Source organism: Gorilla gorilla, chromosome 20, assembly GCF_029281585.2.
Source record: "Gorilla gorilla gorilla isolate KB3781 chromosome 20, NHGRI_mGorGor1-v2.1_pri, whole genome shotgun sequence".
Lineage (NCBI taxonomy): Eukaryota > Metazoa > Chordata > Mammalia > Primates > Hominidae > Gorilla > Gorilla gorilla.
Window position 1 is genome coordinate 43,614,948 of NC_073244.2, and position 101,240 is coordinate 43,716,187.

At 47.8% G+C, this 101,240-nt stretch overlaps 3 protein-coding genes and 1 non-coding gene across 6 annotated transcripts in view; 2 read left to right on the forward strand and 2 right to left on the reverse strand.

The window, feature by feature from the left end:
• PDCD5 (programmed cell death 5) overlaps window positions 1-2,317 on the forward strand; it is a 6,363-nt gene extending 4,046 nt beyond the window's left edge. The window contains exons 4-6 of one of the 2 annotated variants that reach the window (XM_004060450.3): window positions 711-802; window positions 1,754-1,825; window positions 2,149-2,317. In XM_004060450.3, coding sequence (XP_004060498.1) covers window positions 711-802; window positions 1,754-1,825; window positions 2,149-2,196 — 212 coding nt within the window. In that variant the 3' untranslated portion in view covers window positions 2,197-2,317. The other variant, XM_019016567.4, reaches the window with a different exon arrangement.
• Window positions 2,318-11,903: 9,586 nt separating this feature from the next.
• Window positions 11,904-90,149, reverse strand: ANKRD27 (ankyrin repeat domain 27). 2 transcript variants are annotated; one of them, XM_019016471.4, is made up of 29 exons: window positions 89,891-90,149; window positions 73,850-73,981; window positions 64,643-64,753; window positions 61,243-61,399; window positions 59,126-59,280; window positions 58,375-58,434; window positions 58,234-58,287; window positions 58,090-58,155; window positions 57,926-58,002; window positions 56,817-56,938; window positions 55,102-55,180; window positions 54,148-54,280; window positions 46,206-46,298; window positions 43,531-43,658; window positions 42,892-42,974; window positions 41,552-41,667; window positions 40,709-40,801; window positions 37,264-37,461; window positions 34,329-34,388; window positions 34,095-34,214; window positions 32,469-32,513; window positions 30,535-30,657; window positions 22,567-22,764; window positions 20,713-20,832; window positions 19,141-19,302; window positions 16,899-17,010; window positions 14,854-14,932; window positions 14,586-14,658; window positions 11,904-13,262 (listed from the first exon to the last, which is right to left on the reverse strand). In XM_019016471.4, exons 2-29 carry the CDS (start codon window positions 73,949-73,951, stop codon window positions 13,029-13,031), a joined length of 3,153 nt encoding a protein of 1,050 aa, XP_018872016.1. In that variant the 5' UTR covers window positions 73,952-73,981; window positions 89,891-90,149; the 3' UTR covers window positions 11,904-13,028. The 2 variants fall into 2 exon arrangements, with proteins under 2 accessions (XP_018872016.1, XP_055224864.1); XM_055368889.2 differs by lacking the exons at window positions 61,243-61,399; window positions 73,850-73,981; window positions 89,891-90,149.
• On the reverse strand, window positions 23,270-23,402 carry LOC115931682 (small nucleolar RNA SNORA68). The gene has a single exon (XR_004068127.1). It is a non-coding gene; the product is annotated as a small nucleolar RNA SNORA68 (small nucleolar RNA).
• A 393-nt stretch (window positions 90,150-90,542) lies between the features above and the next one.
• On the forward strand, window positions 90,543-93,136 carry RGS9BP (regulator of G protein signaling 9 binding protein). The gene has a single exon (XM_004060451.5). It carries the CDS (start codon window positions 91,084-91,086, stop codon window positions 91,789-91,791), a length of 708 nt encoding a protein of 235 aa, XP_004060499.1. The 5' UTR covers window positions 90,543-91,083; the 3' UTR covers window positions 91,792-93,136.
• The last annotated feature ends 8,104 nt before the right edge of the window (window positions 93,137-101,240 follow it).

Here is a 101,240-nt window from a genome sequence, read left to right on the forward strand (position 1 = left end):
CTTAGGCTGAAAACAGTTGAGATGTGTAAGAAGTGTGAAGTTTATAAACCTAGAGAACTGTACTTTAATCCCTAGTAAAAGTACCAGGTCACTTCTCTTACCAAGATGTTCTCCAGGTGCGTATTAGGTAAGATTTATAGGAAACAACTCATAGGGCCAATCACAAAATGTTGCTGGTAGTTGATATTTTGTGTCAACTGGTGATGGGGACTGGGGATGGGGGACTTAGGGGCTTTTTGTATGTATTGTCATTTTTAGTGTATATTCAGAGTTGTTCATCATAAAAACCAAAACCTGTAGAAAGAAAAAATGAGACAATCAGAATGAACTGGTATTTTCTGTATTTTAACTGGAAGCCCAGTTTGAGTGTAGAAAAGGCGGCCACAGGTGGATCACCACCATTATGGGTAATAGATAAACCGCTTTCCAGAGGGCAGTCATATATTTTAAGAAACAGGAAGCATGGTGCTTAGAATCCGAGAACCCAACTTTAATCTTGGCTGGGCCACTACCCCCACGTGCCCATGTGGAGATTGGCATGGCTGAACTTCAGTTTTCTCATTTTTAAGAGGAGTAACAATACTGTCTTGCCCTACACTGAGAGACAAGCTTGTGAAGTGCTTTGGAAAGGTCAATGCATAGTTTTAAGGTATAACATAAGTGCATTTGATTTTAATGGCTTTTTTGTATATGTATTTTTTTCTTTTTAGTAAGTAACTTAGCACTTGTAAAGCCTGAAAAAACTAAAGCAGTAGAGAATTACCTTATACAGATGGCAAGATATGGACAACTAAGTGAGAAGGTAAGCTTAGACAGCCTTGAGGAACTTTACTGTTACCTGCTTTATCAAAACATGGCTTCAGAAGGTCAGCTGCATCTTCACTGGATTACAGAATTCTTGCTGACTCTTAGAAGAAATTGTTGGAGAGAATAGTCATACCTACTTTAAAAGAGAATAAATTGCCTTTCCTAAATTCCTCTGCTTCGCTCCTTTCCTGGCGTTGCTCTGGAACCTTGTTGGTGTCTGTGACCCAATGACTGTTAGGGTCAGCTAGCTCCAATTGCCCCTGCACTGGAAGCAAGGTTTGTCAGTAACACTAATTAAAATACTACCAGTGTAAGTAGAAGGTCTGTTTTGCAGATGAGAAGGTGCTAAGATGCCTTACTTATGTTCTCTGTGTTGCTGTAATACCATGAGGGGTATGTTCTGGCAAACCTGGCCTTTGAGATCAAGACGAACCCCACCTGCCCTGAGAAGCCGTCTGCTACCACCACCGCCTACCCGAATTGGTCCTGTCCCCTAAACCCCTCACACTGAGAACTGCTTGTGTGGGAGAGAGCTGGTTGGATTGATCTTTTCCGAGTGTGACTTACCTCCTTCAAGGGGATGTTTAAGCTTCTCGGGCAGAAGTGGTATGTCTGTTCCTGACACCAAACACAGTGGTATATGTGGTTGTCACACTCAGCTAGTGATGATAAAGGTGTTCTTAAATATGTTAGCTTTCAGTTTTCCTGAGGAAGCAATTTTATGGATACTTCCCCCTCCTTCTCAAGTGAGGAATAGCAGAGCAAATTTTATTTGGAACTTAAACCAATAGTTATAACCAATAGTTTCAGCCTCCTGCCTCACCACTGCTTCCCTCCTGAGCTCTTTCCCCACACCTCAAAAAGAGTACAAAGTGACTCCATCTGCAGAGGTAAATTCTTTGTTTAAAAAAGTACTGTTTTTCTTTGTCTTTTCTGGTTCTCCTAGGTATCAGAACAAGGTTTAATAGAAATCCTTAAAAAAGTAAGCCAACAAACAGAAAAGACAACAACAGTGAAAGTAAGTGTCCCCAGATGCTCGTGGCAAATGAAAAGATGGATACTTTAAAGATTAATGTTGAATATACATCTACCACACATATTTTTCAGCCCAGAGACATTTTCCTTTTGTCAAACACGTGAAAGTTTGGGGAGAAAGGCTGAATCTGTTGGGGGAGGGTTCTAATTTTTATAGGCTCTTGACTCCATTCCCACCCTTTTAGTTCACGCTAAGTTGCTTTAAAGACACAAATGTCTTGCTAAAATTGGTAGAAATCTTTTCTCGGAAAATCTGAGTTACGCTTTATTAGAAATGTTCTGACACTCATTTAATTTTCCTCCCAGTTCAACAGAAGAAAAGTAATGGACTCTGATGAAGATGACGATTATTGAACTACAAGTGCTCACAGACTAGAACTTAACGGAACAAGTCTAGGACAGAAGTTAAGATCTGATTATTTACTTTATTGTCTATATGCCTTTTAAAAAAATAAACTTGTTATGCAAAATAAAACATTTGGATAAGTTGTTTTAGTATCATAGCCAAGTGGCCAGATCTGTGTTTTGAATTTTTCCCCTTCCTACCAAAAGCTTTTTTTTTTTTTTTAATTTTTATTATTATACTTTAAGTTTTAGGGTACATGTGCACAGTGTGCAGGTTAGTTACATATGTATACATGTGCCATGCTGGTGTGCTGCACCCACTAACTCATCATCTAGCATTAGGTATATCTCCCAATGCTATCCCTCCCCCCTCCCCCCACCCCACAAGAGTCCCCAGAGTGTGATGCTCCCCTTCCTGTGTGCATGTGTTCTCATTGTTCAGTTCCCACCTATGAGTGAGAATATGCGGTGTTTGGTTTTTTGTTCTTGCGATAGTTTACTGAGAATGATGATTTCCAGTTTCATCCATGTCCCTACAAAGGACATGAACTCATCATTTTTTATGGCTGCATAGTATTCCATGGTGTATGTGTGCCACATTTTCTTAATCCAGTCTATCATTGTTGGACATTTGGGTTGGTTCCAAGTCTTTGCTATTGTGAATAGTGCCACAATAAACATACATGTGCATGTGTCTATATAGCAGCATGATTTATAGTCCTTTGGGTATATACCCAGTAATGGGATGGCTGGGTCAAATGGTATTTCTAGTTCTAGATCCCTGAGGAATCGCCACACTGACTTCCACAATGGTTGAACTAGTTTACAGTCCCACCAACAGTGTAATAGTGTTCCTATTTCTCCACATCCTCTCCAGCACCTGTTGTTTCCTGACTTTTTAATGATTGCCATTCTAACCGGTGTGAGATATCTCATTGTGGTTTTGATTTGCATTTCTCTGATGGCCAGTGATGGTGAGCATTTTTTCATGTGTTTTTTGGCTGCATAAATGTCTTCTTTTGAGAAGTGTCTGTTCATGTCCTTTGCCCACTTTTTGATGGGGTTGTTTTTTTCTTGTAAATTTGTTTGAGTTCATTGTAGATTCTGGATATTAGCCCTTTGTCAGATGAGTAGGTTGTGAAAATTTTCTCCCATTTTGTGGGTTGCCTGTTCACTCTGATGGTAGTTTCTTTTGCTGTGCGGAAGCTCTTTAGTTTAATTAGATCCCATTTGTCAATTTTGGCTTTTGTTGCCATTGCTTTTGGTGTTTTAGACATGAAGTCCTTGCCCATGCCTATGTCCTGAATGGTAATGCCTAGGTTTTCTTCTAGGGTTTTTATGGTTTTAGGTCTAACATGTAAGTCTTTAATCCATCTTGAATTGATTTTTGTATAAGGTGTAAGGAAGGGATCCAGTTTCAGCTTTTTACATATGGCTAGCCAGTTTTCCCAGTACCATTTATTAAATAGGGAATCCTTTCCCTATTGCTTGTTTTTGTCAGGTTTGTCAAAGATCAGATAGTTGTAGATATGCGGCGTTATTTCTGAGGGCTCTGTTCTGTTCCATTGATCTATATCTCTGTTTTGGTACCAGTACCATGCTGTTTTGGTTACTGTAGCCTTGTAGTATAGTTTGAAGTCAGGTAGTGTGATGCCTCCAGCTTTGTTCTTTTGGCTTAGGATTGACTTGGCGATGCAGGCTCTTTTTTGGTTCCATATGAATTTTGAAGTAGTTTTTTCCAATTCTGTGAAGAAAGTCATTGGTAGCTTGATGGGGATGGCATTGAATCTATAAATTACCTTGGGCAGTATGGCCATTTTCACGATATTGATTCTTCCTACCCATGAGCATGGAATGTTCTTCCATTTGTTTGTATCCTCTTTTATCTCATTGAGCAGTGGTTTGTAGTTCTCCTTGAAGAGGTCCTTCACATCCCTTGTAAGGTGGATTCCTAGGTATTTTATTCTCTTTGAAGCAATTGTGAATGGGAGTTCACTCATGATTTGGCTGTTTGTCTGTTACTGGTGTATAAGAATGCTTGTGATTTTTGCACATTGATTTTGTATCCTGAGACTTTGCTGAAGTTGCTTATCAGCTTAAGGAGATTTTAGGCTGAGACAATGGGGTTTTCTAGATATACAAACATGTCGTCTGCAAACAGGGACAATTTGACTTCCTCTTTTCCTAATTGAATACCCTTTATTTCCTTCTCCTGCCTGATTGCCCTGGCCAGAACTTCCAACACTATGTTGAATAGGAGTGGTGAGAGAGGGCATCCCTGTCTTGTGCCAGTTTTCAAAGGGAATGCTTCCAGTTTTTGCCCATTCAGTATGATATTGGCTGTGGGTTTGTCATAGATAGCTCTTATTATTTTGAGATACGTCCCATCAATACCTAATTTATTGAGAGTTTTTAGCATGAAGGGTTGTTGAATTTTGTCAAAGGCCTTTTCTGCATCTATTGAGATAATCATATGGTTTTTGTCTTTGGTTCTGTTTATATGCTGGATTACATTTATTGATTTGCAAATGTTGAACCAGCCTTGCATCCCAGGGATGAAGCCCACTTGATCATGGTGGATAAGCTTTTTGATGTGCTGCTGGATTCGGTTTGCCAGTATTTTATTGAGGATTTTTGCATCAATGTTCATCAAGGATATTGGTCTTAAAATTCTCTTTTTTGGTTGTGTCTCTGCCAGGCTTTGGTATCCGGATGATGCTGGCCTCATAAAATGAGTTAGGGAGGATTCCGTCTTTTTCTATTGATTGGAATAGTTTCAGAAGGAATGGTACCAGTTCCTCCTTGTACCTCTGGTAGAATTTGGCTGTGAATCCATCTGGTCCTGGACTCTTTTTGGTTGGTAAGCTGTTGATTATTGCCACAATTTCAGCTCCTGTTATTGGTCTATTCAGAGATTCAACTTCTTCCTGGTTTAGTCTTGGGAGAGTGTATGTGTCCAGGAATTTATCCATTTCTTCTAGATTTTCTAGTTTATTTGCGTAGAGGTGTTTGTAGTATTCTCTGATGGTAGTTTGTATTTCTGTGGGATCGGTGGTGATATCCCCTTTATCATTTTTTATTGTGTCTATTTGATTCTTCTCTCTTTTTTTATTAGTCTTGCTAGCGGTCTATCAATTTTGTTGATCCTTTCAAAAAACCAGCTCCTGGATTCATTAATTTTTTGAAGGGTTTTTTTGTGTCTCTATTTCCTTCAGTTCTGCTCTGATTTTAGTTATTTCTTGCCTTCTGCTAGCTTTTGAATGTGTTTGCTCTTGCTTTTCTAGTTCTTTTAATTGTGATGTTAGGGTGTCAATTTTGGATCTTTCCTGCTTTCTCTTGTGGGCATTTAGTGCTATAAATTTCCCTCTACACACTGCTTTGAATGTGTCCCAGAGATTCTGGTATGTTGTGTCTTTGTTCTCATTGGTTTCAAAGAACATCTTTATTTCTGCCTTCATTTAGTTATGTACCCAGTAGTCATTCAGGAGCAGGTTGTTCAGTTTCCATGTAGTTGAGCTGTTTTGAGTGAGTTTCTTAATCCTGAGTTCTAGTTTGATTGCACTGTGGTCTGAGAGATAGTTTGTTAGAATTTCTGTTCTTTTACATTTGCTGAGGAGAGCTTCCAACTATGTGGTCAATTTTGGAATAGGTGTGGTGTGGTGCTGAAAAAAATGTATATTCTGTTGATTCGGGGTGGAGAGTTCTGTAGATGTCTATTAGGTCCACTTGGTGCAGAGCTGAGTTCAATTCCTGGGTATCCTTGTTAACTTTCTGTCTTGTTCATCTGTCTAATGTTGACAGTGGGGTGTTAAAGTCTCCCATTATTAATGTGTGGGAGTCTTAAGTCTCTTTGTAGGTCACTCAGGACTTGCTTTATGAATCTGGGTGCTCCTGTGTTGGGTGCATATATATTTAGGATAGTTAGCTCTTCTTGTTGAATTGATCCCTTTACCATTATGTAATGGCCTTCTTTGTCTCTTTTGATCTTTGTTGGTTTAAAGTCTGTTTTATCAGAGACTAGGATTGCAACCCCTGCCTTTTTTTGTTTTCCATTTGCTTGGTAGATCTTCCTCCATCCTTTTATTTTGAGCCTATGTGTGTCTCTGCATGTGAGATGGGTTTCCTGAATACAGCACACTGATGGGTCTTGATTCTTTATCCAATTTGCCAGTCTGTGTCTTTTAATTGGAGCAGTCCATTTACATTTAAAGTTAATATTGTTATGTGTGAATTTGATCCTGTCATTATGATGTTAGCTGGTTATTTTGCTCGTTAGTTGATGCAGTTTCTTCCTAGTCTTGATGGTCTTTACATTTTGGCATGATTTTGCAGTGACTGGTACCGGTTGTTCCTTTCCATGTTTAGTGCTTTCTTCAGGAGCTTTTAGGGCAGGCCTGGTGGTGACAGAATCTCTCAGCATTTGCTTGTCTGTAAAGTGTTTTATTTCTCCTTCACTTATGAAGCTTAGTTTGGCTGGATATGAAATTCTGGGTTGAAAATTCTTTTCTTTAAGAATGTTGAATATTGGCCCCCACTCTCTTCTGGCTTGTAGAGTTTCTGCCGAGAGATCCACTGTTAGTCTGATGGGCTTCCCTTTGTGGGTAACCCAACCTTTCTCTCTGGCTGCCCTTAACATTTTTTCCTTCATTTCAACTTTGGTGAATCTGACAATTTTGTGTCTTGGAGTTGCTCTTCTCGAGGAGTATCTTTGTGGCATTCTCTGTATTTCCTGAATCTGAACGTTGGCCTGCCTTGCTAGATTGGGGAAGTTCTCCTGGATAATATCCTGCAGAGTGTTTTCCAGCTTGGTTCCATTCTCCCTGTCACTTTCAGGTACACCAATCAGATGTAGATTTGGTCTTTTCACATAGTCCCATATTTCTTGGAGGCTTTGCTCATTTCTTTTTATTCTTTTTTCTCTAGACTTCCCTTCTCGCTTCATTTCATTCATTTCATCTTCCATTGCTGATACCCTTTCTTCCAGTTGATCGCATCGGCTCCTGAGGCTTCTGCATTCTTCATGTAGTTCTCGAGCCTTGGTTTTCAGCTCCATCAGCTCCTTTAAGCACTTCTCTGTATTGGTTATTCTAGTTATACATTCGTCTGAATTTTTTTCAAAGTTTTTAACTTCTTTGCCTTTGGTTTGAATTTCCTCCTGTAGCTCGTAGTTTGATCGTCTGAAGCCTTCTTCTCTCAGCTCATCAAAGTCATTCTCCATCCAGCTTTGTTCCATTGCTGGTGAGGAACTGCGTTCCTTTGGAGGACGAGAGGTGCTCTGCTTTTTAGAGTTTCCAGTTTTCTGCTCTGTTTTTTCCCCATCTTTGTGGTTTTATCTACTTTTGGTCTTTGATGATGGTGATGTACAGATGGGTTTTTGGTGTGGATGTCCTTTCTGTTTGTTAGTTTTCCTTCTAACAGACAGGACCCTCAGCTGCAGGTCTGTTGGAGTTTGCTAGAGGTCCACTCCAGACCCTGTTTGCTTGGGTATCAGCAGTGGTGTTTGCAGAACAGCGGTTTTTCATGAACCGCGAATTCTGCTGTCTGATCGTTCCTCTGGAAGTTTTGTCTCAGAGTACCTGGCTGTGTGAAGTGTCAGTCTGCCCCTACTGGGGGGTGCCTCCCAGTTAGGCTGCTCAGGGGTCAGGGGTCAGGGACCCACTTGAGGAGGCAGTCTGCCTGTTCTCAGATCTCCAGCTGCGTGCTGGGAGAACCACTGCTCTCTTCAAAGCTGTCAGATAGTGACATTTAAGTCTGCAGAGGTTACTGCTGTCTTTTTGTTTGTCTGTGCCCTGCTCCCAGAGGTGGAGCCTACAGAGGCAGGCAGGCCTCCTTGAGCTGTGGTGGGCTCCACCCAGTTCAAGCCTCCGGGCTGCTTTGTTTACCTAAGCAAGCCTGGGCAATGGCGTGCGCCCCTCCCCCAGCCTCGCTGCCGCCTTGCAGTCAGCGAGACTCTGTGGGCGTAGGACCCTCCGAGCCACGTGCAGGATATAATCTCCTGGTGTGCCGTTTTTTAAGCCCGCCGGAAAAGGCAGTATTCGGGTGGGAGTGACCCGATTTTCCAGGTGCCGTCTGTCACCCCTTTCTTTGACTAGGAAAGGGAACTCCCTGACCCCTTGCGCTTCCTGAGTGAGGCAATGCCTCGCCCTGCTTCAGCGACTGCGCCCTGCGCCCGACTTTGCTCTGTGCCCACTGTCTGGCACTCCCTAGTGAGATGAACCCAGTACCTCAGATGGAAATGCTGAAATCACCCGTCTTCTCCGTCACTCATGCTGGGAGCTGTAGACCAGAGCTGTTCCTATTCGGCCATCTTGGCTCCTCCCTGACCACAAGCTTTTAAGCACGTGTACCAGCATGACTCTACCCTTTGCAACGGTACCGTGAATATTAGATAGGAAAAGTGTCTGTGGTGGAAACAGAAGCTGCTCCAGCACTCTTCAGGAAGAAAAACATAGCAGCAGCAGCAGCCGCCAGTAACATAAGGGGAATTAAAACCTGTGCATCAGACTGAATCAGGTTCAACATTTGAGCACATCTAATATTCTAAGATGTAGATTCTGAAAGCAGGTAAGCTCTTGCTCTTCCTGCAGATACTACTTCCACTTAATGTAAGAAAATTCCTAGCTTTGCCAGGCACAGTGGCTAACACCTGTGATCCCAGCACTTTGGGAGGCTGAGGCTGGCAGATCATTTGAGGTCAGGAGTTTGAGACCAGCCTGGCCAACATGGTGAAACACTGTCTCTACTAAAAATATAAAAATTAGCTGGGCATGGTGGCACACACCTGTAATCCCAGCTACTTGGGAGGCTTGAACCTGGTAGGCAGAGGTTGCAGTGAGCTGAGATCAGGCCATTGCACTCCAACCTGGGTGATTCCATCTCAAAAAAAAAAAAAAAAAAGCTAGCTTTGATCTCATTTATAATTGTTTTTCAGAGGTACTGATATTAACAAATACCACTCCCTCCAAAATAACTAGAGTGGTTAATGACTGAAAAAAAAAAATGACCAAAATAGACATGTTGGTAATGCTACTACAGTAATAGACATGTTTGTAAGAGAAATGACTTCTAATGATTTCAAATCCAGTTGAGACACTTCAGCATTTAAACATTTTGGTAACATATCACTGATAATGTTGCAGGTGACTTAAATGTTCTCTCTTTTGTTGTGCTTTCTTTCCACTAGGTTATGAAAACCTGCACTCATAAGTTACGGTTTTCAGAGACGGAGACTTGCTGTGTTGCTGAGGCTGGCCTCAAACTCCTGAGTTTAACTGATCTTCCCACCTCAGCCTCCCTCGTAGCTGAGACTGTAGGTGCAAGCCACTGCTCATATATTTAAATCATAAACTTAACCATCAACCAGCTGTTTGGTGTAACCTTTTAAATGTCGTAGTCCTGTGAGACCCAGCACAGGATTAAATTCGTAAATTTAACAAGGTGAATAGGATTAGTAAACAAGTGAAGGGAAATGTGGTTTGCAAACCCCAGTCTCTGCGTTAGCCAGCATACTACTGATACATGTTTAAACTGGAGATTCTACTATATTTGAAATTTGCAACTATTGTCAGTGAAGAAATAGAACAATATCTAACATTATAAATAAGTAGAACCGTTGAGAACATCAACATATTTTTAAAAGAATGATCATAAGATGAAATCTGGCTGGGGATTTTCTGTCAGGGTAAACTGGTAATTTAAAAAAAATTTGGTCGGGGATTTTGAAAAAATCCCATTTACAGGTAAATTTTGCTTTAGGCCTCATTTACATACAAATGCTAGGGGGACATGAGGCAGTTCACAAGTTCTGTGCTTTCTCACAGGATAACCACTGTCCTAATGGCAACTGCTGTGAGTGTGTTTAAAGAGGGTCAGACTCTTTCAGACGCCTACCTGAGAGTGAAAAGTGGTTCCATGTACAAGGAGAGAGGTTCCTGATGGCAATAAGAGGCTGGAGTACATTTTAGGGAGTGGAGAGTGGTTATTCTAAACTTTCTAATTTAAATCAGTGAACTCGCGTTACTTTGAATTCAAAACTTTTTTTCACAAAAATGGAAATTAGGGGCATTAATTTCTCAACTGTCACATCAAGTTTCGGGTAGGGAAAGCAATTGGAAAAAACAACTGGTTGTTTGCTTTTTTTTGAGATGGAGTATTGCTCTGTTGCCAGGCTGGAGTGCAGTGGCATGATCTTGGCTCACTGCAACCTCTGTCTCCCAGGTTCAAGCAATTCTCCTGCCTCAGCATCCCAAGTAGCTGGGATTACAAGCGCACGCCACCACACCCAGCTAATTTTTGTACTTTTAGTATAGACAGGGTTTCACCATGTTGGCCAGGATGACAACTGTTTTTTAAAAATAATCGAGGGAGTCACTTAAGATGGAAAACATTACTGATGACCAGAATAGCTCAAAAAGAAACAGCATTTACCTCTCCAGAGGAAGGGCACACCAAGCTTGCAGCTGCCACTGCCAACCAGGCCTTGATCCTGGCTGTGAGATCCCTCGCAGCCCCCTTATTTTTCTGAACCTGTTTCCTCATTTGACAATTCTACCATTCACAGTGATTGTTGAAATTAAATGGGTATATGTGAAAATGTTTTCAGCTGGGCGCGGTCGCTCATGCCTGCAATCCCAGCACTTTGGGAGGCCAATGTGGGCAGATCACTTGAGGTCAGGAGTTCAAGACCAGCCTGGCCAACATGGTGAAACCCCATCTCTACCAAAGATATAAAAATTAGCCAGGCATGGATGGTGGCAGGTACCTGTAATCCCAGCTATTCGGGAGGCTGAGGCAGGAGAATTGCTTGAATCTGGGAGGCAGAGGCTGCAGTGAGCTGAGATGGTGCCACTGCACTCCAGCCTGGGTGACAGAGCAAGACTCCATCATCTCAAGAAAATGGTTTCAAAATTATATTGCACTACCCCAAAATATTAGGTGGTGTCAAATGTGTGTATTTGTATCTTGAGAATACCTGTGCTGATGAACTGTATAGGATGTATTAATTAGGATGGTATAGAACCACAGCAGCTTCAGTCTATAAGGTGGTTTTGTTTAAAAGTAGAGAAGGCTGGGCATGGTGGCTCACACCTGTAATCCCAGCACTTTGGGAGGCTGAGGCGGGTGGATCACGAGGTCAGGAGATTGAGACCATCCTGGCTAACACGGTGAAAAACCCTGTCTCTACTAAAAATACAAAACAAAAAAAAAGCACTAGCCGGGCGTGGTGGTGGGTGCCTATAGTCCCAGCTACTCGGGAGGCTGCGGCAGAAGAATTGCTTGAACCTGGGAGGCGGAGGCTGCAGTGAGCCGAGATGGTGCCACTGCACTCCAGCCTGGGTGACAGAGCGAGACTCCATCTCAAAAAAAAAGAAAAAAAGGGAAAAGGAAAAATCAGAACAAAGAAATTAGCAAAGCAACAGGGCTCATTTCCTGTTTGGGGTAGGAAGCTGTATTCATTTTATTCTTCTGAGTTCCAAAGAAAAACATTTTTGTGGGCCCGGGACACTGTGCCTACTGGGTTAAGTAGGCCTTGGTCAGTAGATGAATAATGAGCTAAGTGATCAAGTTCCCATGTTTCAATCTCACATCTATAACTGAAAAATGTATATCCATTCAATGGGGACCCTTTTTCCCACACACAAAGCACATGTTTACAGCAGACAGGCTGAGAAACATATCTGCAGCCAAACAACTAAAAAAAATACCATGACACAGTCAAGAATCATAAAGTTTACTGTTTCTTTTCCATCATTTGGCACATATCCAAGGCACATTAGAAAATTAGAAATCATAAATTACTTTGTAGAAAAATAATCCCTCCCTTCTGTACATACACAAGTATTTCCAAGAACATGGACAAAACCATTTCCCTATTACAAGGTCATTTGAAAACGGACTCAGGACAAACCCATATACGTGTAGCTCTAGGCCAATAACAGAAAAATAACAGTATAATCTGTAGAAATTTATAAAAGAATAAATGGCAATAAATTCTAACCAAAAGTAACTCTGACCTGGTTTGTGCTGTTAAGTTTTGAATTTGAATCAAAAGACTAAGAAAAGATGTGCCAAATCTACTCTCTAATCCAGTAACCATCCCGTCAGGTGTGAGTGTGACATTCAAGGGAGGTTCTCAACAAAAAGGGATGTTTCTAGAAACACTGCTACAGGTGCACGTGTAGTAACCGAATATCTGTACCTACTTGTTAGAAGGAAAATGATAACCACCCTTTCCCATGTGCATGATGTGGAACAGGTCTGATGCATCCTTTCACTAAAATGAGTATCAAAATGGGATTGAGGCATCTTTTGGTTCGAGTGTTGCTTTGCAAAGAAACATTGTCCAGCTGCTGCTTTCTTCCTTCAGATATGACATTTCAGCCTGGCCTCTACAGTACCATGAAACCTAATACTTACTTCTCTCCAGCTTAATCCTAGGTGGAGGAATTCTAGCTGTGGTTTGTGAATGTACACAGGTCAGAGAGGTTTAGCACCTTTTGGGAGGAGGAGGTCAGAATGCGGTGGTGAAACCTCTCCCACTGTGACCAACAAACCCTCATACTTAAAAAGAAGCATGCACCTCTGGCTTAAGGATCTGGATGCTACTGGAATTTTTGTCTGTTTCAATTGTATTCCTTAGCTTTGAAGAGGAGAGAGATGGTGGTGGTGAACTTTTTTGTTGCATTCTTTCCTGCCACAGAAAAGCTTTCAGGAACTTGGTGCTGAAGACTTCTCAAGCCAGTCTCATGGAAGCACATTTAGTTCTCAGATGTGTTCACGCTCAGCATCTTCTTGTTGCATCCTTGCTTCCTGGCAGTGGGTTCAACAACTCCTCATTCCTGTTAGGACCGGGAAGCACTAACCTCTTGGGGAGTGGAGAGGGGGCCAGCAGCCTCCGGGCCCTGGGACACGACCGCATCCTCTACCGTGTGTCTCCGCAGCATCCGTCTGTGTCCAGGGCCAGTCTGTGTCAGTCCAGGCCTCTCCGGCCAGTCGCTGTTGCCTTTCTCAGCAGCATGAGATCCACTCTGAGCTGGCAGGTTATTCTGTCTCAGTGTGACACTTTGCCTCCCTGGCTAAAGAAAAAGTACATTTTTAACCGTTGACGTCCTCACTGTACTGGAAGCCACAACCATGACAGTGACAGCTGCCCCTTAGTGCCTAGTGTCACATAATGTGCTCAGTGCTTGACAGGCATTAATTTCAATTCTCACATCCCTGTCGTGGTAACATGGCATGTGCATACTACATGTGTCAGAGTAAATGTTTCACTTGTTTTCACAATCTTTATGACTCTAGGAGGCATGTACTACTATTGTTATCCCCGTTTTACACCTGAGGAAACAGGATCAGCAAAGTTAAGCCACCTGCCTAAAGTCCTACAGCTAGCAAGGGAAAAGCTAGCACTTGATGGAACTCAGGCAGATTTCAACGATTCTGGCTTTCCCACAAGGCAGCAGGTCTCCTAGCAACACCACGTAAGACTAAATATGGTATCAAAATTAGTCATGTTAATTAAAATCATTTTAATTATCTAAAACAATTTAGAACTTTTGTGTATTTGTTCCAACAAGCCTATGCTACATATGCTATAAATTCTCATCAGCAATAAGGAAAGCTGTGGTTCTGAGAAGAATCACTGTCTCCAATCACAGGTTTTCAATCAAGCTTCTGAGTGATTTAAAAATGCAGTAGGGTCCGGGCACGGTGGCTCACACTTGTAATCCCAGCACACTGGGAGGCCAAAGCGGGCAGATCACTTGAGGTCAGGAGTTCAAGACCAGCCTGGCCAACGTGGTGAAACTGCGTCTCTACTAAAAATATTAAAAAATTAGCCGGGAATAGTGGCACATGCCTGTAATCCCAGCTACTCAGGAGGCTGAGGCGGGAGAATGCTTGAACCCGGGAGGTGGAGACTGCAGTGAGCCGAGATCATGCCACTGCACTCCAGCCTGGGCCACAGAGCAAGACTCTGTCTCAAATAAATAAATAAAATGCAGTGGGAAGATGGCCACACAAAGAATTGTCTGAGCAACTGTACACCATACTTGGAGACATCATTTACCCATCTATATACAAACTGTCGTTTTCTTTCTTTGGTGATTAAAACCATAGTGAAATGTGGGATGTTTCATCTCCTATAAGCACCAAGACCTGTGGTTTCCCACACACGTAACACTTTCCACTCCTCTGCTCAGAAATGTACTTTTAGTTATAACAATCAGTGAAGTCTGTACTCTACACTGTCCCATGAAATAATTCCAGTTTTAACTGCTGCTAACTCATACGGTGCAGGGAATAATGAAGATGACGATCAAGGAGATGTGTTTACCATGGATTACTTTTGACAAAGCCGGGCTTTAGAAAATATGATTAAAAGCCAGTGTTTAATAACTTACCTCATGCAAAGAACCTTCGGTTAAATTAGGGACACTTCTATCTCTTGCCATAATCTCCCTTGAAGTCTTTCCCCTAAAACCCAAAATAAACGAAAATAAATATTTGGGACAGTGGCATGAAACACTCTGGTTGGCCACAAGGTGGCAGCATTTTTGACATTAGTAGGTGCAGATTTGTCCATAACCAATTACAATTGAAGCAGCTTACGTGCCGCTTGGAGTAAACTAGGGGCAAACGCACAGAAATCAACTTGAGTTTCATACTCACTTAAACTGACCAGCTGAGTGGACAAAGTAAAACTGTCTTGTAAAAGGCTCATCTGGTAGATCATACAGTTTTGAGTTCCCTGTAGATAAAAAGATAAACATCTAAAAACTTCAAAAACAGTTGTAAAGATTATTTTAAAATTATAGCACAGACACAATCTTTCTATTCTCAGATTTACAAAATTTAGAAACTGAAGCACTGAATTTGCTTAAAGAAACACAGCTAGTACCTATTTATAACAGGTTGAGTATCTCCAGTCCAAAAATCTAAAGCCTAAAATGCTACAGGCTGGGTGCAGTGGCTCATGCCTGTAATCCCAGCAGTTTGGGAGGCCGAGGTGGGCATATCACTTGAGGTCAGGAGTTCAAGACCAGCCTGGGCAACATGGAGAAACCCCATCTCTACCCAAAATACAAAAACTTAGCCAGGCGTGGTGGCACGCACCTATAATCCCAGCTACTCAAGAGGCTGAGTCAGCAGGAGACTCGCTTGAACCCAGGAGGCAGAGGTTGCAGTGAGCCGAGATTGCACCACCACACTCCAGCCTGGGCGACAGAGCAAGACTCCATCTCAAAAAAAAGCTACAAAATCCGAGACATTTTGAACTCTTTGACTTCATGCTCAGAAGAATCTGATTTCCTGATTTGGATCCTCAACCAATGAGTATAATGCAAATATTCCAAAACCCAAAACACTGCTGGTCCCAAGCATTTGAGATAGGGGATAGTCAGCCTGTATTATGAGAACCCCCATGAAATAGAAAAATAAAACCTTAACTCCCTTAACTCCCCCAGCCACAACCCATTATGGTGAGACAGTCTCAGGGTTATCCAGATATGTGAATGGGTTTATCCATATTATTGTATTGCATTATTGCATACCTCACTGGATAATACTATTTCATATTGTAAATTAAAAAAAAAAGTAGAACAAGGACCCCTTCTAAACTTTTTAAAAAGAAGAAAATACTTCAGTCCCACTGCTGTTTGGCAACTGCTGTTTTAATTATAATCAACCTCTGTACATGTACGAACTTAAAAAAAAATCTTGAGGCCAGGCGCGGTGGCTCACACCTGTAACTCCAGCACTTTGGGAGGCCAAGGAGGGCGGATCACTTGAGGTCAGGAGTTTGAGACCAGCCTGGCCAACATTGTGAAACCCTGTCTCTACTAAAAATACAAAAATTAGCCAGGCATGGTGGCACGTGCCTGTAATCCTAGCTACTCGGGAGGCTGAGGAAGGGGAATAACTTGAACCCAGGAGGCAGAGGTTGCAGTGAGCTGAGATTGCACCACTGCGCTCCAGCCTGGGTGACAGAGTGAGACTCTGTCTCAAAAAAACTAACTAAATAAAAAATCTTGGTGGCTCACACCTGTAATCCCAGCACTTTGGGAGGCCAAGGCGGGCGGATCACGAGGTCAGGAGATGGAGACCATCCTGGCTAACACGGTGAAGCCCCTCTCTACTAAAAATACAAAAACAAAATTAGCTGGGCATGGTGGCTGGCACCTGTAGTCCCAGCTACTTGAGAGTGGGAGGCAGCTACTTGAGGCAGGAGAATGGCGTGAACCCAGGAGGCAGAGCTGGCAGTGAGCTGAGATCACACCACTGCACTTCAGCCTGGGTGATAGAGCGAGACTCTGTCTCAAAAAAAAAAACAAAAATCTTGAAAGGTAGCATTTACCCCGGATGTCCAGCAAATGCCCAGAACACCTGACTTTGGAACATGAGGCATGAAAGAAACTATCCCAGAGACTGTTCCCCATCTCCACAGGCAGACACCTGAACCTTCAAGGTAGTGTTGACAGTGTCTATCTTATTTCCTCAGGAAACATCATTACCATCAACCAGAAAACTAGTAACAAAAAAAGCTTACCCATAGTCTGATAAATTGGGAGGTAACATACATTTCTTTGGTGCCTGTATCTCCTCCAGGCATGATTATAATTACACTTTACATATACAATGAAATGAATACCAGCAACTACTCATGAATGTCTAAATATACCCAACTTGAGCGTGACAGAAAGAACGTAAACTCTTACATTTTTTCCTGATCTTAACAGTGACATACTCCTTGCGGTCAGTTTCAGCCACATCATCTAATGAAGCAACACAGCTTGGCACCACCTGAAGCAATTCCATTATTTTTGAATTCTGCAATTTGAAAGGGAAAAGGAACAGTAATGTTTTTATTCTTTTTTAATAGGTTATTATTTGTTTTTGATCTAAATGTCAGTATTAGTGTGACTGGGCAGAAAAAGCTCAGAAATAATTACAAATGGAGCTTGGAGGCCATAAAGCCCAGTGGTAAAAGCAGGCCTGCATGGGGAGCCCGGCTCTGCTTTTACCACTGGGTAAAAGCTCTGCCCTCTCCGTGGACTCCACGCTGGGGATTCAACCACTCCATGCAACCAGCTCAACCATAATAAGATCTACTATCATATGCTTATCACGAGGCTGTTGAGGGCCCCCATATAGTAAGTACTCATTGAAACACATTAATTAACTGGGCACGGTGGCTCATGCGTGCAATCCCACCACTTTGGGAGACTGAGGTGGGAGGATTGCTTGAGCCCAGGTGTTCAAGACTAGCCTGGGCAACATAGCAAGGCCCTGTCTCTATTTAAAAATAATAAAAGGCCAGGTGTGATGGCTCACGTCTGTAATCTCAGCACTTTTGAGAGGCCGAGGCGGGTGGATTGCTTGAGCCCAGGCAGTCGAGACCAGCCTGGCCAACATGGCAAAATCCTGTCTCTATTAAAAAAAAATTAGCTGGGCATGGTGGCACACGCCTATAGTCCCAGCTACTTGGGAGGCTGAGGTTGGAGGATCATCTGCGCCCAAAGGTTAAGGCTGCAGTGAGCCAAGATTGCACCATTATACTCCAGCCTGGGAAACAGAGTGATTCTGTCTCAAAAAATAATAATAATAAAATTAAAAATTTTAAAAACCAAAAAAAAATTCAACATAATCATTTAAGAAAGTACTAAACTGAGAGTTTAAAATATTTCAATTCTGTCACTGAAAATTAATATAAGGAGGCCAGGCACAGTGGCTCACGTCTGTAATCCCAGCACTTCGGGATGCCAAGGGAGGTGGATCAGTTAGGTCAGGTGTTCAAGACCAGCCTGAGCAATAGGGTGAAACCCGTCTCTACAAAAAATACAAAAATTTAGCCAGGTGTGGTGCCACGTGCCTGTAATCCCAGCTACTCAGGAGGCTGAGGCACGAGAATCGCTTGAACCCAGGAGGCAGAGGTTGCAGTGAGCCAAGATCACGCCACAACAGAGCAAGACTCTGTCTTAAGAAACAAAAAATTACTCTAAGGAGCCTATCCATGGAGTGGATTGATGGTGATGTTAGCTTCTCAGTTGTGTCACTTAACAGCCTACTCGCTGTCTATCTTGGGTAGAAAACAAAAGAAAGACTCAGTAGGAAAACAGGAACAGAAAGAGCTGCCACTCGCCAGGGGAAAAGGACCCTTCCCCACCGCTCTCCACGCAAGCATCCACAGCACTGGAGAAGGCAGTAGGCCAATAATCACGATTCCTACAGGACTCAAGGACTTTTACTTTCATTTTTTTGAGACAAAGTCTCTGTCGCCCAGGCTGGAGTGCAGTGGCACAATCTCAGCTCACTACAGCCTTGACCTCCTGGGCTCAAGCGATCCTCCCACCTCAGCCTCCTGAGTAGCTGGGACTACAGGCATGCACCCCTATGCTCGGCTAATTTTTTGATTTTTTGTAGAGAGGGGGTCTCACTATGTTGCCCAGGCTGGTCATGAGCTCCTGCGCTCAAGTGATCCTCCTTCCTTGGCCTCCCAAAGTGCTGGGATTACAGGCATGAGCCACTGTGCCTGGCCTCAAGGAGTTTTAAATCCACCAACAAAACAAACCTTCTCCATCGTGCTGCTAAGACAACGGCTGTGTTCACACTGCGAGGATGGTGACACCAGAACATCATGACTTGCTCCTTCCTGAGTGCCTGACTCTATGTAACTACCGGACCACAGCCCTACTGCTAGCTGGGGGGGGGCCCTCCACTCAGGCCTTTGAAAACCACCTGTGAAAAGAATGATTCCTGGTTCCCAGAGCACCACCTCTGACCAGGAGACTGAGGACCAGCCATCTACCCACACTGTGGACTTCTGGCACACCAACTACGCCCAGCCCAGCGATGCCAAGGGCCAGGTGTTGCTATTTTAGATCCAGCTTAAACAAAGGGATCCAGAGGGAGCTGTGAGGAGCTCAGGATTCCCTCGGCTCTTCCACCCTCTCCACCTACCTGTTCAGCACAGTCTACAGCCGTGCGCTGCCGCTTGTTCAGCACCTGAACTGACGCTCCGTGGAGCAGAAGCAGCTCTACCACGAAGACGTGCTTTTCAATCACAGCCTCGTGCAGCGCTGTGTTGCCCTTATTGTTAGAAGCATTAATGGAGGCCCCGTGCTGGAAAGAGAAACCACACGATCAAAAGGAACGCTACGAAACATCAGCATGGAATCTGGCTGTGGGTATACAGGTATTCGCTATAAAACACATTGTTTTTCTTATGTCTGAAAGTTTCCTTAAAATTTGGGGGGGAAAAGTAATACTGAGAAAAAAAGATTTATAGACAAAGAGTTCACTGCAGCATTTATCCTAATAGCAGAGAAAACAGAAGCCACTTAAATGTACAGAGCAGAAACAGGTTAAAAAAAATCACTATGGTATATCCATAGTTATGCAACCATTAAAAATCAAAGTTTGAGTAAATAAGTTTCTACATTAAATAACATTAAGACAGAAAACAATACTTGGGGCCAGGCGCAGTGGCCCATGCCTATAATCCCAGCACTTTGGGAGGCAGAGGCAGGTGGATCACCTGAGGTCAGGAGTTCAAGACCAGCCTGGCCAACATAGTGAAATCCCATCTCTACTAAAAAAAAACACCAAAAAACAAAAAAATTAGCTGGGCATGGTGGTGGGCGCCTGTAGTTCCAGCTATTCGGGAGGCTGAGGCAGGAGAATCGCTTGAACCCCGGAGGCAGAGGTTGCAGTGAGCTGAGAGTAAGCCACTGCATTCCTAGGTGACAGAGCGAGACTCCATCTCGGAAAAAGAGAAAACAATACTTGGCGAGGCCCCGTGGCTTACACCTGTAATCCAGCACTTTAGGAGGCCAGTGCAAGAGGATCGTTGGAGCTCAGGAGTTTGAGACCAGCCTGGGCCACATAGTTAGACGCCCATCTCTACTAAAAACAAACAGCAAAAACTAGCCAGGTGCAGTGGTATGTATCTGTAGTCCCAGTTAGCTGGGAGGCTGAGGCACCTGAGCCTGGGAGACTGAGGCTGCAGTGAGCTGTGAGGGTGCCATTGCATTCCAGCCTGGGCCACAGAGCAAGACCTTGTCTCAAAAAAAAATTAATAAATAACACTGAAACTATACACATTTGTTAAAAGTCCACCATAATGAGTTTCCCTTGAGTAGCACAGTCATGGACAGGTTGGTTTTTCCCTACTTCTTTAAGAAATTCTAATGCATTCGCATAACCTTTTTCAAGAGCAGCAGGGACAGAGGCGGCCACTCAGCCCATGCTCAGGTAACAGTGTGTCACATTCCCGGTCAGTGAGATGAGACCCAAACCCTTGGCAAAAGCAGCGTCGGAGCCCTTGAGACCGCATCCCGGATGCTGAGGCACCGTCTGCTCCCATCGGAGAACCCCGTGTGGGAAGATGCACGCCCTGCTCCTCTCCCCAGAGGCCTGGGGTTGATGGGTGGCCGGGCCTCTCCATCCCCAGCGCGCTGCGGGGGTCGCTGGGTGGAGGCGCCCTGTTAACTGGCGCAGGTGTGTAGAACAAGGACAGGAAGGGGCCCTCACCTGTAGCAGCAGTGCCACAAGCTCGTGATGGCCACCGGAGCAGGCGTAAATGAGGGGCGTGTTTCCACTGAGGTCCTTCTTATTGGGTTTTGCATTCGAATCTAACAGACACTTCACCACCTGGGCCAGAGAAGGAAAACGTGCAAACTTAATCAAAATTTCTAGCATTTCCTGCCAGAGAAAAATTATGAAAAATAAATAAATAAATAAATAAATAAAATAAGAAAACAAAGTTTCTGGAGAGAAATGCTCAAGTTTGATATTCTTTTGACTTGTCTCTGAGCTTATTTTTTGTTGTTGTTCTTTTTGGTTTTTCTTTCTTTCTTTTTTTTTTTTTTTCCAGACAGAGTCTCGCTCTGTCGCCCAGGCTGGAGTGCAGTGGCATGATCTTGGCTTACTCCAGCCTCCGCCTCCCAGGTTCAACTGATTCTCACGCCTCAGCCTCCTGAGCAGCTGGGACTACAGGCGCCTGCCACCACGCTTGGCTAATTTTCTGTATTTTCAGTAGAGACGGGGTTTCACCATGTTGGCAGGGCTGGCCTCGAACTCTTGACCTCAGGTGATCCACCCGTCTCGGCCTCCCAAAATGCTGGGATTACAGGCATGAGCCACCACGCCCAGCCGTCTCTGAGCTTATTGAGAAGACTTTAGACTCTCAGGAGAAAAGGGACCAGGTGAAGAGGGGAGGGCTACCGTCTGCTGCGGGGCTGCTCTGTGCGGTTGAAGCGCAGGGTGACAGTGATCTCACTTCACCGATGTGCTGGGTGACAGTGATCTCACTTCACCCGACGTGCTGGGTGACAGTGATCTCACTTCATGCAATGTGCTGGGCGACAGTGATCTCACTTCACCTTTCTATCCTTTCTACCTCAGGGAGAGCTGCAATTGCCACTCCGAATTTACAGATTAGGAAAGCCATGCCTGAAGCTCTATGCTAGGTGTTGACGAGAGAGATGCAAGACCTGAAATATGGCTCCTTTCTTTAAAAAGTTAACAGCAGAACTGATAAAGGAAAATGAAAAAATATACACACAGTTTTCCTTAAAGAAAAGCAGGGCCTGGTGCTGTGGCTCATCCCTGTAATCCCAGCACTTTGGGAAGCCAAGGTGGGAGGATCGCTTGAGTTCAGGAGCTCAACACCAGTCTGGACAACATGGTGAAACCCCGTCTCCACAAAAAAAAAAAAAAAAAAAAAAAATTTATCTAGGTGTGGTGGTGCACGCCTGTGGTCCCAGCTAGGGACCACTAGGGAGGGAGGCTGAGATGGGAGGATTGTTTGAGCTCAGGAGATTGAGGCTGAAGTGTGAGCTGAGATTGCACCACTGCACTCCCACGCTCCAGCCTGGGAGACAGAGCAAGGCGATGTCTTAAAAAAAAAAAAAAAAAGGCAAAAAACGCCAGCACTTTCAAAAAGTTAATCACTCCAAAATTCAAAATTCTTCCTTGAGCCCCTCTATGGGGCCCTGACTGTTCTTTATGAAGTGCTGAACTGTTTGGCCCAGAGCAAGGCACTGTCGGGGTATAAAGGTGGTAAGATGACCATGGGGACAGCGCTCGGTGGCCACCACACAAGCTCAAGAGCCAGATCCTGCTGGGGGCAAGAATCAGAATGACAACCTCGGTACCACCCAGATGGGAGTGGCAGTGGGGCAGGGACTGGCTCCACCCGCAGGGAGCACCAGGGCTCTGTGCTCTGAGGCTGAGTGGCCTACCGTGTGCACCTCAGAATCTCAGGGCTCGGGGGAGCAGTGTCCTCCGGGGTAGCCACCAAACCCCTGCAGCGTTCCTACCAAGCACAAGGTCCTAGCCCAAAGCAGACACCCTGCTCCACCACCCCCGACACACAGCCCGAACCTGAAAGTGGCCCTGCTGGCAGGCCAGGTGGAGTGGGACGGCTTGGTCTGCGTTCCTGGCACCTGCGTTGGCCCCGTGCTTCAGCAGGAGGGGGATGAGGTCTGCCCGGCCGTGCAGGGCGGCGACATGCAGCGGGGAGGAGCCGTCCTGGCTGGTCACGTTCACACCAAGCCCACTGGCAGGAACCTTCGCCAGCCTCTGGGAAGCACAGAAGATGGAAACACAAACATCATCAGTATTGAAGAAACTGGGCTGGAGTGATTGGCACCATGTGCCCCCTACAGCTCCCACACACAATGCGGGATCGTGGCGGGATCCAGGATGGATTCCAATTCGTTTAGAAGTATGTGGCATGCCAAAAAACAACTTCCTTTTTTTTTTTTTTTGAGACAGGGTCTCACTCTGTTGCCCAGGCTGGAGTGCAGTGGCACCGCCATCATGGCTCACTGCAGCCTCGACCTCCTAGGCTCAAGTGATCCTCCCACCTCAGCCTCCCAAGTAGCTAGGTCCACAGGTGCAAGCCATTGTGTCCAGCTAATTTTTTTTTATTTTATTTTTTGTAGAGATGGGGTCTCACCAGCTGGCCCAGGCTGGTCTTGAACTCCCAGGTTCATGTGGTCCTCCCACCTCAGCCTCCCAAAGTGCTGAGACTGCAGATGTATGCCACTGTGCCTGGCTAATTTCACTTTTTTTTTTTCACCAGGGCTGTAGAGCCTCCAAATTTACTTTGAGGGGCATGGCCACAGCCCCGCAAAGGCGACGAGATTCACTTGCTGTTTGCACCTCTGTTTAAACCACCGCTACAAGAAACAGTGATTCTTGGGTTTAGGTGAGAGTAATTTTACTTTTTGATGATTAAAAATGTTACCTCTTTTAAAAAAAAAACTGTATGCTAAATTAAAGGCTGAATTTTACTATATGTAAATTATATCTCAAAAATAAAAAACAAAGAAGCTGGAAAACACACACATGCACATACATACACACGCTAAATGAAATACCCTGCATATTTATCAGAATGGCTAAAGTTAAAAACTCAAGGCTGGGCACAGTGGCTCATGCCTGTAATCCCAACACTTTGAGAGTCCGAGGTGGGCAGATCACCTGAGGTCAGGAGTTCTAGACCATCCTGGCCAACATGGTGAAACCCCATCTCTACCAAAAATACAAAAAATTAGCCAGGTGTGGCGGCGCCTGCCTGTAATCCCAGCTACATTACAGGCGTGCATTGGGCTGTAGAATCGCTCAAACCCAGGAGGCGAAGGTTGCAGTGAGCCAAGATCACACCACTGCACTCCATCCAGCCTGGCTCACTGCAACCTCTGCCTCTCGGGTTCAAGCGAATTCTCCTGCCTCAGCCTCCCGAGTAGCTGGGATTACAGGCATGTGCCACCACACCTGGCTGATTTTTGTATTTGTAGTAGAGACAGGGTTTTGCCATGTTGGCTAGGCTGGGCAACAGAGCGAGACTCCATCTCCAAAAAAAAAAAAAGTCAAAATACCAAATATTGGCAGGGATGTGGAGCAACCGGAATGCTCACACCCTGCTGGAGGGAACAGAAACTACTCCAACCACTTTGGAAACCTGGCAGTTTCTTATAAGGTTAAACATATCCTTACTATATAATCCAGCAATTATACTCCTAGGTGTTTACCCAACGACGTATATATCCACACAAAGGCCTGTACACAAATGTTCACAATGGCTTTATTTACAAATCCAGAAGCAGGAGAACTACTCAGATGTCCATCAACAGGTGAATGAAACAACAAATTCTGGTGTGTCCACCCAACCAACTACTATCCAGCAATGAACTCCTGATCCAACATGGGTCTCAAAAATACCCTGAGTCAAAGAAGGCAGACACGAAAAGGGACATGCGTTAGAATTCCACTTACAAAAGATTCTAGAAAGTGTTAACTAATCCATGATGATGAAAAGCAGGTCAGGGGTTGCCTGGGAGAGGCGATGGGGGAATGGGGGGGTCAGAGTGGGGGGGAAGGCAAAATCTCACAGGAAACTCTTGCAAGTGAGGGAAACGTTGTGTATCTTGATGGTGGTGATGGTTTCACAGGTTTATATATCTGTAAAACTTGCCAAATTGTATACTTTAAATACATATGCTTTATGTAAATATAAATTATATAAATTATAATTTATATAGTTATATTTCAATAAAAGATTTAAAAACAAATTCTAAAACACCACCGGAGACCGGGTGTGGTGGCTCACGCCTATAATCCCAGCACTTTGGGAGGCTGAGGCAGGAGGATCGCTTGGGCCCAGGAGTTCGAAACCAGCCTGGACAACACAGCCAAGACCCTGTCTCTACAAAAATAAAAAAAATAGGCCAGCGAGGTAGCTTACGCCTGTAATCCCAGCACTTTCGGGAGGCCGAGGCAGGTGGATCATGAGGTCAAGAGATCGAGACCATCCTGGCCAACATGGTGAAACTCTGTCTCTACTAAAAATACAAAAATTAGCTGGGCATGGTGGCGCACGCCTGTAGTCCCAGCTACTCAGGAAGCTGAGGCAGGAGAATTGCTTGAACCCAGGAGGCAGAGGTTGCAGTGAGCCGAGATGGTGCCACTGCACTCCAGCCTGGCGACAGAGCAAGACCCTGTCTCAAAAAATAAATAAATAAATAAAATAAAATAGCCCGGCATGGTGGTACGTGCCTGTAGTTCCAACCATTTGGGAGGCTGAGGCAAAAGGATCCCTTGGGCCCAGGAGTTTGAGGCTTCAGTGAGCTATGATTGCACCACTGTACTCTGGCCTTGGTGACAGACCAAGACTGTCTCTAAAAAAAAAAAAAAAGGTTTAGGCCAAGTGCAGTGGCTCATGCCTATAATCCCAGCACTTTGGGAGGCCGAGGCAAGCGGATCACTTGAGGTCAGGAGTTTGAGACCAGCCTGGCCAACATGGCAAAACCCTGTCTCTACTAAAAATACAAAAATTAGCCAGGTGTGGCGGCATGCGCCTGTAGTCCCAGCTACTCGGGAGGCTGAGGCAGAAGAATGTCTTGAACCCGAGAGGCAGAGGTTGCAGTGAGCCAATATTGCACCACTGTACTCCAGCCTGGGCAACAGAGGCAGACTCCGTCTCAAAAAAGAAAAAAAAAGAAGTAATACATAAAACACCACTGGAGGCCTGGTGCGGTGACTCATGCCTGTAATTCCAGGACTTTGGGAGGCTGGGGCAGGAGGATCACTTGAGCCCAGGAGTCCCAAGCTGTAAGTGAGCTATGATTGTGCCACTGCACTCCAGCCTGGGTGACAGAGTGAAACCCCATCTCTAAAAATTAAAATAAAATAAAATAAAATAAAATAAATCACTGGGCTAGAAGAGGATGGGGGGAGTGGATTTTCATTTAATCACAGACATGAAGCAGTTTAGTGGTGTGTCTTTTTGAGAAATCGCAAAAAGAGAATAAGAGGTTTTAGAAGTACAGGGAACCTAAGACTTCACCCAATTGAGTTCCACAGTATTTTACTGTGTAATTAAAGTGGGAAAACACAGGGAGGAGAAAAATGGCAAAAACAGCAGCAGCGGAGACACTGCAATCTCGCCACACACAGGTACTGAGGGCCCGAGGGCTTCATCACTTCCCACCAGATGCTAGGGAACACCATCTGCCTTTCTTATCCTGTGTTTTCATAGCCACCCACCTCGGGGAAATTGTGTTCTGGACCATGTGCATCCAGCAGCAGGGGGCCAGGTCAAAAGGTGCACATCCCCAATGTACATGTTACCTCACAGCTGAAAAACGTGTGAGGGAAAACTTTAGTCATTTTCAATATCCTTAGAGTCACCCACGCTGAAGTTCTTTTTAGAAATGGTAAAATTATCCTACAATATAAAGGCTAACACCACTCTATCTATTTTGTAAAGTCAAATCCATTTTCTTTTTTTTTGAGACGGAGTTTCACTTTTGTTCCCCAGGCTAGAGTGCAATGGCACGATCTTGGCTCACCGCAACCTCCGCCTCCTGGGTTCAAGCGATTCTCCTGCCTCAGCCTCCCGAGTAGCTGGGATTACAGGCATGCACCGCCACGGCCAGCTAATTTTGTATTTTTAGTAGGGATGGGGTTTCTCCATGTTGGTCAGGCTGGTCTCGAACTCCTGACCTCAGGTGATCTACCCGCCTCGGCCTCCCAAAGTGCTGGTATTACAGGCGTGAGCCATCGTGCCTGGCCAAATTCATTTTCTATTTTCTATTTTCTATTTTTAGTTTCTTAGAGACAGGGTCTTACTCTGTTGGCCAGGCTGGTCTCAAACTCCTGGCCTCAAGTGATCCTCTAGCCTCGGCCTCCCAAAGTGTTGGGATTACAGGTGTATGACACTGAGCCCAGCCTAATTCTCTTAGTATGGGACATACACATCTATAATTAGATAGCTAACACATGAATGCATGCTATGTATGCAATACCGTTTACAACTGCTTGAAAGAAGATGAAATACTGAGGTGTACACTTAACACGACACAGGCAGGATCTGTATGATGAAAAAAAATCACAAAATGTTGATGAAAGAAGTCAAAGAAGGCCTAAATACTTGGAGAGATGTACCATGTTCATGAAGACTCAACATACGTTGAGTCATATGATGTTATTTCTCCCCAGTTCATCTATAGGTTTAATGTAATTCCTATCAAAATCCGAGCAAGGTATTTTGTAGACATACAAAAGCTAATTCTAAAATTGATATAGCTCAGACCAGTCTGGGTACTATAAGAGTGAGTAAGTAAGTAAGTAAGCAATAGGTAAATAAAGAAATAAAATTTACATGGCAAGGCACAGGCCATAGATTAGCTGAAATATTCCTGGCAAAGAAGAATAAATTGGGAAGAATCATTCAATCCAATACTGAGGCTTACTACACAGCATCAGTCATCAAGACAGCACGGTACTGGTAGGATGGGCCCATAGATCAACGCAGCAGAACAGAGAACCCAGAAATAGATCCACACAATCTATAGCCAACTGAGGTGCAAAGGCAAGTCACAGGAGGAAGGAGAGGCTTTTCAACAAATGGTGCTGGCGCAAGTGGACATTCGTAGGCAAGAAAAAACAAAGAAGAACCTCAACCTAAATCTCACACTTTGAGTAAAAATTAACACAAATTGGATCATGGACTTAACTATAAAATATAAAATTATAACTTAAAAAAAACAGGAGAAAGTTGGAAATCTAGAGCAAGGCAAAGAATTCTCAGACTTGACACCAAAAGTATAATCCATAAAAGGAAATACTGACAAATGAGATGTCTAAAAACTTTTTCTCTGTGAAAGCCCATGTGAGGAAATTATAGACAAGCTACAGACTGAAAGAAAATGTCTGCAAAGCACGTATCTGACAAATATCCACATATCTAGAATATATAAAGAACCCTCAAAATTCAACGATAAAGCCAAAAACAAACCAATTAGAAAATGGGCAAAACAAATGAACAGACATTTCACTGAAGAACATATACAGATGGCAAATAAGCACATGAAAAGCTGTTCAACAGCATCAGCCATTAGAGAAATGCAAATTAAGGCCACACTGAGATAGTACTACACACCTATCTGAACGGCTAAAACAGAAAATAATAACCACACCCAGTGCTGGGGAGGACGAGAAGGAACTGGATCACTCATACATCGCTGGTGGGCATGTAAAACGATACAGCCTGCTTGGGAAAAGACTGTCAGTTCCTTATAAAAATGAACCATGGAATTGTCGTGCAATGACCACATGACTCCACAATTGCACTCTTGGGCACTTATCCTAGAAAAATGAAAACTTGTGTTCTTACCGAAACGTCTACTCTAATGTTTGTTCGTGGCAGTTTTATTGGTAATATTCCCCAAACTAGCAACAAACTACATGTCCTTGGACATTCCACAGTGAGTATATGCCACCATTAAACAAATGGAATGCCACCCCGCCATGGAGAAACAGACCTGATTCTAGGCAACAGTGTGGAATCAAACGGAGCGAAGAAAGTCAATCCCAAAAGGATTGTATACCGTGATTAAATTTATGTAACTTTTTTTTTTTTTTTTTTTTGAGACGGAGTCTTGCTCTGTCGCCCAGGCTGGAGTGCGGTGGCACGATCTCAGCTCACTGCAAGCCCTGCCTCCTGGGTTCACGCCATTCTCTTGCCTCAGCCTCCCAAGTAGCTGGAACTAGAAGCGCCCGCCACCACGCCCGGCTAATTTTTTGTATTTTTAGTAGAGACGGGGTTTCACCATGTTAGCCAGGATGGTCTTGATCTTCTAACTTCGTGATCCACCTGCCTCTGCCTCCCAAAGTGCTGGGATTACAGGCATAAGCCACTTATGTAACGTTTTTGAAGTGACAGGATTAGCAAAATGGAGAACAGGTGAGTGGTTGCCAGGGGTTGGGGATGGTGGGGTGGGCGTGGCAGGGAGAGAGGTGGGTGTGGCTGTAAGAGGGCAGTTTGAATGATTGGTCTTGTGAGAGAACTGTGCTTTCAGGTGACAGACACGTGCTGCGTCTTGATGGTGGTGATGGCTTCACAGGTTTTACATCTGTAAAAGCTCACCAAGTTGTATAAACACATAGACTTTATTGTCTGTGAATTATACTTCAATAAAGGATTTAAAGACCAATTCTAAAACACTGGGCTAGAAAAGAATGGCGGGGTGGGTTTTAATTTAATCAAGGATATAAAGCAGTTTAGTGTTCTGTCTTTTTGAGACATTACAAAACAAGAACAAGAGGCTGTAAAAGAACAAGGAGGCCAGGCGCAGTGGCTCACGCCTGTAATCCCAGCACTTTGGGAGGCTGAGATGGGCGGATCACTTGAGGTCAGGAGTTTGAGACCAGCCTGGCCAACATGGTGAAACCCTGTCTCCACTAAAAATACAAAAAATTAGCTGGGCGTGGTGGTGGGTGCTATAGTCCCCGCTACACAGGAGGCTGAGGCAGGAGAATCGCTTCAACCCGGGAGGCAGAGGTTGCAGTAAGCCAAGATCGCCCGACAGAGCAAGGCTCTATCTCAAAAAATAAAAAATAAATAAAAAAAAAGAACAAGGAGTATAAAAAAGTATCTGTCACAGAAAATATCTTGAATGTGATGGTGAATACATAAACCTACACATGTGGCACAACTGTACAGAACTAAATACACACACACGAGAACAAGCAGAACTGGGGAAATCTGAACTAAGATCCACGGATTGCATCAATGTCGATATCCTGGCTGTGATTCTGTACCACAGTTTTGCAAGGATGTTACCCCTGGGGAAAGCTGGGAGAGGGTTTGGGGATTTCTCTGCACTTGGAGGGAGAGTCCCCATGAAGAGTGAACTCACCTGAGTAAAAGCAACAGCAGAACATGCGTGCAGCTTCCCTGGGGGGCTTTACGTACCTGGAAGGAGACCCTTGAGCATCTGTTCATAAGCTCCTGCCACGGGACGCAGGGGCCCAGATAGCAGCCAAAACGCTAATCATGGGACACATCTCTGCTCGCTTACCTGCCGCGCAGGGAGCTGGCACCCGCCCTAGGCTAATGAGTCCCACCATATCTTGGGGAATACCTATTCACAGACATGCAGTACAGTAATTATCTGGCTGAGAAATCGAGAACTTTCCTGAGGGAAAAAGGAAGAATTTGCTGGCCAGGAGCAGTGGCTCACATCTGTAATCCCAGCACTGTGGGAGGCTGAGGCAGGAGGATAGCTTGAGCCTGGGAGGCCGAGACCAGTCTGGGCAACACAGAAAAAAGAAACAAATTAGCCAGGTGTGATGGTGCATGCCTGTGGTCTCAGCTAGTCAGGAGACTGAGGTGGGAGGATCATTTGAGCCCAGGCGGTTGAGGCTGCAGTGGGTCATGACTGTACCACTGCACTCCGGCCTGGGTGACAGAACGAGACCCTGTCTCAAAAAACAAAAACAAAAACAAAAACAAAAATTGCCTACATTCCCTGACCTCCACCAACAGAAACAAAGCCGAACCTTCTGAGCTGGGGCACACTTGGGGCACTGGCACAACGGGTGACAGAATTCGGGGTCCGCTGCACTGACAGTGTCCTCCGCATCCTCCAGGTCCTCCTCTGTCCATTCCAACAGGTAACGCACCTGGTGATGGAGAGTAAGGGAAACAGGAACACATCCTCAGCGTCTTCGCATGCACGATATCTTAAACACACACCGTCAACCGTTCCCAATCAGGGCCCACGCTTCCTTCTCCAACCCCACAGCCATTTATAACTGGCTTCTGCTCCCTCATGAAGCCTTCCTCAGTCCTTCCACTTCACGGCTTATGCCAGAGATTATTTTCTTCTATCATAAAAAAGGACAGGCAGATCGGTGCTGCCTCAGGGTGATGGCTTTAAAACTCTAGTCCTAGGGCTGGGCGCAGTGGCTTATAGGTGTAATCCCAGCATTCTGGGAGGCAGAGGCCAGAGAATCACCTGAGCCCAGGAGTTCAAGGCTACTGTGAGCCATGATCACACCATAGCACTCCAGCCTGGGCAAGAGAGCAAAACTCTCAAAAAAATAAACCCATCCTGGTCCTAGGGCACTTAGTGAGCACCTCACTCCCTCCTCCATTAAAAGTGGAAGATACAGGCAGGCATGGTGGCTCACGCCTGTAATCCCAGCATTTTGGGAGGCCTAAGCAGGCAGATCACCTGAGGTCAGGAGTTCGAGCCCAGCCTGGCCAACACGGTGAAACCCCGTCTCTGCTAAAAATACAAAAATTAGCTGGGTGTGGTGGCGCATGCCTGTAGTCCCACCTTCTCAGGAGGCTGAAGCAGGAGAATTGCTTGAACCCAGGAGGTGGAGGTTGCAGTGAGCTGAGATCATGCCACTGCACTCCTGGATGACAGAGCAAGACTCCATCTCAAAAAAAAAAAAAAAAAAAAAAAGTGGAAGACACAGTCCTTTCAAAGGGCCAAAGGCAAGCCAGGGGAACCTGTCCGTCAGAATCTAAGGAAGGCTGTCTCCAATGTCCACTCATTTCACTGTCAGATGTACCTAATGGTTAGGACAGACGCCTTCCTTCAAGCCACGACATTCTCTCCAGGTGCCAGCCCAGGGCTGGCGGCTCCATCTTTATCCAGATACCTGCTTATGACTCTTCGGAGCCTCAAGCCTCAGGCCCCCTCTCATGGCCCAGGAGTCCCAGCCGACCACAGCTTCTGCAGAACCTCACAAACACCACTGGGCTCTGCCTTCGCCTCTCTACTTCCTCCTCTCCCCAAGACGCTGCCCTCTCTTAAAACCAAGCTGCCCTCCTTGCACACTGGCTAGTGGGCCTGGGCTCTGAGCCCACACTCTGTGCCTCGGACATGGTCTCTGGTCTTGGCAACGTCTCATCACACTCCTGGAATATGGACATCTGAAAGGCAGGGCCCACACTCGCTATGTGCCTGTATGTTGATCTGCCTCATTACTTGTCAGGAAAATATAATATCACCATTACCAAATATGCATTAAACATAGCGCCCTCTGCACAAAATCAGAGTCCACATGGCCCGAAACTGAACTGGAGACAAGAAACACAGGTGGGTGGCTGTTTTAAGCTAGAACAAGCTTTTTATAATAAAAAGCACTTCTAAAGCTGGGCAGGGTGGCTCACACCTATAACCCAAGCACTTTGGGAGGCCAAGGCAGGAGAATCGCTTGAGGCCAGGAGTTCAAGATCAGACTGGGCAATATAGCAAGACCCTATCTCTACAAAAAATTTGTTTATGATTAGCCAGGCATGGCCGCGCACAACTGTGGTCCCATCTATTCAAGAGGCTGAGGCAAGAGGATCGCTTGAGTCCAGGAGTTCAAGGCTGCAGTGAGCCATGATCACGCCACTGCACTCCAGCCTGGGTGACAGAACAAGACCCTGTCTCTAAAAAATAAAAATAAAATAAAAAGCACTTCTAAAAACTCACCATTTCTAGATCTCCATCAGCAACTGCTCTCAAAAGTTTTTCTACCTTAATAAAAGGAACAAGAATGTTAGAAAAATGATTTCAACAATAAAATAATAATAGAAATAATATAAACATTCTGAAAATCTATTGGCTTGATTTGTGGACTTTTAACGTCTGATTTAATTTTTTTTTTTTTTTTGAGATGGAGTTTCGCTCTTATTGCTCAGGATGGAGTGCAGTGGCGCAATCTCGGCTCACCGCAACCTCCGCCTCCCAGGTTCAAGTGATTCTCCTGCCTCAGCCTCCCTAGTAGCTGGGATTACAGGCATGCACCACGACGCCTGGCTAATTTTTTTTGTATTTTTAGTAGATACAGGGTTTCTCCATATTGGTCAGGCCGGTCTCGAACTCCTGACCTCAGGTGATCCGCCCACCTCGGCCTCCCAAAGTGCTGGCATTACAGGCGTGAGCCACCACGCCCGGCTGATTTAGTATCCTGTAAACATGTCCCTAAAACTGCTCAGAGAGGGCATCCTAGGAAGTTGCTGGTGTGTGCAGAACCCACTGCCATTTAGGGAATATAAACTGTAACTTTATCAGTGGAATTGTATAAATGTATATTTATCAGTGGAAAGGTGAGGCCATGGTCGCCTTGGAACACAAGTCCTTCCTAAGACGCCAGCCACCCCTATGATTTAGAAAAATACACTTAGCTAAGTGCAGTGGCTCGGCCTGTAGTCCCAGCACTTTGGAGGCCATCCCCAGGAGTTTGAGGTTGCAGGGAGCTATGACTGTACCACTGCACTCCAGCCTGGGTGACACAGTGAGACCCTGTCCCAAAAAGAAAAAAAAAAAAGAAAAGAAATACTGAACTCAGCTATCAGTATCTGCTAGCTGGGACACCATGAGGGTGGACACCCCTCCCAGGGACAACTTCAGGTCTCCGTTAGACTTTGGACCATGTCTCTTGGCTTTCTCTGCTATGGTTTTGCATGGAGCTAAGCTTACTTGGTCCTCCAAGAGCATGTCACGGCTTGTGGGTAGTGGGACACTATGGTAGGGTCAGTGAGGGTTCAGCACCCATGGGGGGCCATCGAAGGTGGTACATCCATTCAACAGTCCACTCCTCAGCTAAAGAATGAGGCAGATCTGGCCGGGCATGGTGGCTCATGCCTATAATCCGTTACTTGGGAGGCTGAGGCAGGAGAATTGCTTGAACCTGGGAGGCAGAGGTTGCAGTGAGCCCGGATTGCACCACTGCACTCCAGCCTGGGCAACAGAGTGAGACTCTATCTCAAAAAATAAAAAATAAAAATAAAATGATCTGAAATCAGCGGACTTCTACATGACCTGACTTGTCTTTTTCTTAGCCTATCCTCTCTCTAATACACAAATGCACTCTACCACACTAATTGCTGCTCAGGGAGTGGTCCATGAAGGGCACACCAAAATATACAGCACCGCGAGATGCCGCTGGGCCCAGCTCGAAGGCACCAACCTCGGCCACCACAGAGCAGCAGCGGCCCCAGCATGGGCAAGCAGGCTGAGAGGGCGGCCCTTGTCAGGCCACGGCTCTTCAGCTGGACACCACTGCCCAGGGCCGCCAAGGCCTCCCCTCCCCAGCCCTCCCTCTGGAAGCCTCACCTCTCTGTAGTCCTTCTTGGTCTCCTCCTGCCTTGAGCCGGCTGACATGGAGGAGAAGCTGGAAGTGGAGGACTCTTGGCTGATGGAGTCCACGGAGCGCTGCGGGGACAGCACAGGGGCCTGCAGCCAAGGAGCCCCGACAAGAGAGAAGACAGGGCACAAAGACACGTGAGGACCAGAGAAGGCGCCCTTGGTCTCCAAGGTAACCCGACCTGCTCAGCCTGGCTGACTTACCTCGGACGACTTCTGCCTCCTCTCGAAGGACAGGTGATAGGCTTCCATTACAGACAGAATCTAGGGGTACAAGGGGGATGCCAACAGTACCCAGTGAGATGGGGGTCGTCTCAGCACAGTGCCATCACCCACACGCCCCACTGCCGGCCTAGCTCCTCGGAATGTCAGTGCAGTGAGCCTTAGGTCACGTGGCCCAGTCGCACCCTTGGATGGACAGAAAAACCAAGACCCAGAGCAGGTGGGAACTTACGCACGATCACCCCAAAGTCGGAGCTTCCTCCCTTCACGGCTCCTCCTGTCCCGTGGGAGGGCTCAGGGCTTCCCACGCATGGACGCAAGGGATAAGAGAAGCCAGACCCGCATGGAGCCTGAAAGGTGACTGCATCCAGCCCCCAGGCCTGTCTCTCCACAGGCATGAGGTGTGGCCTTTCCTCCAGCACCCACAGGTCTCAAGTAGGAACAGCTCAGAGCCAAGCCGAGAAGGCGGCCTCTCCTTTCCTCTGCAGATCTCCCTCTGGAAGGGCCTTTGGTAAACAAACGCCACGGCAATAGTACCCTCCTCCCAAGACATCCCAGCAGCCCCAGCCGTGGTGGCACTGCTCAGCCCAGTCAGCTCTGCCTGCCAGAAAGTTGCGACCTTTGCAGTATTCAGGGGGTACAGCAGGAGGCCCCTGAAGCCAGAAACAGGGATCTAACCCTTCACAAACTGTGCTTTACTGTAGTTCTTATGCTGTGTCCCTGCCATACACACACAAAACAATTAAAAAAAAAAAAAAAAAAGAGGGAAGCCGGGCGAGATGACCCATAACTGTAATCCCAGCACTTTGGGAGGCCTAGGTGGGCAGATCACTTGAGATCAGGAGTTCAAGACCAGCCTGGCCAACATGATGAAACCCCATCTCTACTAAAAATACAAAAAAAAAAAAAAAAAAAAACTAGCTGGGCTTGGTGACACACACCTATACCTCCCAGCTACAAGGGAGGCTGAGGCAGGAGAATCGCTTGAACCTGGGAGGCGGAAGTTGCAGTGAGCCAAGATCATGCCACTGCACTCCAGCCTGGGTGACAGAGCGAGACTCCGTCTCAAAAAAAACACCAAAACAATAAAAAAGAAAGATGAAAGCAGGGGCGGTGGCTCACACCTGTAATCCCAGCACTTTAAGAGGCCAAGGCGGGCAGATCACTTGAGGTCACGAGTTTGAGACCAGCCTGGCCAACATGGTGAAACTCCACCTGTATAAAAAATACAAAAATTAGCCGGGTGTGGTGGCGCATGCCTGTAGTCCCAGCTACTCGAGAGCTGAGGTGGGAGGATGCCTTGAGCCCAGGAGGCAGAGGTTGCAGTAAGCTGAGATCGCACCACTGTACTCCAGTGTGGGCAATACAGCCAAACCTTGTCTCAAAAAAAAAAAAAAAAAGAGAGAACAGAAGTAAACTTTTGGAGGTGATGGATATGTTTATGCCGTAGATGGTGGTGATGGTTTCATGGATGTCCACTCATCTCTAAACTCATCAAGTTGTATAACTGACTATATACAGCTTTCTGTATGCCAATCATGCCTCAATAAAGAGGTTTAGAGAAAACAAAAATAAAAACAAATTCAAACTGTGCTATTCCCAGAATAAGATGTGAACAAACTGAAAGAACAACCTGGAAGAGCTGGAAATTATAAAAGGGAGCCAGTAAAACATCAAAAGGCAGAAAGCTGGCCAGGCGCAGTGGCTCATGCCTGTAATGCCAGCACCTTGGGAGGCCAAGGCGAGAGGATCACTTGAGGCCAGGAATTTAAGACAAGCCTGGGCAACACACTAAGATCTCATCTCTATTACTTCTCTAAAATCATATATTTTGGGGCTGGGCGCAATGACTCACGCCTATAATCCCAGTACTTTGGGAGGCCAAGGTGGGTGGATCACCTGAGGTCAGGAGTTCAAGACCAGCCTAGCCAACATGGTGAAACCCCATCCCTACTAAAAATACAAAAAATTAACCAGGTGTGGTGGTGGGCGCCTGTAATCCCAGCTGCTTGGGAGGCTGAAGTAGGAGAATCACTTGAACCTAGGAGGTGGAGGTTGCAGTGAGCCAAGATTGTGCCACTGCACTCCAGCCTGGGCAACAGAGCAAGACTCCATCTCAAAACAACAAAAAAAATTAAATATTTTTGTAAAAAGGCAGAAAGTCAGGCCTGTACAAAGGGGGCTCCCCTAGAGACCTGGATTGGAACAGAATCCCTCAGGGGAGCCTCAGCTTGCAGATATTCTGGACGCCCATGCTGGGGTCTCCATTTCACAGGGCCCTGTGCTCCCCGCCGGGTCGGTCTGCCACATGCCTCTCTAATGATGCCATTCACCAGCTCTGCTGCCGGGAGACGAGAGTGCAGACAACTGGCCTCTGCGAGCCACCTCCAAGCCCCACTGACTCACGAGAGGGGAGCACTTCACAACATGCTCCCCAAACTATGTCTCCAGAAATTACTACCAGAAAAAGGTAAGCTCATTAACAAATTATGTATGAAAGAAACCATACTCAATGACGTCCAGAACTGGCCGAGTCTCAATAAAGATTCTAGGCATTGAAGGTGAAGCACCGGGAAAAAAGAATTCCAACACATCCTGCTCCCTCCCCAGTTCCTGCCCCTGCGGAGCCTCGTTTCTGCCCACTCCATTTGCCAATAAATCAATAGCACTCGGCAGCCAGAACAAACTCTGCCTGCAGGAGTTCCTGGAACAACCCTGAGAAAAACGCCCACTCAAACCAAAAATAATGTATCAGTAAAACCCATTAATGATGACATCCCACATGCGGCAGAAAGGGTGCAAGCCAAGTTCTGCCCTCAGGCAATAATGCACAATTTGTCTAGTAGGCCAAGACCTAAGCTACAGACATCGATCTTCTTTCAAAGTCATCTTGCCCCTCAGAGATGGGAAGAGCTACCTTTGAGTTTAATGCACACTTGAGGGGCGTCTCCTTCAGTCTGTTCTGGATCTCGGTGGACGCTCCGTTCTGCAGCAATGTCTCTATGACGCCTTGGTAGCCCCAGCGGGCAGCAATGTGTAGAGGGGTGTCTCCTTTCTCATTGCCAATGTCAAGTCTGCACGACTCCACGTCGTAGTAAACCAGAGCCTTCACACACTGCAAAGAGATGGGGAAATGGCATCGCTCATGGATGTACCAAGCCTCGACAAGGTCCGTGCCCTCCTCGACCTCCTCACCAAGCAAATGTGCAGTAACAGACAGAACTCAGAGGTGTCACAGTATCTGATCAGGACACCTCATTCTCATTCATTTTTTTTTCTTTCTCTTTTTTGAGACAGGATCTCTCTCTGTTATCCAGGTTGCAGTGCAGAGATGCAATAATAGCTCACTGCAGCCTTGAACTCCTGGGCTTAAGCGATCCTCCCACCTCAGCCTCCCGAGCAGCTGGGACCACAAGCATGCACCACCATGCCTGGATGGTTTTTTTTTTTTTAATTTTTTTTTTTTTTTTCTGTAGAGATGGGGTCTCACTCTGTTGCCCAGGCAGGACTCAAACTCCTGGGCTCAAAAAATCCTCCCGCCTCAGCCTCTCACTGGAATTATAGATGTGAGCCACTGCGCTCAGCCAGGACACCTCATGCTTTCAAAAGGATGAAACTGCCAATCAATAAGAAGTGGCTGCAAAATCTGTGATGTCTCCATGTACAGAACAGAGTTACTACAGCAGGCCTGAGACTGCTAACCACTGAGAGGCCTGCTTGCAAGACTGCCTGTTGGCCTGAAACATTCTATGGGTGCCTGGATGTGGGGAGTGTTCCCAAAATTCCCTAACTGATTAGGTGGCTCACACTGGGCCTGAATTGTTTTATACAATGTGGTTTATGCTGAATGCCCGAGTTTCTTCTGGGAGTATGGCATTTTGGTACATGCTGTCCAGAAGGTGCTTACAGGACTAGCCTTCATTAACTCTTGGGGACTGAGTTCCTAATGAGCTTCCCGAGTGGACCACACTTCCTGTGTGTTGTTCCAACTCACTGCTGGAAGAACTGAGCCCATCCTATGTGGCTCCATGAAAAGAGACCTGTTTTTTTTTTTTTTTTTTTTTGAGACACAGTCTCGCTCTGTCGCCTAGGCTGGAGTACAGCGGTGCAATCTCAGCTCATTGCAACCTCCGCCTCCTAGTTCAAGTGATTCTCCCACCTCAACCTCCTGAGTAGCTGGGATTATAGGTGTGTGCCACCACACACAGCTAATTTTTGTATTTTTTTAGTAGAGACGGGGTTTCACCATGTTGGCCAGGCCGGTCTTGAACTCCTGACCTCAGGCAATTTGCCGGCCTTGGTCTCCCAAAGTGCTGGGATTACAGGTGCCAGCCACTGTGCCCAGCTGAGAGAGACTGTTTGAAGCTCACCCCTGCTCTCCTCTCTGGACTCCACCACGTGCCTGTTCCCTTTGCTGATGTTGTTCTGTGTCCTTCTGCTGTAACAAACCACAGCTGTGAGTGTGACTATATGCTGAGTTCTGTGAGTCCTCCCAGCAAATCACTGAGCCCAGGGTGGTCTTGGAGACCACTGACACAACACACGATAGCTATTAAAGAATGTGCTAGATGGCCAGGCACGGTGGCTCACGCCTGTAATCCCAGCACTTTGGGAGGCTGAGGCAGGCGGATCACTTGAGGTCAGGAGTTCAAGACCAGCCTGGTCAACATGGTGAAACCCCGTCCCTACTAAAAATACAAAAATTAGCTGGGTGTGGTGGTATGTGTCTGCAGTCCCAGCTACTCAGGAGGCTGAGGCAGGAGAATCGCTTGAACCCGGGAGGCAGAGGTTGCAGTGAGCCGAGATCGTGCCATTGCACTCCAGGCTGGGCAACAGAGCAAGACTCTATCTCAAAAAAAAAAAAAAGAATGTGCTAGATCAACAGGGACTGACCTAGAGGATTTCTGTAACGTAGAGCTAAGTTAGGAAAGCAAGTGGCATAAAAGCATACAGGGCATGGTGTCATCTTCATACATCAACCACCTGGCCAGGCCTGAGCCCCACACACGTGTGTAAATCTATCCATATATCACTATGGAGAGAAGCCAGAAGGAGGGCGGGTAGGAAAAAATAAGCACATAGTGGTGAAACAGGACGTGAAAATGGAAATTACGCAATTCTTGGATATTATTATAAAAGTGAACCAGGAATGGTGGCTCATGCCTGTATTCCCAGAACTTTGGAAGGCTGAGGTGGGAGGATTACTTGAGTTCAGGAATGTAAGACCAGCCTGGGCAACATGGCGAAACCCCTTCTCTACAAAAATATCAAAATTAGCCAGGCGTGGTGGTGTGTACCTTTAGTCCCAGGGGAAGCTGAGGTGGGAGGATGGCTTCAGCCAGGAGGCTAAGGCTGCAGTGAGCCAAAATCATGCCACTGCACTCCAGGCTGGGCAACAGAACAAGATCTTGTCTCAAAAAAAATTTGTTTTTCTAATTTTAAAAAGTAAAAAATAAAGGCCAGGTGCGGTGGCTCACTCCTGTAATCCCAGCACTTTGGGAGGCTGAGGTGGACAGATCACCTGGGGCTAGGAGATCCAGACCAGCCTGGCCAACATGGTGAAACCCCGACTTTACTAAAAATACAAAAATTAGCTGGGTGTGGTGGCACACACCTGTAATCCCAGCTACTCGGGAGGCTGAGGTGGGAGAATCGCTTGAACCTGGAAGGAGGAGGTTGCAGTGAGTCAAGATCCCATCACTGCACTCCAGCCTGGGTGCCAGAGTGAGGCCGTGTCTCAAAAATAAATAATAAGTAAATAATAAAAACAGAAAATGTAAAAATTGAATATGTACACAAGTAAGAACCAGACGGTAGCAAGGAGAAATGAAAATGATTTGACTTCAGGATAAGATAATGAGTGACTTGTTTTAAACTTTGTTACTTCAATATGGCATCTGTAATATATTAAACATTCTCTTTTTTTTTTTTTTTTTTTTGAGATGGAGTCTCACTGTCACCCAGGATGGAATACAATGGTGTGATCTTGGCTCACTGCAACCTCCGCCTCCCAGGTTCAACTGATTCTCATGCCTCAGACTCCCGAGTCGCTGGGATTACAGGTGCCCGCCACCACGCCCAGCTAATTTTTGTACTTTTAGTTGAGATGGGGGTTTCACCATGTTGGTCAGGCTGGTCTTGAACTCCTGACCTCAGATGATCTGCCCACCTCAGCCTCCCAGAGTGCTGGGATTACAGGCGTGAGCCACCGTGCCTGGCCTAACATTCTTTCATATTAAAAAAATTTACACACCCAATGTTCCAATAATTATCGACACAAAAAACATTAATGAGAAATCCCGACTTCTCTACGAGTGGGAAAGGGTGAACGCAGCCCCCCCGGAACAGCAAGAGCCACTCACGTCCTCGTGGCCGTAGGTGCAGGCCAGGTGGAGTGGCGTATTCCCATTGTTGTCCTGCACTTCCGCGCTGGCCTTGTAGTGCAGCAGCAGCAGCTGCGGAGATAAAGGAAAGCGATGAGTAGGGCACAGCCGGCTCCCTGGGAGGCCTGGCCTCCAGTCTTACCAGGGGGAGGTCATTTGCTCCCATCTTCGATCTTATTTATGCTACTATTCAAATTAAACCGACACCCATCATTCCTGACACTTGAGAGACTGAAGAAAAAAGTCTAAAGCCCCACCTTTTCTTCCCCCATATGATCAGGAAGTTTTTCTTTTTAGAGAGAGGGTCTCATTCTGTCTCCCAGGCTGAAGTGCAGTGGCACGATCATTGCTCACTGCAGCCTCGACCTGCTGGGCTCTGGCAAACCTCCTGCATCAGCCTCTCAAGTTGCTGGGACTATAGGCACACACCATCATGCCCAAATAATTTAAAAAATATATTTTTTGGTAGAGATAGGGTCTCCCTAGGTTGCTCAGGCTGGTCTTGAACTCCTGGGCTCAAGGGATCCTCCTGCTTTGGGCTCCCAAAGCACTGGGATTACAGACGTGAGCTACCACATCCGGCCAGGAAGTTTCAAATCTAAACCTAACAATCTTGTCCAGGAGACTCAGAAAGTCTTCCCAGGAGACCCCGGGAGTCCTTGGACTCCCTGACTACTGCTGCAGTAGAGCTCGTGTGGAACGAGCGGGGCACAGCACCAGGAGACGGGGGTGCAGGGTAGCCAGCATGACCGTACAGTCACCACGCAGAACCAAGCTCACAGGAGCAAAGCGACAGCCCGCCACAAAGGCACCACTGCTCACCGTCACGCTCTGGTAGCCCTTCTGACAGGCCAGGTGGAGCGGAGTGGCCCCGTGGTAGTCTGTGGCATTTACCATGGCGCCCTTGGAAACCAGGAGGTCGATGAGGGATGCCTGCCCTGCAGAGCAGAAGGACGTCACAATGGAGAAGGAAGGCGCGGAGGCCTTCCACACCTTAACTGTAAAACCACAACACTATTGCACCCTCCTAGTCCTGGGCATGAAACACACGGTAGATACTTTTTCTGCTAGAGAGGAACTACAGCTAATATAAAGTAAGGCTCTGCAGACTCCAGACATGTTGGGGTGGGCCTTGGAGGGGACCCAGCAAAAGTCCACCTCTCAGCAATAAACAATAATGGAAAAGAGGCTTAGACTTCCAGAGGCTCCATGACTCATCAGTTCATAAGATGGAGTATTATGCAGCCATTAAAAAATACTGACAAGTAAACATATTCTTGCATAGTGCTAAGAGAAAAACAGCACACAACAGAATATTATGAGCCCTAGAGCACCACACACTTTATGCATCCACACATCCACACAAGCATGCAGACACCCCAGACACTCATCAATCACAACGATCTCTGGGAGACAGGGATGGCCGGGGACTCTGGAGGACCTTATGTTTTCTATCTTGAATGTGCACTTTATTTTATTTATTTATTTATTTATTTTTTGAGACAGAGTCTCACTCAGCCACCCAGGCTGGAGTGCAGTGGTGCTATCTCAGCTCACTGCAACCTCCACCTTCCAGGTTCAAGCAATTCTTCTGACTCAGCCTCCCAAGAAGCTGGGATTATAGGCGTGCACCACCACGACAGGCTCATTTTTGTATGTTTTGTAGAGACAGAGTTTCTCCATGTCGGCCAGGTTGGTCTCGAATGTCTGACCTCAAGCGATTTGCCTGCCTCGGCCTCCCAAAGTGCTGGGATTACGGGCATGAGCCACCATGCCCAGCCAAATGTATACTTTAAAAGACAATAATAATATTTTTTTAAAGGCAGGGCCACAAGAACTGCGAGCTGACGATTCTGAGACCGTTCTCGTAGTTCAGATTCAAGCCTTCCCTTGCTGGGCCCCCAGCCTGGGGCAGCGTTAGGCAGTGTTTCCATGCCGTGGGAACCACGCAGTGGGGCTCAGCCAGCGCAGGAGGCAGCCGGCTGGCCATCGAGGCCTGTGGAACATTTGCTCCTCTTCTCCTTCCGGCCCTTGGAGGGTGGACCCACGATGCAGCCCCAACTGCCAACCCCCAGCCCATCAGCCAGGCCTCTCTGCTGGGTCACCTTGGGCACCATCCCTTTGCTGTGACAGCCCCTAGGGGCCAGCCCAGGACCACATACCACAGAGAGCAGCCACATGGAGAGGGGTGTGCCCCCTGTCGTCTCTGGAGAATGGAGTGACAACTGAGGGATCATTCAACCTCCTAAAACACAGAAAGAGACAGAAAACTACACAGGGGAATGGCACAGCAAAGCCTCTCCCTGACCAGGTAGATAGGCAGGTACCACAGACAGAAGGCGGCTCACAGGATGCCACCCAAGAGATGTGTGTCTCCGGCACTGTCCCAGCGCTCACCCAGCATGAGGAACAGAGGCACCTGGCCCTGGAGTCTCTCCCCCACCAACCCTTTAGGCCTCCACACCCAGCAAAATAGCCTGACAAGGATAATGGGAAACCAAAAATGTTACTGGGAAAAACTGACATTCCTCCCATCCTAAAACCCCCTTTCTGAGGCTAGGGCAGGCCCTATAACCAGCCTACCCTGGCAGCCAGCCCGCTGGTGAGCAAGTGCTTTGACAACCTCTAATCTATCTGATTCTCCAAAGGGGCAGCTGTTATCATCTCCACTGTACAGCAGAGGCAGCTGGGGGGCAGGGAGGACAGTCCTTATCTGCAGTCACACAGCGCACAGTGGAGAAGGTCCAGAAGGCCTGTCTCCTGCTTCCTGGCACTCTGAGCCTCCACCAGCACCCTCTTACCCAGAGACGAGTTTCTCACAGTCATCGCAGAAGCAGAGAGGGTGACACATCTTTTGGACGGCATCTTTATCATGGTCCTCTTGGCTCAGAAGTCTCTCCACTTCTTTCTGGTTACCTGATGCAATGTGCTGAAAAGTGACATCCAAGATGCTATCCACATGCTGGAATTACTCAATTATTAGGAGTAAATTTTTTGAGAGTCCTTTTTGGTTTTTTTGAGATGGAGTCTCGTCCTGTCGCCCAGGCTGGAGTGCAGTGGCGTGATCTCAGCTCACTGCAACTTCTGCCTCCCGGGTTCAAGCCATTCTCCTGCCTCAGCCTCCCAAGTAGCTGGGATTAGAGGCATCTGCCACCACACCTGGCTAATTTTTATATTTTTAGTAGACACGGGGTTTTGCCATGTCGGCCAGGCTGGTCTCAAACTCCTGACCACAAGTGATCCACCCATCTCGGCCTCCCGAAGTGTTGGGATTACAGGCGTGAGCCACCGAACCTGGCCGAGAGTCCTTTTAGAAATGCTCATCTATGTGTTTATGGATGAAATGATTTGCTCTCTGGCATTTCCTTTGTAATCATCTTGGTGGTAGGGAAAGTAGGTGAGGAGAGATGAAACAACTGCACAATGGTGGCCGGCTCATTCTACTACTCTCTTTATTTCTGGAAATGTTAAAAGTTTTCCATAATTAAAAAAACAATGACATGCCTGGAGTGGTGGCTCACGCCTATAATCCCAGCACTTTGGGAGGCCAAGGCAGGTGGCTCATTTGAGGTCAGGAGTTCGAGACTAGCCTGGCCAACATGGTAAAACCTTGTCTCTACTAAAAATACAAAACTTAGCCGGACGTGGCGGCAGACGCCTGTAATCCCAGCGACTCGGGAGGCTGAGGCAGGAGAATCACTTGAACCTGGGAGATGGAGGTTGCAGTGAACCAAGATCGCACCATTACACTCCAGCCTGGGTGACAGAGTGAGACTCTGTCTCAAAAAATAAAAACAAACAAAAAAACAACATGACAAAATTCATAAAGCAATAGGAATGGCGGGCAGACAACACATCTCTGAACATCAGTGTGGATTTTGCCACCTCACTAGAAAAAGCCTCAGCCCTGTTCCTCTTGTATTCTTTTTTTTTTTTTTTTCAGTGAATCCCTACAGGGTGACAAATAACAGAATTTATTTATTTATTTTTTTAGAAACAAGGTCTTGCTATGTTGCCCAGTCTGGAGTACAGTGGCATGATCAGAGCTCACTGCAGCCTCAACCTCTCGGGCTCAAGTGATCCTCCCACCTTAGCCTCCCATATAGCTGGGACTATAAGTGCACACCACCATGCCCAGCTTCATCTTGTATTTTTTTATTTATTATTATTATTTTTATACTTGCTATGGACTAGGGGATCCTCTTTTATTCTAATAGAGCCTCAGCCTGCAAAGGAAAGAGAATAGCTGCAATGAGCAGGAAACCCCATCAACACACAAACCTGCAGAGCTCACCTGGTGCTTCCTGGACGTGCTCATTCCCCAGGACCCACTCTGGCTCCAGGTCGCCTGGAAGCACAGCAGCCTCCCCCAGGGGGCTCTGCCCTCGCCCAGCGCTCACGGACTGCCCTGCGGGCACCTCAGCGGCCTGCCTGTGGCCAGTGTCTGAGCAGGGAGCTGCCCCCATGTGCCAGGTGACCAGACCACCAGGAAGTCAGGCACCGTGTTCCCAACCCAGTGCACACGCCCATAAACATCTGACAACGGGCTCCTCGAGCCCAGCGGAGGCATCGGCTCTGCCAGGGCTGCCAGCAGAGGCACCACTGAGCTGGCCTGGAGGAATTAGTAGTATTGCGAGGAACTGAGAAAGCAAGAGGCCTGGCCTGCGCCCACGGTGTGCCGCCCAGCACAGCTACAGCACAGCACACTGGGGGAGGTGGGGAAACATGCCGCTCTCACTCTGCCACCTAGGCTGGAGTGCAACGGCACAATCATAGCTCACGGCAGCCTCCAACTCCTGGCCTCAACTGATCCTTCCACCTCAGGCTCCTGAGCAGCTAGGACTACAGGTTCCCGCCACCACACCTGGCTAATTTTTGTATTGTTTTGTAGAGACGGGTACTCATGATGTTACCCAGGCTGGTCTCGGGCTTCTGGCCTCAAGTGATCCTCCCACTTCGGCCTCCCAAAGTGCTGGGATTACAGAAGTAAGCCACCCCACCTGGCCTTGATCCCAAATTTAAAACCTCAGCATTCCTACTGCCCATTCTGAGCACAGAATGGAACTTCAGGGTTTATGCAGACCACCACCCTGATCATTTTTTTTTTCTTTTTGAGACAGAGTCTCTCTGTCACCCAGGCTAGAGTGCAATGGCATGATCTCAGCTCACTGCAACCTCCACCTTCTGGGTTCGAACGATTCTCCTGCCTCAGCCTCCCGAATAGTGAGACTACAGGCATGCGCCACCACACCCAGCTAATTTTTGTATTTTTAGTAGAGGCGGGTGTTGCACCATGTTGGCCACACTTGGCCTTGAACTCCTGACCTCAGGTAATCACCCACCTCGGCCTCCCAAAGTGCTGTGATTACAGGCATGAGCCACCATGCCTGGCCAACCCTGATGGATTTTATAGAGACACCAAGAGATGCAGCGTTCCTCACCCACCTTTACCCACAGAGATGTCTTAGTATCTCACCTTAAACAGGCAGTCGGTGGGAGACGAAGTCATCTGAGAGAGTAAGCTCATTCTCTGCTTAAGGAACAGCCTGTCTCCAAATCCCTCAGACTCCTGCAGGGAAAAAACCAAACACACCACGAGATGTCAGTGCAGATCCTTCAAAACCCAGCGCCTCAGCAACAACCCCAGCTGCCTCTTCAGAGCAGTATCGGCTGCGCCTCTCTCCGGTCTCATATGGGACCTGCTCACTGAGACGGAGGACGGGCTGACGTCAGGCAGGGAGAAGGCTTCCTGGAAGTGGAGGCTTTGACGGTTGCTCCCTGTGGGGGATGGGGATAGTGGCGGCACCCTGACTGCGTGTATATGTGGAATGTGCCATCTCCAGCGTGGAATGCGGCTCACACACACCATTGTCCTCCAGATGGAAACTCACATTGCCGTGGCCTCCCTTCCTCCTCAAGCCTCTGACCAAATGCGTGCACAGCCCAATTCCCTGCTGTCTTATCTGGGGCCTTTGGGCAGGAAAGCCATTTCACAAGCTGGTCTCAATTTCCCACTGTCAACCAGCAGGAGAGAGAGGGGTCTTGCTTTTTGGACGTGCCTATTAAATAATATGGCCACATGGCCAGGCGCAGTGGCTCACACCTATAATCCCAGCACTTTGGGAGGCTGAGGTGAACGGATCACCTGAGGTCAGGAGTTCAATATGAGCCTGGCCAACATGGTGAAACCAATCTCTATTAAAAACACAAAAAATTAGCAGGGAATGGTGGTACATACCTGTAGTCCCAGCTACTTGGGAGGCTGAGGCAGAAGAATCACTTAAACCTGGGAGGCAGAGGTTACAGTGAGCTGAGATCACATCACTGCACTCTAGCCTGGGCGAGAGAGCGAGACTCCATCTCAAAAATAAATAAATAGGCCAGGTGCGGTGGCTCATGCCTGTAACCCCAGCACTTTGAGGGGCCGAGGCGGGTGGATCACTTGAGGTCAGGAGTTTGAGACCAGCCTGGCCAACATGGTGAAACCCCTCTCAACTAAAAATACAAAAATTAGCCGGGTGTGGTGGCAGGCGCCTGTAATCCCAACTACTCAGGAGGCTGAGGCAGGAGAATCACTTGAACCCCGCAACTGGAGGTTGCGGTGAGCCAAGATGGTGCCACTATACTCCAGCCTGGGTGACAGAGCAAGACTCCATCTCAAAAAAAAAAAAAAAAGGCAAAACTCTAGATACTTTTCTTAATACTTTATGAAATCATTTCTCACAACACAGTTCAATGCTTCCTTGAGCACCTGCAACCAAACCATGTAATGACAAATTTGCTTCCTGAAAAAGGGTCTTGGTGGGAAGTCAAGGGAATTTTTTCCAGCCAGCAGCTGCCAGAAGACCCCCAAACCCTGACAAATTTGTGGAATAAGGATGTCTCTTTACAGCCCTCTAAGTTTTGACTTAGAGATCCACCTAAAGATAGAGCTGACAGCATCTCTGGGGATAGGCCATTCCTGGGGTCCTCTGCCATGCAGGTCCTCCCAGCAGTCCCCTAGGAGGGTTAACTTAGCAAATGAATACCAGCACCTGTGAGAGGCACTTCTGCCCCCAGCTGCCGTGTGCTATATAAAGCTCTAACAATCCGCTTTACACCGCAATTCACAGCTGAGCAGCTTAGGGTCAGAGAAACATCACACATTGTTATCCGGGTAAATCCAGCACTCTTTCCGCAACTCTGGTTAACGATTTAGACAGCAGTGATGAAGACAGGTAGGTCTCCCAAGACTGCATCTTCAGGGAAGAATGAGCTATTGGAAGAGAGGGGGTATCAGCAAGAACTTAACTAAAGAAATGGGTAAATCCTTTTTATGAGAAACCCAGTAACGTAAGGATGGCCAGAAGCACGCAAAGCTGCAGACAAGAATGGTACAGGTTCTTTCTTGTTTTTTTCATCTGTTGTTTTTTTTTTTTTTTTGAGACGGGGTCTTGCTCTGTCTCTCAAGCTGGACTGCAGTGGTATAATCATAGGTCACTGCAGCCTTGAACTACCAGGTTCAAGTGATCCTCCCACCTTAGCTTCCCAAGTAGCTGGGACTAAAGGTGTGCCACTGTGCACCGCTAATTTTTTGTAAAGATGGCGGTCTCGCTACGTTGCCCAGGCTGGTCTCGAATTCCTGGCCTCAGGTGATCCTCCTGCCTCAGCCTCCCAAAGTGCTAGGATTACAGGCATGAGTGACCAGGCCCAACCCAGATTCTTTCAAAGTTCTCTCTTTTTTTCATTCACAAAGGTAACTCTAGAGTCATCCCAGTAATTTATTTTCAGAAAGCTGAAGTCTTCATTTATGAACATGCTTAAAGAATGTTGAGCAGGTGTGGTGGCTCATGCCTGTAATCCCATAACTTTGGGAAGCTGAGGTAGGAGGATCACATGGGCCCAGGAGTTCAAGCTCAGCCTGGGCAAAATAGCGAGACCTCGTCTCTACAAAAAATTTAAGAATTAAAAAATCAGCCGGGTGTGGTGGCACACACCTGTAGTCCCAGCTACCCAGGAGGCTGAGGCAGGAGGATCCCTTTGAGCGCAGGAGTTGGAGGCTGCAGTGAGCTAGGATCACACCACTGCACTCCACCCTGGGTGATAGAGCGAGATCCTGTCTCTAAGAAAAATAAAAGCTTATGGTCATCTCAAGTATATTTTGCAGAGAAAATTTCCATGAAACTATGTTATATAAAATCAATAGTAAAATCTAACTGGATGTCCTCATATTTAGTCCTTAATACTTTTCAGAAACCTCTTCTGCTGTGAGGAGATACACTTGGGATTTTTCCCTAGGAAACACCATCAATACATAGCAATGACTCTCTACATTCCTAAAGGGAACTTCATTACTTAAACCACTGAGGAGCTAAGACAGAGGCCATGATACAGACAGAATCACAACAACAAGGAAGCCACGATGCCTATGCCTGCTCCGTCAATTACAGGCCACAGTAAATATACGAGCATCTCTCAGTGCCTGCAGGGTGGGCTTCACAGCCAGCCGTGAGGATGATGCATACCTGTCTCAAGGTTTCACCAGAACCAACCATACTCCATCCAGGAAGGCAGAACTAGGGTCCAACACCCTGACAACAAGAGGGGTGCCTTGGGCTGTGACCCTCCCTTGCCCATCCAAACTAAACACTATCCTTAGGGGCATCCTTACACCCCAGATGCAGAGACAAACAGACATGCCCAAGACATCTGAGTCTATAGAAGGAGTGGACTCAGGCTGGGCGCAGTGGCTGGTACCTGTAATCCCAGCACTTTGGGAGGCTGAGGCAGGCGGATCACTTGAGGTCAGGGGTTCAAGACGAGCCCAACCAACATGGCAAAATCCTATCTCCACAAAAATACAAAAATTAGCCGTGCATAGTGGTGCGTGCCTGTAGTCCCAGGTACTTGGGAGGCTGAGGCAGGAGAATCGCTTGAACCCGGGAGGAAGAGGTTGCATTGAGCTGAAATTGCACCACTGCACTCCGGTCTGGGTGACAGAGCGAGACTCAGTCTCAAAAAAAAAAAAAAAAAAAGACTGGACTCAAACCCTCAAACCAACATCAGCACGAAAGAAGGAACCTCTCAAATACTACTGCCAATGTGCTGCAATATTTTCTGAAATAAAAGGAGGTGTGAGAAGCCGATGGATACTGTTTGGTCAGCCACCTCCTTACAACCTGGTGAAGGCCTCCACAGAAAATGAGAAAGCAGAAGACAGCCACGCTACGGGGGCAGCAAGGGGATGGGAGCATCTTCGAGAGGTGGACACCTCCTTCCAGGTGACCAGAGACACCCTGGGCCCAGCAAGCACAGCAGAGTGATTCCTCTGCAGGGCAGGAAAGCCGGCCAGGGAGTGAACTCTCAGACCAATCTGTTTCTTGCCCTGCAAGAACCAGAGGGCAGGGCAGAAACCACTGCAGGCACGGTGAGAGAAACACAAGTTCCCACAGCCTCATAGAGAACAAGTCAAACTCACAACTCTTACTCCCCAAATTGGAAATGAACAGAAATTCTGATCTGCACACACGCATAGGTAGAGACACAAGAGCACACACATATGCATTCTTTTTTATTTATTTATTTATTTGTAGAGACAAGGTCTCACTATGTTGCCCACACTGGTCTCCAACTCCTGGCCTCGGGTGATCCACCCGCCTCAGCCTCCCAGAGTGCTGGGATTATAGGCATGAGCCACTGCACCCAGCCCACATACATACTCTAGAATCTTGCTGATTTCCCCCTAAATATGGAAACAAGGCAGAAGTAAGAAACTTTTCAGAAGAGCCACAGCCAGCCACATCTGAGATGCGATGATGACCCCCAATTTCACCGGCAGCCGAGTGGGGGAATTAAATCAGACTTCAGAGAAGAGCAGAGATTAATTCTTCATCAAGTACCTGAATACTGTCAATGAGTACAGCGAGATCATGATCTAAAATTTTGGTTAAAAAGATGACTGTGTTCATTCCTTGCTACCGCCAAGTCATGTGGAGGCAGAGGCTCAGGTGTGTTCAAGATTCAGCTGCGTCCGTGACCCACCGCCATAGCCAAGGAAGGCATTGTACTGCTACACCCGTGACCCACTGCCATGGCTGAGGAAGGTCTTGCACTGCTGCACCCGTGACCCACAACCGTGGCTGAGGAAGACATTGCACTGCTGCACCCGTGACCCACTGCCGTGGCCGAGGAAGACATTGCTGCTGGCGGTGTAATGGACGTTAACACTGATTTACAAGGGGTGCTGAAGGACGCCTTCATCCACGGTGGCCTAGCACATGGAATTCGCCAAGCCGCCAAAGCCTCAGACGACTGCTGAGCCCATCTTGGTGTGCTTGCATCCAACTGTGATAAGCCTGCATGTGCCACATTAGGGAGACCCTAGGTGCTGAACACCAGGTCAAACTAATTAAGATTGATGACAATGAGAAACGAAGGGAATGGGTAAGCCCTCTGTAAAACCAACAGAGAGGGGAGACCCTATGAAGGGGCTAGCTGCAGCTATGTAGCAGTTAAGGACTTTGGCAAAGAATCTTGGGCCAAGGATGTGATTGAGGAGTGCTTCACATGCAAGAAATGAACGAATAAAATGCTGGCTCACATGCCTCAAACAAAAAAGAAAGATACAATTGTGTATGCACAGAAAAAAAGACAAATGCTAAAATATTAATAAGTGTCACGCCTGGCTAGTAAGTTTATGGGAAGTTTTTGTTGTCTTCACTGCCATTTTATAGACTGCAAATATTATTTGTAAGTAAATATTAGTCTTCTAATTAGGAAAAAATTAAGCTATTCTTTTGGGAAAAAAACAGTACTCTCTCTCTCTCTCTCTATATATATATACATATTTGAGACAGAGTCTTGCTGTGTTGCTCAGGCTAGAGTGCAGTGGTGTAACCTCAGCTCACTGCAACCTCTGCCTCCCGGATTAATGCAATTCTCCTGCCTCAGCCTCCCAAGTAGCTGGGATTACAAGCACCCGCCACTACACCCAGCTAATTCTTGTATTTTTTGTAGAGACAGGGTTTCACCATGTTGGCCAGGCTGGTCTCAAACTCCTGACCTCAGATGATCCACCTGCCTTGGCTTTCCAAAGTGCTGGGATTACAGGCATGAGCCACCGTGCCCGGCCCAGCACACAATATAATTTCAATTATGTAAAATATACATGGGTAGGAAAAAGACTGAAAGTGCATGAACGTGTCAATAATGAATGAATGTGGTGGAAATGCCTGCACCTGAGAGCACCTGGACAGGCTGATGCTGTCTCCCAGACACTTTAGCTCATCATCATTTTGGGAGATTCTACATCAAAGTCTGACAAAGATGAATGTTCAATCCTTGGCACTCTCACCTTATAATACAGAGATCTTTTCATTTTATAGATTTCAACTTTGTGATTTCTGTATGATCACATTTTACTCATTGGTATGTAGTAAAACAGGCCAGCAGGACAACTATGGTTCAAGATTCTCACGATTCACATAGAAATATAATCACATCCCCTCGCCGACCCCAGCCAATGCTCAATAACAACCAAGGAAACAATGGCAAGGCCACTGAGTCCTCAAATTGCACACATTAATGGTCTCACAGATGGCAGTGGCGGCCCATCAGGAGTGGCTGCTGCAAAGACGTAAGCTGCAGTGGAGGAAGCGCGGCCAGGGCTGTGCACTCTGCAGGGCCAACAGGAGCCAGGAATAGGCAGGAGCCCCCATCTCCTACTGAGCTGGCAGGGAGGGAGCCCTGCACTCCCAGGTGCAGCTGCAGCCGCCCAGCCGCAGCTCTGGATCCAGGAATCTCTGCACTCTCAGGGGCCCAGGAAGCACCCCTGCCACCGCAGGCTCGTAAGTGCCTGCTCCCGCTCCTCCCCACTCCTGGCACCGACTTCAATTTCAGAGCAAAGCTGAGGCCAAGCCTGGGTACTGTTGCAACCCAGCCATGTGTGCACATGCTTGGTGTGACGCTGACACACCAGCCTCCTGATGCCTCAGACCCCTCCAAGATTTTGGGCGCTGATGAGCATGGGAGAGTAGTCGAGGTAGGGGCTGAGGGCAGCTCAGCGCAGGCCTGCAGATGCCCCTTGGCACAAACAGCCTGGGTGCACTGGCCAGCATGTTGATGGTGGCAGAAGGCAGACACGCTTCTGGGTGGAAAGGTGCAGGTGCCCAGTGAAGCTCCACCTTCAAGACAGGGACAGCCTAAAGCCTGGGGGCCGGGCTGTCAGTTCCAAGTGGAGTCCACGGCCCAGAGTGAGAACTCACGGTGCTTTCTCCAGGCCCATCCATGGACCAATCAGCACACACTCCCTCCCTTCTGAGCCATAAAAAACCCCGGACTCAGCCAGACTCAGACAGATGTCGGGACTACCAACTGCAGGAAGGAGCTACCTACGTCAGGCCTCTTTGACTCGTCAGTACAACCTGCCTGTGGAAAGAAGCTGCCCACTGTGGGTCTCCTGAGAGCTATTCTGCCACTCAGTAAAGCTCCTCTCTGCCTTGCTCACCCTCCACTAGTCCACGTACCTCATTCTTCCTCGACATGGGACAAGAACTCGGGACCCACCAAATGGCAGGACTGAAAGAGCTGTAACATAAAGAGAGCTAAAACATGCTCCCGACTCACTACATTGCAGGTGACGAGAGGAGAGAAGAGCTCTGGCCCTTCAGGGAGCCCAACCTAGGAGTTCCCCGAGCCAGGGCTATGACACCCTCTTTGGGGCTCTGCAGTTCCTGGTGTCTCCAAGCTTCCAGGCGCCACTGTGTTCCCCAGTGCCCACCGTGGAAGCGGCCTACAGTACGCCTGCTCTAGCTGCAGCCTTGCATGGAGCAGGACCCTGTACAAGCAACTTGGAGCTGCCCACCCCACCTCAGTCGGCACACCTGGTTGTGTGCAGTGGCCAGACCCTGCACTTGCTCACATACCCCTCGCCACTCCACACCTGGCTCGCCCTTGGCAGGCATGGGATCCAGGCCAGTAGCACAAGCCGAGCGCAGCCTGCCAGGCCAAGAGCGTGAAATGAGCCCAGCAGGCCCAAACAAAACTCAGGCAAAGGAGCCACCAGCCACAGAGGTTTCCGGCTGGAAAAGCGACAGTCCAGGGATCCCGTGACATCACTTCTTGACTATCAAGGTCAAGAAATCCAAATTCCCTATTTCTGGCTTCCCTTTGCACCCACATGTCTTTGGAGAGGATGGGGACTAATGAAGTAGGATATTAACAATGTAAATCCCAATGATAACCCACCAACTTTTACCACCAATTGGGGGCTTGGTGTTCTCTTCACTGAGTGATTTTTAAGACTCACAGTCCTCAAACAGCTGAGGCCCCATTCCTGGGAGGCAATTTAAGAATCCGTCTGCCCACATACCAACCCCAGCACCCTATCAAGAGAACCATGATGCCCACAAAGGAAGGCCAGGGCAGGGGTGAGATCTTACAGGGGGTTTAGCAGAGAGGCTTCCTTGCCGAATATATTCAATGGCAGCTTCGAATGAGGTCAGGCAGTATCCCAGTTCATCCTTTGCCAAGCTGCTAAACCTGAAGTTTTTGATGTAACTCAAATTTGCCATCCTAATGAAAGGAAGAACAAAGTTATGTTGTTGTCTATCCAAGTCACACTTCTGCAAAAAAAATATTATTGGCTTGGGCAACTGATCAAATATCTAGTCAGTCGGTTCGCTCAGGAAGCTACGACCACCATCCCCTGGGTCTCTCTGCAGAGTGTGTGCGATTAGGAACACAAGTAAAATGACTAGCTAGTTCCCTGAAAGAGTCCTTAGCAAGCTGATTACCGTAAACTGAGCTGTGGGTTCCGGGGGAGAGATTATGGGTTTTGGGGCCAGAAAGAATGGCAATCAGCTTTCTGCTCAACCACTGTCTAGACACTCATTCCAGAACAAGAAACGTAAGCTCTCTGGGCCTTGGTTTCCCCATCTGTAAGTGGATGGATGAAGCAGGGGGAGGCCCCACACCTAGCTCGTAACAGGTGTCCAATTGAAGATGGGCTTTTCCTAGAGTTACATTAGAACTACCACAGTGCAGCGCTGCCATTTTTTTTTTTTTTTGAGACGGAGTCTCGCTCTGTCGCCCAGGCTGGAGTGCAGTGGCGCAATCTCAGCTCACTGCAAGCTCCGCCTCCTGGGTTCACGCCATTCTCCTGCCTCAGCCTCCTGAGTAGCTGGGACTACAGGTGCCCGCCACCATGCCCAGCTAATTTTTTTGTATTTTTTAGTAGAGACGGAGTTTCACCGTGTTAGCCAGGATGGTCTCGATCTCCTGACCTCGTGATCCGCCCGCCTTGGCCTCCCAAAGTGCTGGGATTACAGGCGTGAGCCACCATGCCCGGCCAAGCACTGCCATTTTTAAAAGAGTATCTTAAAAGAAAATGTTACCAATTAGGGATCTCCGTTTTCACAAGCAAGTATAACAGGACTGATAGCAGATCATCAGCACACATGGTCTCCAGGTTCACTGCAAAGGGGAAACACACATTCAATGCCATCATGAGATTCAAACGGACTGACAAGCGTATCAACTCCCTACCACCGCACACCTTGTGAAACCACATATCAGGGAGATCATACACTGGGGGAGAAATGTCATTGCACAAGCTCCTTTACAGCGTCCTGATCAGATGTCAGGTCCAGGGGGAAAAGAATGCCCAGCAATTTCAGAACATGACCAAAACAAGGTATTAGTAACTCAGGCCAGATATGGCGGCACGCGCCTGTAATCCCAGTGCTTTGGGAGGCCGAGACGGGAGAATTGCTTGAGGCCAGGAGTCTGAGGCCAGCCTGGGCAATATAGCAAGACCCCCACCTCTACAAAAAAATATGAAAATTAGCCAAGGGTGGTGGTGCATGCCTGTAATCCCAGGTACTTGGGAGGCTGAGGCAAGAGGATCACTTGAGCCCAGGAGTTCAAGGATGTAGTGATCTACAAATGCACCCAGCCTGGGTGACAGAGTGAGACCCTGTCTCTTTTTTTTGTTTGTTTGTTTTTGAAATGGAGTCTCGCTCTGTCGCCCAGACTGGAGTGCAGTGGCACAATCTTGGCTCACTGCAAGCTCCGCCTCCCGGGTTCACGCCATTCTCCTGCCTCAGCCTCCTGAGCAGCTGGGACTACAGGTGCCCGCCACCACGCCCAGCTAATTTTTTTTTGCATTTTTAGTAGAGACAGGGTTTCACCGTGCTAGCCAGGATGGTCTCGATCTCCTGACCTCGTGATCTGCCCGCCTCAGCCTCCCAAAGTGCTGGGATTACAGGTGTGAGCCACTGCGCCCAGCCAACCCTGTCTCTTAAGAAAAAAAAATATATATGTTAACTCCAAGCAGACCATGCCTTGCCACCCCCTTGGATGCTGAAAGAGCCCAGGGAGGTGGCTGCAGAGATAAAAAATGAAGATGAGCCCAGAGCCATCACCTAAAGTCTCTTTCTTCCTAAAGTCACTAAGGTCCTTCCTAAGGTCACTTCCGTTTCATAGACATGGAGTCCACTGCGATGTGGAGTTTCACTTTTTTTCCATTTTGAAATTTTAAGTAATTCATTCACATTGAAAAATTCAAACAATACAAAAGAGCAAACTGTGAATGTTCCTCCCATCCCTGCCAGCCAGTCTCTTTTCCCAGAGGCTCCTACTGTTGCTTCCTGCACATCTGTCCAGGACAGCTATGAGCTCACCATCATATCGTGGCTAAACAGCTATCCCCCATTCTTTGATGCTGTTGGCTGCAAGTCTACCATATGCATTCCTGTTTATTTCATTCCATACACTCAGGATCATCCCTTATCTACACATACAGCTATGCCTCTTCCTTACTGACTTTTTCTTGACTTGTTTTCTTTTACTTCTTTTTTTTTTTTTTTTTTTGAGAAGGGGTCTCACTCTATCACCCAGGCTGTAGTGCACTGGTGTGATCACAGCTCACTGCAACCTCCAATTCCTGGCCTCAAGTGATCCTCCCACCTTGGCCTCCCAAAGCACTGGGGTTACAGAGGTGAGCCACTGCACCCAGCCCCATAAAAATCCCTTAAGATAGCATCACTCTTTGCTTTTTCATCTGGATGTAGCATCTACCCCTTGGCCAGTCCCCTTCCCAAGCACAAACCTCTCTGGCTTGGAGACTGTGTAATGAGCTGCACCACTTTTCGCAAGCAGACAAGCTTCTGCTGTGGGGAGGTGCATTTGTTCAGCTGAGCCAGCTCTCTTTTGGCACGAGGTATGTTAAAGCTGTAAAATAATTTGCAAAGTGACAACTTCAGAGCACAGTAAGAGAACCCTCTGGCCTGGATCTAAGAACACATCTCAGGATCTACAATTCTCACAACAAACCAGAAGGAATGAAACACAAAAACAGATACTGAGAAGTCATCTGACTCAAGTCAGCGGCAAAACAGAAGAGCCTTCAATCCCATTCAGGCTGCCAGGTGATAGAGTTGTACAAGAAAAGTTGAAAAAAAAAAAAAATCCTATTCCTAGAGGGAAACAACCCAAAGAGGGTTGTGGGAGGTGAAACATTTTTGTGTCCTAATGAAACTTAAATTAGGCTGGGCGCAGTGGCTTACGCCTGTAATTCCAGCACTTGTAAACCAGGGTGGGCAGATCACTTGAGGTCAGGAGTTCAAGACCAGCCTGGCCAACATGGTGAAACCCTATCTCTTCTAAAAATACAAAAATTAGCAGGGTGTGGTAGTGTGCACCTGTAATCCCGCTACTCGGGAGGCTGAGGCAGGAGAATCACTTGAACTCGGGAGGCAGAGGTTGCAGTGAGCCGAGATCACACCACTGCACTCCAGCCTGGGCGACAGAGTGAGACTTTGTCTCAAAAAGAATAAAAATTAAAGAAATGAAACTTAAATTAACTCCTAAGTAGGCATCTCTATGGCAAGGTTCCCTTGGGTGGGCAGGTGGGATGTCCCCTGCACGCAGAACCCACATGGGCAAATTACATGCCCACTTGGGGACCAGCTGCACAAAACCCTGTGCCCAGCGGCTCCCATCCAGCCGGCGTGCTGGCGCAGTGTGGGAGGGAGACGGCCACACACAGTCACCTGTAAAGGGCAGCCCTTTATCTTTGGTTGCAAGTAACTGCTCTGCTCCTCGGAACTAACCACATCAAACCAGCGTGTCACCTCTGCCACCAAGAGGGCCTGCTTCCGGGAGAAGACAGCACCCCTGCCTCTGAGGACACCAAGCCACCGTGGCGCAAACCCTTACCTGAACTCCGGTTTCACACCAATATCTTTCTGCTGAAGATCTTGAAGGCTTCTTGTGATTTTGTTAAAGGCGGCATCCTAACAACAGATTTTAACGAACCTTCAAATTTCTCAAAAAGCACAGGAGGAGGCTTCCGTCTTGGGTGATACTAACTGAGAACCTACCTCACTTGCCTCCACGGTCCCCACGTATTTAAAGATCAGGTCGTAAATTTCATGATGGACGTATATCTGTGGAATCAACAGACCCCATTCAGGGTGTGAGCGGGCAACAGGGTGTGCCTCCCAGCCACTCCGCCCCACCCTCACCTCCACTGCCTGCTTCATCAGGTTCATCTGGGCCTCCTGCTTGGCGAGCATTTTCTAGAGGGCAAGAAAAGCACAGTGAAAGGGCTTGGATTTGCATGGGGGTGCACCGCAATTCTCCCTCTCAGAAGTCCTGCTGCTTACCAGGTGAGAGTCCCTCAGAAGCTGCTGGAGGCATTTGGTGTAGAGAGCATTCGCTGAGTCCTAAACCACATAGAGCAGAGGGACAGGCCACCCTTACCAGCGAGGCCATGACAGGGGAGCCAGAGTGGGTAAGGCGCCCAGAGCTTCAAGTGTTAACGCAAGCTTTATCAAGTCAATTACATGATTTTTCTCAACTTTTTTTTTAGGTGTATATGCATTAAAAACAGGAGAAACTTCCCCTTGGGGTTAACACAGAGGATAATAATACTCATTTTTATACTTCCCCATGACTTTACCACTTGGTTTTTTTTTTTTTTAAGAGACAGGGTCTCACTTTGTCGCCCAGAGTAGAGTGCAGTGGTATGACTATAGCACGCTGCAGTCTCAAACTCCTGGGCTAAAGTCATCCTCCCACCTCGGCCTCCCAAGTAGCTGGGAATACACGTGCATGCCACCATGCCTGGCTAATTTTTGTATTTTCTGTAGCGATGGGGTCTTTTTATGTTACCCAGGCTGGTCTTGAACTCCCAGCCTCAAGAGATCCTCCCATCTCGGCCTCCCAAAGTGCTGGGAAGACAGGCTTGTACCACCATGCCCGGTTAAACTATTTTTATAGTTAGAGAGAAACATTTTTAAAAGACTTCAAACAGTGAGGCAGCACCAGGCAGTTCCAGAGGAGACTGAGGGCTCCCAGCACCCTGCACTGAACCGAGACAAGGCACGCCAGGCAGAGGACAGCACGGCTACTGACTATGTGGTGACGGAGGCTCTTTCTCTCGCATTCTCGGAATGTTCGGTGGAAAGAGGCGATGTTCCTGTCAAATCGCTCGGAGTGTCTTCCCAAGAACTCTCTCACATCTTCAATGGTTTTCAGGGAAAAGGGATCTGAGGGTGCCAAAGGCTCTTCTGAAAAAGAAACAAACAGGTCAGGCCGGCTGAAGCCTCTGCTGGTTCCTGACTCTGTCCTATCCTACAGGGTCTAGGCCCTCTGGGGAGGAGGGCAAATGTCCTTATTTCAAGACACTACACAAGAACAGCCCAGTTACAGGACACCCTGGAGTCCAGAGAGCCTGGTCCTCTCAAGGCCTCTTCCTGGGACAAAACCAAACTATCTGGGACCATGGGCAAGACCCCAATTCCTGACAATAAGAGCATCAGTGTGCATCCAGCACATTATTATCTCAATTTTCTGGGGCAAATGAAGACTTATTATTTATTAAAAATAACGAAATCTCAAAGAGGCACAATGCTGGGGCTGGGCGCTATAAGAGACAGCCCTGAAGCTGACACCCAGAGACAAAGCTGGGGCTACTGCTTTACACAACTCATGGGGGCAACAGTCACATCCCAGGTTGATCACAGGTAGGCTGTCTATGTGAATGCTGCCTCCTGGAATTGTACAATGCCCGACCTGTGCAACAGCAGCCCCGATCCACACCTCCTTAGCCCAGTGACTTTAAGTTCTAGTAGGAACCACTGAAAACAATTATATAGGTCTCCATGTGGCTCCTGAATATTTTCCATGATGTTTAACCTTTTTTAAAAAAATAATTTATTGGCCTGGCGCAGTGGCTCATGCCTGTAATCCCAGCATTTTGGGAGGCTGAGGCGGGCAGATCATGAGGTCAAGAGATCAAGACCATCCTGGCCAACATGGTGAAACCCTGTCTCTACCAAAAATAAAAAAATTAGCTGGGTGCGGTGGCGGGCGCCTGTAATCCCCACTACTCAGGAGGCTGAGACAGGAGAATCGCTTGAACCCAGGAGCTGGAGGCTGCAGTGAGCCAAGATTGCACCACTGCACTCCAGCCTAGCAACAGAGCAAGACTCCATCTCAAAAATAATTAAATAATAATAATAATTTATTTTCTTGTTTTTGGAGATAGGGTCTTGTTCTGTAGCCCATGCTAGAGTGCAGTGGTGTGATCATGGCTCAGTGCAGCCTTGAATTCCTAGGCTCAAGTGACCCTCCCACCTCAGCCTCTTGAGTAACTGAGACTACAAGCATGCACCACCATGCCTGGCTAATTTTTTTATTTTTTTACTTTTTATTTTTATCTTTTTTTTGAGGCGTAGTCTTACTCTGTAGCCCAGGCTGGAGTGCAGTGGTGCGATCTCGGCTCACCACAGTCTCTGCCTCCCGGGTTCAAGTGATTCTCCTGCCTCAGCCTCCTGAGTAGCTGGGATTACAGGCACGCACCACTGCACGTGGCTAATTTTTCTGTATTTTTAGTAGAGACGGGGTTTCCCCATGTTGGTCACGCTGGTCTTGAACTCCTGACCTCAGGTAATCCTCCCACCTCGGCCTCCCAAAGTGCTAGGATTACAAGCGTGAGCCACCGCGCCCAGCCTACTTTTTGAGACCGAGTCTCACTCTGTCACCCAGGATAGAGTACAGCGGTGTGATCTCAGCTTACTGCAACCTCCGCCTTCTGGGTTCAAGCAATTCTCCTACCTCAGCCTCCCGAGTAGCTGGGATTACAGGCGCATGCCACCACACCTAGCTAATTTTTGTATTTTTAGTAGAGATGGGGTTTCACCACGTTGGCCAGGCTGATCTTGAACTCCTGACCTCAAGTAATCTGCCTGCCTCAGCCTCCCAAAGTGCTGGGATTATAGGCGTGAGCCACTGCACCCGGCTTGATTTTTTTTATTTTTTTATAGAGACAGGGTCTCACTATGTTTCCAGGCTAGTTTTGAACTCCTGGCCTCAAGTGATCCTTGTGCCTCGGCCTCCCAAAGTGCAGGGATTACAGGCGCGAGCCACCATACCCGGCCTTGTTTAACCTTTCAACAGCTAAGTCAGGAACAAGTTCAACAAACACATTTTTCTAAAACAGGAGAAAAAGGTTTTTTCTCCCAGAATACCTGAACTCTCTCTCTTTTCCAAAGGATGGGCTATACACAGGATGCTGAAACTCTCTTCTTTTTCATTGTAGAAAGTTTCTTCAAAGAGAATGGGCACTGAGAGAAGACAGGCAAAACCAGCTCCTAATTTAATCCTGTTCCCTTGAATAAAGACATCCTGGAAACAAGAAAGCCATCACTGCACCAGCAGCCGGGGCAACCACATCCCACTCTCAGCCTGGCCCCCAATGCAGCACTTAACCAGACCCTACAGCCTTCACCCCAGTGTGGGTTTGCTGGGGCACAAATACTCTCCTGTTTTGCTCGTTTTGATACTAAAATGTTTCCTCTTTGTTGGCCTAGTAGCTATGGCTGCAAGATACCTGAATCATTTCTATTTTCTTTTGAGACAGAGTCTCACTCCATCACCCAGGCTGGAGTGCAGTGGTGCGACCTCGGCTCACTGCAACCTCTGCCTCCCAGGGTCAAGCAATTCTCCTGACTCAGCCTCCTGAGTACCTGGCACTACAGGCACCCACCACCACACCCAGCTAATTTTTGTATTTTTAGTAGAGACACAGTTTTGTCATGTTGGCCAGGCTGCTCTTGAACTCCCAGCCTCAGGTGATCCGCCCGCCTTGGCCTCCTGGAGTGTTGGGATTACAGGCGTGAGCCACCACACCTGGCCCACACGATGCATTTGTTCATCTTTTTAGTTTCCTTCATTTGGAACAGTGCCTCGGTCTTTCTTTGCCTTTCACGACATTGACATTTTTGTTGCGTATTGCAGACTCTCCCTCCGTGAGTTTGGGAGGGTTTGTCTGATGTTTCCTGACAATTAGATTACGGTTTTACAGTTACACGTTTCTGATAGGAATGCCCTGAAAGGGATGTTTTATCTAGCTCTGTGTATCCTGTTGGAAGGCACATGATGTCAGCTTTTTTCACTGTTGATGTTAACCATGGGGTATGTGTTGTTTTGTTTTGTTTTGCTTTTAAAGCAGAAGCAGGTAGGTTCTGAGAGAGGGAGATTTTATTCCCATTCAGGAATGGGCCTGTTTTTCCCGGCATCCCCATAGTCAGGGAAGCCCAGCCACAGTGTCCTCACTGGGGCAGGGGCTGTGTTCAGATGTGGCAGCTGAGGTTTGTGGCGCTGTGACAGGGAAAGGAAGCACGGGGTTGTCAGTGCATCTGCTCTGCCCTGTGGCTCACAAGACACACTGCTGTTTTCCTGCTAGAGATCTACTCACCCCAGCTGTCAGTCAGCTTAGTTGATTTGTTCTCTTTTGGACACCTAGATCTACAAAAAGGACAGGAGTCGGGCTTTGCGCGGCTGGTCTGCCCCCAGCACCCGGCCACGACCACAGTAAGTCGTGCAGGGAGTAGCAGGTGGGATTCAGCCCTGGCCACACTGCAGCACAAGATTACTTCCATCTCTTAGATAGGGAGAGCTTTCTTACCTTTTCTTTTCACAAAGAACACAGGATTTCTTCTACTAAAGAAACAGCTCAATATTTTTTCTGTTGCAACATTTAAAAAGGATCCAGGCCGGGTGCAGTGGCTCATGCCTGTAATCCAAGCACTTTCGGAGACCAAGGTGGGTGGATCATTTGAGGTCAGGAGTTTGAGACCAGCCTGGCTAATATGGTGAAACCCCGTCTCTATTAAAAATACAAAAATTATCCGGGCATGGTGGCGAGTGCTTGCAGTCCCAGCCACTCAGGAGGCTGAGGCAGGAGAATCACTTGAACCTGGGAGGCGCAGGTTGCAGTGAGCTGAGATCGAGCTACTGCACTCCAGCCTGGGTGACAGAGTGAGACTCCGCCTCAAAAGAAAAAAAAAAATGTAGTGTGTGATTCTAGAGCTAAGAAGAAGAAAATTTTTTTTTTGCTATGAAAGATATAATTGGTATAATCAGCACAGTCTGTATGAGGACAATATGTTGGAGGACATTCTATCAATGCTAAATTATCTGAGTGTGATCACTGTGTTGTGGTTACATAAGAGAATGCCTGTTCTTGGGAAATACACACTGAACCGTCTTGGGCTAAAGGGCACAGTGCCTGCAACTTACTCTCAAAAGATTCAGGCCAGGCGTGGTGGCGCACGCCTGTAATCCCAGCACTTTGGGAGGCCGAGGCAGGTGGATCATGAGAGGTCAGGAGATCGAGACCACACTGGCTAACATGGTGAAACCTCGTCTCTACTAAAAAGACAAAAAATTAGCTGGGCATGGTGGCGGGTGCCCATAGTCCCAGCTACTCGGGAGGCTGAGGCAGGAGAATGGCGTGAACCTGGGAGGCAGAGCTTGCAGTGAGCTGTGATAGCGCCACTGCACTCCAGCCTGGGCAACAGAGCAAGACTCCGCCTCAAAAAAAAAAAAAAAGATTAGCTGGGCATGGTGGCACACGCCTATAGTCCCAGCTACTCAGGAGACTGAGGCAGGAGAATCGCTTGAACCCAGGAGGTGGAGGTTGCAGTGAGCTGAGATCACACCACTGCACTCCAGCCTGGTGACACAGCGAGATTCCATCTCAAAAAAAAAAAAAAAAAGATTCAAAATAATAATAATATGTGTTGAGAGACAGCGATAAAACCAATGTGGCAAGAATGTTAACAGCTTGGGGGGAAGCACATTTAAGAGTTTTTTCAACTTTATTAAAACATTTGAAATTATTTCAAAACAAAAAGATTGTTTTTTGGGTTTTTTTTTTTTTTTTTTTTGAGACAGGGTCTCACTCTGTTGCCCAGGCTACAGTGTGGTGACACAATCATGGCTTACTGCAAGCTCAAACTCCTCGGCTTAAGCAATTCTCCCACCTCTGCCTTCCAAGCAGCTGGGACTAGAAGCACGCACCATCACGCCTGGCTAATTTTTTTATTTTTATTTTTGGCAGAGATGGGGTCTCGTTATGTTTTCCAGGCTGGTCTCAAACTCCTGGCCTCAAGTGATTATCCTGTCTCGGTCTCCCAAAGTGCTAGAATTATAGGCGTGAGCCACCATGTCCAGCTGAAACAAAAAGCTTTTAAAAACTAAAATATTCATCCCTGATGTCCTATTCGGGACCAAGACACTGACAAGCTTTTCATGGCACTGGGATAAAACAACTTCCTTTGGCTCGGACATCAGCAAGGAGGAGGTGTTCCAGCGACACACGGCAGAAACCCCATCACGGGATCAGGGAGAGATGCTCAGCACCTCCCGGCCTCCAAGGCAGCAGCTGGGGTCCAGCTTACTGTCACTACCTCCCTTTCCTCCACCACAAAGGCAGGGTCCCTCCAGCCCCCCACGGGGCTGCAGTGTGTGTCAAGTGCCACCATTGCCAGTAGCTGTGAAAGGCTGAGAACGGGACTCTCTTCCTCCCCTCTGGCCCCAAACACCGAGTAGGTGACCCTGGCTGATCCATCAAGAAATGAATACCTTTCCATTTAAGGTCTGAAAATGCTCTTCCACAGGTATCAAAATGTAGGACTCAAACTGACAAGTCGACTGGATGCTGCTCGACAGGCTTCCTTTGCAGGGTACTAAGACCTGGAAAAAACAATTCGGGGGAACATTAGACAGACGTGCCATTTACCACCTCAGCAGAACAAGGTGTCCCCAAAGGCGCTCCAGCTGGACACACAGCGGGACCTGCTGGCAGAGAGAACGCCCGAGGTCCCTTGCCAACACGGCCACAGTGGCTGCCAGCTGAGGTGATCTGCTACTGCTGTTGTTGTTGTTGTTGTTGCTGTTGTGATGGAATCAGCCTCACCCCACCACAGGCAGAGGGAGAAGGCGAACAGTACAAATCCTTCTCCACCTTCCGATGTGGAGGCTGACGGCTCCTTCCTATAATCGCTGGGCCCCCCCCAGGCTAGTGGCCCCAGGCTCCCTCTCTATTCTTAACAGCGCAGTTATAAGGACCCAGGGGCTCAGGGACAAGTCCAGATGAAGAGAGGAGCACTTGGAAAGTACAGAAAAGCGAAGCTAAAAAATCACACTTTCTCCCACCATTCAAAAAAGAAACATGGCCGAGCGTGGTGGCTCATGCCTATAATCGTAGCACTTTGAGAGGCCAAGGCAGGCGGATCACTTGAGCTCAGGAGTTTGAGACCAGCCTGGCCAACATGGCAAAACCCTGGCTCTACTAAAAATACAAAAATTAGCCAGGGGTGGTGGCGCACACCTGTAATGCCAACACTTTGGGAGGCTGAGGCAGGCAGATCACTTGAGGTCAGCAGTTTGAGACCAGCCTGGTCAACATGGTGAAACTCCATCTCTACTAAAAACACAAAAATTAGCCAGGTATGGTGGCATGTGCCTGTAATCCCAGCTACTCGGGAGGTTGTGCTTCAGCCCAGGAGGCAGAGGTTGCAGTGAGTTGAGATCACACCATTGCACTACTCCAGCCTGGGCTGCAGAGCAAGACTCTGTCTTTAAAAAAAAAAAAAAAAAAAAAGCTGGAGTGCAGTGGAGCAATCATAGCTCACTGCACCCTCAACCTCTGGGCTCAAGCCATCCTCCTGCCTCAGCCTCGTAAGTAACTGGGACAACAGGTGCACACAACCATGACCAGCATTTTTTTTTTTTAAGTAGAGATGAGATCTCACTATTTTGTCCAAGCTGGTCTTGAATCCCTGGCCTCAAGCGATCCTTCCACCTTGCCCTCCCAAAGTGCTGGGATGACAGTCATGAGCCACTGTGCCTGGTCCATTGTATTATTCTTTGTTTGAAATTAAACATAATAATCTGAAATTTTAATAAAAAATTAAAATAAAGGGAGGCCCTTAGATATTAGGCTAGAAGAAACGACCTCAAGGCTCCCAAGTGGCCTCACCACTGCAGTTGGCAGACAAAGAAAGAAGATCCTAGAGGCCAAAGTGGGCCACAGGCAATGGGATCTAAAGAGCCAGTCCTCGGGTATTTAATGCTTGAAGTCAGAGATGGCCCCCCCTCCAGCTGCAGCATGAAGGACTCACACCATCCCATTCAAGGAAGGGCTGTGGCTGGAGGGCCTTCATGTGGCCTCGGGGAAGCAGGAACTTCTTTTTTTTGAGACGGAGTCTCGCTCTGTTGCCCAGGCTGGAGTGCAGTGGCATGATCTCGGCTCACTGCAAGTTCCGCCTCCCGGATTCACATGATTCTCCTGCCTCAGTCTCCCAAGTAGCTGGGACTACAGGCGTCCGCCACCACACCCGGCTAATTTTTTTGTATTTTTAGTAGAGACGGGGTTTCACCGTGTTCACCAGGATGGTCTCGATCTCCTGACCTCGTGATCTGCCCACCTCAGCCTCTCAAAGTGCTGGGATTACAGGTGTGAGCCACCATGCCTGGCCTCGAAGCAGGAACTTCTAAGGGGCCTCAGAGAACTCTGCCCCACTGTGCCCACGTGCTGCCCGCTTGTTTGCGTCGCCTTCTCCGCCTCCCTAACTTGCATAACGCACGTCTGGCCCCATTCACTGCATCCCCACTGTCAAGCACACTGCTGGACACGAGGCAGGTGCCCAGTGCATGTTTACTGGGTAAATCGGGGGCCCTCAGGACCAACCCTTCCCCCAACCAGTTTTCTGGCAGACATAAAAAGGAGCTCTAGTTCCTCCTATGCCAAGAAAGAGAGAGGCCCCTGCTGCCCAGAGCATTTCATAGCAACCAGAAGCCAACGCTGGGTTCCCTGGCTCCACCCACAACCCCCACAGCAATCCTGCTGAGACCGGGGAGGAGTTGCCTGGGATGGGGGGTAGAGAGCTAGGCCAACGGCCTCCAGGCTATCCCTTAGGGGGCTTCAGACTACTTCTGGAGTAGCTGTGGAGTTTTTACTGCTGGCAAAGACTTTTCAGAGTTACCGGCATAGACGAAGTTCAGAGATACTGCGTTGACCAGAAGGTGGGGACCTAGAAATTTCAAGGCTTAACCAAAAAACGGTTTATTCTAGCCCCTTTAGAAAGAATTTTTTAAATCACAGTAATTAAAGAAAGGCCATGTGTGGTGGCTCACGCCTGTAATTCCAACACTTTGGGAGGCTGAGGCAGGTGGATCACCTGAGGTCAGGAGTTTGAGACCAGCCTGGCCAACACGGTGAAACCACGTCTCTACTACTAAAAATACAAAAATTAGCCAGGTGCGGTGGCAACCGCTTGTAATCCCAGTTATTCAGGTGGCTGAGGCCGGGAGGCAGAGGTTGCAGTGAGCCAATATCGCACCACTGCATTCCAGCCTGTGCTACAAGAGCAAAACTCCATCCTGGGGGTAGGGCGTGGGGTTGGGGGAAAGAAAGTCCTGCAGGAGCTGCATTTTATGGGGAAAAACAAAAGGAGACAGGTGTGGTGGCTCACGCCTGTAATCACAGCACTTTGGGAGGCTGAGACGGGTGGATCACTTGAGTCCAGGAGTTCGAGACCAGCCTGGGCGACAGGGCAAAACCCTGTCTCTACAAAAAATACAAAAATTAGCCAGGCGTGGTGGTGCACGCCTGTAGTCCCAGCTACCTAGGAGACTAAGACAGGAGGATCACTTCAGTCCAGGAGGTGGAGGTTGCAGTGAGCCAAGATCACGCCACTATACTCCAGCGTGGGTGACAGAGCAAGACCCCATTTCAAAAGAAAGAAAGAAGAAAAGAAAAGTCAAATAAAAGGCAAGAATCTGCCTGAGTGGCACCTACTCCAGGGCACTCTCCTGCTTCCTCCCCAGGCTGGATTAAGCACTCCACAGCTGCCCACGCTGCCTTCTGTCCTGATACTCATTCCTCTGGCCTGCAAATGGCCTGTTTCTGGAATTCCCTGAAGGCGTGCCAAGTTCCCCATTGATCGTGTAACCCTGAAACCTGGCACGGTGCCTGGCGTGGAGTGGATGGCCACGGCTTGTTGGAAGCATCTATACTAAATAAATTCTGAGAACTGGAGCAGGGGTCTCAGCGCCCTTAGCTTGGACGAAAGTTAGTTCTTGGGGCTTAGAAGACATGCTGCTAGGCTCCCAGACTAGGCCCCTGGAGCCTACTTACCCCATTAAATCAGACACCTCAACAAAAGGACCAAGTTCAATCTCCTTTGAAATTTTTGTTTTTCCTGTAGGCAAAGGGGCCGGTCTCCTGGTGCACCTGGGAAACCTGGAGGACTTTCAACTCTGCACTAAAGCCCCAGGGACGCACACCTGCCCAGCCTGCTCTGAGGACGCCACAGGTGTGTAATTAGCCGGATAGTTGTAAGCACAGTGGTGACTTTTAGAAGCAGTGGGGGTGTCACAGCCCTCTGAAATTGAAATTTGAAATCTGGGTGAGCACAGGAGAAGGCGCTTCCACTGTCCAATCAGATAGCAGAGGAGGGCAGGAAGGAGACACCTGCCTGGATGTGGGGGCATCCCCACAAAAGGAGCACCTGGGAAGGAAGGCGCCTCGAGGCGTGGCGGGGCGGGGATGGGGACGGGTGGGGAGAGAAGGAGCAGTCAAGCTGCACCCTCAGCTGCCCCACACACACTGCTGCAGGGCCACACGGAGATGAGGCGGCCCAGCAGCGTGCATGCAGGGAGAAGCGTGGTGCAGTTCACTCTGCGGGAGACACATGGTTTTTTTTTTGTTTGTTTTTGTTTTTTTGAGACAGAGTCTCGTTCTGCTGCCCAGGCTGGAGTGCAGTGGCGTGATCTCAGCTCACTGCAACCTCCGCCTCCCGGGTTCACGCAATTCTCCTGCCTCAGCCTCCCCAGTAGCTGGGATTATAGGCATCTGCCACCACGCACGGCTAATTTTTTGTATTTTTAGTAGAGATAGGGTTTCACTATGTTGGCCAGTCTGGTCTCAAACTCCTGACCTAGTGATCCGCCTGCCTCGGCCTCCCAAAGTGCTGGGATTACAGGCGTGAGCCACCATGCCTGGCCGAGACACGTTTTTAAGTGATTTCACATTTTTTGGAGCCTGATAAAGGACTCTGATCTCCAGGGCAGACTCAAGGGCAGTCAAACTTGGTACAAGGTTACGACCAGCCTGGGCAACATAGTGAGACCCCATCTCTACCAAAATATTAAAAATGAAATAAAGTTGGTACAATGTCCAAACTTCATGGAAAGATATTTGGCATTCAACTGCTGAGGCCACAGGGATCCCTTAGAGGTGACAGAAAGGATGGCATTTTCCTGGAGACCATCGAGATATTCGACTTTTTCTTTCAGTCTATAAACATAGGTAGAGCACAACTGCAGACTGGACAGGTGTGGGTCCATGTCCCTCCTCACACGGACAAGAGGGGGCCGGCATGGGCCAGCAAACCTGACCAGTGTGACAGTGACGGCAGCTCCTGCAGTCTGCTGATTTCTGCTGAGATGCTGGCCTCCCTGATTCTTTTTTCTTTTTCTTTTTTTTTTTAGAGATGGGGTCTCACTATGTTGCCCAGGCTGGAGTGCAGTGGCTATTTAGAGGTGCAATCCCCCTGCTGATCAGCACGGGAGGGTTTTTTGTTTGTTTTGTTTGTTTTTTGTTTGTTTGTTTTTTGAGATAGAGTCTTGCTCTGTCGCCTGGGCTGGAGTGCAGTGGCGCAATCTCAGCTCATTGCAACCTCTGCCTCCAAGGTTCAATAGATTCTCATGCCTCAGCCATCCAAGCAGCTGGGATTACAGGTGCGCACCACCACACCTGGCTAATTTGTGTATTTTTAGTAGATATGGGGTTTCACCATGTTGGCCAGGCTGGTCTTGAACTCCTGACCTCAAATGATCTGCCTGCCTTGGTCTCCCAAAGTGCTGGGATTACAGGCATGAGCCACTGCGCCCAGCAAAGCACAGGAGTTTTGACCTGCTCCATTTCCAGCATGGCAGTGTTCACCCCTCCTTGGGCAACATGGTGGTCCCCCATTCCTGGGAGGTCACCATATTGATGCCAAACTTAGTGTGGAGATGCAATCAGCATAGCTCACGACATCCCAGAGCTCTTGGGCTCCAGCGATCCTCCTGCCTCAGCCTCCTGAGTAGCTGGGACTACAGGCCTGCACCAACATGCCTGGCAACCTCACTGATTCAAGTCCACCAAACAAGGCTGAGGAAGACCAGAGGCTCACTGCTGCCCCATGTGGACCCCAGCAGTTCCTTGTGGATGCCTTGGATCTCAGGAGGAGCTGGAATGAGGGTCTGGGGTTCTGCGGGGGAACCCTGGACGGCACAGCCTAAGAAGAATCTCCATTCTCCGGTGTCCCCAAAAGGAAGGCAACAAGGCAGAAAAGTTCATTCAAAATCCCCCTTTTGCTAAAGTGGGCTTGAGTGGGATCCCATGACTTGTAGCTGAAAAGCACTTAGTTGGCCAGGCATGGTGGCTCACACCTGTAATCCCAGCACTTTGGGAGGCCAAGGCAGGAGGATCGCCTGAGGTCAGGAGTTCAAGGCCAGCCTGGGCAAGAAATTGAGAACCCCATCTCTACAAAAATTACAAAAGCTAGGCCGGACGCAGTGGCTCACGCCTGTAATTCCAGCACTTTGGGAGGCCAAGGCAGGAGGATCGCCTGAGGTCAGGAGTTCAAGGCCAGCCTGGGCAAGAAATTGAGAACCCCATCTCTACAAAAATTACAAAAGTTAGGCCGGACGCAGTGGCTCACGCCTGTAATTCCAGCACTTTGGGAGGCCAAGGCAGATGGATCACTTGAGATCAGGAGTTCGAGACCAGCCTGCTCAACATGGTCAAACCCCATCTCTACTAAAAATACAAACATCAGTCAGGCATGGTGGTGGGTGTCTGTAATCCCAGCTACTTGGTAGGCCGAGGCAGGAGAATCGCTTGAACCCAGGAGGCAGAGGTTGCAGCAAGCCCAGATAGAGCCACTATACTCCAGCCTGGGCAACACAGTGAGACTCTGTTTCAAAAAAAAAAGAAAGAAAGAAAAGAAAAGAAAGAAAAAGAAAAGCCTGAAGTGGCAGCCGCCAGGCTCACTAACACCATGCTGAGCAAGACAGAGCTTCCCCAAAGAGCTTCCACAGAAATAACTATGCCACAGTGTGACACTTCTAAAAAGCTGGATAAAGATATATATGAAAATATGCACTTGTCTAGACAGTAGTTTAAAATATCATACAACGAAGACAGGAAGAGAGGAAATATTCCTGCAGTACGGCCAGGCCCTCCCTGATCCATGCCCACCTTGCGTCCCGTACTTTTCCTCTGCGACACTCACCACCACCGTAATTAGTATGCACTCGCTCAGTGAATGACCATCTTTCGCACTAGAATTTAAGCTCCATGAGGGTAAAGATGGTGATCTAGGGCCAGGCGTGACAGCTCATGCCTGTAATCCCAGCACTTTGGGAGGCTGAAGCAGGAGGATCACTTGAGGCCAGGAGTTCAAGAACAACCTGGGCAACATAGTGAGACCCCATCTCTACAAAAAATAAAAACCAGCCAGGCGTGGTGGCACATGCTTGTAGTCCCAGCTACTCGGGAGGCTGAGGCAGAAGGACTGCTTGAGTCTAGAGGTTTGAGGCTGCAGTGAGCCGTGTTCATGTCACTGTACTCTAGCCCAGCCTGGTGAACAAAGCAAGACCTTATCTCAAAAAAAAAAAAAAAAAAAAAGAGTGATGTGTGTTTCTGTTTCTTGGTGAATCCTCACCATCAAACAAAGTATCTTGTATACAGCAGCTTTTAATAATTGCTGTGAAATGAAGAGATGACAATGAATGTCTTTGGTGAATTTTATGAGATTTTTATTCGGAAAGAGCTATATATTCTAATTTTTAAAATAATGAACTTTTTGGCTTCTAAAATCTAAAGTAAGAAGATTGTGGTGAAGAAATATGAATCACAAAACTAATCATAAAAACTGGAAAAGATGTCAAGAAACCTAGCTTCTCTTTGGGAGATGGAGGCAGGCGGATCACTTGAGGCCAGGAGTTCAAGACCAGCTGGGACAACACAGTGAAACCCTGTCCCTACTAAAAATACAAAAATTAGGCCAGGTGTGGTGGCTCACACCTGTAATTCCAGCATGCTGGGGGGCTGAGGCGGGTGGATCACGAGGTCAGGAGATCGAGACCAGCCTGGCCAACATGGTGAAACCCTGTCTCCACTAAAAATACAAAAATTAGTTGGGTGTGGTGGCACACACCTGTAGTCCCAGCTACTCGGGAGACTCAGGCAGGAAAATCGCTTGAACCCCGGAGGTGGAGGTTGCAGTGAGTCGAGATTGCACCACTGCACTCTAGCCTGGGTGACAGAGCAAGGCTTCGTCTCAAAAAAAAAAAAAAAAATTAGCGGGGCATGGTGGTTTGTGCCTGTAATCCCAGCTACTCAGGAGGCTGAGGCAAATCACTTGAACCCGGGAGGCAGAGGTTGCAGAGAGTCGAGATTGCGCCACTGCACTCCAGCCTGAGCAACAGAGTGAGACTCTGTCTCAAAAAAAAAAAAGAAACCCAGTTTCTGATGGCAGAGCTTGGCCTGGGCAAAATCAAAGTCAAGTCCAGGCCAGACACAGCGGCTCACGCCTGTAATCCCAGCACTTTGGGAGGCCGAGGTGGGCAGATCACCTGAGGTCGGGAGTTCAGGACCAGCCTGGCCAACATGGGTGAAACTCCATCTCTAGTAAAAACACAAAAATTAGCCGGGTGTGGTTGCACACACCTGCAATCCCAGATACTTGGGAGGCCGAGGCAGGAGAATCGCTTGAACCTGGGAGGCAGAGGTTGCTGTGAGCTGAGATCACGCCACCACACTCCAGCCTGAGTGATAGAGCAAGACTCTGTCTCAAAAAAAATTAATAAATAAAAATAAAAATAAATGAAAGTCAATTCCGGCGTCCGAGAGGCCGCTGAGAACCTGAAGCCACACTCAGCTAACCTGACTTCTCCTTCAGTTCAAACCCTCAGGCACCTCACATATCTAAGTAAAGTCGCCCCACAGGATGAGAGAAGTGGATATCCATTTGGGAGAGTAGGGGACAACAGACAAAAAGAAGACGGAAGACTCCTGAAGCAGAGGCCACAGACGACACAAATGCACCCGGGACACTGTGTCCCCCAGTGCTGTCTAAGTAGGATGCCCGCCAAGTTCACTGACCTGAGAACTGGAAAGACCCACAATGCGGGGCCTGCCCCCATCCAGGCAGATGCCCCCACCATGACAGGCGACAGCGTCTCCTGCCTGCTTCTCATTCCTGTTACCTGGCTGCCCCTGAAGGCTTCTGAGGTTGTGGCCTCTACCAGAAAAGTTCTTTCATCATGGTGCTTTCCCTTTGGAAAAACCTTTCAAAGCAGTGTATGAATGCGTTTACTCGGTCCCTTATTCTATGAGGGTGAGCACCCACCTCCCAGACAGACCAGGACTCGTGAGGCCCCAGGGAGCACAACTCATTTTAGCCCTGGAGAAGCCTCCACAGGCAAGAGAGAAATGAGAGCACCGCAGCGTGAGACCAAGTGTCACTGGGGGTGCTCCACGAAAGGGCACAGTTAGCCACAGGCGGGGGCCGGGAGTTCAGAGAAAGTATTACAGTCTGGACTGCAGTCCCAGAAGGCTTCCTGGAGGGAGCGGCTCATGGGGGCCCCTCGCTGCTCACTCACAGACCAAGCACACTGCTGGGAGCTTGTTAAGCTGAGTTTATAACAAACTCCCTCCAAACTGAGCCTTAGTCTACCACGTCTCTGGAACCATTCATGCCTCAGGACAACCCCGAGGCTCAGTGCACTTACAATGCCATGGATTTGGGCCACTTTGCTGCACAAGTCAGGGCGGCACTTTTGCAGAGCCAGATAGAAAGGATTTTTCAGGAGGTCTTCATCATACAGAGCCATATGGACTTCAGATGGGTCAGAGCAAATCTCCTGCAATAAGGGAGGGAAAAGCAGTGAATAGCCATTTTCGAGTTTACGTAACACATGAAAGTCTGCATCTGATGCATCTGGCATTTTCTTTTTCTTTTTTTTTTTTTTTGAGACAGAGTCTCACTCTGTCACCCAGGCTGGAGCGCGGCTCAGCCTCGGGAGTAGCTGGAGCGCGGCTCAGCCTCGGGAGTAGCTGGGACTACAGGCGCCCACCACCACACCCGCGAATTTTTGTATTTTTCGTAAAGCCAGGGTTTTGCCATGTTGGCCAGGCTGGTCTTGAACTCCTGACCAGCAGGTGATCTGCCCGCCTCGGCCTCCCAAAGTGCTGGGATTACAGGCGTGAGCTGTCACACCCGACCTGCACCTGGCAATTTCTAAAGAGTATCCTCCAAATAAAAAAGGATTCACGACGTGCCATTTTTTTCTCCCACAGACTCACTCCACCAGGAAATCTCAAATACAACCCACCAATTCCAAGATGACCCGTTTATTGGCTAATGTGTAAATTATGCTCAGAAAATCTTGTTAAACTCCAAGTCTTGGCTAAAGTATAAATGGCTATTTTTAGAATATCCTACATGACCAAAATTATGACATTCTCAAGATACTCATGTATTTTTAATGAAATATTTTAGCACACGGAAAAGTACTGAGTAATAATGCAAACCTAGCACCAGAATTAAGGAATCGTCACATTTTGCCATGTTTGCCTCAGATTTTCTTTTAAGAAATAAAGTGGAAGCCAGGTGTGGTGGTTCATGCCTGTCATCCCAGCACTTTGGGAGCCTGAGGCAGGAGGATCCCGTGAGCCCAGGAGTTCAAGACCAGAGTGGGCAATACAGCAAAACCCTCACCTCTACAAAAATAAACAATTTATCTACAAAAAAAAAACCAATTATCTACAAAAATAAACAATAAAAATAAACAATTATCTACCTCTACAAAAATAAACAATTATCTGGGTATGGTGGCATGTGCCTGTAGTCCCAGCCACTCGGGAGGCTAAGGCAGGAGGATCCGCTTGAGACCGGGAGTTGGAGACCAGCCTGGACAATATAGCAAGACACTATCTCCTCAAAAATTAAAATAATAAAATAATAAAATTTCTGTTAGTCTGTGCTATGGTCTAAATGTTTATGTCCCCCAAAAACTCATATGTTAAAATACTAACCCGCTAGGCGGGGCCTTTGGGGGTGATTAGGTTACAAAGGCAGAGCCTTCATGAATGAGATCAGTGCCCTTACGCAGCCGGGCACAGTGGCTCATGCCTGTAATCCTCCCTTTGGGAGGCCAAGTTGGGTGGATCACCTGAGGTCAGGAGTTCAAGACCAGCCTGGTCAACATGGTGAAACCCCGTCTCTACTGAAAATACAAAAATTAGCTGGGTGTGGTGGCGCATGCCTATAGTCCCAGCTTGGGACTGCCCAGGAGGCAGAGGTTGCAGTGAGCAGAGATCACGCCACCGCACTCCAGCCTGGGTGACAAAGCGAGACTCCGTTTCAAAAAAAAGAAAAAGAAAGAGGCCTGGGAGAGCTCCTTTGCTCCTCCGGCCATGTGAGGTTACAGAGAACAGACAGCTGTCTATGAAGCAGGCCCTCCCCAGACATCCAACCTGCAGGATCTTCACCTTGTACTTCCCAGCCTCCAGAACTGTGAGAAACACATTTCTGTCATTTTCAAGCCTTCTATTACAGCAGCCTGCATGGGCTGAGATAGTCTATGACTATAAAGCCATATCCCACTGTTTTTAACTTTCACTGGTTGATTAATTAAATGAACTAAATTTCTTTCTGTTATGTAAACTGCCTGATCATGTCTTTTGCTCACTTTCCCGCTGGGTTGTTGGCCTTTTTCTTAGGATTTATAGTTCTTTACACATCTGTATACTAAAGTAAGTTTTAAATATCATCTCCCAGGCTGGCTGTAATCACAGCACCTGGGGAGGATGAGGTAGGAGGATCACTTGAGGTCAAGAGGTCAAGACCAGCCTGGGCAACATAGCGAGACCCCATCTCTACAAAAAAAGTTTTAAAAATTAGCCATGTGTGGCAGTGCATGCCTATAGTCCCAGGTACTAAGGAGGCTGGGGCAGGAGAATCACTTGAGCCCAGGAGGTTAAGGCCACTATGAGCCATGATCACGCCACTGCACTCCACCCTGTGTGATGCTGCAAGATGCTGTCTAAAAAAAAAAAAAAAAAAATTACACACACACACACACACACACACACACACCCACATATACTCACACCATCTCCTAGTCTGTAACTTGCTTTTTCATTTTGTCAAATGGGTGTGTTCAGAAATAGGACTTTGGATGTTATTTATTTTGAGACAGGGTTTCACACTGTCGCCCAGGCTAGAGCTGGAGTCCAATGGCATGATCGTAGCTCACCGTAACCTTGAACTCCTGGGCTCAAGTGATCTCCCACCTCCCACCTCAGCCTCCAGAGCAGCTGGGACTGCAGGCATGCACCACCACGCCCAACCTTTTTTTTATTTTTTACTTTTTGTAGAGATGAGATTTTGCTGTGTTGCCCACACTGAACTTGAACTCCTGGCCTGATGCAATCCTCCCACCTCAGCCTCCCAAAACGCTGGGATTACAGGCGTGAGTCACTGTGCCTGGCCAGAAGTTTTGATGTGAATGGACCGTCATCCCTCAGTATACTTGGGGGATTGGTTCTGGGACCCTCTTGTATACCCAAGTCCACACATACTCAAATCCCATGGTCGGCCCTGTGGAACTCACATGTCTGTGTCAGCCCTCCATATACAGAAATTTGCAACCTGTGAATATGGTATTTTCAACCTGAATTTGGTTGAAAAAAACACATATAAGTGGACCCACACAGTTCAAACCCATATTGTTCAAGGGTCAACAATAATTGGATTTGCCACTCTTTGCTTTTAAGGTCAGTGCTTTTTGAGCCTTAGGAAATCTGTAATTGGCATGCCTATCCTCTGGCAGGTCTTTTTGCAAAGTGACTTCACTATTCCCCCATCAGAAGATAGAGCAGGCCAGGCACGGTGGCTCATGCCTATAATCCCAGCACTTTGGAAGGCCGAGGCAGGCAGATCACTTGAGGTCAGGAGTTCGAGATCACCCTGACCAATATGGCAAAACCCCATCTCTACAAAAAGACAAAAATTAGTGGGGCGTGGTGGCATGTGCCTGTTATCCCAGCTACCTGGGAGGCTGAGGCAAAGAATCGCTTGAACTAAGGTGGCAGAGATTGCAGTGACCCCAGATCCTGCCACTGCACTCCAGCTTGGGCAAAAGAGAAAGACTCAGTCTCCAAAAAAAAAAAAAAAAAAAAAAGGAAGTAAACTCATTTCCACAGCCCCTGAATCAGAGCCAGCCCTGTGACTTGCTTCAACCAACAGGCAGAATGGATGCTGTACAATTTGTGAGTGTCAGCTTCAAGAGGTCTTACAGGGGCTGGGCACAATGGCTCACTCCTGTAATCCCAGCACTTTGGGAGGCCAAGGCAGGAGGATCACTTCAGGCCAGGAGTTTGAGACCAGCCTGGGCAAAATAGCAAGACCTTGTCTCTACAAATAATAAAATACAACAATTATCCAGGTGTGCTGGCACATGCCTGCAGTCCCAACTACTCGGGAGGCTGACATGGGAGGATCGCTTGAGCCCAGGAGTTTGAGGCTGCAATGAACTATGATTGAAACACTGCACTCCAGCCTAGGCAACAGAGTGAGACCCCATCTCTTTAAAAAACAAAGAAAAAGGCCAGGCACGGTGGCTCACGCCTCTAATCTCAACACTTTGGGAGGCCTAGGCGGGTGGGTCACTTGAGGTCAGGAGTTTGAGACCAGCCTGGACAACATGGTGAAACCCCGTCTCTACTAAAATACAAAAATTAGCCAGGCGTGATGGCATTTGCCTGTAATCCCAGCTACTTGGGAGGCTGAGGCAGGAGAATCACTTGAACCCAGTAGGCAGAGGTTGCAGTGAGCCGAGATCACGCCACTTCACTCCAGCCTGGGTGACAGAGTGAGATTCTGTCTCAAAGACAAAACAAAACAAAAAGTCTTAGTACATTCAAGAAATAAGAAAAGTAAATGTATATACATACATACACACTTACAAAAGGGCTTGTGGATTCCATTCTCATTCTCTTGGTACCCCAAGATCCCAATGCTATGAAGAAGCCCACATGATGAAAGGCCATGGGGGGAGAGCGAGGCCTAGGTGGCCCAGCGAGCACAGCCAACCCACCAGCAGAATACAGCCCCTTGAGGGATCCCAGCTGAGACCAGTAGAAGAACCACCCACCCAACTCACACAACGTAGGAAGTAATAAATTGTGGCAGTTTGAAGTCACTACATTTTGGGTGGGTTTGTTACACAGCAAAGGCTACCTGAAACCACGTCCTTTCCAATTTCAAAGCCATAAAGATAGTCCTTATGATTTCTAAAAAGAGTAAAGTTCTCTATTTTTAGGTCTTCAATCCATCTGGATTTTTGTACATGCTATAAATCGAGTGTCTAATTATATTTCTCCACATAGTAAGCCAATTGTCCCATCATCATTTTTTGAATATTCTGTTCATTTCACACAGGTTGATAATGCTACGGCTGTCACACTCCAAGATCCCACGTATGTTTAGCCTGTTTCCAGGCTCTACTCTGTTTCAAGGGTCTTACTGTCACATGTGAGAAGTACAATTATGTATATATTACATAGAAATACACAATGTCATTTTAAATTTTCTAGTAGCACATTAAAAAAGAAATAGGGTGCAATTAATTTTAATGATATATTTTATCTTAATATATCCAAAATATGATATTTTCAACATGTGACCATTATTTATTTTGTTTTTTAGAGACGGGGTCTTGCTATGTTGCAGTGGCTATTCACAGGCACAATCGCAGCTCACCACAGCCCTGAACTCCCAGCCTCAAGCAGTCCTCCCATTTCAGCCTCCCAAGTAGCTGGGACCACAGGTATATGTCACTGCACTTGACTTGATCATTATTTAAAAGTTATTGGCTGGGCACAGTGGCTCACACCTGTAATCCCAGCACTCTGGGAGGCTGAGGTGGGCGGATCACCTGAGGTCAGGAGTTCAAGACCCTGGCCAACATCATGAAACCCCGTCTCTATAAAAATACAAAAATTAGCCGGGTATGATGGCGGGTGACTGTAATTCCAGCTACTTGGGAGGCTGAGGCAGAACTGCTTGAACCCAGGAGGCAGTGGTTGCAGTGAGCCAAAATTGTGCCATTGCACTCCAGCCTGGGCAACAGAGCAAGACTCCATCCCCAAATAATAATAATAATAATAATAGTAATAATAATAATAATAATAAAAAGTTCTTCATGATGGCCGGGCACAGTGGCTCATGCCTGTAATCCCACCACTTTGGAAGGTCAAAGCAGGTGGACTGCTTGAGTCCACAAGTTCGAGAAAAGCCTGGGCAACCCCATCTTTACAAAATACAAAAATTAGCCAGGCTACTCGGGAGGCTGAGGCAGGAGAATCACTTGAGCCCAGGAGGCAGAGACTCCCGTGAGCTGAGATTGCACCACTGCACAGCAGCCTGGGTGACAGAGTGAGACTCTGTCTCAAAAAACAAACAAACAAACAAACAAAAACTGTTATTAATGATATATTTTACATTCTTTTTTATTCTTAAGTCTTTAAAATCTAGTGTTCATTTTACATTTACAGCACTTCTCAATTCATACTAGCCACATTTCATGTGCTCAATAGCCACTAGCAGCTATTACACTGGACAGGGCAGGGAGAGACCACATATGAACATTTATTTTATATGACTACAGCTTCATAATAAGCCTTACTAACTCACAGAGAAAAGCTCCCCTCCAGCTTGTTCTCCAAAGGTTATTCCTTGTCCTTTACAATATCAAATGAATCAGAATCAGCCTGTCAATTACATGAAAAATCCTATTAGGATTTTTATTGGACCTGCACTAAATTCATGAATTTTTTTTTTTTTTTGAGACAGAGTCTCGCTCTCTCACCCACACTAAAGTGCAGTGGCACAATCTCAGCTCACTGCAACCTTTGTCTCCCGGGTTCAAGCAATTCTCCTGCCTTAGCCTCCCAAGTAGCTGGGATTACAGGCACCCGCCACCACACCAGGCTAATTTTTTTTTTTTTGAGACAGAGTCTTGCTCTGTCACCCAGGCTGGAGTACAGTGGCATGATCTTGGCTCACAGCAAGCTCTGCCTCCCGGGTTCACGCCATTCTCCTGCCTCAGCCTCTCAAGTAGCTGGGACTACAGGCGCCCACCACCATGCCCGGCTAATTTTTTGTATTTTTAGTAGAGACGGGGTTTCGCTGTGTTAGCCAGGATGGTCTCGATCTCCTGACCTCGTGATCCGCCCGCCTCGGCCTCCCAAAGTGCTGGGATTACAGGAGTGAGCCACCGCGCCCGGCCTAATTTTTGTACTTTTAGTAGAGTCGAGGTTTCACCATGTTGGCCAGGCTGGTCTTGAACTACTGACCTTAGGTGATCCGCCTGCCTCAGCCTCGCAAAGTGCTGGGATTACAGGCATAAGCCACCGCGCCCAGCCTGCAGTTTTTTTTTTTTTTCGAGACAGAGGTCTTGCTCTGCTGCCCAGGCTGGAGTACAGTGGCACAATCTTGGCTCACTGCAACCTCTGCTTCCTGGGTTCAAGCAATTCTTGTACCTCGGCTTCTCAAGTAGCTCAGACTACAGACTACATGCCACAACATCAGCTAACTTTTTGTGTGTATTTTTTGGTAGAGACGGGGTTTCGCCATGTTGGCCAGGCTGGTCTTGAACTCCTGGCTTCAAGTGATCTTCCTACCTCGGCCTCCCAAACTGTTGGGATTACAGGCGTGAGCCACCTCACTCAGCCCTATAATTATGAATTTTATCATCCACATATATGGTATATCTTTCCATGAATGTCTTCTTCGATGTCCTCCGACTTTTCCATAAGGATCATATACGACTTTTATTCGACTATTTATATATTCTGTATAGACTTTGCTGCTGTTGTGAAAGGGGTTGCTAAAATTAGATTGCTTATTTTAGGTAAGGTTCTAAAAGCAAAAGCCAAATGGACTTACATCAGAGTCACGCTGTACAGATAAAATAAGAATCAGTATGGAACACACCTACCACTACCATCAGAACTGGGACTTCTGAAGCCAGAGAAGACCCTTCCATGATTCATGACTGAAAGGTCTGTGAACGGCCAGAAGAAGATTACAGGTCAGTGTTCAACTCACTTTAGGAAGTAAACTGTTTGAAGGATGTTGCTGTCTGCAGACTGCTCCATGCTGCTAACTAATGTGAACCAGTGCCTTGTGTGTTTCATGAAACATTCTACAGCTGCTCCTCATCACCCCTGGTCTGCTCCTCTGAGCCAATCAGCTCTCAGAGGGGGTGCCTACAAAATGGGCACAGAAAAGGAAATCAGATTTCTTTTTTTTTTTTTTTGAGACAGAGTCTCACTCTGTTGCCCAGGCTGGAGTGCAGTGGTGCAATCTCGGCTCACTGCAACCTCCACCCCTGTGATCAAGCAATTCTCCTGCTGCCTCAGCCTCCCTCGTAGCCGGGATTACAGGTGTGCACTACCACTCCCGGCTAATTTTTTTATTTTTAGTAGAGACGGGGTTTCACCATGATGGCCACGCTGGTCTCAAACTCCTGACCTCAAGTGATCCGCCCACCTTGGCCTCCCAAAGTGCTGGGATTACAGGAGTGAGCCACCACGCCCAGCCAGGAGATCAGATTTCTAACCACGTCATCCCACCTCTCTGAGCCTCCATCTGGGCCTGCACCACAGAGAATGCTAATACCTGTCTGCAGGACTCTTATGAGGGTCATTTACATGCCACCTTCACTATCTGTGACATGCAGTACTGCATATCAACGTAGCACCAGTTACTGCAAGCTCACATGGGACCTTTGTGAGAATTAAAAACAGGCACCCGACTTCCCAGGGGGCGCAGCCCTGTGCAAGGGCACTAGGCTAGTGAGCAGCTCCTAGGTAACATGCTGCACAGCCCCTGCTGCTGGGCAGTGAACAACCTGCCCACAATGTGAGCACAATTTTGCCCAACAATTACACATAATGGCTCTCTTGCTAGCTAGTGTTTGACATTTTCCTTCAATAACTTATTGTCTTTATAAAAATGTATTTTCCTTTCTGTTTTATTTTTGTTTACTTTTGTAGAAATGGAGTCTCGCTGTGTTGCCCAGGTTGGTCTTGAACTCCTGGCTCAACAGGCATATGCCACCATCCTTGGCCTAAAATTTATTTTAAAAAGAAATCTTACTACTACTTTAAATAGAAAAACGGTATCACTTCCAACGAAGAGAAGATCATCTTAAAAATTATAAAGGTAATTACTGTTATTTAAAAACCTCATAATCCCAGCACTTTCGGAGGCCGAGGTGGGCGGATCCAGCCTGGCCAACGTGGTGAAACCCCATCTCTATTAAAAATACAAAAATTAGCCGGGCGTGGTGGCACACACTTGTAATCTCAGCTACTCAGGAGGCTGAAGCAGGAGAATTGCTTGAATCCAGGAGATGGAGGTTGCAGTAAGCCGAGATCATGCCATTGCACTCCAGCCTGGGTGACAAGAATGAAACTCCGTCTCAAAAAAAAAAAAAAAAAAGTCATTAGATGCTAAGCTTGAGCCTGGGGCCTTCTCTCTTCATTAAAATGAGAAAATCAGCAACTATTTAAAAAACGTAAAAGTGAATTTATCCTTGATACAATTAAATGAAGGAAATATGAAATAGGAGCTACTCTCTCACTATGTAGCAGGGATCCAGAATGCCTCCCTGGGAAAACACTATGCATACATAACTGCATGATGAATTCTATTCCTTGGGACTAATGGTAAAAATAGCCACCATTTGGGAGAGTCCTTACAGGAGAGTTATTACAGGCACTGTAATAACTTCTATACATCCTCATCTTTACTTACTTACCTTCATTTATTCATGAGTTGGGGTCTCACTCTACTGACCAGGCTGGAGTACAGTGACACAATCGTAGCTCACTGCACCCTCAAACTCCTGGCCTCAAGCAATCCTCCCACCTTAGCCTCCTAAAGTGCCACAATTACGGGTATGAGCCACCTGGCCAAGCCTAAATTTTTTGTTTTGTTTTGTTTTTGGTAGAAACAGGGTCTCACTATGTTGCCCAGGCTGGTCTCAAACTCCTGACCTCAAGTGATCCTCCTGCCCTGGCCTCCCAATGTGCTGGGGTTACAAGGCATAAGCCACTGTGCCCAGTCTTAACTTCATCTTTTTTTTTTTTTTTTTTTTTTTTTTTTTGAGACGGGTCTTGTTCTATCACTCACACTGGAGTACACTGGTACAATCACAGCTCACTACAGCCTTGACCTCCTGGGCTGAAGTGATCCTCCTGCCTCAGCCTCCCAAGTAGTTGGGACTACAGGCATGAGCCACCATGCCTAGCTAATTTTTTTTTTATTCTTTGTAGAGATGGGGTCTCACTAAGTTACTTAAGCAATCCTCCTGTCTCGGACTACAGGGTGCTGAGATTACAGGCGTGAGCCACCGTGCCCAGCTAATTTTTTAATTTTCAGTACAGATGGGGTCTCACTATGTTGCCCAAGTGATCCTCCTACCTCAGCTCCCCCAAAGTGCTGGGATTATAAGTGTGAGCCACTGCACCCAGCACTCATCCTATTTTAATGCTCACAATAACTCTAGGCAAGTAGGTATCACTAGCCTGTGTCACAGATGAAGAAACTGAGATTCAGCTGGCTGACTCAAGGATAAATAAGAGCCATTCATTCATTCATTCATTTAGTAGAGATGGTGTCTCGCCATGTGGCCCAGGCTGGTCTCACACTCCTGGCCTCAAGTAATCCTCCCGCCTCAGCCTCTCACAGCGCTGGGATTACAGCGTGAGCAACCATGCCCAGCCTAAGAGTCATATTTTATTTCAACAGAAGAAAAGTCCACAAGACAGACAGCCACACAGGCCCCTCAACTAATTCCCCAGGTCCAGCCAGAACTGTCTTGGCTGCAGGTGCCCTGGGTTCTGCTTGAAAAAGGCCTGTGAGTTCTCGGCCAGTCCTCCTAGGGAGAAGAGACTAACATAAAAATGGTCGCATATAATCCCTGCCTGGGCCCCAGGGGTGCCTCTGCAATAACTCAGCTATTTGAATCATTAAATTCACTTATTACTGGAGCCCAGATAATCCTTTTATGAGTCTCCACCACAATGAGATAATGCAATTTTGCTGGGACAGAGTCACAAGAACACAAAACTCTTTCTAGTTCCTGACATAGTTGGTTCTATGTGGCACACTGCAAAAGTAAAGATGCTCTGGATGAAAGCCATGTGAGAAACAGGATGCAATATGGTCAGACTCAAGCTGGGAAAAGGCGCTCCTTCTGCTTCAGAAAAGATGCTGGAGGAACACCAATACTTCCACCCCGCAAGATGAGGCAACAAGGACAGGCTTCCATGGACGAACTAAAAACAGAGCTGGGAGGTAAGGACCAGAGACAGAAGAAAACAGCAGTGGTCGGGCGTGGTGGCTCACACCTATAATCTGAACACTTTGGGAGGCCAAGGCAGTGGATCACCTGAAGTCAGGAGTTCAAGACCACCCTGGCCAAAATGGTGAAACCCCATCTCTGCTAAAAATACAAAAATTAGCTAGGCGTGGTCATGGGCACCTGTAGTCCCAGCTACTTGGAGGCTGAGGCAGAAGAATTGCTTGAACCTAAGAAGTGGAGGTTGCAGCGAGCCGAGATGGCGCCACTGCACTCCAGCCTGAGTGACAGGCTGAGATCCCGTCACAAAAAAAAAAAAAAAGAAAGAAAATGAAAGAAAACGGCAGGGAAGGTGATGAAGTAGAGGATGGGAAAGTAGTAAGACTCCAAGCAGAGGCCAGAAAGGGGCAGAACAGCAAGAGACGGGAAGGTCACTGAGGGCCACATCAAAACATGCAGGTCACATGCAAGAACTGTGTAAACACACCACGCCCTTAACAAGCACTGCTGCGCAGACAGGGCCTGCTGTTATCTAGCCCCAAGTCATCTGCTTTATCTTGGACCTCAGTCTTCTTGGTCACTAAAGACTGAATCCTCTGTCCAGGGGTAGGGATTCAAAGAGCTCTGTCCTTTCATCCGTGCTGTCACATGAAAAAAAAAGAAGAGAAAGGACCTCTGTCCAACACTGTTCTCAACCTTTCTGTCCTAGTGTTAAAAATACGTAACATGCAGGGTGCAGTGGCTTGGGAGGCCGAGGCAGGCAGATCACCTGAGGTCAGGAGTTTGAGACCAGCCTGGCCAACATGGCAAAACCCTGTCTCTACTAAAAATACAAAAATTAGCCAGGCATGGTGGCAAACCCCTGTAATCCCAGGTACTCAGGAAGCTGAAGCATAAGAATCACTTCAACCCAGGAGGCGGAGGTTGCAGTGAGCCAAGATCATGACACTGCACTCCAGCCTGGACAACAGAGGGAGACTCTGTCTCAACAAAAAATAAAAAATTTAAATTTAAATTTAAAAAACGGCCGGGCACAGTGGCTAACACCTGTAATCCCAGCACTTTGGAAGGCCGAGGCGGGCTGATCACTTGAGATGGAGTTCAAGACCAGCCTGGCCAACATGGTGAAACCCTGTCTCTACTAAAAATACAAAAATAAGCCAGGCATGGGCACCTATAATCCCAGCTACTAGGGAGGCTGAGGCAGAAGAATCACTTGAACCTGGGAGGCAGAGGTTGCAGTGAGCCAAGATCACACCATTGCACTCCAGTCTGTGTGACGGAGTGAGACTCCATTTCAAAAAAAGACAAAAAAAATCTGTAATATGCCAGGTGCAGTGGCTCACACCTGTAATCTCAGCACTTTGGGAGGCTGAGGCTGACAGATGATTGAGCCCACGAGTTCAAGACCAGCCTGAGCAACAAAGTGAGACCCTGTCTCTACAGGAAAATCAAAAAATTATCTTATCGGTATGGTGGCACACACCCAGCCAGGGGAGGCTGAGGCCAGAGGATCACTTGAGCCCAAGAGGTCAAGGCTGCAATGAGTTATGACTGCACCACTGCACTCTAACCTAGGCGACAGAGGAAGACCCTGTCTCCAAAAAAAAAGTAATAATCTCATATGATCTGGTGCTTAATGCCAGAGTTGAATTCTTACATAAGGGTAAATGCTTAAAAAAACAGTTTTATACCCTGTCAAGTTTACCTGCAAGAATTAGTTTGCTGGCTGGGCACAGTGGCTCACACCTGTAATCCCAGCATTTTGGGAGGCCAAGGCGGGTGGATCACTTGAGGTCAGGAGTTTCAGACCAGCCTGGCCAACATGGTAAAACCCCGTCTCTACTAAAAATACAATTAGCTGGTTGTGGTGGCCCACACCTATAATCCCAGCTACTTGGGAGGCTGAGGCACGAGAATCTCTTGAACCTGGGAGGTGGAGGTTGCAGTGAGCCGAGATCGGGCCACTGCACTCCAGCCTGGGCAACAGAGTGAGACCTATCTCAAAAACAAAACAAACAAAAGAATTAGTTTGCTATTTTAAAATAACATGCAAAGAAAATGGACTTTTTCTTGTAAAACTGGAAAGATAAGTGAATCTTCTTATAAAACTTCTTTTAAAAAATTTCATCCCTGCCTGGGCTCAAATGATGGGAAAATGTACAGAAAATCCAGTTGAGTTAGCTGGAGATACCAAATACCTTTAAATGTGAGTTATCTGCAGTTATTCTATGAACAGGAGAGCCATGTGAGGCCTCAAACTAGTATTTCAGGCAGCAGCGTGCACACTCGTGGTTTTGTGGTCTTCAACCGTCCTGCTAGCCCAGATAAGTCTGGGTGGTCAAGAACCGTCTGGTGACAGCGTGCAGCCCAGCTCAGCAGAATTCAGCATGGGGAATTCAGCCTCCTTAGAGATGCACTCCCTGCTGAAATCTCACTGCGATGGCCGTTCCCGCCCTTCCGGGGCTCTGACCAAACACTCTGACCAGGAACGCTTCCCAACAGATGAGCAGTATTCTCCATTTGGTCTAATTTATGATTCAGAAGGAAAAGGCGAAAAACGAAAACTTTCTGTTCATCTATTTTTCATACCAATGGAAGCAATGCGGTGATGTAATATATGCTGTTACAGTCACTTGTGTCCTCCTGACCTATAACATTTAGAGATCCTGTCCATATTCTTCTCAAAGCTTCTCATTAAAGCACCCAGCCCTGTGCCTGGTTCCCTGCAGAGATGGAGTAACTGCTCACCCACTTGAACAAAACGATAGTGGGGCATTAAGAGGAAGCCCCAGCTCCCAGGGACAGGTCATCTCTCACAAGAGCTGGAACTCCACTGTCCATATCCAGGGTAGGTGAGGGGCTAACCCCAGGTCATAGCCAAGCAAGCACAAAGGCAAAAAGCCCAAAACAATCAGGATGCTCAGTGCCAGCCCAACACAGTGATAGCTGGAATGAGCAGGGTTAGAGAGAAGCCAGGACTGGAACCAGGGCGGGACCATGCAGGGAGCAGGAAAGTTTGGAGGAGCACAACAGCCCCTCCGAATGCCACCGCATCACCCTGTTCCCGGACCACAGGGAGAAGAACCACCATGCACCCTCCACCAGTATCTTGGGCAGTTGGGCAGGAGCTCTAGGGCCACTTCTCAGTGTTCCTCAGATGGAGAATCAACCTCAGGACAAATCAAGTCTGGATCCTTCTGGGCTGAATCCTTTCTAGGATTGGTACCTATCATGACATGGTCACATTCCTCCACTCCTCTATGAGAGGATGGAGTCATTGGACACCAACCTAATGCTGGCAAATGACAGACAGGAAGAGCCCCAGCAGGGCAGATGCCACAGAAACCCTAACCGGGACACAGAAACATCACTAACAAAGACCCAGCAGCTGTCTTGGTGAGGGAGACACAGTCTAACAGTCACAAAGAGGCACAACGGAGACCCTAACCCCCGGCCCTCTACAGACACCTCTGCCTGCCCTCCCAGGGAAGCTGCCGGCCAAGATTATTTCAGGTCACCAGGCAAGACTGGGTGTAACTTGGGAATGTAAGTCTATCCAACGTCAGATCCCCAGGTGCATTCCTGTCCCTATGGCTGGTCAGAAGAAGCCTCTGCTCCTGCTCCCATCCTGCATCCCCTCCTTCCAAGGCCTACGGGCTGTACCTCCTGGATCTGCCCCCTGGATTTCACTCACGCCTGTCCACCAGCAACACAACAAAGCGATCTTTCCAACGCCGAGCTCTGCAGGATTCCTCAAAGGATTCCCCTGCACTCCCCACCAGGTGAGCCCTCAACTTCTCTGCTAGGTGCTCAGGACCTGGCACATCTGGCCTCTGGCCACCTTTGCAGCTTCCTCACCCTCTGCTGTCTCCAAAGCTTCCCCCGAAGGGAAAGAGGATTTTCCCTCTTTCCACCCATTTTGTCCTGAAAACTACTATCCCCCTGGGAACAACCCTATGTAGCGTGTGGGTGGCTGAGAACCCCCCTTCCACACAATGGTCAAGGCCAGGAGTACCCAAGCCCTGGCAGCAAACACCCAGCATACTGCTCACCCAGTTAAAGGACGGACCCCTGGGTGACAGCAGGCCCCGGGGCTCAGTACACCGGACCCTCAGGCCACCTCAACACCAGTCCTTACGCCAGGCTGATCTCGAAACGTAATAGCTACTGCTCAGCAAAACGTGGTGGCTAGTGCCTGTAATCCCAACACCTTGGGAGGCCAAGACGAGAGCATGGCTTGAGTCCAGGAGTTCAAGACCAGCCTAGGCAACCTGCTAGACTCCATCTCTACAAAAAAAAAAAAATTTTAAAAATTAGCCATGCATAGTGGCATGCGCCTGTAGTCCCAGCTACTACAGAGGCTGAGGTGAAAGGATTGCTTGAGTCCAGGAGTTTGAGGCTGCAATGAGCTATGATGGCATCACTGCACTCCAGACTGGTCAACAGAGCCAGACCCTGTCTCAAAAAGAAAAAAACGAAAAGAAAGAAAAGAAAAAAAAATATCCACTGCTCTACTCTTCGGCCAGGGGGAAGAGTGCATTTTTTAATCAAAATAGGGGCCTCTATCCATGAAACCCATCAACTTGTAAAATCCGAGCTCTCTGCAGCCTCATAGTTCCTCCAGCACTGCCAGCAGCCCTCGTTCCCTGCATGCTCTAAATCCTCAGCGAAGACCCGTCCCTTGCTCCCTCGCCCAGCACAGGCCGCGAGTGCCCACGTCCCCTGCACCTCGTGGGGCAGCCAAGGGGGCACCGCGTGGCTCGTGTGCTCCTGGGCAGTCCATTTTCAACCACAAGACGGAACAGACTCAGAATCCGGAACATCTCTCGGTGCTTAAAAGTTTTCCTTTAACAATCTTTATCTGTGGGAACGCAGAGACCCCCCGCCCCGAGAGAGGCCGGCAGCCAGGGATTCCCCGCTCCGCGCCCTCATCACCCCCCGGAAACCACAACCGCTGCGCGCGCGGCTCGGACCCCCACCCGCCGCCTCCCCTCCAGCAGCCCCTAGGCCTCTGAGAAACCGCGCGGCGACAGCCCCGCGCCCCGCGCCCCGCGCCCCGCCAGATCCGAACCGCCGGACCCGGGACCCCGGCCACACCCGCCGGTGTCGACGCAGCGGGGCTCGGAGGGTGCATTCTCCGCGCCGACCGCTCCCCTCCTCCAGACTCGAGGGGCGGAGTGGGCAGGGCGCGCCGGCTGCGCACCGGGCACCCACCTGGGGACGCGGGGGCTGGGGCGGCGCGGGGCCACCTGGCGGACCCGGGAGTGGACTCGGGAGAGCAGGGAGCCCCTCCCCCCTCACTCTCCGGGCCCCGCCCGGCCGCCGCGCCCCGAGGCGCAGCCATCCCGCGGGAGGGGAGGCGCAGGAAGAGGCCAGCGCGAGGACACTTACTTAAAAGGCTACATCGCTTCATTCCCAGCCCATCCTGGGCGACGGCGGCACCTCCCTCGTCCGCTGCTGGGACCTCGATGCCCACCACCCTCGCGCGGCGATCTGGCCCTACAGCCCACCCCTTACTCCGCCGTAGGGCGGAGCCGCGCCACAGCTGACCCAATGAGAAACCGTCGTTTCCCAGAGTGACGTGTGCGCAGAGCAATCATGGAGTCCAGCCCAGCCGGGGGCGGGGCTCAGGCGGCTCCCTACGCTTCCTACTCCAGCTGGCCCCGCCCCGCGCCCGCAACTGCGCGTGCCCAGAACGTGAGGGGCGGTACTGGGAGCCGGGCTGACACTAGAGGTGGGGTTAGCGCTTGGAAGCACCGACCAACGTGAGCGCAACGCGGCAGGGACACCTGACCCCGGCAGCGCCCAGCCCCTCGGATTGCCAGTCACTGCTCGCTTTGGGGCACGGAGGTGCCCAGTCCTGCGGGGCACCCCACGTCCTGTCGCCGACAGGGTCCGGGAGTCAGTATAGCTGGGTTCTAGTCCCATCACAGGCAAAAACTCCGCGGGAGCCTGGCCCGCTTTTTACGTGGGCCTCAGTTTCCCCATCCGTAAAATAGAACGGGTTGGATCTCCCGAGCGCTAACATTCCAGAACTCGGATGGGGCGAAGGGGAGGGAGGGATGGGCCACCCACACGTGACCTCCCCGCGTGGAGCCCCGCCTACCACTGATCCAGGGGGTGGCAGCTCCGGCCGGGACGAGCGGGGTGGGCGGGTCCTAGGAAACCCTACCCGGCCGCCCTTGGCAGCGCCTGAGGCGGAGCGCGCGGCTCTGCAGCCTGCTTGCCCCGGAGTTGGCACCCACGGAGGATGGGGACCGCACCCTCAGCTTCGCAGGGAGCCACCGTGGAGGCCAGGGCGGCGCAGAGACACGACGTGTGACTCGGAGTGCGCCTGGGGAGGATGGACGAGGGGGCGGGGGACCGCTAACGGGGCTCCCTCTGCGCGCCCCGTCCGCAGAGGCGCACGTCGAGGGTCCCGGGCGGGCTCCGTGGACGTTGGCGGTAGCGCCGAGCGAGTCACAGACCATGAAGAGCGTTCGTGCCGCGCGGCCCAAGGCCGGGATGGGGGTTAGCGACGTCCTGCCGCGCTGAGGGGGCGGCTAACGGGCGCGGGCGGCCGGGCCCAGCCGAAGCCCACCGCGATGGCGAGGGAGGAGTGCAAGGCGCTGCTGGACGGGCTCAACAAGACGACTGCGTGCTACCACCACCTGGTGCTGACCGTCGGTGGCTCGGCGGACTCGCAGAACCTGCGGCAGGAGCTGCAAAAGACGCGCCAGAAGGCGCAGGAGCTGGCGGTGTCCACCTGCGCCCGGCTGACTGCTGTGCTGCGCGACCGGGGCCTGGCCGCCGACGAGCGCGCCGAGTTCGAGCGGCTCTGGGTGGCCTTCTCGGGCTGCCTGGACCTGCTGGAAGCGGACATGCGACGCGCGCTGGAGCTGGGCGCCGCGTTCCCGCTGCACGCGCCGCGGCGGCCGCTGGTGCGCACAGGTGTGGCTGGCGCCTCCTCCGGCGTGGCGGCGCGCGCGCTGAGCACCCGCAGCCTGCGGCTCGAGGCGGAGGGCGACTTCGACGTCGCGGACCTGCGGGAGCTGGAGCGCGAGGTCCTTCAGGTGGGCGAGATGATCGACAACATGGAGATGAAGGTCAACGTGCCCCGCTGGACCGTGCAAGCCCGGCAGGCGGCGGGCGCCGAGCTCCTGTCCACGGTCAGCGCCGGCCCCTCCTCGGTCGTGTCCTTGCAGGAGCGCGGGGGGGGTTGCGACCCCAGGAAGGCCCTGGCCGCCATCCTTTTCGGCGCCGTGCTGCTGGCGGCTGTGGCCCTAGCCGTGTGCGTGGCGAAGCTGAGCTGACGGACACCCGACGGCCGCCTGCTGCTGCCGCTCCCTCCCCGGAGAAAAGACTCGGGATGGGTGTGGGGTCTGGCCTGTGCAAGGGGAGTGGTCCTAAAACCCCGTGTGTGCATGGGTACACGCGCGTTTCCAGTGCACATCTGCCTGGGCAGGACACGGTTTCCTCTTGCTGGCCCGGGAGGAGTTAACTTTGCGCCGGCCGTCAGGGCATTACCGCTAACGTCTGCAGGAGCTTTATTCCCTATTAATAGAAAACCGTCACAGTGACCCTAGATCCCTCCGAGTTAATGAGTTAACACATGTGCTGTTGGGGCGTCTTTACAGGGAGTCCGAGTTCGGTGCCCACCCCTGCCAGCGTCGCCCCCTCTCTGCGTGGGACAGTTTGAAAAGGTGGGTGGGGTGGAGTGAAGTTTGGAGAGGGACGCTGTTTGGTTCTATGTGGTTGGTCTGTTTCCCGGACAAGAAAAATTGCAGTCAAATGTCAGCAGCTTTTATTACCTTAATCTTTCAAGGCCTAAATTTAGGAGAGTGTCCTGAGAGCAGTTCATACAAAGGGCTTTCTCTAAGACGCGCTACAGCGCTTCCTAGCAGAGTTTATCCATTCGTCCCCAAGAGCAGCTAGAAGAGATTTGAGGTCATGACCTCCCACTGCCGCTAAGGGGCTGACCCTATTTAGGAAACCAAAGAGGGTGGGTTGAACCTACTCTCACGGACTTGGATCCAGTGCGCACACTTGCCTGCGGAAAAGGGCTCTCCCCAGCCACCCAGAGATGGGGGTAAGAGGAAGAGCAGAGGCTTGGGATAGGGCCACCTGGTGTTTAAACAGGCACTTTCTCCTTCTCTGGGGCTTATTTTTGTTCAGAACTAGACCAGAGTGTTTGAACCTCCTTTGCAGGAGGGCTGGGAATCCTCTTTAGAGCACTTAATCCTATTTATCCCCTGGAATGTGCGTGCTGGCCAGTAGGAGGGCTGGCTTTGGCAGCTCCCTGACCCCCGCGCTGCCCGCCCCTCTGGGGTAATGTGGCATTACTGGCCCACAGAGGTTTTGAGCCAATCAGCTCTGAGACTGGGTTAGAATGTAACAGCTTTAACTTGAGATTTAAGAAGCTTTTTAAGAAGCTTTTAAAAGGTAATAATCCTCTGAAAGAAAAATGACGTAACCACAGCGTGTACTATGAAAGCTGTTATTTTAATAAAGAACGCTGGGCCATGAACTCATACCTGCCAATGAGTCAAACATAGTATCTTTATGTAGATACTTAGATTACTAAATATATATTGCATCTACTTCTGAAGTTGATAGTCTTCCCCGCCTCCCCCCCACTTTTTTCTTTTTTGAGACAGGGTCTCCCTCTGTCACCCAGGCTGGAGTGCAATGGTGTGATTGTGGCTCACTGCAGCCTCCAAATCTCGGGCTCAAACTATCCTCCTACCTCAGCCTCCTGAGTAGCTGGAACTACGGGTGTGTGCCACCGGACCTGGCTAATGTTTTTAAGGCAATTAATTTATTTATTTATTTTTATTTTTCTTTAGAGATAGGATCTTGCGGTGTCGCCCAGGCTGGCGTGCAGGGGCGCAATCAGCAAACCACAGCCTTGAATTCCTGGGCTCAAGCTCTCCTCCCACCTCACCCTCCCAAGTAGCTGGGACTAAAGGTGTGCACCACGGCACTCAACTAATTTTTTGTAGAGACAGAGTTGGGCTATGTTGCCCAGGCTGGTCTCAAACTCCTGGCCTCAAGTGGTCCTCCCACCTAGGCCTCCCAAAGTACTGGGACTACAGGCATAAGCTACTATGCTCAGTCTAAAATCAATATTCTTTATTTTTTTCTATAATTTCACTGCAAAATAAAATCTATATTCTTGAGTAGCCACACAGGTGTAAATGACAGAATGTTAAGTGGCCTTTAATTCTTTTGATCAACAAGTAAGAAAACGCTTGGTCCTTGGTCCCAGGATGACATCTGCCTGAGCAGTGCTGCCAAATCCTGCCTGTGGTCCAGAGAGAGCTCTGTCCCATTCTTGGGTAAGTTAGGCTGTAAAAACAGATGCATTTAACTTTTTTTTTTTTTTTTTGAGATGGAATTTCACTCTTGTTGCCCAGACTGGAGTGCAGTGGCGTGATCTGGGCTCACTGCAACCTCTGCCTCCTGGTTTCAAGCAGTTCTCCTGCCTCAGCCTCCCGAGTAGCTGGGATTACAGGCGATTGCCACCATGCCCGGCTAATTTTTGTATTTTTGGTAGAGATGGGGTTTCACTATGTTGGCCAGGCTGGTCTTGAACTCCTGAACTCAGGTTATCTGCCCACCTCGGCCTCCCAAAAGTGCTGGGATTACAGGTGTGGGCCACCTCGCCGGGCCACATTTAACTTTCTAAAGGTAATTTGCAATAAATTCCAGAGACTTTGGCTGAAAACTGACAAGGATTTTTTTTTTAATTCTTTTTTACCCCAGAAGTGAGAACAGGGGTGACCAGGGGAAAGGAATTGGCCATTTTTCACACGGGCAGCTTGGAGGACCAAGGGGCAGAGGTGGATAGCAGAAAGGATGCTGTCAGGACACCCAGACTTAAGATTCACTCTCCCCCCAACCCCCCACTATTCCTCAGGAAGACCAAGAGATTCCAGCAGCTGAGATAGGGCAAATGTGGGATCTGTGTTTGTGTCTGTGATCATGCTTTTAAAAGACCCACAAGGTCTTATAAGCTGATTACATGTTTTGCAATTACTTTTTTCTTTTCTTTTTTTTTTTTTTTTTTAGATACTGGGTCTCTCTATGTTACTGGGGCTAGAGTACAGTGGCACAATCATAGCTCACCGAAGCCTCAAACTCTTGCACTTGAGAGATCCTCCTGTCTCAGCCTCCTGTCTGGGACTACAGGCGTGCACCATCACACCCTGCAAATTTTTAAATTATTTTTATTTTTTAGTTCTTGTACAAATGGAGCCTTCACTATGTTGCCCAGGCTGGTCTCAAACTCCTGGGCTCAAGCAGTCCTCCCACTTCAGCCTCCCAAAACCCTGAGATTTATAGGCGTGAACCACCATGCTTAGCTGACAATTACTAATAACAAGAACCTCTTGCTTCACCCAGTGTGGGTGAATCTGAATAGGGGCCACTTCAAATTCTTTTGCACCTGGTTGCCCAGAGTGCCTTTGAAAATGACATAGAACATTTTTAAGCCACTCCTCCCACATATGGACTCTCTCATTACCTTCCCCAGAGTCTCATCTCTGGCAAGAGAAGGCTGGGACATTTCATTACCCTGTGTTGGAAAATATACCTAGGCCAGCACAGTGGCTCAAGCCTGTAATCCCAGCACTTTGGGAAGCTGAGGCAGGTGGATCACCTGAGGCCAGGAGTTCGAGACCAGCCTGGCCAACATAGCGAAACCCGATCTCTACTAAAAAATATAAAAATTAGCCGGGCATGGTGGCACATGCCTATAGTCCCAGCTACTCAGGAGGTTAAGGCAAGAGAGTCGCTTGAATGCAGGAGGTGGAGGTTGCAATGAGCAAGATTGTGCCACTGCACTCCAGCCTGGGCAACAGAGCAAGACTCTGTCTCAAAAAAAAAAAAAGAAAGAAAAGAAAATGTATCTAAAAATGAAGTCCTAAAGGTATTGTACTGTTTCTGAGACTTGGGAACCTTTGTTCTTATCGAGGTGTTTTGGGTTATGAATTTTTTTTAAAAAAATGGTTTAGCAGAACCTATTGTTGAAACAACCCGTCAGATGTGTGTTTCACTGAGGGCAGTGGGAAAAACAAGGTTTTTCTTTTTGAGACGGTCTCAATCTGTCACCCAGGCTGGAGTGCAGTGGTGCAATTGTAGCTCATTGCAACTTCAAACTCCCGGGCCCAAGCGATCCTCCTTCCTCAGCCTCCTGAATTGCTGGGACTACAAGCTTGCACCACCATGCCCGGCAGGATAAACAAGTTTTTGTTGTTGTCACTCTTTCTACCCACTTGGCTGATCTTTGGGTATTTAGTTATATGTGGATCAGATGTGTACTTGATTCTGAAGGTCTTCTGCTCACTGAAATTAGTGATAAAATATTGCAAAAAAAAAAAGCTGAATTACAATAAATATACTCACCCTGTTGGACCTATTAACGTAAACAGCTCTTTGAGTTTGAAAATTTTAACTATTAGGGGTATTTGGTATTATTTGGAGTTATGACATTGCCTAATAGAACTTCTGCTATACGACAAGCAAAATCACTTTCTGCCTTGTGCAACAGGCTGCTCTCTAACTAGTATCTCTGCTCTCATTTTTATATATAATGCAAGAGATTGCTTTCTAATAGAAGCCTGATTAAATTGAGATGTTTGATGCATAAGTCATTAATTTTCTATGAACATTTAGTATGACCTTAAACTATGATACAAGTGTAGGAAAGAAAAACAAAAATTCAAACTGTGTTAGCTGACACTGAAAAGACAAAAACTTGGAATGTCAAGGCTTTTATCATGGAAACTTTGATTTCAGAAGAATGTGATCTGGGCTTTTGTTATTAGTAAAAATAATATTTGTAGGAGAAAAAAATGCCTGGCAAATTATTTTTATGTGTTCTAAGAACATATGCTTTTTTTTCTTTTCTTTTCTTTTCTTTTTTTTTGAGACAAGGTCTGGCTCTATCACCCAGGCTGGAGTGCAGTGGCACAACCTTGAATCACTGCAGCCTCCACTTCCTGGGCTTAAGTGATCCTCCTGCCTCAGCCTCCCAAGTAGCTGGGATTACAGGCGCCCAGCTAATTTTTTTTTTTTTTTTTTGTAGAGATGGGGTTTCACCATGTTGCCCAGGCTTGTCTTGAACATCTGAGCTCAAGCAATCCACTAGCCTCAGCCTCCCAAAGTGCTGGGATAACCAGCATGAGCCACCACGCCTAACTGCTTTTTTTTTTTTTTTTTTTTTTTTTTTTTGAGATGGAGTCTCGCTCTGTCACCCAGGCTGGAGTACAGTGGCAAGATCATGACTCGGTGCAGCCTTGAATTCCTGGGCTCCAGTGATTCTTCCACTTTAGTCTCTTGAGTAGCTGGCACTACAGGTGTATGCCACCACACCCAGCTAATTTATTTTTAAAATTTTGTGTAGATATGGGGTTTCCCTATGTTGCCCAGGCTATCTTGAACTCCTGGGTTCAAGTGATCCTCCCAGCTCTGTCTCCCAAAGTTCTGGGATTACAGGCATGAGCTATTGTGCACAAGCTAAGAATATGTGCTTTTAAATCCCATAAGGAAAAAAATATTTTTGGTAAATAAAATTAAAGCATAAATATCATGATTTACCTGACGTTTACCATAAGCAACATAAAAGATATATGATACTGAATGACTAAAAAGTAGTTTTGGTTAAAGGGAGTTCTAGTTTCCATGAGGACTCTGACAATGCTGCATTTTATTTGCTTTTTAATGTGCACATTGGTACATGTTTAACTACTCTACTCCTGTTCAAAATGTACTTCTCTGTTCTGCAATGAATGCTTTTTAAGGATGCGAGCCCCAGGGCGTGAAATGAATGTGGTAGAACTGGCCTCTACATTTCTTTTGGGTGTGTCTCCTCCTGCAAGGCCTGGCCAGCTGCGATGGGCAGAGGACACTGCCTTGCTCTCCAAGTACCTCAATAAGTCATTGACCTCCTTGTGCCTCATGTCTCTCATTTGCAAAATGAGGGTCCTACCTGATTAACTCAAAGATTCCCCTTCTAGAGCTTAAAACACTGAACAAAATGCAGTTAAACAAGAAAGGGCTATGTTTGTTGGTTTTGTTTTGTCTTCTTTGGTGTAGTTGGTTGGTTTTTGTGTATAATGGAATGGAATCATATCATTTGCTGGTTACTGTCTAATATTAGTTTCAAAAACTAATAAAAAATACTTTAAACTTCAAATTAATTTTCAAAATCAGAATTAACTAAGCATATCATGCTTTCAGTGCACATCAGAATTAGTGTATGGGCTTAAAAGCAAATGTGTGTAAATGCTACTTATTGGTAGTATTTAAATTAGATTAGGAATTTAAATTCAGGCTCTAAGTCGGAGTCTAAGAAAGCCCACTGATTATTAAAACAGTCTGTTTTACCCAGCGATCCAGGCCACCTGAACATCGGAGCCTGGGAAACAGTAGATAGGAAGCTCTGTCATTTGTCTTGGAGGCTGGGAGAATCCTATCCCATAAGTAATTTGGTAGCCTTAGAACTGCATGAGCTGCTTTACCACTGGGAAACATGAGCACAGCCTAGCTTGATTTTGTATGTGGTATCAGATCTAAGGTGGATGGAATTCAGGACTTCCTGTCTACTCTTTGATTTTGTTTTATTTTTAGAAATTTTTTATTTTGTTTTATTCATTTATTCATCTTCAGAGACATGGTCTGGCTCTGTTGCCCAGGATGGAGTGCATGGTGTGATCATAGACCACTGCAGTGTTGAGCTCCCAGGCTCAAGCGATCCTCCTGTCTCAGCCTCCTTAGTAGCTGGGACTATAGGCGCATGCCCTACCATGCCCGGCTTTGTCTACTTTTTGAATGATGTCTCAAACTAGAAGGTCTATTAATTTAAAAAATTAAGGATAGCATACCATAATTAAAAATAATAACAGTGGGAAAAGGCACCTTCCAATGATTCAGACATCAACTTGTGATTTAAAAAAATGAAAAATAAATAATAGGAAAAAAAGGGAAAAAAGTTAAATAAAAATAAAATTAAAAAAAAAAAAGAAACAGGGCCTTGCTGTGTAGCCCAAGCTGGTCTCAAACTCCTGGCCTCACGTGATCCTCCACCAAAGTGCTGGGATTACAGGTAGGAGCCACTGTGCCCAGCCTCAACTTGTGATTTTTTTTTTTTTTTTTTTTTTTTTTTTTGAGATGGAGTCTCACACTGTCACCCGGGCTGGAGTGCAGTGGTGAAATCGTGGCTCACTGCAACCTCCACCTCCTGGGTTCAAGGATGAGCCACCACACCTGGCCTCTTTTTTTTTCTCTTGAGATGGAGTTTCATTCTTGTTTCCCAGGCTGGAGTGCAATGGCATGATCTTGGCTCACTGCAATCTCTGCCTCCCGAGTTCAAGCAATTCTCCTGCCTCAACTTCCCAAGTAGCTGGGATTACAGGCATCTGCCACCACACCCAGCTAATTTTTTGTGTTTTTAGTAGAGATGGAGTTTCACCATGTTGGCCAGGCTGGTCTCAAGCTCCTGAACTCAGGTGATCCACCTGCCTCAGCCTCCCAGAGTGTTGGGATTACAGGTGTAAGCCACTGCACCTGGCCTTTTAAAAATATATATATTCTTAATTTTTGATATTTGAGTGGGAGTGAACATCCTGATCAATGTATTTACCCTTCACAGATTTCATTACATAAGAAGATGTTCAGGATTATAAATCTCCAAGTGCTTTTCTGCAATGTGATTTTTTTTTCTGAGACAGTCTCACTCCCGTTGCCCACACTGAAGTGCGGTGGCACGATCACGCCTTACTACAGCCTCTACTTCCTGGGCTTAGGTGATCCTCCTACTTCAACCTCCTGAGTAGCTGGGACTACACATGTGGTGCCACCATGCCCGGCTAATTTTTATATTTCTAGTAGAGACAGGGTCTCACTATGTTGCCCAGGCTGTTCTCAAACTCCTGGGCTCAAGCAATCTGCCTGCCTGCTTCAGCCTCCCAAAGTGCTGGGATGACAGGTGTGAGCCACCCTGCCCAGCCCAGCCCACAATATGATTATACTCAGATTTTAATGCAGGATGCAATCCAAGAAGATAGGTCTCCATATGAAAGATCTTTGGCTATGGTCAACACAGATCAAAGTCATATTTCAAATATTGTTTTTTCTGGCTGTTAGGAACTGACCAAAGGTCATGTTGCAGTCTTCTCTCCATGAGGACAAGATGAATAATATCTGGAAAGATGTTTTCCTCACTTATTTTTCATCTCATTCCATAGAAGAGATTCTGGATGTTTCTATCGCAGTACCATGAGATCTTGGGCATACTTGTTCTTTGGTGTTTGAGAAATTTTTTTTTTTTTTTTTTGAGACAGAGCCTTGCTCTGTCAACCCAGGCTGGAGTGCAGTGGTGCGATCTCAGCTCACTACAGCCTCCACCTCCCGGGTTCAACATTCCCATGCCTCAGCCTCCAGAGTAGCTGGGATTACAGGTGCATGCCACCATGCCCGGATAATTTTTGTATTTGCTAGAGATGGGGTTTCACCATGTTGGCCAGGCTGGTCTCAAACTCCTGATCTCAAGTGATCTGCCTGCTTTGGCCCCCCAAAGTGCTGGGATTACAGATGTGAACCACCGCACTGGCTTGAGAATTTTAAAACTTTAAGGCTTATTAAGACCAATGTAAATAAGCCAAATAAGAGCTCCTGTTGTCAAAAGGATTTAAAGAGTACTTCTGGCCAGGTGCAGTGGCTCACGCCTGTAATTCCCAGCACTTTGGGAGGCTGAGGTGGGCAGATCACTTGAGGTCAGCAGCTCGAGACCAGCCTGGCCAACATGGTGAAACCCCATCTCTACTAAAAATACAAAAATTAGCTGGGCGTGGTGGCATGCGTCTATAATCCCAGCTACTTGGGAGGCTGAGGCAGAAGAATCACTTGAAGCCAGGCAACAGAGGTTACAGTGAGCCGAGATCACACCACTGCGCTCCAGCCTGGACGACAGAGTGAGACTCTGTTTCAAAAATACATATATTTAAAGAGTACTTTTAATATGCTAGTACCAGAAAGCAAAGTTGAGTGTCCCCTGCTTGTATGTATGTATGTATTAGGCATATGGAAAGATCTACAAGGAAGTAAAGAAATAAAAATATTATTAATATATATTAATATTAACAAAGTGGTAGGATTATGAATGGTGTTTTTCAGTATTTTTCCGGAATGAGATTATATTGTTCTTACGATAAAATTTTGAATAATTTTGTCATCTAGAAAATATTATTCTGTTGTTTAAATTGGAACCCCAGCTACCTGGGAGGCTGAGGCAGGAGAATCACTTGAACCTGGGAGGCGGAGCTTGCAGTGAGTTGAGATCATGCCACTGCACTCCAGCCTGGGCGACAGAGCAAAACTCCATCTCAAAAACAAACAAAACAAAAGTAAATACAGGCCAGTTGTGGTGGCTCACGCCTATAATCCCAGCACTTTTGGGAGGCTGAGGCAGGTGGATCACCTGAGGTCAGGAGTTTGAGATCAGCCTGGCCAACACAGTGAAACCCCGTCTCTACTAAAAATACAAAAATTAGCCTGGTGTGGCGGTATACGCCTGTAGTCCCACCTACTAGGGAGGCTGAGGCACAAGAATCACTTGAACCAGGGAGGCAGAGGTTGCAGTGAGCTGAGATTGCACCACTGCACTCCAGCCTGAGCGACAGAGTGAGACTCTGTCTAAAAAAAAAAGTAAACACAGTTAAATTCACTCTAAAGGTGTGCAATAATGTACCAATAATGTAAA

Coding starts and splice junctions, on each gene's coding strand:
- ANKRD27 (XM_019016471.4), bottom strand. CDS start 73,951: ATGGCTCTGTATGATGAAGACCTCCTGAAAAATCCTTTCTATCTGGCT. Junction 41,668..42,891: donor CCATGTGGCTGCTCTCTGTG/GTATGTGGTCCT, acceptor TCTGCTCTGCAG/GGCAGGCATCCCTCATCGAC. Junction 32,514..34,094: donor CCAAGAAGGACTACAGAGAG/GTGAGGCTTCCA, acceptor CCTTTTATTAAG/GTAGAAAAACTTTTGAGAGC.
- RGS9BP (XM_004060451.5), top strand. CDS start 91,084: ATGGCGAGGGAGGAGTGCAAGGCGCTGCTGGACGGGCTCAACAAGACG.